Source organism: Trachinotus anak, unplaced genomic scaffold, assembly GCF_046630095.1.
Source record: "Trachinotus anak isolate AG129_WGS33_773 ecotype Australia unplaced genomic scaffold, CSIRO_AGI_Tana_v1 ptg000031l, whole genome shotgun sequence".
NCBI classification, from domain to species: domain Eukaryota; kingdom Metazoa; phylum Chordata; class Actinopteri; order Carangiformes; family Carangidae; genus Trachinotus; species Trachinotus anak.
Window position 1 is genome coordinate 6687501 of NW_027273882.1, and position 117426 is coordinate 6804926.

The 117426-nt window shown below is 42.5% G+C and overlaps 4 protein-coding genes across 5 annotated transcripts in view; all 4 read right to left on the bottom strand.

Annotated features, from left to right (window-relative positions):
• LOC139612236 (cleavage and polyadenylation specificity factor subunit 3-like) overlaps window positions 1-2139 on the bottom strand; it is a 7738-nt gene extending 5599 nt beyond the window's left edge. Inside the window, exons 1-5 of the mRNA XM_071467591.1 lie at window positions 1948-2139; window positions 1288-1351; window positions 995-1092; window positions 449-577; window positions 157-334 (exon numbers count right to left, since the gene is read on the bottom strand). Coding sequence (XP_071323692.1) covers window positions 157-334; window positions 449-577; window positions 995-1092; window positions 1288-1351; window positions 1948-2018 — 540 coding nt within the window. The 5' untranslated portion in view covers window positions 2019-2139. The remainder of the gene's footprint in view (window positions 1-156; window positions 335-448; window positions 578-994; window positions 1093-1287; window positions 1352-1947) is intronic.
• A 655-nt stretch (window positions 2140-2794) lies between these two features.
• On the bottom strand, window positions 2795-25297 carry asap2b (ArfGAP with SH3 domain, ankyrin repeat and PH domain 2b). 2 transcript variants are annotated; one of them, XM_071468156.1, is made up of 29 exons: window positions 24821-25297; window positions 19478-19550; window positions 17592-17737; window positions 17322-17396; window positions 15895-15944; window positions 15233-15362; window positions 15027-15112; window positions 14618-14693; window positions 13880-13966; window positions 13025-13128; window positions 12741-12810; window positions 12439-12549; window positions 10732-10819; window positions 10597-10645; window positions 10350-10516; window positions 9001-9134; window positions 8552-8646; window positions 8270-8459; window positions 8073-8158; window positions 7573-7688; window positions 7056-7123; window positions 6449-6556; window positions 6126-6360; window positions 5788-5895; window positions 4741-5011; window positions 4575-4633; window positions 4418-4482; window positions 3947-4066; window positions 2795-3703 (listed from the first exon to the last, which is right to left on the bottom strand). In XM_071468156.1, exons 1-29 carry the CDS (start codon window positions 24944-24946, stop codon window positions 3629-3631), a joined length of 3168 nt encoding a protein of 1055 aa, XP_071324257.1. In that variant the 5' UTR covers window positions 24947-25297; the 3' UTR covers window positions 2795-3628. The 2 variants fall into 2 exon arrangements, with proteins under 2 accessions (XP_071324257.1, XP_071324258.1); XM_071468157.1 differs by lacking the exon at window positions 12439-12549 and having other exon boundaries at window positions 24821-25296.
• Window positions 25298-26367: 1070 nt separating this feature from the next.
• Window positions 26368-35073, bottom strand: LOC139612517 (NLR family CARD domain-containing protein 3-like). Its single transcript, XM_071468154.1, is given in 11 exon segments — window positions 26368-27130; window positions 27486-27532; window positions 28971-29144; window positions 29495-29668; window positions 29772-31569; window positions 32300-32525; window positions 32687-32765; window positions 33254-33364; window positions 33936-34046; window positions 34513-34615; window positions 34993-35073. Coding segments are annotated over 10 exon segments (3363 nt in total). The 5' UTR covers window positions 34602-34615; window positions 34993-35073; the 3' UTR covers window positions 26368-26576.
• Window positions 35074-39549: 4476 nt separating this feature from the next.
• Window positions 39550-114476, bottom strand: LOC139612516 (NACHT, LRR and PYD domains-containing protein 12-like). The gene is made up of 20 exons (XM_071468153.1): window positions 114375-114476; window positions 113867-113969; window positions 113626-113754; window positions 113361-113498; window positions 113132-113236; window positions 102941-103051; window positions 100784-100894; window positions 97834-97912; window positions 97418-97643; window positions 95370-97173; window positions 95093-95266; window positions 94829-95002; window positions 92199-92372; window positions 91615-91788; window positions 63487-63660; window positions 46165-46338; window positions 44152-44325; window positions 43216-43389; window positions 43028-43074; window positions 39550-40153 (listed from the first exon to the last, which is right to left on the bottom strand). Exons 1-20 carry the CDS (start codon window positions 114406-114408, stop codon window positions 39618-39620), a joined length of 4815 nt encoding a protein of 1604 aa, XP_071324254.1. The 5' UTR covers window positions 114409-114476; the 3' UTR covers window positions 39550-39617.
• Between the last annotated feature and the right edge of the window lie 2950 nt (window positions 114477-117426).

Consider the following 117426-nt stretch of genomic DNA (forward strand, 5'->3'; position numbering starts at 1 on the left):
CTGCTTCCTAACCACTCAACTATCAGGTTGTCCTGTCATCATAGTTTTATTTGTTGATTATTATTTGGATTAATCAACAATGTGTTTACAACAGGATGAATCTGAACTTGTTGCTTTGAGCTCACTGTCATGGACGATGCGACCGGCGTGCGTTACCTTGACACCGGCGATCTCAATCATGAACATGGCGGCTCCGAGGACGTGCCCGGCGTGGTAACACCAGAACTTGATGCCGGCCACTTCCTTCACCTCGTGGAAGTTGATGGTCTCGATCTTCTCCATGCTCTCCTCCAGGTCTGTCTCAGTGTACAGCATGTCGTCCGCTGAGATGTTACTGCAGCACACGTCAGCGTTAACGCACATCACACACACACACACACACGGGTTGTAAACACGGCGCAGGTGCTAAGGGAAGAAAAGCTGCAGTAAACTGTTCTTTAAGTCCTACCTGACTTTGACGTAGTCGGACAGCAGCCAGCGGTAGATGGCCTTTGTAGCGTGAGTCATGAAGGTTCGTCCTTTAAAACTGGTTTTCTGCAGGAACCAGGGCAGAGCTCCGCAGTGGTCCAGGTGGAAGCTGAGGGAGGAGGTGGGGGGGCAGCATGTCAGTTACTGAGGAGCCTCCAGTTTTTCATCCACCCTGATACTTATGCTACCTCAGGTATGATGGGCTTTCACACCTGAAATTTCACTGTCATGACAAACGTCATCACTGTCTTATTTCTCTATTTTTTAATTACCAGTTAATAATAACATTGACAACACCTGCAGTGTTAAATGTCCTGCTCACTACATATGTTCACTATTAATATTCCAATATGTCATTATCAGATCTTTTTTTGAACTCTAATCCATATCAGCTTAAAAAAAAAAAAGAATATAGAGTAAAAATGGAAGAAACAAAGTGTTCGGACAGTGGTTGGAGGAGAAACCTGATGTCAGTGTGAGTATAAGTGTCTGTGTTTTCTGGTTCTCAGAGATCCTCTGAACTCACTGGCTGATGAGCAGCAGGTCGATCTCAGCCGGATCGATCAGGTCGATGTAGGGCAGAGCGTCCATTCCCTCGAGACCAGGATGGATCCCACAGTCCAGCTAAACCACAACACACACACACACACACACACACACACACACACACACACACACACACACACACACACACACACACACACACACACACACACACACACACACACACACAGATGCTTCAAGACTCTGAGGAGACTCTGCACACTGATTTTAAAATGTAGAGCTACACAAAGACAAACAAAGCAGGGGCAGTGTTACCATGATCTTCCGTCCTTTGAACTCCAGGATGATGCAGGATCGTCCCACCTCCTGTCCTGCTCCTCTGGACATAAACAGTGAAATCAACACTTTTATGTCCCAACATCCAGATGTTTTATATTTCTGTATTTTATGATAACTAGTTAACTAGTTAATTAAAAAAATGTCAAACTCATCAGAACAAATAACTAGGGGATTTGCTGCGAAGATGCATTTACGTCAGGTATAACCAGATCTACTCTCACCCAGAATATGTAAAACCAAACTCTATTCAAAAGTGACGCATTTTAAAACAATGAACAAGCGAATGCAAAAACACGTCAAGTTCTATAACTTTATTAATCAATACGATTATTAATTTAGATTTTATAGAATCCACTGAGAACATCATCATTTCAGTCAAACGTGTGTTGATGGAAGATAATCACATTTAGTTTTACAAGTTAGTGTTGCACCAACAACATTTGGTCTATGCCGAAACGAAGACTTGCCTCTAAGGATTTATTGAAAGTATCATAAGATCAAGCTGGACGATGTTTTTGCCTTTGCTGACAAAAAATAACTTGTAATTGAGGAGGTTTCTGGATGGAGTCTGGTGATGGAGCGGCGGCTCACAGACGCTTTCTGGTAAAACGGAGATGAAGTTGTGTTTAAACTCACAGCGGGCGGATGAGCAGCTGGTCGCTTTCCTCCGCAGGAACAGTTGTGTCCGGTTTACGTTTCGCTGCCATGTTTACCTCAACCAACACGACAAATATCAAACTAAACAAGTTAATTCATAGCTGCTTCAGCTGCGACGCGCCTGTCCAGAAGTTTGGCTTTTCCGGTCCGTGCCGTAAATCTGTCCGTGTACTACACACCTCAGCTCTGAACTGAGATGAAAGGTTCCTCCTTCCAGGAAATAAAGATAAAACTTAGTGACAAATAGAAATATATATTTTTAAAAAAATAATAATAATATTAAAAAGTAAAAAATATGATTATGCTTTTAATTTAGTAAATCAGAATGAATGTCTATGTCTACGTTATAAATTTTGTTTAATTGAATGAATTTATTCCTAATTTTTCATATAAAAAATTATCCTAAAGGCTTCCACAACATTAACAAAAACTGTATGATATATTTTTGTATCTTTGTCTAATCATGTGTATTTTTATTTATTTTGTAAAGCACAATGCATTGTATTGTTCTGTAAATTACATTAAATGAAATGAAAATTAATTTAATGATAATAAGTTAAAATAGGTAATAAGTTTTAGTTTTATTATCCTGAAACCAATTTAAATTATAAAAAGAAATTCTGGCACTTTGTGTGAAAGTATGCAAACTTGACCAAAACTATTGAAAAAAGACACTAGATTTTAAAAGAGATTATTTCAGGATTGTTATGTGTTGTATGAAAAACAAAACAAAAACATGAGAAGTGGAAAAAAAGAGGAAAGACAGAGGGGACAAGTTTGGATAACGGTAGGAGCAACAAAAAAAAATCACTTGAACACATGAAGAAAATGTTAAAGGAGTAATTTCATGTTTTTAATGACACAGTGCTTTATATTAGAGTACAGTAAAATCAAAGTGGACGTTCGTATTTTACCCTCCAGCTAATACAGTGAAGCCCTTCAGCCAACAAGTTAAAACAATAAAAATCATTTTCCAGTTGAAACTGCAATCTCAGACATTTCTGATCGAAACAGAAAACAAAGATCAGATCAGAGGTTTTCTGGGCTGTAACATCACAGGTTTGATACCAGCAGCACAAGTTGTATTACAGATATGGCCAAAAGTATGAGGACAGCTCCTTATGTGACAGTGTGATGCTATAACAGCCTCTACTGTCCACATACGTTTGGCCATACAGTGGATATTTTCATATCATGTGTCATGTTGTTGCAGCTCTTCACTGAGGCTCTGTGATGTTTCCACTGAGATAAATATTCTAATTCATTCAACGCTACATGTTTTTTTGTTTCTGCTGCATCATATTTAAGTTATTTCCACAAAATTCATCCTGACATATTTGGGATCTTTGGAAACTCTGAGAATGTAAAATAAAGTTCTGTGAGTTTGAAAACAACAAAGACAAAAACAACATGAGCTCAGCTCTCAAGTATGAAATTTACAACATCTGAGAGGAAATGAAGGCATCAGGTGGAAGAAAAAGCAGCTTCAGTCTGCTGTTTTAGTTCATTTTAGATTTTGGTTCTCAGGTCTGGCTCGAGCGTCCTCGTCGATCCAGGAGGAGGATGATGACTCGGAGTCTTTGTCCTGCTTGTTTCCACTCAGACTGAGCCGTGCCGTCGAACAACTGGAGAAGGGAATCGTCTCCGTTCAGACCTGACGTCACTCTGTGATGAAGTGAACGAAGGTGATGGGAAACACTCCATGTCTGGTCGGCTCTCCTTCAATGTGACCGATCTGAAACCCAGCACAGAGTAAAGTCACAAACAGAAGACACGCTGACGGAAGATCACTTCAGTTCCCAAACACTAGGAAGATTTTTTATTTATGTCGACTGTAGAGAAAACCAGTTCGTGGCATCATATTTCAGTAAAACCTCAAAACAAACATTGTGAAGGTGTCACTTTGTGATGGGATTTTTTACCAAACAATCATTTTCCAAACTGGCAGGTGTGGTAAAAAATTCATGGTCTCACTCACCCACCACTCGCTGTCCTCCTCCCCCTCCACCACGATCACCTCCCCCTCAGAGAACGTCAGCTCGTCTGGATTATCAGCTGAGCAGTTGTAGATGGCCTTCACTCTCTGAGGCTTCTGCTTCTATACAAACACACACACACACACACACACACACACACACACAGACACAGTCAGGCTTAAGTTAAAGAACAATAAACTAAACCAAACTCCATTAACAAAACCACTGATTTATACAATCACATGTTTTCTTCTTTTGGTACTTGAATGAATCAGTCTGTGATTATTTGAATTCAGTGTTTTGTGTCAGAAAGTGAACAACTGCTGGACTTAATCAGTGTTAATTTAATGAAGTGTATTCTGGTGAGCTGTGCCTTTCTTGTTGTCATCATTCTGCTGCTGTTGACTGTATGGTACACTCAGTGTTGACCTCTGACCTCTGTCTGTGTGGTGCTTCTGTGCTTGAGGACTTACAGAGTGGGTGGTTCTTGGTTTGGGTGTTGGCGGAGCCGGACTGTGGGGGGATTTGGACTGAGAACCTACAGAGAGAAATAAACAATGTGTGACATCAGTACCTTCAGAGTTATCAACATCTCTTTGTGTGTGTGTGTGTGTGTGTGTGTGTGTGTACCTCGTTTGTCCACAGATGCAGTCCTGACAGGAGGTCTCTGTGGAGGACGTTTCCCTGATCTGAAATCAGTGAACATAAAATCAACTGATAAAAACTCCCAGTTGTAACACTGAAGCCAGTATAGACCAGTAAAGACCAGTATAGACAAGTACAGTTCAGTTCGTACCCGGTGGGTGATTTGGGAGACTTGGATCCTGGTGGTCCTGGTGGTCTGCTGGTCTGGTGGATGGGGACTGGTGGGGGAAGAGGTGGAGCTTTGTAGTGGGGTGGTGGTGGGATAGAGGGTGGTGTTGGAACTGGTGGTGCTGGGGGGACGGAGGAGAGTCCTGATGCTGCTGCAGGAGGCAGAGGAGGCAGGGGGGTGTTCCTGGCTGACACGGTCTTGGTCTCCACCATACTGGGCTTCTTGTTGACTGGAGGAGGAGCTGTAGGGAGCACTGGGAGAGGAGGAGAGGCCTGAGTCAGATCTTACCTCGTTAATCAAGGTTCATCCAAATTCAGCTGAAATTAAAATCACGTTTCAGTCTCGTTAAATAAAAACCAGGAGCTGGTTCATCAAGGTGGAGCTCAGGGGTGGTTTGGTTTAAAAAATGGTTAAAAAAAAAAAAAAGTAATAAAGTAAATAAATAAATAAATAAATTAATTAATTAATATAAAAAATAAAGTTTGTAAAAATAGTTAAAAAATAAATAAAGTATGTGAGTGATGAATGCTATTTCAACATTTATATATTTATATAAATTTAGAAAATAATAAATTAGTATAGAATAAATTGAACACTGTTGTATTAATACAGTAACGCTAATTAAAATCACATTCAGTTTTTGGTACTTTATGACACATATAAACATCTTCACTAAACAGAAGACTGTGGTTATTGTCTAATATTTAATATTGGATTCACGTTCAACATTGGCTGTAAAAATATATTCAATTGTTTTGTTTCTTCAGCCCTGAGCACTGTCTGCAGGCGCCGTCTCAGGCTGCAGCTACAACCTCAGTGTATTGGAGGGTCGGACTGTATCCTGTACGCAGCCTCACAAAAACAACAACAGGACGTGCAAAACAGCCACAAAGAGATGACAAAGGAACATAAACAGACGCACAGCTCAACAACAAAGAGACACAAAACTACAAAGAGATGCACAGCGATGCCTATTATAGTGTTTTAATTTGTATAGGCAGTGTGGAGCTGACAGGAAGTGACACTCACCGTACATGGAGGAGTTCCTCTCAGGGGTCTGAGGGTTCGGGGGGTCGGAGGACGACCGCTGTCTTCCTACAGTTTCTATGGCGGCAGGTTTACTGTGACCTAAAGCTCCTGCAGAGACACAAAACAACACATCTCAGAACTGATGTCGTTTTTATTCCAGGTGAAGAGACAAGAACAGTCCAGCAGGTAAAGCCTCTCACTGGGTTATTACCCAGTTTTTAAAATGAATAAATAGTTTATATGAAAGTTATTAGGAGGAGAAGGGGGATGAATCCCATAGGGACAGAAAGAGCGGGAGCCCAGATACAAAGCGAACCGACGCCCCCACATCCTCTGACCTCTGTGGGGGGCTCTTGGTGGCAGCGGGGGCGTCGGTCCCGGTGGCGGCAGGTTGAGGTCCAGCATGGTGCCATAGGTCTCGTTGCTGATTATGGTGCTGGGAATCTGAGGCCTGTGTTTGTCACGCATTAGACTTGCGGCGTCTCGGGCCAGCGCCGCCAGGTTGGGCTGCATGGGGCCGCTGCCCGGCACGAAGCAGCTGACCGGACGCTCCTCACGACGGTTGGGGATGGGCTGCAGGGGGATGCACAGAAAACAACAGGCCGTTACACATCCTGAATATCTGTGTGTCCGTTTACTTCATCAGATAAAACCAGCTCACCTTGTCCTCCATCTCGTCCTCGCTCTCGTCCAGGTCCTCGTTCTGGAGACGCCACTCGTACTCAACGTGAACATGGACGTTAAACTTTCCGGTCTGAGCCTGAGTCAGCTGAAACACACACAACGATGTTTTTAATCCAACATGAAACAATCGACGAGCATAAATACACAACAAAAATCCCTCGGAGGAACAAAGAGAAAGAGTTTAAGTTGAGTGATTGAGTTCAAGTGGACGGGTGCAGACACAGAAGACGCTCCATAGGTAAATAATAGTGACTTGAATTTGATTCGGGCGAGTAGTGCATAAAGGGAAGCTCGCCAAAAATGTGTTTTGTGAGGTCACAGTGACCTTGACCTTTGACCACCAAATTCTAATCAGTTCATCCTTGAGTCTGACATTTGTGCCAAATTTGAAGACGAGACGAACAACCGGAAACGTAGTAACTCCTCAGACCACAGCTGTCCTCTCACCATTTCATTTCATATATCCTGTAATGTGTTGTTACTCATTTAGGTTGTTAGTCCAGATGATATGAATTCTGTTGTGTGTTTGTGTTGATATGAGGCTGTACTTTTTTTTAGTTGCTTATTTCATGCTGTGCTCTTACCAGCTCTTCGCACTGAGTGTGTCGGAGACGTTTGGCGATGTCCAGCGGCGTCTCTCCTGCTTCGTTTGCTGTGGAGACAAATTAATGAAACAAAGAATTTAAACAAGTAGAAAACGAAACATTAGCAGTCGCACTTGCTGCATTTTCACATCAGAAAACTGAACCGTTTAATATTTCACTTTACTACAGATCGATCTTCACCATCTATCTACACAAAATATGAAATGTTAGCGGCGTCTGGATGTTAACACTGGGCCAGTCTTCTTCAATCTGTATCTGCACGAGCAGATTCATCCACTGGGGACCATGAGATGTGACATCAAAATAAAAGCCAACAGCAACACTAACACACTTCATTCAGCCAGAGCTACTTAAAAGGGAAGCTACATACACACTGTGTCTCTGACAACTGGTGTGAACATCTTGAAATAATGTGTGAACGCTGCCACTCAGATGAGCTGCAGAACAACAGTGGTGTTAGTGTGTGTCCTCTGTGTGCAGCTGTTTGTGTTCTTACTGATGGAGACTGAGGCTTTTCCTCTCAGCAGCAGCTTGAGACACTCGCTGTTGTCAGTCAGGCAGCAGTAATGCAGCGCTGTGCTTCCTTTGGCCGTCTGCTTGTCCAGGTTAGCGCTGAAACACACACACACACACACACACACAGGTTAAAGGTTAAATAAAAGAAAAGACAAAGAAAAGACAGAAAATGTTCCTCTGGGGAGAAAGAGAAAACAACAGGAGTGTAACTATTGTAAACACTGAGGTGATTTGGTTTTGTCCCTCATCAATTAAAGTTAGAAAAGTACATGTTCAGTCAGTGTTTCCCGGAGGAACAAAATGATGCACAATGATGGGAGCATTATTTTACTAAACCAGAACCTGTGGAAACCTGAATAAAACTTCTGATTTCATGCAGCAGCTTTGTAGACGTCCACAAAACCAACGTGCTTTAACGTTTCCTCTGCCCTCGGTGCACTGACAGCCTTTCACCTGACGGAGGTGACCTGCAGCTGTTACCTGTTCTGAGCGAGGAAGTCGACGATGTGGAGGGAGTTTCTGTCGACCATTCGGACCGCCAGGTGGAGCACCGTCTCTCCCGGTTCCTGACGGGAACAAACAGACCTTGAGTAAAACCTCCACTCACACAGACGGCGTGATCAGGACCAATGTCACTGCGTCCACCATTAGAGGACTATAGATCACTGCAGTCGTACGTGTTCGTTGGGCTGTGCCATGGCCTCCATCAGGTCCACCCCCTCAGCGTAGACCTGGATCAGAGACAGGATGTCCCTGTTCCTGACGGACTCGTATAAAACCTGTACTCTGGACGCAGCGTCGGCACAAAGCCGCTGGGCGAAGCGCTTCTCTGTGTACTTGGCTACGATGTAGTCCTTCCTCATCTGCCTGGAAACCACCAGAGAGAGACAGAGTTAGTGCGTCACAGCTGATTCGGCTCCTGGATTTCCCTCCTTTCAGCCTGTGTGAGCGTCACTCACATGTCACTGCTCGGATCAGGTTTGGTTACGTCCTGCGCTGAAAGGTCTGCCTCCATGATGTCGTTGAAGTTCGCATTTCCCACGTTCTTTGCCAACTAAAACACAACAAAAACACGTCCGGTGGATCCATCAGAGCTGCTGCTTCCTGCACTAAAACTGTCACAAACTCATGCTCTCTGCTTCCTCCAACACAGTATATATGATGAACTTCTGTACTCTCTTCATATGCTCTACATTTTATGGATAACTTCAAAACTCATCAAGACAGACGGCACGATGCGAAGTACTGCAAGAAAAATCTTCAAGAATTTTATATGTTGAATAAAATTTCCATCTTTATTTTTAAAGTATTATTAGTTTTTGTCAAGATAACAGAAAACTGTGTGACTCTCCTCTGCCGCGACGCTTTGATTCCCGTCCCTCCTCTGGGGACAGTGAAGTGGACTCACCAGCAGCTCAGAGGTTCCCAGGACATCCAGGTCCAGGCTCTGGATCCTGGAGTAGTGGACCCCCATCTCCCTGTGGATCCCAGAGCACTCGATGCAGATCAGCACCCCGAGGTTGGTGGACAGCCAGGTGGGGGCTGATGGGAGGAAGTGGGGGTGGGGGTGGGAGGGTACATAGGAAACTCTTTACTCTTTGAAGTCTTTGAAGTTTTTCTCTATGATGTTAAAAGTTGAAAACGGAATAACAACGAAATTCAGTCATAAAGTCTGAGAAACATCAGCTGCTGTGAGCTACGACGACACTCAAAACAAGCACAGAATAGAGGTGGGGGCCCTGCTCTGGGGGGCCTCATCCCTGACTGACTGACTGACTGAAAGTCAGGACCTGTGACAATGAAACTCTACAGTTTCGTCCTCCTGCAGAAACTCGTCTGACCGGCAGCTGAGGAATGTACTGTGAAGGTACACACCAGGTGAGGCCTCAGTCACTGCAGGTACTACTGCAGGTACTACTGCAGGTACTACTGCAGTACTGCTGCTACTGTGAGTCCAGGGAGGTTTCTGCGTCAGTTGTTTTAAGTGCAGCTTTATTACATTGTTATTACATCCATCGCATTTATAAAGGTTTGTATCAGTATCATGTTATTATTGTCATTATAATGTAGACGTGTAGCAGCAGGATTCATGGTACAAGTGGCATTAGACGTAGTACAAATAAAACTAATGGCTTTACTACAAGTGTAGTAGTGCTTGTAGCAGCATCAGGTGAAGCAGAACTAGTAACAGTAGCAGTAAGGAGTACTTATGGAAGTATTTATCTACTTCTTATTGTTACTGTAGACTTCTGTGTATTTTTTTCTTTTGTCTTTGTATTTTACTGTAATTTATTGTACTTTTATTCTGCTGCTATGATATTTTAATGTCATCCATCCATCTGTAAGAGGAGGAACTGGAGCTGTGCAAATAGAAGCAGTATTGGTAGCAGTAATAGCCGTATTAGTAGAAGTATTAAGAGCAGTAGTAGCAGTAGTGCTAGTATTAGTAGCAGTAGTAGCGGTGTTAGTATTAGTAGCAGTATTATTAGTAGCAGTAGTATTTGTAGTAGTATTATTACTAGTATCAGTAGTAGTATTAGTAGCAGTATTAACAGTAACAGTAGTATTAGTAGTAGTAGTAGTATTATTACTAGTACCAGTAGCAGTAGTATCAGTAGTATTAGTAGTAGTATTATCAGCAGTATCAGCAGTGTTAGTATTAGCGGTAGTATCAGCAGTATCAGTATCTGTAGCAGTATTAGTATTAGCGGTAGTATCAGCAGTATTAGTAGTAGTAGTATTTCCAGCAGTACTGACCGGCCGCTCCACAGTCACAGCAGCCGTCGTTCCCGCTCATCCTCTTCACCTCCCCCACGATGGCCTTGGTCAGCTCCTGGACGATGTTGTTCTCGCCCTCGTCCTGGTCTCCTTTGAAGGCCTTGGTCAGCGCCTCCTCCTTGCTGTTCTGCAGCACCGACACCCAGCTGCACAGACACCAGACCTCAGTCAGACACCCACACCGAGCTCAGAGCCGCAGCTGCACAGCAAACTTTCTGCTACTTACACCTGACACTCGGCCTCGTCCTCGGCCTGGAAGTGATAGGTCCTGTCGTCTGAGGGAGACAGACAAATGTCAGACAGAAAGACAAACACGCCGTGGAAACAACACGTTATTCAGACACGAGTCTCTGCGGCGTACGCGAGAACAGATCGAAGCTCTTCTTCTCGTCCGGATTCCTCTTCACCTGGCAGGTGAGCAGGTTGAGTTTGGCTGGAGGTCGGTTAGGCTGCAAGACAAGGAGCAGGGAGACAGGTGAGACACAGCAGGTGAGAACAGCAGAGTGTCCACAGACAGAGACAGAGACGTGCTGTGATACAGTTCAATCGGACAGAGATGGAGACGAAGAAGAATCATGTTCTGAAAGGTAAAGTCAGGGATGAGCTTGTGTTCATGTTGGTTTAGTATGTTTAGTTTTCCTCTGAAGTACAGTCACAGCTGCATTTATGAGTTTTAATACGTATATAAGATGAGACACAATAAAGGCCCTGAAAACAGCTTTAATTATGAGTGATACATTAACAAAGGCTCCAACAGCAGCTTACTGGTTATCTCAAGTTTCACGTTTATTTATCTGTATAGCACTGAATGAGGTGATAAAACACCAGCACAGATATTTGGAGAAAAAGTAAAACAACAGGAGTTTAAGCCCAGTAGTAGTGAAAACTTAGATGAATAATCACGTTTAAATGAGAGGTCAAAATAAGGGATTAAAAATTACAAAATTAAAATTTGGATGTTAAAATCAATTAAACATAAATAAATAAATACTGGGGGGAGGTTAAGGCTAATTTGTATACGTAGGCAAACTGTCCCTAGTGTTTTTATGGATGCAGTAACAAAACAAAAAAGGAAAAAACATGAGGTGATGTCTGGTGCTTCTGTGCATCCGTCAGGTTTTAGCAACTTTTGAATCAAAACAGAGCAGGAACAAGGATTACAATTAAATTACAATTGAATATTTCTTGTGTTTTACTGATGACGACATTCAGACTGAAATCAACTCATTAATTAATGGTAACGAGTACAGCTGACCTCCACTGCTATGGAAAGGTGACATGGTGAGGATACACAGTCTGCCAATGGTGTCACACTGTTCCACTGATCTACAGTAAAGCTGCAAGAAAAGCAGCCACGCACCGGAAAAAGCAGTGAAGAAGAAATCTGTTAGCGCAGTGCAGGTTTCAAACTTTCCACAAAAATGTTTATATGAGGAAGCAGTTACTGCACTTTCACACACATTAATCCTCAGGAATACACACACTGAACTTTGATGACGTAATTTAACATAACAAGAAAACAGGTCTGGTTTATAAAAACTTTATTCACTGGATGACCCCATGTTTTTTTGTATGAAACCTTTGCGTTGGCCTCCTGCTACTGTCAACAAAGTAAATTTGGTCTGAACTCAGCCTTAGACGAAAGATCAGAGAGTGACCAAAGTCTTTACAAACCATCTTCTGGGGACAATGAATGTCCACAACAAATGTCGGAGTAATGTGTGAAGCGGGTCTCAAGATATTTTGCTCTAAGTTTGTCCTGAGGGTGGCGCTAAAGGAAAGATCACAGAGTCATTAAAATCTAAAGGGTTCATCCTCTGAGGAGCAGGAATGAGATCTGGACTTTACAGCCTGAAATCTCTTGAATTAAAATGTATATTTTGTCCTGAAGATGGTGCTACAGAAAAAAATCACTGGATCACCAGAAAGATAAAGGATTCATCCTCTGATGACCACGAAGAAACGTCACTTTATCTTGTAGATGTTGACACGTTCCTGATATAATGAACATACTGATGTTGTTAGTGACCCCCCCCCATTTAAAAACCAAAGCTCGTCCTCTTCCCACCCTTCTCTCTGTCAGCCTTTTCCTTATGCTCTTCCTTCTCCTGCTTCTCCTTTTTCTCTTCCTCTGCTTCTTGCTCTGTCCTGATTGGCCGTTTGACTCTTCATGTAAAAACTTCAAAATAAAAGACAGAAGGAACAAAAAGAAGAAAAAAAAAAATAAGAGGCCAAATAAAAACCTGTTGCCTGTCCCCAGCTGATGTAGACTGTAAGTCTATAAGGAGACTTCTGATTGGACATGCAGACAGGAGGGCGGGAGCTCGGCATGCAGGAGCACCTATAGGAGAAGAGGGTTTGGTGTCTTACCGTGCCGTGGCAGATGGTCAGGAAACCGTTCTTTACCGAGCACTTCCTCTTCTGCCACACCTTCCTCAGTCTGAGGAGCAGAGCGTTCACACGCGTGTTATTAAGATCATACAGTGCTGCATGAGTCATGTGACGTAGTCGTCCACAGAACTCCTGTAAAGGAACGTTTGTTTCTACACACATTCTTTCAGGGATTTGACCCCATGGAAGAAGGGATGTCAGCCATGCTGGTGTGAGCAGGAAGTTATTTTCCTGTGGGATTCTGGGACAATGAGTTCACTCACCCCTCACTTTTCTTGTAGAGGACTCCGGAGCGTTCGGTGCCGTGGGCCTTGTTTCCCTGCAGCTGATGGAGGCTGTAACCTGCGTTCTGCTTCGCCTGAGAGTCCTGTGAAGACCAGGACACATTAACCTCCGTATTTATGATCTAAGGCCCTGATGGCGCCACCTAGAGGCTGCAGTTTTCATTGCAGACACAATCTGAACAAACAGGAAAGCTAGTGGAGAAATCTGAAGGGTTTGTCCTCTGAGGAGCAGGAATGAGATCACAGATATTTCACAGAAATAAGCAGCAGCAGTTGCTCTGTCTTTTGGAGACAATAAATTTGTTTCCCAGGGTAAAATATGGAGCTGAACAAAATCTCAAAGCATCATCCTCTGAGGACAATGAATGTTAACACCTGACTTTCATGGTCAGTAGATTTCAAGATGTTTTTCTTCAATCAGCAGCCGGGGAGGGGCCAACATGCCGTTAGCAAAAATGTAACAATAAACTAAAAACTGATGCTGATGCTGATGATGAAGAAATCTATAAATAAATATGTGTTGTTTGTTTAGACTTGTGTACTTGCAGTATGCAATCAAATTTGTAATCACCTAGAGAAAAGTGTGTTTTATTTATTTTTCTGCAATGACTTGTTAGACATTAGAAGGCTCTAAATACCCATAAGCCTCAGCTGCCGTTGCTATGGAGAAGAAGCCAATCAAAAATTCAAAATGCTTTGTTGTTGAATTTGTGAACAAAAGATGGCAGCATAGTTACTGAAATCATCCAAAACTGTCAGAGACAGAATTTTAAGACTGATGATCAGATGATTATTGGGGAAATGCACCCTGGGAGTTGTAGTTTGTTCCCCCACCTCCTTCTGCTCAGACTGCAGTGAAGCCTTCAGGACGTCTCGGAGCTGAACCAGCTGTTTCCTCTCTCCATCCTGAGTCTGTTTAATCTGAAGGACACAGATGGAGACATGGAAATCAGTGTTAAAGTAGCAAAACCACAATAACAAAAAAAAATAAACAACTCAATTATAAGTATAAGTAAAATTTTACATAAATGAAAAGTAAACTAAAAGTATTGCAGACAAAACGTTCTTAAAAGCATCTCATGATGCAGAAATCTCTCTCAGTTTTACATTATAATATACTTGAATCATTATTATTGATAACACATTATTTTATTATGAGCTGATTTAATGTTTTATGTAATATCTTAATTTCAAAAGTAATTATCACTAATATAAATATAATTGTAGTGGAGTAAAAAGTACAATATTTTTCTCTGAGATGTTGTGCAGTAGAAGTACACAGTATCATAAAATACGAACACAAGCAAAGTAGAAGTACCTGAAATTTGTACTTAAGTACAGTATTTCAGTATATTTATATTACTGACAACATCTGTCTAAAGTTTATTCTTGTGTTTTAGGTTTTAATGTTTTTTTCTACCATCAAGACAACCAACATTACAATTTAATATCAATAATAGGAAAGAGGCCTTTTGGGTGAAATGACCCTTTAATGCCAGTTCCTCTGAATAATCTTTATCTATGCTGCACTGCACTGAAAACCCCTGCAGCCATGTTAACCCGTGTCCTCACCGTGGTCAGGTCTGTGGCCAGTTTCTCTACGGAGGGTTTCAGACTCTCCACAGCTTTCAGTCCGTCCTGGAAAAAACTGAACAAGACACGAGAAAACACTTCAGTGGGAAATTAGAAGCTCCAAAATAAATGGACACATATTAACAATAAAACTGAACAAAATGACCCCTAATACACAGAAAAAATCGACAAACAAACAAAAGGCACAAATCTCCAAATGTGTCATAAATGATTTCCACATTATTTACCTCATTGTTGCTGTTGATGGAAATTAAATTAAGAAAAACAATGTGGAGTTAACTATTATTTCTTTGTCTCTAAATGAAGTTTGACCACAGTTTTTCAGATGCACACTGGACAGATACTGAATGAACATGATGAATGACCCGAACATGTTTCTGAAACGTACTTGCACTGAGCGTGGAAATACTTGATGAGGTTCTGGAGGAAGTCGACGCCTTTCTTCACCTTGATCTCGTTCACTTTGAGGAGATACTGCAGAGCGAAACCAGAAGGAGACACAGATGTAGAAAAGAACGTTTTCTAAAATGTAATAAAAGGATTAATAAATAAATAAAAAGATTCAGGTGACCTCTGACCTCTGTATAACCTCACCTCGCACATCTGCAGCTGGAAGAGTCTCCTCTCCTTCTCCATCTCCTCTGCGATTTCTCCTCCACTGAACTCAGTCCGAATCATCCCGTGCTGCTTGGCGTGCTCCCTCTTCTCCTTCTCAATCTTCGCTCTGCAGAGGTCAAAGGTGACATCAAAAATTTAAAAAAAGACCAAGTTAAATCAGGTTTGTCCAGTCAGTAATGCCTTTTGGATCTACTTTGAAAGAATACTTTTTATTTTTAATTTATTTAATTTTTTAATTTATTTTTTAAAACTGAAATTGGTCATGTCTTATAAATAAATATTGATAATAATAATAATAATAATAATAAATTAGCTAACTAATTGTAAATAACTGTACAATGTGCATAAAATGTAAAAAACTGACATGGTTGCAATTATTTTATGAGATCCATTTTCTCATTAGCTTTAAAAAAAAAGTTTTCAATCTTTATATATATATATTTAAGCTACATCTTTTTACTTAAATTCAAATTTGAAAACTTGAAAACTATAAGTTCATGTCAGGGCCAGTTTGAGTTATTTATCTTAAATAACTTCCTGAATTTCTTGTTCTATTATTTTTCACATTAAAAGGCTCAGCTTTTTTAATAAAAGTAAAGTGTATGTATGAAACAGAAAACTGATTTAGTTTTTCTTACAGTTTGGTCTCATAATCCTTCCAGGATTTGTCGAACGGCTTCTTCAGATCCTGAAGGAGGCAGAGACGTTACATAATTAGTCTGAGCTTCGACCAATCACGTCACAGTTCTGATAACAACAAACAGCAATAGAGGACTTTGACCTGTGAGTAACTCAGGAAATATTACTGGATGATAAAGAGTGTGAGGTTTTTTTAACTGATAAAACAGGATGGAGCTGACTTGTTGACAGCTGTTGATACATATCTATTTTCATTTTACACTTTTTTCATTTGATATCAGATCTGCAAGACATAAAGTCTACAAATAAACTCCTGTAGTTGGTTATAAAGATGCTTGAAACTTAAAAAATGTCACAGAGAAAAGAGCAGCGGGAAGACGATTATAAAAAATTGGACAAAAATTTAAAGTAGAGGTAAAAATTGAAATTAAACATATTGATGAAACTTAAAATATCTCAGTCCTCATAAGGTTTTTGTTCTGGCCTTGTGATGGGTGTTGTAAGCAGTTTTTCATTTAAAGCAGCTTTATCACCATCAAGACCCAGAATATATATATTAGTTGAAATATTTGAAGTAGTTTACTTAAGAATACTCAAAGATAATTGAATAATTTTAACATCTTTGAAACAAAAATACCAAACTTGCTCTTGTTTCAGTTTCTCGAGTGTAAGATTTTTCTGCTTTTCTCTGTTTTTATGTCACAGTTACTGAGTCTCTCTGGATTTTTCACTGTTGATCGAACAAAACAAGACGTTTGAAGACGTCATGTCGGCTTCCTGGATACAAAATATGGGCATTTTTTCTATTTTCTGAGAATGTACAGACGATTAATTGGAAAATAACAGGCAGGTTAAATGATAGTAAAAATAATCGTTAGCACTTTTTGATTTTTCACAGCAGAGAGTGAAACTCAAGCCTTTTTTCACAGTCATGACTGAAAACAAAATATAAAGCCAACAATTATTTATAAAATACATTCACTTTTTAACATTTATATAATATTTTTGTCTGTAGTCCCTGGTTGTAGATAACATTAATCTCTAGTGATGTAGCTAATCAATTAACATGACCTGGACCTCTGTATGGCCTGAGGGTTCAGAAGGTCCTGGGCCCTGACGGCCCCGGAAACTGACCACAAACAGACAAAAAAAATGTACCCTTGTCCTTAATGAGTCAATGATTCCTAAAAACTGTCTCCTAACAAAAAACCAAACGTTAGAAGTAATGTTACTGTCAACAGCAGGAGAGTAAACATATTCAAAAACTTTGTAAATGAAATTTAAGAATCTTTAAAACCTTTTTTGGGGAACTGAATTCAATGACTTTTCCAGACCTGCAGAAAGTCCACTGTGATTCGTTATTGTGTAGCTGAGACTGTGTGGTTGTTTGAAGCTTTCAGACTGAAACAGAAACTGAAACACAAACCCCTTTCACTCCTTTCAGGTCTCCCTTCAGCAGACTGTCCAGAGGGAAGGTGATGATGTTGTTCATATTCTGCAACTGCAAACAGGGAAGTTGTGTTAAAGCAGAAACCGACACACAAACCGTGGGTCACAGTCAGAGCTCAGGTGTCAGTCAGAGAGGAAAAAAAACGACTGTATGAAGTCCAGTGATCCAGCGCTGACTGCAAACATTTACATCTAAAGTTTAGACTCCTGTGTTTTCTCTCAGTGTGGAGTGAATCCAGCTCCTCACCAGGTTTTTGAAGAGCGCCGTCAGCTCTTTGGTGAAAATGGAGAACTTGAGGAAGGCGGCGCCGACCTCGGCGTCGTCTCTGCAGACGCAGTTGTCCCCGAACTTCTCCATGGCCTGGATGTACTGCTCCTCGTTGTCCACATGAGCTGAAACATACAGGAAGCAGATGATGCCGTGGATGAGGTGTAGATTTTAGCTTTTCTGTCTGAGTTCAATTTCATTACAAAAGAATCCCTCACATAAAAAGCACATAAAACCACAACAAGTCGGTGTTACACGAACACATTATTTTATTCTATCAATAGATATTTATTTCTATATATATTTCTAACACTGCGTCACATAATCACTGGAATGCGCTCATGTCCACATACTTTTGGCCATGTCGTGTTTTGAAACTCAGTTTATCGGTGTTTTCCCTCAGCTTCACTCTGTCCTGTTTGTTTGTTATGACATTTAAAGCTGGTTTTATTTTCTCTGGCATCAGATTCTCTCCTGACGACAGCGAGAAGAACGAGTCCTTGGGCCAAACACCTCTTTTTTTTCCCAGAAATACAAGAATATTTGGTTTCGTTAATTTGCTGAACACGATTGGTGGGATCAGGTCTCTTCTTTCTCTCCTACAGACGGGTGGGTCCTGGAGGCGGGCGTCTTTCCCTCGGCATGCTGGGACAGGAGGTCGGTATGACGAGAATGTTTGGAGGTGAGACTCCACCTGCCTGAACACAAACTCACCACTAACCACACCGACACTTCACACCTGAACGCACCACCAGCTGAGTCACCACTGGTCCTGACTAATAATTCTCCAGGACGTTCCCAGGACTTTTTCAATGACCTGGATATTGTGGCTGAAACAAGTTGAAGTTTCTGCTTTCATTGATTTTATTTATTGATAAATATCATCTTTTATCTGGGCAGCAAGAAACCCAACAATAAGAAAAGAACGATTCTGCAATGATTAGTTGAATTACTGATTAATAGATCAGCTGATTGAGAGAAAATTAATCAGCAACTATCTGATAATCAAATGATCTTTTTTTCCACTTTTTTAGGCAAAAATGACAAAAATGTATTGTTTCAGCCTCTTTAATCTGAATATTTTTTAATTCTGGGGTGTTGATTTCAGATATTCAGGAACCTGTTCATTGGTTTCAGTGTCCAGATACAAACTGAGGAGTCTAATTTAAAGACTCAACAAACCTGAACCTAATATTATGTAACAACCACCTCTGTGTTTTTAACGGCCTGTCAGAAAGACTTTTATTTTGAAGTCTGTAAGTAAAGGTAAAGGATTTTTACAATTATCTTTGAAGTTAAAAATAGCAGGCTGTGTTAGATGGTACAAATTACTGATGTTCCCTGAATGCCTCACTCAGAGGCTAGCATCATCAGGAGCCCCATTTAGAGGGGATATGGGGCAACAGCAGGGAGGCTATGGGAGGTTTAAGGGGGTGTATAGTTGTCAGTCCCAAATGTACCAGTATGAGGGGCCATCAGGGGCCCTTTGCCTTCCTGACTGTATGTGAAGAGATTCATTTATCTTTGTATCTATTAATTGTGACATGTTATTGTTCTTGTTGTTTTAACGTCATTGTTTTCTCTCAGTAGCTGCATCCCCGGCATTTGAAACAGGCAGCAGTGAGTATGGAGGCCCCAAGGAGACAAGACGAAGACGCCTGTTTCCTCACTGTGCTCAGTGTCACTGTGAGTTTGTTCAATACCAACATTTTGAAAATGAAAAAAAAAAAGAGTTACATTTCTTACATGGGCGCTGGTGTTGGCAGTTTGTGTGTGAGCAGACAGGAAGTGACAGACAAAGCGAGGGTTTGTGGTGAGAAGGGTTTGTATTTTTGGACAGACTGAGGTGAAACCGTGACTCTCACCCTGACCAGACGTGTTGATGGCCTTCACCGACTTCTTGATCTTGTACAGAACCGATCGGTCCACGTCCAGAGCCTGAGGAGGACAAACACAGTCAGGACACAAAGCTCTGCTCGCCACCTTCATCAGATCACTTCATCTTGTTTCTGTCACTGATGATTCCTCCTGTTTCTGTCCAGTGTGATTCTCTGCTGTCTGTAGCTCTCAGTCAGACACTGAGGGTCTTTGGGCAGAGAAGGTGATTTGATTTGATTTGGCTTTTCACGTCTCTTTACTTGACTTTGGATGAAGTTCAATGACAAATAAAAACTGCTCATGACTTTAAAACCTTTCTGCCGTTGAACCACAGCTGTCATCACACACATATCACTGTCAGCCTGCTGGTGTGTGTGCAGATGTATTTTTAGACATTTTGATCTTGAAACGTTGTGTTTCTGAATAAATGTTGTGGCTTGGATTCAGAGACAAACGCTCAAACAGCCTCACACCCAGATCATGGGTTTGAAGTTCACAGCTGTCCCACAACTGTGCATAGCCATGTTTAAAATGGTGATACTTTGACAAAAAAAATTTTAAATTCACTCATACAAATGAACAAAATACAAAAAAAGAAAAAAGATAAGAAAAAGAGAAGCTGGGGTTAAAAGTTACTGAGGTGCAAATGGTTTCCTCTGTGGACAGTTGTTTTAAAATAATATTAAAACCAGTGTTTTTACATCTTATCGTTACATTTTAAATCACAGCCTCTACACATTCTTCACATTCTTCCATCAGTGTTCAGATTCATGTCTTTCCTTCAGGCAGCCGTTGGTTTCCCTTCACTTCTTTAAAAATCAGTCTGCAGACACTTAAGGTGACTTTACTGTTTGTTTAGGTGACAACATTATGTAAAACTATCCAAATGTCCATGAAGCTCTATGCGGCTGAATGCTCTGCACAATAATCTGGGTGTTTGCAGTAGTTTTCTCCTTTGTGATGCATTCAAAGACACTCTGACGTCTGAGAACTGTTAGAAAAGCCTGTCATGATGAAGACAGAGTCATAAAATCAAATCCAGAAGACAAACAATATTTAAAATTGTGAAGAGACTCTGTGACTTCTGTCCTTTCTTACATGAAAAAGTGGATGTTTTCTAAACATTTCCTGCTTTATTTCACCATAGCTTTCAAAAACGGAAACTAACCCTGACATATTATCTCTCTGAAGGATCTTTCAATTCTCTGCCACTGGATTTTCATAGAAATGAAGAGAAACCACTGGCTGCATGGAAGGGAGGAAATCTGACGGGATGATGTGTAAAATGGTGAGAATACATTCAAATTTAATTCAGTTTGCACAACAGTGGATTCATAAAAGACATACAAATAAAAACTGTGAGAAGACATGAATTTATAAAATAAACACACAAACACAAGCTAAAAGAAAATCACACATCAAATCTACACAATGTGCAGTTAAAGGGGGAAAATGTGCAAAAACATTGTGCGTGAACATCACAGGTGGTATCCAGGGTCTGAGGAGAGCTGATGGACCAGACAGCTGCCAGATTATAAAAACAATACCTCAGCAAGAGTTTCTAGCTTTACACAACAACAATTATAAATCCAGTGGGCCGTTTGACCTGTAAACTGTAAAAACCTCCAGTTTCAGCTGCTGCCTTTAACCTATTATAATTTGGCCGAAGTGAAATATATGTTAATAATCCTGCAGAGCGACTCGAGCAGATACAGACTGAACAGGAAACAGTTTGTGTTTCAGACAAAACTTAACATCTAAATGCAAAAGCACAATTGTCCCCTTTTAGTAAAACAATAGAGGCGAAACGATCCCACTGACACACTCGGTGTAAATTCTTGTTCCTGTATGTAAATAATTCTGAGCACCGGCAGCTCCTGCTACTGATCAGCTGATTTCATGCAAATCAAACTGAAAAGCAGTTTGTTCAACAGCAGCATTAAAGCAGACGCATGCTGCTGGTTTTTATAGACGTGGTGATGTGTGAGCATTAATCGTCTGTGAACTTCAGTGGAGGTTTTGTTGATCTGTCTGTGTCGTCTCTGAAAATGAACATATGAATGTTTATTTTTAACTTTCACCTGAACATTCAGCAGGTTATAATCTGGCCTCTATGTTCAGTTAGAACCTCTCAGCTTCCTCAAGGAAACCTTTTCAAACCCCTAGCTACTAAAAATCCAAACATTTTAACCACCATTAAAGATAACTCGAGAAGACTTGGAGACCTCCTACACGTTAAAACTTTCCTACCAGTCTGAAACGCTGACTTATTGTTTCATTCAGACACTAATTTATCCTGTTTACTTAAAGCCCAATCCTAATGGATTACTGATAAATATCATCAGCCAGTAAGATTTAAGCTGTGTGGTAATGCTCGCATCACGTCATTGCAGACTCAGCGAGAGTTCATCACATTATTCTGAACATAACTAAGCTACCTGTTTTGTATCTGTTAAACATAGAGCCTATAATCAAAGACTGTTATTTTCAGCAGGTAGAGCTATAGCACATCATCATCATCATCATCATCATCATCATCATCTGAGTGTGGCAACAACGGCAGCAGCAACGTCTGAGTACAACCTCCTGAACCCGGCCCTCTTCACTTCACTACACACTGTCAGCTGTTTTATCAGCTTCACCTCGGTGAGTCACAGCTCAGTGACTCAGTGTAGGAAACACGCCGACACTCCCGAAGCTCAGTTACTGTTTGAACAACAAGAGTTCAACAAACTGAACCTGGTTGAGATTTGATCTAAAAACTTGTCAAGCAGGGTTTTTAAAAACTCTCTTTAGGTCTTTTCAGGTTCACGACAAACAGACGACCTGACATGAGGCAAAGGTGGAGGGGCAGGTTCAGGGGTCCTCAAGAGGACAGGTTAGTTATTGTAGTTTGGTTACTGATTTGATTGTGAGCTGCAGCTCATAGAGGTGACGAAGATACCTTAAAACACTGAAAACTCATGGCTTCTTTTGTGAGTCATAACTCAGCTGAAACATATTTTTAGATTCAGTGTGACTTACACTTTCACTGTATTATCATTATGTCTGATGTGCATCATGATAAACGTCCTCTGCTTACAATAACTGCAGAACTTGCCTGAGAATAATCATGTTTTTAAGTTTTCTCCTGTCTCGCTGTGATCCAGTGACAGTCGTCTGAACATCGGTGGGTACGATGCAAACAGGAACTGATCACAGCTGATTCAGCAAATTTTAATAGAGGCAGTTTGGCTGAATGTAGATGAAACACAGGGCTCAAGATGATACCTCTCGCTTAAAACAGGAAACTGGTTTTAATGATGTTGCTGATTTGTGTATTTTAAGTCAAGTCATGATGTGATGGAACATAACAAAAACTATAAAATACATTTTAAATCACATAACTGATGGTTCAGAATTAACTCTTTCAAAAAGGCCACACATACACTGATCAGCCTCAACATTAAACCAGCTGCCTGTTGTAACAGTGTCTGATCGGTGTATAAGGAACCATGTTACAGCCTGTTTAATCTCTTCTTAAACTCTGTGTAAACAAGAAACCAGGTCTCTGTAATCAGGGCAGAGGATTACAGAGACCTGGTTTCCCAGGTGTACTTTACCTGAGGAACGACGGGACACGTGAGCACGACTCAGTAATTACACAGAGCGATGAGTCGTGATGTGAGTCGTTCAGTACTTTGTGTATTTAATAATGAACCCAGACAATTTATTTTTACATTAGCGGAGTGGAAACTGCCATCGACAGACGATCACATCTGTTCAGTCTAATTATACTCATGTCTGCAGAGCAGTGAGGGGGCGATGAGCTTTAACTCCTCTCGCTTTACCTCAGACAGACGAGTCGAGACAAGACTGAAGCACAGAGGAGCTTTAGAAACTGAACTAGATGGAGAAGAGGAGGAGGAGGAGGAGGAGGAGAGAGAAGGAAAATATGAAATCAGAAGAAGGAAAGAGGGAAACAAGGTGAGGAGTTTAAAGAGAGAGAGAGGAAGGGTAAATGGAGAGACAGAGAGAGAGAGTGGGGGGGGGGTTCTTGTTGGGCGCGATCAGACGAGTGAGGCTCTGTCATCGCCCCCAGGTCCTCTGGGTGGGAACGTCCCAGCATGCAACAGGAGGAAGATACAATATATCGTCCTGACTTGTGATTTTTACAAATATCACTTCACTTCTTCAGGTGTGATGTTAAAATATTCAATAAAAGTATCTAGAGAAACGTATATTCTATTATTTATTATTATTATTATATTGGAAATACTGATTTTATATTCATGATAAATTTTATAATTAATACAACTTAAGATACACTTTCCTACACTTCAGTGAACTTTACTGTCAAACTGAATTATTTGCATTTCTGTATAAATTTGAATTCAAATATTTTCAGATATTCATCTGAGGTGCAATAATAAACCAACACAATTTATTTTAACTAATAATACACAAATAGTGTTGTTGGGTTGTTCTTGTCCATATTGAAAACATTATTGAAACATTCACAGCGTGGCTGGGAAAAGTATATGAAAAAAGGAAACTGGAGTCAGGATTATTAAAGTCCAGTCACTGAGACCAGACTGGAGGTCTGAGTTAGAGCTACTCTGACTTATATAAAACACCTAAACATTTATTCACAAAAAGACATCAGCCTATATGAGCCAAGCCTCTCTGGTCCTTGGAAAGTGGCCCTTAAAACCTCACCAGGACGTCCTGGAAGCTGCTCAAGAAGCCTTGAAAGCGTCTGAAAACACCTGGAAATCTGGCTGGGATCCTGGAACTACATTAAGGACCCTGTGCACAGCCACAGGAAACCCTCTCAGCTGAGGGAACCAGTACGAAGTGACAGCACTGACCTGCTACTGGCTCACTCTGCAGCTCTTCAACCACTGACCTTTGACCTTTATAACTGCGGGTTCCTCATATCAGTTCTGTTAACACATATGCCTCATCATGGTTAGGTTGCAAAACAAAGAGGCAGCTCTGAAGTCTTACAACATGTTGAGCAGCAGGAGCTCAGCTCGGAGCTGTTACTGCATGAGGAAGTGCCTTTCTCTGTTCCTCTTTTCACTGAAAAACACACTTTTTTCGTCTTTTACTGCCTGGAAATAAAGAGGTGAAGGACAGAGACACTGACACACACTTCACCTGCAGACTTCCCCTCAGGAACAGAGGTTTACAGGATGATGACTGAGCTAAATTCACAGGTTTCACCAAACAAACACAGGTTAGAGGGAAACAGAGCAGAGTTTTAATTCTTACTCCTTTGCCTGTAGTTTAACGCGGACAGGTGGAGCTTCTTGTCCCGGGTTATGTCCCTGGGTGTGTTTTCTTACCTCCTCCAGAGCGGCCACCGCGTTCCTGCAGTGGGACATCCGGGTGGTGAAGCTGGAGGTGGTTGGAGCTTTGTAGTCCTCATTAGTCTCTGCTATGAACTCTGTCACACTGATGAGCTCCGGCATGGTGAGTCCCGAGCCACACAACCCGTCCTAAAGCACAAAAACTCTTCTTACTCAAACACAGAGTGGAGCCCGCCGCCCCAGGTACAGCACCACACCTGGGCCGACTCAAAGCGACCCGCACTGTCACAGGCAGCCGCCAAAGATCCTCTCCTGGGTCCAGGACGCGCTCCTCCTCATAGCTCAGGGCTTCACTCACACTTTGGATCCACTGCGGGTCGAGCACTGAGCTTTTATTTCCATCATCTGGTCCAGACACAGGCTGAGAGTGAGGCGAGGCCCGGAGCAGCGCACCGACCCTCCGTCACATTCCTCCGCGCTCCCGCTTCAGACACCTGAGGAAACTGCGCCGCGGGGGGCGGAGACACGCAGAGGTGGGGCGGGGGGAGCGCTCACTCTGCTGCTGTTTCCCGAGACCAAAATCACATAAAGACAGTAAAGTGCGGAAGTTTCTTTTTCCTGTCAGTCATTTCTTCAGCGGCGCAGGAAAGTCATTAAGTACATTTACTCAAGTACTGCAGTTAAGAGTCTTGTACTTCAAGTACTTTGAATATGTGCTAGTTTACTTGTACTCAACTGCATTTAAGAGGTAACTACTTTTTACAGCTGAAGTGAAATGATCATTTTACAATGTAACATGTAATAAAGGTGTGAAATATGAAGGACTGTTGTGGATGAAACTATCCAGCAGTAAGAAGCAGCTAAAACTGGCTCCACCTTGAGCAGCTGTGACATTAAAATGCAGCTTACATGTTAATCCATCAGTGTTATATTCAAATAATACAGTTTATATGACACTACAACACTTTGAAAAAGGCCACTCTGCCTATATAAAATGTACTGCAACAAGTGATGCATGTAGCCAAAATTAATTTAATTATAATAATGACAAAATATCAAATCTACATATTTACAAATTCAAAACCTTTATTCGTTATTGATGAAATCAAAGAGAACATTGACCGTTTTCTTTCTGATGCTTTTGAAGACATTTGTGCCAAGTAGCCTTCACAGACACCGGGTAACTGTGAATGTAAAAGTTAATTCATTCAAGTCCAAACAAATAATAAATCAATCAATTGAACAATTAATCAGCAGTTTAATTCATAATGAAATTAATAATTAAGTCCAATACAAAATATTTACAAATGAACTTAACACCTCAATCACTTCAACAATAACATGCTGTTGTTGCTTCATCAGTAATAATAATTTGATGATATAATATATAAACGTTTTGGCATTTTTATTTTTGGCATCTGTTTGTGATACAGAAAAATTGATTATACTTCACTTTCCTGATTAGTTTTACTGAAATTTTCAGTTCAGTACTTGTGACAGAGTATTTTTACAGTGTGAAGGTCATACTTTTACCTAAGTAAAGGATCTGAATACTTCCTCCACCACCTCCAACACTCTCAATGTGACATGATTGTTGCTACTGCCACCTACTGGCAACAGGTGGCAGCTGTTGTGTTTGTGTTGGTTTAACAGAATTACTCAACAGTGATATTAAAAACATGAAATGGTATAAAACAGGACAGAAACAGTTCAGTACTATCATCACTTCATGGTTCACAGTGACCAATGACTTCAGCAGCTGTCATCAATCACAACTGCCAGTCTCTCCCTCCTACACTGAACACAGAGACACTGAACAACCAGGCCTGGTCTGAGACTCAAACCCAAACCCAAACCCAAAGCCAGGATACAGAGGTTCAGTGAATGTGGTGTTGAAGGTGTGGAGGTGGATCAGTGAACTGGGGGAGACTCTGAAGAAGGACAGAGAGCCAGCAGGACAGTCCACATACACTGCTACTCTGTGAGAGACAGAGGAGGAAGAGGAGGAGGAGGAAGCTTCTCTCTTATTGTGCCAAGAAGAGTAACCATCCCTTGAGCAGTGAAGACACCAGGACTGTTTATTCATTCCAAAGCAACTGGCATCTTTGTTTCCTCCCCTGCTGATTCCCTTGTAACTCACTGCTATATGAGCATCTCCTTCCCACTCGACCTCCCAGTAACAGCGACCAGTCAGACCATTTCTACACAGCAGCTGCCAGCAGTCAAATCTGTCTGGATGATCAGGATATGACTGATCCTTGCTCATCAGTGTCACCTTCCTGTTGTTGTCAGACAGTTTTAGAAATCTGTATGCTGTGTTTGGATCCAGTCTGAGGTCACAGGCATCTGAAGGAGAGAATAAGAGACAGAATACTTTAGCAGTTTATGAGCAAAAAATGTTTCATAAGGTCAGACTGACCTTAACCTTTGACCACCAAATTCTAATCAGTTCATTCTTTAAATTTAAAGAAATCCCCTCCAGGCGTTGCTGAGATATTGTGTTCACAAGAATGGGGGAGATGGACGGAGGGACAGACAACCCAAAAACATGATGCCTCTGGCCTGTTGCTGGTGTGGAGGCATAAAAACTAAATGACACATTATTTTGAATGAGACATTAGATGGACCACCTCCTGCCAAATTGATCTGACTGAATTTCATATCAGTCTGTGAATGAATGAAAATAAATGTACACACTTACACTTTGTCAGTCCAGGTTTGATTCTCTGTTCCCCACCATGGTCCATGCTGGAGGATAAAACACAGTCAGACCAGCATATTCATTTTCATTATTAAAACTGTATCTGATGACCTTCTCTCTGAATGATTTCTATGATTTCTATTTCTAACTCAACAAATATCCTCTGATTTCTCAGACTTAAGCTGTGTCCCAATTCAGGGGCTGCATCCTTCGGAGGATGCATTTGATGACCGATTGTGTCACAGCAGCGCAACTAAGCTTTCTCATTTCGAAGGTTTCTTTAAATGTGGCCAAGAAATGAAGTCGTCTTTTTCTAGGCAACAAAGCATCCAACGGGTGGATCCTGGTGGGGGGCAGAGCTGATGACGCAAGCGAAAATACTCTGAAGGCCAGACTGTCTCATTTTGGTTTGGACCTCGTGGTCAACAATGGCTATAAAGGGCCACACCTTCATAGACCTGGTCCTCCGGAATGGGGACACATCTTTAGTCTTCATGGAAAATACATTAAAGGAAATAAAGAAACTTGATAGTCACTTATTAAGAGGTGAGCTAAGGTGTGGCAGTAATGGACTAAGCCAATTTGAAGCTGGTCAGCAAGGGGAGGGTTGATCCAGTCGGATCCAGTGTTGAAGAGATAATGAACTCAGGTGCTGCTCTTTGTTTGTGGACTTATGGATACATTCATAAATATAAATATCTTCCTCCTGCTGTCATGAGGTCATTGGCTTTTTTTTCTAATACCTATGAATAAAAAAGTATGTATGTATAAGTAACTTATGAACAAACCTTAAGGGATATCCCAATAACACCCTTAAAAGAGGTACAGCCTACGCTAGTCTTTCTGTACAGATACGATACAAGACAAGGCTAAGCTAAGTTAAACAGGGGCCAGCTACTTTCCACCATCAGCCAACTGAAGCCACAAGCCTTCATACATCACTGTTTCCCTCTCAAGATCTATGTTACAGCGCAGAAAAACTTTGGCAGTTGCGTATATGTCTATTTCGACAAGGGAGGTCCTAGAGTCATTGGACACCAAAGGCTTTGTGCTTCTGTGTAGAGCAGGTTACCATGAAGATTGGCATGCACCAGGTGGATCACAGCAATATAACTTGCTTCACCAGATGTGCCTTCTTGGAACTGCAAACACTATGTATGGATTACATATGAATTAAGAAACTATTGCTAACATCAAAACTATATTTTGTGTTCAACAATGTAACGATTGATTAAGAAGTTCTTAGTGCTGAAAGACAACAGATTTGAGGCAGTAAGTCTGGGTAATTGGGGTAGTCAGGCTTGAGAATCTAATCATCAGCACTTTGCAGATGAAGGGTGTCCATCCCATCAAAGACCTCAGGAAAAAAATTGAACAAATGGTTAAATCCTACATCATGGTGGATATGAATGATTTCAATGTCACCCAGAGATCAACAAGAGAAGAGACAGACCCACAGTTTGAGCTTTTATTGTCTGTCCATACCAGAGAGTGTCCAGTCTCCAGTGTGGATCCTCCAGTCCAGCGGACAGTAGCTTCACTCCTGAGTCTCCTGGATGATTGTAGCTCAGGTCCAGTTCTCTCAGATGGGAGGGGTTGGAGCTCAGAGCTGAGGCCAGAGACGAACATCCTTTCTCTGTGATCATACAGCCTGCCAGACTGGAGTTATTTGTGACAATAGTCAAGTATTAGTCAGCAACACAGACATCTGACTTCATTATCTGTTTAATGTTTGGTCAATTTCTTCATCAACTGGCTGAAAAAATCAAAAGAAATTCTTGGTATTCAACAACTGAACAACAAAATCAGGAATAAGGGAAACAATAAAGTGTCCATCACTGACATGTGGCCAGTGGGAGTAGGGAATAATATCTCCCCTACAATTAGCAGACAACATGCTCTACCAACTGAACCACGGTTGCTCAAATATAACTGGGAAAAAAGAAATTGGATATTTCAGTTATTTCCTTAGTAGCAGTAATTAAGTGATTATCTAGATGAATGCTGACCTGAGAGTTTCCAGTGTACACTGTGGACTCTCCAGTCCAGCAGACAGCAGCTTCACTCCTGAATCCTGCAGGTTGTTGTTACTCAGGTCCAGCTCTCTCAGACTAGAGGACTGGGAACTGAGGACTGAGGACAGAGCTTCACAGCTTCTCTTTGAGAGGTTACAGCCACTCAGCCTGATGAAAAGAAATGAATGATTAAAACTAAATGTTTTTTTTCTCATCTAAAATTTTAAATAATTCAAATAATTTAGATTTAATACATTTTAATTTTCCCTACAGAGCTTTGTTGGAGGCTTTGACCACTGGCAGCAGCCTCAGAAGAGCCTCCTCTGAAGCAGAGTATTTCTTCAGGTCAAACACACCCAGATCTTCTTCTGATGACAGTAAGATGAAGCCCAGAGCTGACTATTGAGCAGGAGACAGTTTATCTGTGGAGAGACGTCCTGATCTCAGGGACTGTTGGATCTCCTCCACTAGAGAACCATCATTCAGTTCATTCAGACAGTGAAACAGATTGATGCTTTTCTCTGGAGACAGATTCTCACTGATCTTCTTCTTGATGTACTGGACTGTTTTCTGATTGGTCTGTGAGCCACTTCCTGTCTGTGTCAGCAGGTCTCGTAGGAGAATCTGATTGGTCTCCAGTGAAAGACCCAGGAGGAAACGAAGGAAAGAGTCCAGGTGTCCATTTGGACTCTGTAAGGCCTTGTCCACAGCACTCTGGTAGAAATGTGATGCTTTGCTTCCGAACACTAGGGTGCACCAGGAGGTTGTTTGTGGGTCTGACATCAGATTGACTCCAGAGTTGATGAAGGTCATGTGGACATGAAGAGCAGCCAGAAACTCCTGAACACTCAGATGGATGAAGCAGAACACCTTGTCCTGGTACAGCCCTCTCTCCTCTTTAAAGATCTGTGTGAACACTCCTGAGTACACTGAGGCTGCTCTGATATCGATGCCACACTCTGTCAGGTCTGATTCATAGAAGATCAGGTTTCCTTTCTGCAGCTGCTCAAAGGCCAGTTTTCCCAGAGACTCAATCATCTTCCTGCTCTCTGGACTCCAGTGTGGATCTGTCTCAGCTCCTCCATCATACTTGATGTTCTTCAGTTTGGACTGAACCACCAGGAAGTGGATGTACATCTCAGTCAGGGTCTTGGGCAGCTCTCCGCCCTCTCTGGTTTTCAACACATCCTCCAGAACTGTAGCAGTGATCCAGCAGAAGACTGGGATGTGGCACATGATGTGGAGGCTTCGTGATGTCTTGATGTGGGAGATGATCCTGCTGGCCTGCTCCTCATCTCTGAACCTCTTCCTGAAGTACTCCTCCTTCTGTGGGTCAGTGAACCCTCTGACCTCCGTCACCATGTCAACACACTCAGGAGGGATCTGATTGGCTGCTGCAGGTCGTGTGGTTATCCAGAGGCGAGCAGAAGGAAGCAGTTTCCCCCTGATGAGGTTTGTCAGCAGCACATGCACTGAGGTGGACTCTGTAACATCAGTCAGGATCTGAGTGTTGTGGAAGTCCAGAGGAAGTCGACACTCATCCAGACCGTCAAAGATGAACACAACCTGGAACTGATCAAACCTGCAGATTCCTGCTTCTTTGGTTTCAGTGAAAAAGTGATGAACAAGTTCCACCAAGCTGAACTTTTTCTCTTTCAGCACATTCAGCTCTCTGAAAGTGAAAGGAAATGTGAAGTGTATGTCCTGGTTGGCTTTGTCTTCAGCCCAGTCCAGAGTGAACTTCTGTGTTAAGACTGTTTTCCCAATGCCAGCCACTCCCTTTGTCATCACTGTTCTGATTGGTTCATCTCTTCCAGGTGAGGCTTTAAAGATGTCTTCTTGTCTGATGGTTGTTTCTGGTCTGTCTGGTTTCCTGGATGCTGTTTCAATCTGTCTGACCTCATGTTCATCATTGACCTCTCCAGTCCCTCCCTCTGTGATGTAGAGCTCTGTGTAGATCTGATTCAGAAGGGTTGGGTTTCCTGCTTTAGCGATCCCCTCAAACACACACTGGAACTTTTCCTTCAGGTTAGATTTGAGTTTACATTGACAAAATGCAGCATGACTTCCTGAATGAACACACAAGATTTGAAATCTGTGAGTGAATCCTTCAGAATATAAGAGAATCTAAACATTATTTTTCCACATTAGAGAAAAAGCTAAAGTACGACCATTTATAAATAAAATTTAAAAAAAACAAAGAGAGACTTCAGCTCATTCAGAATTCCACAGCTCGGCTATTGCCCAGAACCAAGAGGATAGAGCACATTATTCCAGTTTTGGCTTTCTTTTAAGGTCTTATATACAAAGGACTTAATGGGCTAGGACCAAGCTACATTGTTAACTCTCTGATTAACTATATACCTCCAGGAACATTGTGGTCATCTACTGCTGGTTAATTCAAGGTTCTCAGCAACAATCTGGGAAAATCTGGGATGCACCAAAACTATGGAACACACTACTTCTAGATATCACAGAGGCCAACTCTGTAAATATTTTCAAAAGGAAGGTAAAACATTATATTTTCACTTTAATCTTTAACTATCAATGACTTTCCTCTCTAAAAAGAACGAGTGAGTTCAGCTGCTGGATGAATCAAAAATCAGCTCAACAAGAAGATTCAAATGATTATTTTTTCCAAACTTTAATTTCAGAAACACAGAATCATTGAATCATGTAAATTTAAATAACAGTTGGAAAAATTGAGGCGTTTTTTTTTTCACCAGTAGTGCAAATCTCTCCCATGTTACCTCCATTTTCTGCTACCATCGTGTTAAATCTTTATAGAAATCCTCTTACTGCTCTGCAGACAGTCAGCCAGCTCCTCCTGCTTCAGTCTCCTCAGGAAGTTCAGTGTGATCTTCAGAAATGCCTCTCTGCTCCTCCTCTGCTCTTCATCCTCACTGTACAACACCTCCTCATCTTCCCTCTGACTCTCTAAGCATTCTGGGTAATCTGGTCTCAGAACCCTCTGGACTCTCTTCAGCTCGTTCTTCACAAAAGTGAAAATGTTCTCCTCCAGCAGCTGGAACAGTTGCAGATGTTAAACTAAACATTTAATTCAAACACAAAATGTGAGTCATACGTCAGTCTGAAGGCCTGCTGGTCTAAACAGAGCAGTATGGCGACTGTTAATTTGTGTTTGATGTGGTTAAACAGCAAAAGTGTGACTGTACTTGCACAGACCATAAATATGGAGTCCAGGTCTGGTTGATGCTGCTGGGCAGACTGATCACTGTGGACCTCTGAACTCTTCTGATGAACTCTGTGGAGAAAACATCAACTTAAAAAGGTTCTATAAACTATTTTCTGTGTAAAGATATAGTGGAATAATGACGTCCTAAGCAGAGAACAAAGTCCGCCCCCCTTTTCATATGTGTTGTAATCCGAGTTTCTCTGTTCTTTGTTTTGGTAGCTGGTCTGGTAGTGTGTGCATGTACAATACGCAGGTGAAAGCCACTTTCCAGAATTTCCTTTACTGAAGAAACCATGTTTTCTGAAAAGGGCTCTGACAAAGAAAGACCAAAGCACCAAAGCAGACTGACCATGAGGACTACTGGCTCAAATCTCGGTTGGCTGGTGGAAATAACCCATAAAGTTTTAAAAGTTTTTACTGACTCCATCAGTGTCTTTGCTGACTCCTTCAGTGTCATACGTGTGACTACTGTCTCAATGGATAAGTCCAAGGCTGTATGTATCTCAGATAAACCAGTCAGGAGCCAGTATTAACAAAGTTCAGTTTTAAATTCTTACCTTCCATCAGCAGGTTGTCCATCTTTAAAGGTCAGAGGATGACCCATAGACCCGTCACTCTCAAAGGACATATAGCTGGGTTCAGGAGAGTCTGGTCTCTGCTGCTGCCTCCTGATACAAACAAGTGACAAAATGAAAATCATTAAAATGTCTACATAGAATATTTCATAACAAACTGACCATAAATGTTTTTACCTAAGATGGACCTCTGTGGTGGAGCTGATGTCAGTCAGATCCACATCAAATAAAGCAGTTGGGAAAAGAAAGTAGTGTGGTGAGAGATTTTCTTTACTGTGTTACTCACTACTCAAGTGTTTTTTTCAGTAGAAACCCTTGTCCTCTAATACAATGAGTTATGTTGATACTTACCTTTACTTGAGTACAATTGTTGGCTCCTCTACCAATAGTAGACAGTACTACTGACTGTATGTTTGGTTACATTTGTGACTGTCTGTAGTTTTAGGATTTTGGATTTTGCTCAGAAGAACAGACAAGAAAAAAACTTGTCTGTTTTCTGCTTTCTGATCTGATTTTAATGTGACTGTTGTATAAGTGGACTGATGTTGACGATTGTACTATTTATCATTAAGTCCTACAACAGACTATGAAGTTCTGGACCAAGACATGATTCCTCTTCTCAGAATCCAGTTCAGTTCAATTCAGTTCAGTTTCAAATTCTTACCTTCCATCAGCAGGTCGTCCATCTTTGAAGGTCAGAGGATGACCCATAGACCCATCACTCTTCATCGACACACAGCTGGGTTCAGGAGAGTCTGGTCTCTGCTGCTGCCTCCTGATACAAACAAGAGACAAATGAAAAATAGTTTGCAGCGGACATTCCTGGTCTGGCATCAGTCAGAAAGACTGATGCCAGAGTTTGGGATACAGACATTCAGAGACCCAAAATATCATCCTTCCATCCCTCCTGCAATTAAACACAATTAATTAAACAGAAATGCCTTTTTATTATTGTTCTTATAATTACTTTGTTTTAAAGATTGTTGATGGTTTGAAGGTTTTTGATGATGTCAAGATAGAAAATCATCAACATGTGATCTGATCTGATCTTAGTTGATCAGTTGACTAATCAGTGGTTGGCTCTTTGTTCACTCAGACAGTCAGTAGTTGATCATTAGTTCTTCTAAGCTGTTACTGAGTAGTTGATGTGACAGTGAGTGTGAATAATGATGGAGCAGTGATCTGAGTGCTGAGCTCTGACATGGAGAAGAGTCATGGACAGTTAGAGATCCTCATCTCACCTCTGAGCTCTGGTCTGGCTCTCATGTTCCCCACACAGAGTGGTTTTAGAGGAAGGGGCTCCCTCCTCTCTGTCCTCACACTGGTTCATAGCAGAGCCCCCACCTTCACACAGACACAACAACATGCTTCATTACAACAGGATTCACTTCACAGGTCAGTGACATCACACAAACACTGTACAAAATACCTGGAATAGCAACAGCCGAGCTGTCTGACCAGTTCTGACTCAAACTACATGTTTCACCAATGATCTGAACTGAATCTAACTGCTGTTTATTCTTCCTGTGAACACTAACAATAATACATACAAGTCATTGTCTTTTAACTCAGACAGAAATTACTGACAGCATTTGCTCCTGAAAGCATCAAATATTTGAAACAAGGAATCACCATGAAGAAACATTTCTACTGTCCAGTCAAACAGTGATACAACACAATGTGACCACAGTGATCCTGTTCAGACATTTACACATTCTCACCTGCTGAACTGACTTCAGGTCGACTTACAGACACTTTCCACCTTCATGTGTAGAGGAAACATTTGGAGAGAAGCAGCTGCTCATTCTCCCTCGTCAGTCCTGGAGTCTGTGTGTGTTTGATCTGAGGACGAGTCACATCCTCATGACTCTTATGAGGACGTTTATCTAAAAACATCAGAAAAGTGACAGCTAAACCGGTCTAACCTGTATCAGAAACTCAGTCTGTTGGATGTATTTCTGTTTCCTTGTTCCGCTTCATTACCTGTTAGATGGCTGGTATTGTTTTCACACAGGGTGTGTGTGTGTGTGTGTGTGTGTGTGTCATTATGGCAAACTGTATCCTGGAGACACCTACTGAGTGGGAACTACCATAAAGGAGGTTTTGAGTACTGGCAGTTGTTTAAATGTGTCTGTCAAGATACAGTCGTGAAACTTTACAGGTGTGTAGTTGAGATCAAAAATGAAGCCCTAGTTCAAAGATGGCTGTGCTCAGCTTTTACGGCCAAAATGTAAGACTCTCTTAACTGAGTTTTCTATTTGGCCTTGACATAGAGTCTCACCTTTCCTCTTCAACATGTTCACTACAGATCAGATAATGCAGTTCCATCATCTGTCCACTAGATCTGATCCTCTAATGAGCTGAAGATGAGCTCCACTGTATCTTTATGAAGAAAATAGTTCCTGCTACATTATCTCATATACATAACCTTATAATCACTGTGTGTGAGGACAACATGTGTGTTAGGAGAGTTTAAGACACGACCATCATGTCTTTTTAAAACCATGCACAAACATTTCGTCTGAAAAACTTTTACTTCTGCAATTTCATTCAGTGTAATGTGAAAATTAACAACATCGTGTCACTAATGTTTTTTAAATGAAAATCAAATCAATAAAATAAAGTCTTAAAATTGCTTTTTTTACATTTGGTTCAGGGACAAAAATAATCAACTTGACAAATTCAGTTGCTTACTATGTTATATTTTATTACTCACATTTAAAAACTGATCAGGTTTTACAGCTGACACATATATAGTTTATTATAAACCTCTGCCTGGGAGGTTCTGTTTTCACCTGTTTGTTTGTTTGACAGAAGGATTAAACAAAAAGAAACTAAAACTGATTTGCAACCAAACTTGGTGGAGGGATGAGTCACGGACAAGTCTGGTGTGTGTGTGTGTGTTACAGCATACAGAGTAAACTGTCAGTAAGAGTGAGGGGACTCTCTCTTCCAGTGACCTGCGGTCAGGGGAGACAGGAGAGGCCGTGCCTCACCTGTCATCATGGAAAGAAAAAAATGTAAAATAATTAAATGGTTCTATTTATCCAGTGGTTTGCACTATAAAGTTATTTTTTATCTAACTGCACCAGTTTTAGATGTATTTATTTTTTTGTAATTCAAGAAGTGAGGCAGCAGCCAGATGCGCCAGATGCGCAGTGCCCCGGCTGACTGTGCTGCATGCTGTGCAGTGAGACCGTGTTGCTGTCTCTCTGTCTGTCGCTGTTAAAATGTTCAAACACTTTTGCTATATGAACTAAATTTCCATAGTTTAGCTGATGTATTTAATGTACAGTGTTTTATGTGTGTAACGTGTTTCTTGTGCTGAGCAAAGCGGCTGCGAAGAGGTGCTCAGTGAGGCCCGCAGTTCTCCTGCCTCATGGTGAGGCACTCATGATCCCAGTGATTCTTCTTGCGACTCCAATCTACAGTTCGCAGGTCAAGTGCAGCCATCCGTTTATTTTTTCCTCTTGTCTGGCCTTACTTTCAAAATGGAGGATTACATATCTAAACTCAAACAGTTTTCTAAGCTGGACTTTCAATGGAAGCAGGTGGTAATAATTAAAGGAAGACCAAGGCCGGAGCTGAAGGGTTTGCTTCAGACTGCGGGACAGAAGACCCGGTCTGTTCAAACGGAGTGCTGCACATGAAAAGGCTGGCTGTGTGGGTGTCCAGCAAGAAACCGCCTTTTCTGCTTTTCCTGCCTTCTGTTCTCAACTTGTGACCATGTCTGGACTCAGATGGGATATTGTGACCTGAGGAATTTCCAAAGACGCCTCGTCAAACATGAGCAATCAACCGCTCACATTCAATCCAGAACCGTCCAGGACAGACTTGATGCTGAGGTCAAAGAGAACCGAGAGGTTTTAAAAGATCTCATCAATGCCTCCTGCTTCCTCACCAAACAGCAGCTGGCATTTCGTGGACATGATGAAAGTACAGGCTCTGCCAATCGTGGCAACTATGTTGGACTCTTCCATGCTTTTGCTGAGAAAGATGACGGGCTAGCTGGACATTTAGAGACATCCGCTGTATTTTCTGGCTTGTCAAATAGAATACTGAAGGATTTAACCGAAGCAGTCGCTAATGTCTTTAGAAATGACATTAAAAAGGAGATCAGTGCAACCCAATGTGTTGCTGTAGAAGCAGACCAGACCACAGATGTCACAAACCAAGCTCAGATTTCTGTCATATCGCGGTATGTGGCTCACACTGAAGCAGGCTGTGAGGTGAAGGAGGCGTTTTTGGGTCTTGAGGACAGACGCGCTCCTGCCATTGCTGAGTCCTGGGAGTGTTGAAGCATGACTGTGTTGACAAGCTGGTAGCTCAGACCTGTGATGGGGTGGCTGTAATGGCATCACAGCTTAATGGCGTGAAAGCTGGAATGAAAGAAAAAGTGCCCGAAGCCACGTTTACCCATTGTTGCGCACACAGGCTGAACTTGGTGCTCGTACTTGCCCGAGTGTCGCAGGTTTTTTAAAACAGCTGAGGGCCGAGCATCATTTTTCAGTCCACAAAGTGCGCTCACTTGCTGGATGATGATGTTGACCCAGAGCAGCTCCTACAAGATGGAGCTCTGACTCTGTGCTGCTGCAGACAATAAGCACCAAAATGATCTGCGCATTATTTCAGATCATGATAGAAAATCCCGACAGCTGGGAGAACGACTCGCTGATGATGGCAGCAGGAGACTGGTGGCTGTCAAAAGCATCAACATGCTTTCTCTTCATGACATGTGAGGACATTTTCAATGAAACTAACGCACTTTTCAGAGCGCTGCAAAACAAAGTGATGGACATTGAATATTGTCTTGCAGCTCTGGAGCATGAGACGCGAGTTCCAGTTTCTATGAGCGATTTGAGAAGAACTGCAGCACTGGGCCTGACAGAGAGTGGAGGCAGACAGTCGACTGGATATGAACAAAGACCACTGTTATGTAACATTCTGGATAACACAAGCCTTCACATGAAAGCCAGGTTTGATCATTTCGGTGAGCTGGCTTTCCTTGGTTTGGTGGATTGCGCAAAATTCAGTGAAATGTCACAACATTTTGATGACGCGAAACTGCAGAGCCTGTCAAAATCTGCCAAATTCTTTGACTTTGTGAAACTGAAGGCGGATCTCGTTGGACTGTATAGCTCACACATGGTGAGGGATGAATGTAAGTCTCCTGGACAGCTTCTCAGCGTTTTGGCCCAGAAGGATCTCATTCGAACTGTTCCTGAGACGACGAAGTTGCTCCAGCTAGTGCTCACTGTTGCAGCTACTACGGCCCCGGTGGAGCGGTCATTCTCAGCACTGACAAGACTCAACACATACAGGAGGAACAGGACTGATCAAGGACGGCTTTCTCCCCTGGCAGTGATCTCCATTGAGACAGAGAGACTTTTAAAACTGAAGAAAGACAAGGAAAACTTCTACAAACAAGTTATCGATGCTTTTGTTCGGGGCCCTCTTGGGGTTTGGGATCCTTTTACTCATCTGTCTCTCTTTGTCTGCAGGGAGCTTATTGGTACATCTGGAACAGCTGTGGTGTCCAGGGTTTAGTCCTTCACCTGACAGCACCTGCACTCACTCATGCAAACCACTCACTGCTGATTTCCAACACCTCACACTAGATTTAATTTGCTTTAATAAAAATGTTTAATTAATTCTAACCATGGTGAGTCTGGCTTTTGTTGAGGCCACTGAGCCAGGGTCAGAACACCAGTGAGGATTTGTACAAAGTGTAATAAAAGCATTCACCTTTCATGTTGGTGAAGATTGTGGTCTTCTCAGTCAGTCAGGACAGAATTATGAACAGAATTATAAATATTGAGAAGTACAGTTTGATGTCAGATATATTTATTTCATTTCCACTTCTTCTAAAACATTTGTACTGATAAATCCTTTCTACAAACCAGAAGAGTTTTAATCCCAACCTGGATTATTAAATCCTGAATTTACAAACTGAACATCAAAACATTTTGACTCCAATAATCAATCAATTAGAGAGTGAAGAACCACCAGTGTGCTGCAGCTGGTAACTGTGGCCCTTCTTCTTCTGTGGACAGTTCATGTACAGTTGTACATGTTGAACAGAGCTGGATGCTGCTCATTGGATCCTGACAGTAACAACAGCAGAGTGAACGGAGACAAAAATAATCATCAGACAGAACGAAAATCATTTGACAAAAGTGTTAAAATGTTGATGATCAAAGTGATGAAATCAGACAGATGAATGTTTAGTGTCTGAGTCTGAGACAGATCTGCTTCACAGTGCAGAGTGTGTGATGGTGAACAGAGTCAACTTTGATTTCAGCAGCTGAGCTGCAGTCAGCAGAGTTTCTGTCCACAGGAGAGACTCTCAGACCTGCAGACCACACAGAGACACTGAGGAACCAGGTAAGATCCAGAACCCAGGATACAGAGGTTGAGTGAATGTGGTGTTGAAGGTGTGGAGGTGGATCAGTGAGTCAGAGGAGACTCTGTAGAAGGACAGAGAGCCAGCAGGACAGTCCACATACACTGCTACTCTGTGAGAGACAGAGGAGGAGGAGATGGATGTTTTTCTGTTGTTGTGACAGACAGAGTAACCACCATAATCAGAGCACCTCAGACTCCAGGATTGATCATTCCATCCAAACAAACAGTCTTCACTGCCTCCTTTCCTTCTGATTCCTCTGTAACTCACTGATACATGAACCTCTCCTCTCCACTCGACCTCCCAGTAACAGCGACCAGTCAGACCATTTCTACTCAGCAGCTGAGACCAGAAGTCAAATCTGTCTGGATGATCAGGATATGACTGATCCTCTGTCACATATGTCACCTTCCTGTTGTTGTGAGACAGTTTGAGGTTTCTGTTTACTGTGTTTGTGTCCAGTTCCAGTTCACAGGCATCTGATGGAGAGAACAAGACACAACACAGCTGCAGTTTATCATCTGTTGATTTATCAACAACTTTACCGACAATTACTGAAAGTGAATCATTCAAACTTACATTTCATATTCAACTGTGAATAATGTTTGACTACATTTAAACAAACAACAACAATCCAGTTCTAACAACATCAACAGTTACTGAACATGAGTCAAGATGTCAGCAATGTTGTGCTTTTTTTCTCCTGTGGACCCGAGGATGACGGCTGATGGATCCACATCAATAAACACATGCAGTGAATAAAGTCTCACTGCCTGTTGTAGCGGCTCCTTTGTTTTTATATTGTCTTTTATTTCCGTCCTGTCCACGGGTACTTTTTCTGTTAGTCATTGTCAAATCACTAGAGACAATGACTTTTCTCTTTTGTAAAACTTTTCTGGCCGCTACAACCTGAGCCTGAGTCAGGAGAGAGTCCCGGTGCTGTGGAAGACGTCCTGCCTGGTTCCTGTCCCAAAGAAGTCGACTCCATCGGACCTCAATGACTACTGACCAGTTGCCCTCACATCCCATCTGATGAAGGTGCTGGAGGGGCTGGTCTTGACCCACCTGAGGCCACAGGTGAAGGCGCTGCTAGACCCTCTACAGTTTGCCTACCAGCCCCATTTGGGAGTGGATGATGCCATCATTTACCTGCTGCAACAAGCTCATATGCACCTCGATGGTGGAGGCAGCACTGTGAGAATCACATTCTTTGATTTCTCCAGTGCTTTTAACACCATCGAGCCGCTGCTGCTGAGTGAGAAGCTGCGGGGGATGGGTGTTGACACCTCCATTGTCTCCTGGATTGCTGACTACCTGACAGGCAGGCCACAGTTTGTCCGCCTGGGCAGTGTCCTGTCTGACACGGTGGTTAGCAATACAGGAGCTCCACAGGGGACTGTGCTGTCCCCTGTCCTCTTCACCTTATACACCACAGACTTTCAATACAACTCTGAGTCGTGTCACCTGCAGAAATTTTGAAATTTTGATGATGATGGGCTGTTGTTGGGTGTATAGGTGGGGGAGGGAAGGGGGAGTACAGAGCAGTGGTGGACGACTTTGTGGAGTGGGCTGGACGCAACCACCTGAGGCTGAATGTCGGCAAGACCAGAGAGATGGTGATCGACTTCAGGAGAAAGAGGACGACTTCATAGCCACTGTGCATTCTGGGGCAGGATGTGGAGGAGGTGGAGGACTACAAGTACCTGGGCGTCAACATCAACAGCATACTGGACTTGAAATCCAACACCGACGCTGTGTACAAGAAGGGGATGAGCAGACTCTACTTCCTGAGGAAGCTAAGATCCTTCAACGTGTGCAGCAAGATGTTGGAGATGTTCGACCAGTCTGTTGTTGCCAGTGCACTTTTCTTCGCCATGGTTTCGCTGGTGTCGCTGGCTCTGATGCTGCTCCCCCAACAGACTCAATAAACTGATCAGGAAGGCTGGCTCCGTTATTGGCTGCAAACAGGACACTGTGGAGGCCGTGGTGTAGAGGAGGACACTGAACAAACTGTTATCCATCATGGATAACGCTGACCACCCTCTCCACCAAACACTGGACAGAGAGCGGAGTTCCTTCTCCAACAGACTGCTACAGCTCCGCTGTCGAATGGACAGATACAGGAAATCATTCCTGCCACAAGCCATCACCCCATACAATAAATCTGTCTGATAAAGGATTTATTGTATAGCCCAGAACCAAACTGCACCTTAACAGTTTATTTATTATTTATATCTACCTCATTACACCCTGCACAGTTGTTGATTATTGTTGTTCATTTGCTATTTATTTGTTATCTCTTTAACACCCTGCACAGCTGTAAATACACTCTCAACCCTCATTGTGCCCTTATTGAAATATTGTACATTCTTTTTTGTTACTTTCTGTATTGTATTGTACATATTGTAAGTTATGCTGCTGCTGCAATGCAACAATTTCCCAGTTTGGGATCATTAAAGTACTTTGATTGATTGATTGATTGATTGATAAAACTGGCTCATCATCTTCCACTGCAGCACAAATAAGCTCTGAACCATCTGCTTTCTAAAACTGTCATTAGCTCCACCAAAGAGCTCACATTCAGCACAAAGTTCACACCTTTGACATAAAATCTCAAACTGTCGTCTGCTACAAAAAAGTTTGACAACAGTCTGGATGTTTTGGTCCAAAAGCTGCAAAAAGCTGAACTCAGTGTTAATGAAGATCCAGTCTGAGGTCTGTGTGACGTGCACACATTGTGTTTATAGAAACACCAGTTTATGTGTGAAAAATGGAGCAGGTCTGGTTTTTGTGCAGATGTATCGAACATCTGTCCCCAGGTCTGTCATTCAGGGAGGAAGTAGAAGATGAATCCACCTCAGCTCATTTTACTCAACTTTTCAACATCTGTGTGACATTAATTATGGCCTTTTGTGTTCCCTGACCTGTAGGTTTTTGAACATTGATTTATTACATCCAGGAAGGAAACTGAAGGATTCCTTAACAAAACTTATAGCAGTCAAACATGTGAAATACGAGCTTAGGAGCAGGCACCTGAAGGCAACAAAACTCCTCTATAAAATCACTGACAGACAAAAAACCAGAAGAAACAAAGTCAGCTTTCTGTTGGCTCCACTGCTAATGAAATGTATTGATTAGTTTTGTTGGATCACTGTGTTCAGTTTGTTGTGTTTGTGGATTTTAAATTGATTGATTGAATTCTAACATCTTTCCAGCCTCACTGACAAAAACAGAAACTGAATCCTGAATGAAACTCTAGAGAAATTCATCTTTGTACTTTAGTCAAAAAAATGTAAAAATCTAGGGGAACATGTGCAGCTGTGAATCATGAATCAAAGTGAAAACACACTCACACTTCCTCAGACCAGGTCTCAGTCTCTGTGGTCCACCATGGTCCACCCTGGAGGAAGAAACAAAGTCAGGATCAACTTCATCCACCTTCACTCATATCCACCATGAAACATGAAGCACAGTTCCTGAGTTAGTCAGAGAGACAGAGAAACAGTGTGAGAGCTGCTGTTGTTTGTCCATCTGTCCATACCTGAGAGTGTCCAGTCTCCAGTGTGGATCCTCCAGTCCAGCAGACAGCAGCTTCACTCCTGAGTCTCCTGGATGATTGTAGTTCAGGTCCAGTTCTCTAAGATGGGAGGGGTTGGAGCTCAGAGCTGAGGCCAGAGAATCACAGCCTTCCTCTGTGACCAGACAGTATGACAGACTGAAAACACATACATACACACACACACACACACACACACACACACACACACACACGTATTACAAGTATACACACAAACAGAGACTTACTGCAAAGTCTAAAAGTTTCACATTAGTCCAGTTTAAATCAGCATCAGATGCTCACAGCTGTAACAAGACTCTAACTGTCACTGACACTAATGAAGCATCATTGGTTCAGACACAGCACTGAAGGTGTGTATTGTACTGGTTGATTGGTATCAGCTGTTTCTAGTATTCTTCAAAATCATTGGTTCATTCAAAGCTCTGTGGTCAGTAACATCCAATCATATTCATTCAGGTGGACAGTGAGGGGGTTGAATCTATGTGACTCTGACTGTGGTCTGTGATGATGCTCCAAACATCAGGTCTGGGTATCAGGTTCTCTTGGAGTTGGAGTTTTTACTGAATTCAAAGAGTTAATACTTTAAATGTTCCTGCAGGAAATTTTAAAGGGAGGTGGTGAGGGGGAGGGAATAAAGAAAACATGTTATATGAGGATGACAATGTTGTGTGAAAGGAAATGCAAATTGGGCATATAGGCTTCACTGTACACTAGTAGAACAACATCATGATGTTTACACCGCTCCACTGGACCCTAATGTCCAAACCAACAACACTTTCCTTTTATTTCATTAAATCAGTGAGTAATTATGGAGCACGCAGCTTTTTATGCTGGTAAAAGTCAGTTCAGTTCAAAATCATAAAAATTTTACAAAGCCTTGACAAAAAGATGAATCCTAACCTGAGTCCTTCAAGTCTGCACTGTGGACTCTCCAGTCCAGCAGACAGCAGCTTCACTCCTGAATCCTGCAGGTTGTTGTTACTCAGGTCCAGCTCTATCAGACGAGAGGACTGGGAGCTGAGGACTGAGGACAGAGCTTCACAGCTTCTCTCTGAGAGGTTACAGCCACTCAGTCTGAAGAGGAATTCCAGAAGAAAAAATTAAGTGAAATGAAAAATTGAATGACAACATTATCACATATTAAATATCAGGGGTGGGCGAACTGACGATCTTATATTGTGAGCGATTTTTGTACTGGAGGTTATTATAAGGACTGTATATTAACTGGGTTAAAGCACTTATGGCCGCTGGGGGGCATCGGTTAGAATGCAAGAATCCAGATGATGTTCCTTTTAAATTCTTTATTGTCCATTCATAATGGGTGAGAATATATGTGTGTGGAAGTGGGTGGGTGTGTGGTTCTGTAACAGACACAAAATACAAATACAGTTGTCAGAACAGCAAACCATTAACCATACAATTTAGTATGCAGTAGAATGGTAATTAACCATAACCAACAGAATAAATGAACCATACTCTTAATTTACCACAACCAATAATGTACAACAATATACAGACATGTGGTCCACTAGTAGCACTCACTAGCATTAACGAGCTAGTAGCCTAGCAATAGCATTAACGAGCTAACTGGTTAGCTGGATTATCATCAAGAAATATAAACCATAAAGAACGGCAGAAAATGATAAACAAACAAACGTTACACTCACTGGTCTCTGAACGCACACTGTGGAGCTCCCAACTCCCGATGGACACGGCAACAATAATCATCAGCAAAGTCTCTCCCTCTTTCTCTGTGGCACGTTTCCACCTGCTGCATCCACTAACTCTGCTGAGGCTCCTTTTCGCCAGCAGGGGGGGCAACGCTGACACGCTATACCTTTATGAGGCTGTCCTTCAGCACAATTTTACTTATAATTTACTCTTCAAATGAGTCGTCCAGATCGTCTCATGAGGAAGGTGCCATATTTAGAAGTTCAATCACTGCAAACCAGCCCACTTTTAACTATTAAACAGCTCAACCACGATGGCAACAGCAGTCCTTGTTCTGCTTTACAGCATCAGAGATCTTGGCCTAGCGACATATAACAGTTCCCCACTGGAGCAGAACAAGAACAAGAACCACTGTCACCAGCTGCAGCCTGAGACAGTGGAGTTACATCTGTGGGAGGAGACACCTGCCTGCAGTTACTACAATGTCAGACAGGACGAGCTGGAGCGGTGACTGAACTTTCTGATTAATGAATAAATAGCAGAGCTGTCTGAACAAAAACTGATGGAGGTAGATTTGTTTCAGTATTATTTATGTTAACAGATAAACAATCCGTGTGTAAATGTGTCATCTGTAAATGATAAAACACTGTGTGAGTCACATGAGATCCACAAATGCTTTTTCACTTCACAAAGAGAAAATTGATTCACAAATGCCTGTTTGAAAGTTGTAAATGTGAGGAAGATATTCACAAATGCTTCTGATTTATTTGTAAAATCATTAAATGTATTCATAGTTTGTTTTATTTGTGAAATTTGTGTATTTGCAGATTTATTTCATACTTGCAAAATGTTTTTGTAAGTTTAAAATATACTTTTTGCATTTACACATTTACACATGGATTGCTGATCTATTCACACAAATAATACTGAAACAAATCTACCTCCATAAATACTTCATGACTTGAAAGTCACAGCAGTGAAAAGATACAAATCAACTTCCGTTCATGACTTTCACAACAAAATCAAAGCAGTAACAGGAAGCAGATAGTAAATCACATCGTGGTTTGCAATTCTTCTCAGAAACATTGTCATATAATGTTTTAGCCAGATCGCCCAGCCATACTCTGAATTCTGAAAGCTCTTTGATTGTTAAATGCCAAAAAGCTGAACACTAATCTGAGTCCTTTAAATCTGCAAGATCATAAAATTATACAAAGCCTTGACAAAAAGATGAATCCTAACCTGAGTCCTTCAAGTCTGCACTGTGGACTCTCCAGTCCAGAAGACAGCAGCTTCACTCCTGAATCCTGCAGGTTGTTGTTACTCAGGTCCAGCTCTGTCAGACGAGAGGACTGAGAGCTGAGGACTGAGGACAGAGCTTCACAGCTTCTCTCTGAGAGGTTACAGTGACTCAGTCTGAAGAGGAATCAGCAAAACGAAAGGAGTCAGTTACAAAAATGTGATTTTTGTCTTAAAAATATACAGTTTATCTAGATGGATATATCAGCACCTACAGAGCTTTGTTGGAGGCTTTGACCACTGGCAGCAGCCTCAGAAGAGCCTCCTCTGAAGCAGAGTATTTCTTCAGGTCAAACACGTCCTGATCTTTTTCTGATGACAGTAAGATGAAGACCAGAGCTGACCATTGAGCAGGAGACTATTCATCTGTGGAGAGACGTCCTGATCTCAGGGACTGTTGGATCTCCTCCACTAGAGAACGATCATTCAGTTCATTCAGACAGTGAAACAGATTGATGCTTTTCTCTGGAGACAGATTCTCACTGATCTTCTTCTTGATGTACTGGACTGTCTTCTGATTGGTCAGTGAGCTACTTCCTGTCTTTGAGATCAGGCCTGGTAGGAGCGTCTGATTGGTCTCCAGTGAAAGACCCAGGAGGAAGCGGAGGAACAAGTCCAGGTGTCCATTGGGACTCTGTAAGGCCTTGTCCACAGCATTGTGGTAGAAAAGTGCTGGTTCAAGTTTGTCTCTAAACAGTTTTAACCACTGAGATGTTGTTTGTTCCTCTGACATCAGATTGACTCCAGAGTTGATGAAGGTCAGACGGACATGAAGAGCGGCCAGAAACTCCTGAACACTCAGATGGATGAAGCAGAACACCTTGTCCTGGTACAGGCCTCTCTCCTCTTTAAAGATCTGTGTGAACACTCCTGAGTACACTGAGGCTGCTCTGATATCGATGCCACACTCTGTCAGGTCTGATTCATAGAAGATCAGGTTTCCTTTCTGCAGCTGCTCAAAAGCCAGTTTTCCCAGAGACTCAATCATCTTCCTGCTCTCTGGACTCCAGTGTGGATCTGTCTCAGCTCCTCCATCATACTTGATGTTCTTCAGTTTGGACTGAACCACCAGGAAGTGGATGTACATCTCAGTCAGGGTCTTGGGCAGCTCTCCGCCCTCTCTGGTCTTCAACACATCCTCCAGAACTGTAGCAGTGATCCAGCAGAAGACTGGGATGTGGCACATGATGTGGAGGCTTCGTGATGTCTTGATGTGGGAGATGATCCTGCTGGCCTGCTCCTCATCTCTGAACCTCTTCCTGAAGTACTCCTCCTTCTGTGGGTCAGTGAACCCTCTGACCTCTGTCACCATGTCAACACACTCAGCAGGGATCTGATTGGCTGCTGCAGGTCGTGTGGTTATCCAGAGGCGAGCAGAGGGAAGCAGGTTCCCCCTGATGAGGTTTGTCAGCAGCACATCCACTGAGGTGGACTCTGTAACATCAGTCAGGATCTCAGTGTTGTGGAAGTCCAGAGGAAGTCGACACTCATCCAGACCGTCAAAGATGAACACAACCTGGAACTGATCAAACCTGCAGATTCCTGCTGCTTTGGTTTCAGTGAAGAAGTGATGAACAAGTTCCACCAAGCTGAAATTTTTCTCTTTCAGCACATTCAGCTCTCTGAAAGTGAAAGGAAATGTGAAGTGTATGTCCTGGTTGGCTTTGTCTTCAGCCCAGTCCAGAGTGAACTTCTGTGTTAAGACTGTTTTCCCAATGCCAGCCACTCCCTTCGTCATCACTGTTCTGATTGGTTCATCTCTTCCAGGTGAGGCTTTAAAGATGTCTTCTTGTCTGATGGTTGTTTCTGGTCTGTCTGGTTTCCTGGATGCTGTTTCAATCTGTCTGACCTCATGTTCATCATTGACCTCTCCAGTCCCTCCCTCTGTGATGTAGAGCTCTGTGTAGATCTGATTCAGAAGGGTTGGGTTTCCTGCTTTAGCGATCCCCTCAAACACACACTGGAACTTCTCCTTCAGGTTAGATTTGAGTTTATGTGGACAGACTGCAGTTCTAGTTCCTGAATAAACAAAGGACAGATGAAATCAGTCATTGAATATAGATACTAAATCCAAAAAAAAAAAAAAACTCATTATCTAAACATTCTATCAATGTATTGATAATCAATGTATTAGTGGAGGATAACAGCTTGTGACTGTGTGTAGCTTAGAATAATTTATACATTTGATGCATAAGTGCAGTATATTTACAAGGCAGTTTAGAACTGTGAATCTAAGGGTGTCATATTTCCTGTATCGACCGTGTTAAATCTTTATAGAAATCCTCTTACTGCTCTGCAGACAGTCAGCCAGCTCCTCCTGCTTCAGTCTCCTCAGGAAGTTCAGTGTGATCTTCAGAAATGCCTCTCTGCTGCTCCTCCTCTGCTCTTCATCTTCACCGTACAACACCTCCTTATCCTCCCTCTGACTCTCTAAGCATTCTGGGTAATCTGGTCTCAGGACCCTCTGGACTCTCTTCAGCTCATTCTTCACAAAAGTGACAATGTTCTCCTCCAGCAGCTGGAACAGATGATAAACGGAACATTTCATTTAAACTGGTAGAAAACAACATGTGATTGATGTGTCAGTCTGAAGGTCTGCTGGTCTAAACAGAGCAGCACGGAGACTGTTAGGACCTGAAGGGAAGTCCAGATGTTAATCTGTGGTCGATGTAGTTAAATCGTAAAAATGTGCTTGTATATGTACAGACCATAAATATGGAGTCCAGGTCTGGTTGATGCTGCTGGGCAGACTGATCACTGTGGACCTCTGAGCTCTCCTGATGAACTCTGTGGAGAAAACAACAACTTGAAGGACCAGAATTACCACCTTGCGGTTGTATGCCTCCACAGCTTGTTTCAGATTACATCCCTCCTCATTCAGCATCATAAAATATGAACAATTTAAGTGAAAGTTTTGTCATAATTGCTGTGTGACGTTTTTCGTAATGGCTAAGAAGTGTTTTGTGAGTCCAAATGAACGTTTGTACCAAATTTGAAAGAATTATCTCAAGGCGTTACGGAGATATTATGTTTACAAGGCCAAACCCATGTTTTGTGAGGTCACCATGACCTTGAGCTTTGACCTTTGACCACCAAAATCCGAACAGTTTGTCCTTGCGTCCCAGTGGACAGTTTTGCCAAGTTTGAAGCTATTCCCTTGAGTAGTTCTGGAGATATTGCATGTACAAGGCCAAAATCCTGTTTTGTGAAGTCACGTGAACTTGACCTTTGAAGACCTCAGCATCACAGAGCTTTGACTCTGCACACAGAGGAAATGCAGAAGCTCTGCTAACCACTGGATGTGCAGAGTATTATCTGCACATCCAGGGATCACATGTTGCCAAGGATTGGAACCATCAGGATCAGACCTGCTGAAAAAGATGGATAAGGAGGAGTGATCTGTGGGATGGTAATGTTGAGACAAGTTACAGTCTCATCAGTCTGAACTGTGTCACTGTGGAAGGTGTCTGATGTTAAAACAGCATAAACACCTGATGACCCCTGGTGAAATCCCTCATGAAGAGAAGAACCATCAGTTTAGATTTGTCTTCCTGCTCAGTGAAGAAGTGAAGATATTCATCTCATCAACAGAGGATCACAGGTTTTAATGCTCAACTAGAACCACAATGACAAGTCAGGGCAGAAAGGATTCCCAGACCTGGATCATCCAGCTCATCGGGGAACAAGGTGTTGGGATCTCCAGCCATGTGTCCTGAAAGAACAATAGAGAGGCCTACATGTCCCTCCAAAAGCCTGAGCCAGAGTTGGTCGACCGTTTGAACAACAGCACCACGACCCCCCACAATTCACACCTAGGTCTGAATCAGGGTTTGAATGTAAACTCAGCATCGCCATTGGCCAAGGCCAGGTACTCTCAGCAGGGATCCCCGGTGACGTCACTCAGGTGATAAAAGCAGCAGTTGCTTTTTCCCGGGCACCAGTTACAGTAGAGAGCTACTCCAAGCTCTCTCATCCACTCGGCTGCTGAAAGGGAGCAATCTGAAGACTTTCGACCTTTTTCCACCACTTCTTAAAGCCGAGGTCACAGTCTGCTGTTGTTTGTTTCCTTTTTCATTTTTTCATCTTTCGGATCCGCCGTAAATCGCTGTGCAATCAGCTGATCTTAGTTCTGTGAGGACGAGCAGACTTTGTTAAAGACAAACAAAGTCCACCGTCCCTCATCTGTGATCTTCCCGCTGCCGCTGAGGAACTCCTCACATTGTCATCGCCAGGAGAGCCAAGGACCGAGCTGTGGAGAACCAGTGTGGACTGTCTTTTTCTAACTCTGAAGGATCAGAGCAACTCAGAGTCAGAGGCTGATGTCTGGGCAGAGACACAGTTAGTGCAGCGTGTTGTATTTGTAATCTGACTTATAAGTGCTGCAGATCTGGCTGTTTTAGATCGTTCACTGTGATCAGCTTAATAAGCCAAATCTCACTAGTTAAAGGACCAATATCCGACCAGACGAACTCAGGTTCTCTGGCTCTGTTATTGTGTAGTGATATTGTGGTGATTATTAACTGTGGTGACGATCTCTTGTGGACTCTTTCCTCTCTTCATCTCTATTCCTGCTCTTTTCTCCCAATCACCTCATCTACATCTCACTCACATTAAAGCTGCACTAGAGTGTGATCGCGTCATAACGTAAAGCTCAAGGGTCCCTCCCTTTGTTCTCCTGTTCACGCCATTCACACATGGATGTATTATAAGACCACGGCCAGCCGCCATCTTGGCTCTAGTGAGTATGTCAAACACGTCACTCTGCCGCTGGCTCTCTCTCTCTCCCTCACACACACCCACGGTTGTTACATGTTTTGCCTGTGATCATCTAGTTCGTAACCAATGTTTGTTTTAGTTATAGTTGAATTATAATAGTGTTAATACCAATTTATAAATGAATTGCTGAATAATTTATAAATTGAATAATTATTAATTATTTGTTTAATTATTATTAATAATCAATTTGTTCATTGGTCCCTGGTGACAGGGTGGTGCCCCAAGGTTACAACCTATAGTATATATATATATATATATATATATATATATATATATATATATATATATATATATATACACACACACACACACACATATATATTGGTGATTATCCCTGATAATCTTTAATATTATACGCCAAAACCAAATTGTCCCAACCTGTGCACAACAAAGGGAAACTTGAAAATGAGATTGTACTGGATCTCCTGAAAGATTCAGGACCTTAATCTGTCTGAGGAGAGTCAGATAATGACAAAGTTCAGTTCTTACCTTCCATCAGCAGGTCGTCCATCTTTAAAGTTAATAGGCTGAACCATAGACCGATCACTCTTCATGGACACACAGCTGGGTTCAGGAGAGTCTGGTCTCTGCTGCTGCATCCTGATACAAACAAACAAGAGACAACTGAAATTTAAAAAAAAGATTGTGATGAGAACATCATCTGAAATTTTAGAAGCAGGTAGAAAATCAGCAAGAAGACAGTGGATGAGTTTGAGAGATGGAAAATGCCTCTTTAAACACAAATCTACACCTGCAATAAACATTGTTATATACATGTCCTTTACATTATGAATCTTTATGTTTAATCATTAAATACTAAACATTTGAAAAAGAAGCATTATTTTGTTTAACTGAGTAACTAACTTTCTTCTTTTCATAAAGACATAAATCAGAGCAGAGACGACAGAGAGGAGGTGTGTTACATCTCAGTGTCCAGCAGAGGGCAGCATAGACCTGCTAATACTGAGTAAAAAGCTCTGGAGGTGAGAGGAAAGCTAACGCTGTACATCTTTACCACTTGCAGTTCTTGCTTTTGCTTTGTCTTTCTTTATATTTTTTCGTCTTGCTATGATTATTGCTCTGCACCAAAACACCAAAGTTAATTTCTTGTATGTGAAACGTACTTGGTAGTAAACCTGATTCTGATTCAGTGTATTAACACCTCATCATTCATGCAGCCTGATGAAGAGAGACAGAAAAGTAGAGCGCACAGGAAGAACTGTTACTCTATCTGGACTGATCCAGCCTTTCAACCACAGATTGTCTTCCTCAGGTAGAAGTGAAGAAGTGAACACACCTGTATTTAATAGACGAGCCTACATGAGTCATCTGATATCAGACATTTCTTCAACAGTGTGGGACTCACTCTGGACCTTATCTTCTTATTTGGTTACAAATGTTTTAACAGACATACCCCCTATAATATGTTAGAATGATACAAGCTGTGATTGTGTGTCACTGGCTCAGTGTTACACTGTTTTATGATTTGTTATGATTTATTCAGGTGAATGATGTGGACCTCACTAGTTTGACTCTGTTATTGAAATGTTGTCTATTTTGCATGTAGTTGTGTGTTATTTTGTATTTTGTCATATCAGGGCTGCTGGGGCCCTTTTGTTTTGTCCTGTTGTCTTGTTTAGCTTTACTGTGAAGATTGTGGCTTTTATAATATAGAGATACAGACTGGGAGCATTGTCCAGGTGTTTACTGTATGTAGCAGATCTCCTGACCAGTAGATGATGATGTGATATTTCATCACAAACTGACCTGAAATGTCTTTACCTGAGGAGGACCTCTGTGGTGGAGATAGTGTCAGTCATCAAATAAAGAAGAGGGGATAAGGCCGTAGTGTGCTGAGAGGTTTTCTTTACTTAGTTACTGTTATACCCGGCCTAGTGGAAACCTGGGTACAGCATAAAAGTTACCACTCATAAAAGACACTAAATAAAAGTCACTACTCAAGTTCAGGAGAGTCAGATAATAACAAAGTTCAGTTTTCAATTCTTACCTTCCATCAACAGGTCGTCCATCTTTAAAGGTAATAAGACGACCCATAGACCGGTCACTCTTCATGGACACACAGCTGGGTTCAGGAGAGTCTCTCTGCTGCTGCATCCTGATACAAACAAACAAGTGACAGATGGAAAAAAAGAGTTTTAACCTGAAAAAAGAGCAGATCTGACCTCATCTTCGTTCACCAGTTCAATCAGTGGTTGGCTCTTTGTTCACTCAGACAGTCAGTAGTTGATCATTAGTTCTTCTAAGCTGTTACTGAGTAGTTGATGTGACAGTGAGTGTGAATAATGATGGAGCAGTGATCTGAGTGCTGAGCTCTGACATGGAGAAGAGTCATGGACAGTTAGAGATCCTCATCTCACCTCTGAGCTTTGGTCTGGCTCTCATGTTCCCCACACAGAGTGGTTTTAGAGGGAGGGGCTCCCTCCTCTCTGCCCTCACACTGGTTCATAGCAGGGCCCCCACCTTCACACAGACACAACAACAGGCTTCATTACAACAGGATTTATGTCACAACCTGTTTGTTAAAGCAGGTTTTGGATGACTGTAAAAGCTCTCAGAATTGGGGGGGGGGGGGGGTTATGCCTTTATTATAGGTAAGTGGAGACTGACAGGAAAGGGGGTAGAGAGAGGAGAATGACATGCAGGAAAGAGTCGGACCGGTCGGGAGTCGAACCAGTGACTGCCTGCTAATAGTGTCTTGCGCTCAACATGGTACGTGCCCTAACCACTTGACTACCAGGCCACCCCATGTTAAATGTTTTATAATCCATAAATTTGGAAGTGTGTGTAGCAGAATGTATTTACAATTGCCATAAAATTCTCTTTTCAATGTGCACCTGGTCACTTTGTCTGATGGAATAAGATTCTGTTTTATTTTTAACAGGTTTTTATTTGTTTGAAAAATTGTGAAATTCTCACAAATGTAGGGATCATATCAAATATCAGGGTTTGGGAACATTAGAGAGAAGATTAATTAATGAGGAGGTTTAGAATTTTAAATCATACATTTTAATCTGAGGATGACTCCCACCCTCATAACTTCAGAGTACAAGTCTAAAAAAAACATAGTGATGTCATAAACATTATGTGCAGTTCTACTATTTGTCCACCAGACGGGGCAACCTAAACATTTTGTGTGATCAATGTGAGCTCAGCAGAGGAAACTGAGGTGCAGTGACGTGGATGTACAAGTCTGAGATTAAACATTTACCTTGTGTTTGTTGCACTATTTGTTGCAGATAGAATTTGCACTGGTCCCTCTAAATGTTTTTTCATAATGTAATGTAGCACCCCAATAAAATACCCACATCTGGTTTTAATCTCTAAATTTAGTACAGTGCTCCATTAATTGTTGTTTTGGTCAAATACTTTTGCTGCAAATGTTAGTATAGCACCACCAACATGTACTCACTGATTTCCCCAAAGTAGTTATAACCCCAAAAATGGTTTCTTTGTCAACACATAAATTAAGTAAAGTGCTCTTCAAAATGTAATGTACAGATTTCTCTGGTGGGATTCTCACCTGCTGAACTGGCTTCAGGTCGACTTACAGACACTTTCCACCTTCACGTGTAGAGGAAACATTTGGAGAGAAGAAGCTGCTCATTCTCCCTCGTCAGTCCTGGAGTCTGTGTGTGTTTGATCTGAGGACAAGTCACAACTTATAACTTCAGAGTCCAAGTATGAAAAACATCAATGAGTCATCAGAAACCAATCTAACCTGTTTTAGTGACTGTAAGTTTCAGGTCTGGTGGTGCACGTCTACTATCTGTCCACTAGATGGTGATAACTGACCATTAATCAACAAAGTTCAGCAGGACGTAGTGAGGGAACAGTGATTTGGATCATGTTGATTAAAGAAAATGTGTTTTTATACAATTCTACTGTATTTTAGTGAAAAGTTCTGTTTGAGCCTGTAACAAATACACTGCACTGCATCCTCAGTGTCTCCTCATCACAGAGACTTGTTGACTCTGACTTTCTTTCTGTCAGTAAGTAGATTGTGTCACATACTCTGTAAGAGTATGTAAGAGGAAGCACAACCTGTGGATCGTAACTAATGCAGATATTTTACATATTGTGATGGTTGGAAAAAGCATATACATTTAACAAACAGTTACCTATACTGAAAAATAATCTGTTACAAGTGGACAATGGGTGTATGAGTCCAAAACATCAAATACCAAAATAAATGATGAACTGGAAGAAAACCTGCTTATTTATTCACTCACTCAAGTTATTCCAATAACCCCCAACTGTTCCCAAAAGCACAGATGAACTAAATCAACACAAGGTTTTGTTTACAGGATACGTCAGTTTCTGATTCCCTTCAGTTTCATGGTACAAATTAATTTATTTAAACTAATTTATTTAAATTGATTTGTTTGACTGGTTTAAGTGTCTCCAAAATCTGCTTGTTATATTAGTCTCTGGTTGAGCACCTCCAAATCTGTTATGAATCCTAAATTATTTATGATGAGCCTAAACTCTTGCTGCCAAAAATCATCCCAACACACAGACAGAGCAGCTTTAAACCTTCAATGGACTTACTCCAGGGGTAAATACAAAAAATGTGACAAAAGCTGAAGAGAGAAACCCAAACATGGTTCACATCTTCAGCTCGTCTGGGGACTCCTGACTGCTGAGGAGCCCTAAGCAGCCACTTAGTGAACAGTTCACTAATAAACAGCAAATGCTTTTATGGATCAGTCAAATTATTTTTTTTAAGTGCTGATTTAAATTCAGTGCTTCATTCATGGTTCTGTTTATATAATTAACAACTCTGCCTGATCACTAAACCCAGAGTTAACAGAGCCAGTTGATAACCAGCTGCAGGATACCAGTTATCCAGGATCACCAGTGTTCAGCTCAGTGAAGCAGGAAACAAAGGAGCCAAACTAAGTTGAACTGACTTTGTTGTTTTAAACACCATCAACAGCAATAGTTCATTAAATACACTGCATGTCAGCTTAAGGAAATCAACCAAATTGTCATCATTTAACCTTATTTAAGTTAATAAGATTTTCAGTCAAGATTAAATGAAGTTTAAGTCTGTTGATTTAAAAGTTAAAAGTTAACTCAGTGAGTATTATTGTAGATTAGAACAATGAACAAAGTCAACAAACTGTTCAGTATCATTCAGTGAACTCACACTTTTAGAGGTCTAGAAGTCTCGTCTCTATAAAACTGACAGAACTCCATGTTTTTACAGGGCAGCTGCAGTAATAGATGCACATCACACTCAAATCATTGACATTAACTGTGATAGAAATTCTTCAGAATATTTACACTTGCAGGCATTAGATATATACTTTAAACCAGCCAATCAGCACCAAGAAACATTTCTACTGTCCAGTCAAACAGTGATACAACACAATGTGACCACAGTGATCCTGTTCAGACATTTACAGATTCTCACCTGCTGAACTGACTTCAGGTCGACTTACAGACACTTTCCACCTTCATGTGTAGAGGAAACATTTGGAGAGAAGCAGCTGCTCATTCTCCCTCATCAGTCCTGGAGTCTGTGTGTGTTTGATCTGAGGACGAGTCACAACTTATAACTTCAGAGTCCAAGTATGAAAAAAAAGACAGAGTGACGTCAAAACCAGTCTAACCTTTGTCAGAGTCTGTACCAGAGGAATCACAGACCAGGTGATGTAGTTCCACTATCTGTCCACTAGATGGTGAAAACTAAACATCTAAACATTTGTCTGACATTGTGTTGAATATCAGCTCAGGAGAGAAAGACAAACATGAGGTGTAACAATGTGGATATATAAGTCTCTGATAAAACTCAATACAACAATCTTCAGACAGAAGTGTCAGACTCATGATTGGCAGCTGGAGGTCATTACAACAGGTGAACTGATCCAACAAGGCCACACAGAGGTGGAGGTCAACCACTCAGACGTCACAGGTGAAGCAGCTACTACATCTCTTGGTTAAAAAAAAAACCAAAACAAAGGTTGTTGCCTGCTCCTTAGTTCCTGATTGTGTTCTGTACTTTCTGTATTGATTGAGTTTAATTTCGACCATATTGTTTACTTGCCATTGTTTATTATCTGAGTGATTAATTATTGATGAAATGTCTATTTGGTCACTGATAATTCAGTGAACCTTCAGCTTTTAGACTGAAGAACACAGACCCAGAACTCATCTCCATCATTACAAGTCAAGATATTGTCATATAATTAGAAACATGGTGGAGACGTGAGACACCCACTGTCCTCCACACTATAGAGACACATTACAACCATCCCTCAAACACAAACACACACATCACAGTAGAGATTCAGGTGGAGTTATTGTGTGGTATAAAGAGGACTTATCATCTCATCTAAAAGTAACTTAAAAAACATCAACAAATCTGGCTTCAGTTACACAAAAATATTGTCAACTTTAAAAATGATCTTTAGATATTTGTGGCTTACCTCGACCCCCACTTCCTTCTGGAAGTTTCTCCCACCTCCACACAGGATCTCTGGAGCCCACCCAGAGTGTCTATCAGGTTCTTGGTCACCTCTCTTACCAAGACCCTTCTTGCTGATTGGTCACTTTTTCAGCTCTAGGTAGAATCCTGGTTGCTCCTGCTGTAGATCACAGCCATTATTCTGATCACCTGGAGCTCAGAGTCAGTGTCTCAGGTAACTTTGGTCTGACAGTGAAGCCACTGAAACAGGAAGTATGTAGAGAACATTTTACAAAGTAGATACCAATCAGGATTTGGACTAAAATATTTGTCAGTGTAATCAAACCAATCTCTCTTTATGGTGGTGAAGTTCAGGGTCCACTCAGTCAGTCAGGGCAGATTAGATCATTATCCACTGATTATTAACATTAAAGAAGAAGACTTACATTTTGGACACATCTCAAATTGAGACTCTAAGACACACCAAGACTTCAGGAAGTACAAACTCAAGAACTGACTCCCTAAAAGAGTCCCTGCTGTCAGCTGGTCCTGAGACTTACTGATCAAATAACAGCCAGTACTGTCCAACCACCAATCAGAGAGAACCAAATGATTCAAAGAACAAAAGTGGCCGCTCTGGAACATTGGACCAATCAAACCAATACTCATCTATCTCATCATCTGAACCATGAATATAAACTGACAGAATATCTCTTTACTGTCAGACTCAAAGCTTTGAATTGTATTTTCCTTGATACTTCTGTTAACATCACCTGACATTCATGTCAATAAATCACACTGTATTGATATTGAATTAAAGAACATTGACATCAGCCCTGCCCCCAGTCTGACATCATCAGTGTGACATTATCACAGACTTTTTTTTACTGATTTTAAAGTTTTTCCTGTGAGAGATTCTTTATTGAAGAGACAGTTTATTGGCTGTATCTGAGTCTTATTGTGGAAGGTCACTTCCTGTAGAGACTTACTTAAGTCTAAACCCTGAAGAGGAGGAGGAAGGTTTTTGTTCTGATCCTCCATCTTAAAGAACGTCCCAAACCTCTTATTTCTGCTGTGAGGGAGCGAGGAGGGAGGAGGGAGGATGGAGGAGCCGTGAGCGAGGACACACCAGACCATCCTTCACACACAGCCCTTTATTAGAAACCTGCCGGTCTGGACTGATATGAAACCACATCACTGCAGGTTTAGACCCAAGTGGACTAATAACAGGTTCACTCCCAAGGTTTAGATTTGATTGTTTTTCAGATTCAGCATCAGATTGAAAACAGTGGATCTGTAGGTCGGATTAATAAATGAAGGAGAAACAACTTTCTTTATTGATGAGGAATATATTTCTCTGTGATCTGTATCATGGAGAATATATTCTGAGAGAGGAGAGTCTGAGTCTTTCACTAATCATCACATTTTATGAAGAAACTGTGCAGTTTGATACCAGATATATTTATTTCATTTCCACTTCTACTTAAACATAAATCATTTCTACAAACCAGAAGATTTTTAATCCCAACCTGGATTATTAAATCCTGAATTTACAAACTCAACATCAAAATGATGCAGCTTTTTAACAAATGTGCTGTTTCACAAACACATGATGTTTGTCAAACTGGTTTTAATGGGAAATATGCAGAGAGTGAAGAACCACCAGTGTCCTGCAGCTGGTAACTGTGGCCCTTCTTTTTCTGTGGACTGTGTGTGATGGTGAACAGAGTCAACTTTGATTTCAGCAGCTGAGCTGCAGTCAGCAGAGTTTCTGTCCACAGGAGAGACTCTCAGACCTACAGACCACACAGAGACACTGAGGAACCAGGTAAGATCCAGAACCCAGGATACAGAGGTTGAGTGAATGTGGTGTTGAAGGTGTGGAGGTGGATCAGTGAGTCAGAGGAGACTCTGTAGAAGGACAGAGTGCCAGCAGGACAGTCCACATACACTGCTACTCTGTGAGAGACAGAGGAGGAGGAGGAGGATGTTTTTCTTTATTGTGACAGACAGAGTAACCATCATCATCAGAGCACCTCAGACTCCAGGACTGATTATTCCATCCAAACACACAGTCTTCACTGTTTCTTTTCCTTCTGATTCCTCTGTAACTCACTGATACATGAACCTCTCCTCTCCACTTGACCTCCCAGTAACAGCGACCAGTCAGACCATTTCTACAAAGGAGCTGAGACCAGAAGTCAAATCTGTCTGGATGATCAGGATATGACTGATCCCCTGTCACATGCGTCACCTTCCTTTTGTTGTTGGAGAATTTGAGGAATCTGTTTACTGTGTTTGTGTCCAGTTCCAGTTCACAGGCATCTGATGGAGAGAACAAGACACAACACAGCTGCAGTTTATCATTTGTTGATTTATCAACAACTTTACTGACAATTACTGAAAGTGAATCATTCAAATTTACATTTCATATTCAACTGTGAATAATGTTTGACTACATTTAAATGAAAATCCAACAATCCAGTTATAACAACATCAACAGTTACTGAACATGAGTCAAGATGTCAGCAATGTTCTGCTTTTTTCTGCTGTGGACCTGAGGATGACGGCTGATGGATCCACATCAATAAAAACATGTAGTGAATAAAGTCTCACTAATAAAACTGGCTCATCATCTTCCACTGCAGCACAAAGAAGCTCTGAACCATCTGCTTTCTAAAACTGTCATCAGCTCCACCAAAGAGCTCACATTCAGCACAAAGTTCACACCTTTGGCATCAAATCTCAAACTGTCATCTGCTACAAAAAAGTTTCACAACAGTCTGGATGTTTTGGTCCAAAAGCTGCAAAAAGCTGAACTCAGTGTTGATGAAGATCCAGTCTGAGGACTGTGGGTCCACCAACTGGCTTTAAGCTGGTTTTCACTGACCAGGGGCCAGATATGTGCACAAAGACAGAAAGTTTTATGAATCTCAATCAGTGTGGAAGTGGACGCACATACAGGAGCCTCATTTCCACTCCCACAGTGAGACAGCAATGGATGTAGACACACCCTGAATCATGTGTTTGTGTATCAATACATGTGTCTGCTTCAGCAGTCTGTAGATCTGTCAGTGAAAAGAGCAGCAAAAGAACAGGAGCAAGTGAAATTAACAACAACATCAACAAACAATGTTTTATTATTAAGATTCAGTCTCTCAGCCTATTTCCCATTTCCACCTCATCACCTGCAGCTTGCTCTAGAAAACCATGTGTACACTGGTCTGAGGTCTGTGTGACATGCACACATTGTGTTTATAGAAACACCAGTTTATGTGTGAAAAATGGAGCAGGTCTGGTTTTTGTGCAGATGTATTGAAAATCCGTCCCCAGGTCTGTCATTCAGGGAGGAAGTAGAAGATAAATCCACCTCTGCTCATTTTTACTCAACATCTGTGTGACATTAATTATGGCCTGTTGTGTTTATGACTTGTAGGTTTTTGAACAATGATTTATTAAAAACATGCAGGAAGAAAACTGAAGGATACCTTAACAAAACTTATAGCAGTCAAACATGTGAAATATGAGCTTAGGAGCAGCACCTGAAGGCAACAAAACTCCTCTATAAAATCACTGACAGACAAAAAATCAAAAGAAACAAAGTCAGCTTTCTGTTGGCTCCACTGCTAATGAAATGTATTGATTAGTTTTGTTGGATCACTGTGCTCAGTTTGTGGATTTTAAATTGATTGACTTGAATTCTAACATCTTTCCAGCCTCACTGACAAAAACAGAACCTGAATAAAAATCTAGTGTAACATGTGCAGCTGTGAATCATGAATCAAAGTTAAAACACACTCACACTTCCTCACACCAGGTCTCAGTCTCTGTGGTCCACCATGGTCCACCCTGGAGGAAGAAACAAAGTCAGGATCAACTTCAACCATCTTCACTCATATCCACCATGAAACATGAAGCAGAGTTCCTGAGTTAGTCAGAGAGACAGAGAAACAGTGTGAGAGCTGCTGTTGTCTGTCCATCTGTCCATACCTGAGATTGTCCAGTCTCCAGTGTGGATCCTCCAGTCCAGCAGACAGCAGCTTCACTCCTGAGTCTCCTGGATGATTGTAGCTCAGGTCCAGTTCTCTCAGATGGGAGGGGTTGGAGCTCAGAGCTGAGGCCAGAGAAGCACAGCCTTCCTCTGTGACCAGACAGCCTGACAGACTGAACACACACACACACACAAACACACACACACACACACACACAATTTATGCCTCCATAACATCAGTAACATCCAATCATTTTCATTCAGGTGTACAGTGAGAGGGTTGAATCTATGTGACTCAGTGTTGTTGAGAGTTAGACTCTGACTGTGGTCTGTGATGATGCTCCAAACATCAGGTCTGGGTATCAGGTTTTCTTGGAGTTGGAGTTTTTACTGAATTCAAAGTGTTGATACTTTAAATGTTCCTGCAGGAAATTTTCAAGGGAGGTGGTGAGGGGGAGGGCTTAAAGAAAACATGTTATATGAGGATGACAATGTTGTGTGAAAGGAAATGCAAATTGGGCATATAGGCTTCACTGTACACTAGTAGAACAACATCATGATGTTTACACCGCTCCACTGGACCCTAATGTCCAAACCAACAACACTTTCCTTTTATTTCATTACATCTGTGATTAATTATGGAGCATGCAGCTTTTTTATGCTGGTAAAAGTCAGTTCAGTTCAAAATCATAAAAATTATACAAAGCCTTGACAAAAAGATGAATCCTAACCTGAGTCCTTCAAGTCTGCACTGTGGACTCTCCAAGTCCAGCAGACAGCAGCTTCACTCCTGAATCCTTCAGGTCATTGTTACTCAGGTCCAGCTCTGTCAGATGAGAGGACTGAGAGCTGAGGACTGAGGACAGAGCTTCACAGCTTCTCTCTGAGAGGTTACAGTCACTCAGTCTGAAGAGGAATTCCAGAAGAAAAAATTAAGTGACATGAAAAATTGAATGACACATTATCACATACTAAATATTAGGGGTGGGCGAACTGACGATCTTAAATTGTGAGCAATTTTACTTATAATTTACTCATCAAATGAGTCGTCCTGATCGTCTCATGAGGAAGGTGCCATATTTAGAAGTTCAATCACTGCAAACCAGCCCACTTTTAACTATTAAACAGCTCAACCACTATGGCAACAGCAGTCCTTGTTCTGCTTTACAGCATCAGAGATCTTGGCCGAGCGACACATAACAGTTCCCCACTGGAGCAGAACAAGAACAAGAACCACTGTCACCAGCTGCAGCCTGAGACAGTGGAGTTACATCTGTGGGAGGAGACACCTGCCTGCAGTTACTACAATGTGAGACAGGACGAGCTGGAGCGGCGACTGAACTTTCTGATTAATAAATAAATAGCAGAGCTGTCTAAACAAAAATTTATGGAGGTAGATTTGTTTCAGTATTATTTATGTTAACAGATAAACAATCCGTGTGTAAATGTGTCATCTGTAAATGATAAAACACTGTGTGAGTCACATGAGATCCACAAATGCTTTTGCACTTCACAAAGAGAAAATTGATTCACAAATGCCTGTTTGAAAGTTGTAAATGTGAGGAAGATTTTCACAAATGCTTCTGATTTATTTGTAAAATCATTAAATATATTCATAGTTTGTTTTATTTGTGAAATTTGTGTATTTGCAGATCTATGTCATACTTGCAAAATGTTTTTGTAAGTTTAAAATATACTTTTTGCATTCATACATTTACACATGGATTGCTGATGTATTCACACAAATAATACTGAAACAAATCTACCTCCATAAATACTGCATGAGTTGAAAGTCACAGCAGCCAAAAAATACATATCAACTTCTGTTCATGACTTTCACAACAAAACCAAAGCAGTACCAGGATGCTGATAGTAAATCACATCGTGGTTTGCAATTCTTCTCAGAAACATTGTCATATAATGTTTTAGCCAGATCGCCCAGCCCTGCTCTAAATTCTGAAAGCTCTTTGATTGTTAAATGCCAAAAAGCTGAACTCTAATCTGAGTCCTTTAAATCTGCAAGATCATAAAAATGATACAAAGCCTTGACAAAAAGATGAATCCTGACCTGAGTCCTTCAAGTCTGCACTGTGGACTCTCCAGTCCAGCAGACAACAGCTTCACTCCTGAATCCTGCAGGTCGTTGTTACTCAGGTCCAGCTCTGTCAGACTAGAGGACTGAGAGCTGAGGACTGAGGACAGAGCTTCACAGCTTCTCTCTGAGAGGTTACAGTGACTCAGTCTGAAGAGGAATCAGCAAAACGAAAGAAATCAGTTACAAAAATGTGATTTTTGTCTTGACTGAAGAAAAATATGCAGTTTATCTAGATGGATATATGAGCACCTACAGAGCTTTGTTGGAGGCTTTGACCACTTGCAGCAGCCTCAGAAGAGCCTCCTCTGAAGCAGAATATTTCTTCAGGTCAAACACGTCCTGATCTTTTTCTGATGACAGTAAGATGAAGACCAGAGCTGACCATTGAGCAGGAGACAGTTCATCTGTGGAGAGACGTCCTGATCTCAGGGACTGTTGGATCTCCTCCACTAGAGAACGATCATTCAGTTCATTCAGACAGTGAAACAGATTGATGCTTTTCTCTGGAGACAGATTCTTGCTGATGTTCTTCTTGATGTACTGGACTGTTTTCTGATTGGTCTGTGAGCCACTTCCTGTCTTTGACAGTGGGCCTCGTAGGAGAATCTGATTGGTCTCCAGTGAAAGACCCAGGAGGAAGCGGAGGAACAAGTCCAGGTGTCCATTTGGACTCTGTAAGGCCTTGTCCACAGCACTCTGGTAGAAGTGTGGTGATTTTCCCCTGAACACCTCAGTCCACCAGGAGGTTGTTTGTTCCTCTGACATCAGATTGACTCCAGAGTTGATGAAGGTCAGACGGACATGAAGAGCAGCCAGAAACTCCTGAACACTCAGATGGACGAAGCAGAACACCTTGTCCTGGTACAGCCCTCTCTCCTTTTTAAAGATCTGTGTGAACACTCCTGAGCACACTGAGGCTGCTCTGATATCGATGCCACACTCTGTCAGGTCTGATTCATAGAAGATCAGGTTTCCTTTCTGCAGCTGCTCAAAAGCCAGTTTTCCCAGAGACTCAATCATCTTCCTGCTCTCTGGACTCCAGTGTGGATCTGTCTCAGCTCCTCCATCATACTTGATGTTCTTCACTTTGGACTGAACCACCAGGAAGTGGGTGTACATCTCAGTCAGGGTCTTGGGCAGCTCTCCTCCCTCTCTGGTCTTCAACACATCCTCCAGAACTGTAGCAGTGATCCAGCAGAAGACTGGGATGTGACACATGATGTGGAGGCTTCGTGACGTCTTGATGTGGGAGATGATCCTGCTGGCCTGCTCCTCATCTCTGAACCTCTTCCTGAAGTACTCCTCCTTCTGTGGGTCAGTGAACCCTCTGACCTCTGTCACCATGTCAACACACTCAGGAGGGATCTGATTGGCTGCTGCAGGTCGTGTGGTTATCCAGAGGCGAGCAGAGGGAAGCAGTTTCCCCCTGATGAGGTTTGTCAGCAGCACATCCACTGAGGTGGACTCTGTGACATCAGTCAGGATCTCAGTGTTGTGGAAGTCCAGAGGAAGTCGACACTCATCCAGACCGTCAAAGATGAACACAACCTGGAACTGATCAAACCTGCAGATCCCTGCTGCTTTTGTTTCAGTGAAGAAGTGATGAACAAGTTCCACCAAGCTGAACTTTTTCTCTTTCAGCACATTCAGCTCTCTGAAAGTGAAAGGAAATGTGAAGTGTATGTCCTGGTTGGCTTTGTCTTCAGTCCAATCCAGAGTGAACTTCTGTGTTAAGACTGTTTTCCCAATGCCAGCCACTCCCTTTGTCATCACTGTTCTGATTGGTTCATCTCTTCCAGGTGAGGCTTTAAAGATGTCTTCTTGTCTGATGGTTGTTTCTGGTCTGTCTGGTTTCCTGGATGCTGTTTCAATCTGTCTGACCTCATGTTCATCATTGACCTCTCCAGTCCCTCCCTCTGTGATGTAGAGCTCTGTGTAGATCTGATTCAGAAGGGTTGGGTTTCCTGCTTTAGCGATCCCCTCAAACACACACTGGAACTTCTCCTTCAGGTTAGATTTGACTTTATGTGGACAGCCTGCAGCTCTAGTTTCTGAATAAACAAATGACAGATGAAATCAGTCATTGATTGTCGATACTAGGATCCAAAAAACAAACTCATAATCTAAACATTCTATCAATGTATTAATAATTCAGCTCAACAATGGAGGATAACAGCTTGTGACTGTGTGTAGCTAAGAATAATTTATACATTTGATGCAGATAAGTGCAGCATATTTACAATTTAGAAATGTAAATCTCTCTAAGGGTGCCATATTTCCTGTATCTACCGTGTTAAGTCTTTATAGAAATCCTCTTACTGCTCTGCAGACAGTCAGCCAGCTCCTCCTGCTTCAGTCTCCTCAGGAAGTTCAGTGTGATCTTCAGAATCACCTCTCTGTTGCTCCTCCTCTGCTCTTCATCCTCACCGTACAACATCTCCCCATCCTCCCTCTGACTCTCTGAGCATTCTGGGTAATCTGGTCTCAGGACCCTCTGGACTCTCTTCAGCTCGTTCTTCACAAAAGTGACAATGTTCTCCTCCAGCAGCTGGAACAGATGATAAACTGAACATTTCATTTAAACTGGTAAAAAACAACATGTGATTGATGTGTCAGTCAGAAGGTCTGCTGGTCTAAACAGAGCAGCACGGAGACTGTTAGGACCTGAGGGGAAATTCAGCTGTTAATCTGTAGTTGATGTGGTTAAATCGTAAAAATGTGCTTGTACTTGCACAGACCTTAAATATGGAGTCCATGTCTGGTTGATGCTGCTGGGCAGACTGATCACTGTGGACCTCTGAGCTCTCCTGATGAACTCTGTGGAGAAAACATCAACTTAAAAGACTAGAATTACATTTGTATGCCTCCGCAGCTAGTTTCAGATTACATCCCTCCTCATTCAGCGACATATAATATTAACAATTTATGTGAAATTTTTGTCATAATTGCTGTGACGTTTTTAGTAATGGCTAATAAGTGTCTTCTGAGCCCCCCCCCCCCCCCCTCGGTGACTGGGAGACGACTCAGTCATGAGTCAAGAGGAAGAAGGTCATGAGGATGTTTCACAGCAGTTGTATGGTTCAGTAACAATCTGTGCCCACATCAATAATTAAATACAGGACTACAAAGGTTCCTGTTGACCAGCAGCTGTCATCCTGATCACTCCTCAGAATGAAGACCTCAGCATCACAGAGCTTTGACTCTGCACACAGAGGAAATGCAGAAGCTCTGCTAACCACTGGATGTGCAGAGTATTAACACTGCAGGGATCACATGTTGCCAAGGATTAGAGCCGTCAGGACCAGACCTGCTGAAAAAGCCTCCAGATGGTGATGGATAAGGAGGAGTGATCTGTGGGATGGTAATGCTGAGACAAGTCACAGTCTCATCAGTCTGAGCTGTGTCACTGTGGAAGGTGTCTGATGCTAAAACAGCATAAACACCTGATGACCCCTGGTGAAGTCCCTCATGAAGAGAGGAACCATGGATCAGTTTAGATTTGTCTTCCTGTTCAGTGAAGAAGTGAAGATATTCATCTCATCAACAGCGGATCACAGGTTTTAATGCGCAACTAGAACCACAATGACAAGTCAGGGCAGAAAGGATTCCCAGACCTGGAGTACCTGAGACACACAGGTGACATCATCCAGCTCATCAGGGAACAAGGTGTTGGGATCTCCAGCCATGTGTCCTGAAAGAACAATAGAGAGGCCTACATGTCCCCCCAAAAGCCTGAGCCAGAGTTGATCGACTGTTTGAAAAACGGAGCCATGACCCCCCCCACAATTCACACCTAGGTGTGAATCGGGGTTTGAATGTAAACTCAGCATCGGCATTGGCCGAGGCCAGGTACTCTCAGCAGGGATCCCCAGTAACGTCACTCAGGTGATAAAAGCAGCAGTTGCTTTTTCCCGGGCACCAGTTACAGTAGAGAACTACTCCAAGTTTTCTCCACCACTCGGCTGCTGAAAGGGAACAGTCTGCAAACATTTGACCTTTTTCCACAACTTCTTAAAGCCGAGGTCACAGTCTGCTGTTGTTTGTTTCCTTTTTCGTTTTTGTACATTTTTCGGATCCGACGTAAATCGTTGTGCAATCAGCTGATCTTAGTTCTGTGAGGACGAGCAGACTTTGTTAAAGACAAACAAAGTCCACCGTCCCTCATCTGTGACCTTCCCGCTGCCGCCAAGGAACTCCTCACATTGTCATCGCCAGGAGAGCCAAGGACCGAGCTGTGGAGAACCAGTGTGGACTTTCTTTTTCTAACTCTGAAGGATCAGAGCAACTCAGAGTCAGAGGCTGATGTCTGGGCAGAGACACAGTTAGTGTAGCGTGTTGTATTTGTAATTATATTATAATTATAAGTGCTGCAGATCTGGTTGTTTTAGATCGTTCACTGTGATCAGCTTAATAAGCCAAATCTCACTAGTTAAAGGACCAATATCCAACCAGACGAACTCCGGTTCTCTGGCTCCGTTATTGTGTAATGATATTGTGGTGATTATTAACTGTGGTGACGATCTCTTGTGGACTCTTTCCTCTCTTCATCTCTATTCCTGCTCTTTTCTCCCAATCACCTCATCTACATTTCACTCACATTAAAGCTGCACTAGAGTGTGATCGCGTCATAACGTAAAGCTCAAGGGTCCCTCCCTTTGTTCTCCTGTTCACGCTGCGGCCAGCCGCCATCTTGGCTCTAGCGAGTACGTCATTCACGTAACTCCGCCGCCATTTTTTCTCTCTCTCTCCCTCACACACACACACACACACACACACACACACACACACACACACACACACACGGTTGTTACATGTGTTTTGCCTGTAATCATCTAGTTAGTACCCAGGTTTGTTAGTTAGTTTGTTGAATTATAATCAGTTTAATATCATGTAATGTTATTTTAAATAATTATTAGTCTTATTAATAAATCCTGTTATAATTTAACTTGTCGTTGTCTGTGATTATTGTGGGTGTATTTGTGATAACAGCTGGATTCAGAACAGTCAGTGCTTGAATTTACCCTTGGTTTAACTTTCTGAATCTGCATTTTGAGCCATCAATTTGGTCATTGGTCCCTGGTGACAGGGTGGTGCCCCGAGGTTACTACTTGTAGTAAACATATTTAAAAAAAAAAAAAAAAAAAATATATATATATATATATATATATATATAGGTGATTATCCCTGATAATCTTTAATATTATACGCCAATAAGCAAATTGTCCCTACTTGTGCACAGCAAAGGGAAACTTGAAAATGAGATTGTACTGGATCTCCTGAAAGATTCAGGACCTTAATCTGTCTGAGGAGAGTCAGATAATGACAAAGTTCAGTTCTTACCTTCCATCAGCAGGTTGTCCATCTTTAAAGTTCGGAAGATGACCCATAGACCGGTCACTCTTCATGGACACACAGCTGGGTTCAGGAGAGTCTGGTCTCTGCTGCTGCATCCTGATACAAACAAACAAGTGACAACTGACATTTGAAAAAAAGATTGTGATCAGAGCATCAGCTGAAATTTTAGAAGCAGGTAGAAAATCAGTAAGAAGACAGTGGATGAGTTTGAGAGATGGAAAATGCCTCTTTAAACACAAATCTACACCTGCAATAAACATTGTTATATACATGTCCTTTACATTATGAATCTTTATGTTTAATCATTAAATACTAAACATTTGAAAAAGAAACATTATTTTGTTTAACTGAGTAACTACATTTCTTCTTTTCCCTGCAACATGAGACATAAATCAGAGCACAGATGACAGAGAGGAGGTGTGTTACATCTCAGTGTCCAGCAGAGGGCAGCATAGACCTGCTAATACTGAGTAAAAAGCTCTGGAGGTGAGAGGAAAGCTAACGCTGTACATCTTTACCACTTGCAGTTCTTGCTTTTACTTTATCTTTCTTTATATTTTTTCGTCTTGCTATGATTATTGCTCTGCACCAAAACACCAAAGCTAATTCCTTGTATGTGAAACATACTTGGTAGTAAACCTGATTCTGATTCAGTGTATTAACTCCTCATCATTCATGCAGCCTGATGAAGAGAGACAGAAAAGTAGAGAGCACAGGAAGAACTGTTACTCTATCTGGACTGATCCAGCCTTTCAACCACAGATTGTCTTCCTCAGGTAGAAGTGAAGAAGTGAACACACCTGTATTTCACGTTCACTGCCCAACAAGCTGGATGAACTTCAGCTACTGGTGCAGAAGAACAGAGACTTTTCTTCATCTTCCGTCCTGTGCTTCACGGAGACGTGGCTGTGTGGATCGATCCGGACTCTGCGCTGGAGCTGGCCGGCTTCCAGCTCTTCAGAGCGGATCGCGACACAGAGCTGTCCGGCAAAACCAAAGGTGGAGGAATCTGCTTTTATGCAAACAGTGGCTGGTGCAGAGACGTGACAGTGATCCTGCAGCACTGTTCTCCTGACCTGGAGACTTTCATCATAAACTGCAGGCCCTTCTACTCCCCCCGTGAGTTCACCTCATTCATCCTGGTCGGTGTTTCCATCCCACCACAGGCCACAGCAGATACTGTGTGTGGAGCGGACCAACCCGGACTCCTTAGTTATTGTCCTTGTTGACTTTAACAAAGGTAACCTCAGCCACGAACTGCCCAAATACAGACAGTTTGTTAACTGCCCGACCAGAGAGGGGAACACTCTGGACCACTGTTACCCCACAATCAGTGGTGCTTATCCCGCCGTCCCCCGGGCTGCACTGGGCCACTCTGACCATGTCATGGTCCACCTGATTCCCACATACAGGCAGAAACTAAAACTGTATAAACCTGTTGTTTACAAGAACCTCCAAGAACCTCCAAGAACCTCCAACTGCACCAATCACCAGAACAAATTCCTTGTATGTGGAAACATACTTTGCAATAAAACTGATTCTGATTCTGATTTAATAGACGAGCCTACATGAGTCATCTGATATCAGACATTTCTTCAACAGTGTGGGACTCACTCTGGACCTTATCGTCTTATTTGGTTACAAATGTTTTAACAGACATACCCCCTATAATATGTTAGAATGATACAAGCTGTGATTGTGTGTCACCTGCTGAGTGTTACACTGTTTTATGATTTGTTATGATTTATTCAGGTGAATGATGTGGACCTCACTAGTTTGACTCTGTTATTGAAATGTTGTCTATTTTGTATGTAGTTGTGTGTTATTTTGTATTTTGTCATATCAGGGCTGCTGGGGCCCTTTTGTTTTGTCCTGTTGTCTTGTTTAGCTTTACTGTGAAGATTGTGGCTTTTATAATATAGAGATACAGACTGGGAGCAGTGTCCTGGTGTTTACTGTATGTAGCAGATTTCCTGACCAGTAGATGAAGATGTGATATTTCATCACAAACTGACCTGAAATGTCTTTACCTGAGGAGGACCTCTGTGGTGGAGATAAAGTCAGTCATCAAATAAAGAAGAGGGGATAAGACCGTAGTGTGCTGAGAGGTTTTCTTTACTTAGTTACTGTTATACCCGGCCTAGTGGAAACCTGGGTACAGCATAAAAGTTACCACTCATAAAAGACACTAAATAAAAGTCACTACTCAAGTTCAGTAGAGTCAGATAATAACAAAGTTCAGTTTTCAGTTCTTACCTTCCATCAGCAGGTTGTCCATCTTTAAAGTTAATAGAATGACCCATAGAACGGTCACTCTTCATGGACACACAGCTGGGTTCAGGAGAGTCTCTCTGCTGCTGCATCCTGATACAAACAAACAAGAGACAAATGGAAAAAAAGAGTTTTAACCTGAAAAAAGAGCAGATCTGACCTCATCTTCGTTCACCAGTTCAATCAGTGGTTGGCTCTTTGTTCCCTCAGACAGTCAGTAGTTGATCATTAGTTCTTCTAAGCTGTTACTGAGTAGTTGATGTGACAGTGAGTGTGAATAATGATGGAGCAGTGATCTGAGAGCTGAGCTCTGACATGGAGAAGAGTCATGGACAGTTAGAGATCCTCATCTCACCTCTGAGCTCTGGTCTGGCTCTCATGTTCCCCACACAGAGTGGTTTTAGAGGGAGGGGCTCCCTCCTCTCTGTCCTCACACTGGTTCATAGCAGAGCCCCCACCGTCTGGGAGGGCTGCACTCGGTCGTTCCCTTGGACGAAGCTCAGATGCTGAATTCACATCCAGTCACAGATGTTGTAGCTTCAGCTGTGGAGGAAACACAAAGAGAAGATGCTGCTGATTCTCTGTCATCAGTCCGTTTGATGTGAGGAGGAGGGACCACCCCATCATCATGTCTCCATCACAAACAGCCAGGAGACTTCATATGGATCATGAGCCTGTTTCCATGAGAAGAGCTGAGGTGGAACAGCTTCAGGTTCCTGGGAACAAACACACTGCATCTGCTCAGCTACACTCTCCTCTTCCCTGGCTCTGTTTTAGAAAGCAGCTTGAACAAACTGTGACTCTGACCCTGAGAGTCTTCTGCTTCAGATCAGCTGATCAGAGTCAGTTCATTCAGGAGACAAACAAGGTACTCTGATCCACCATGTGTTAGTAGTAGTAGTAGTAGTAGTAGTAGTAGTAGTAGTAGTAGTAGTAGTAGCTTAATTGTCATTTTATTGGAGTCAAACAACAATAACAAAATTCAGGTAGCACTTCCTGAGGTACAAAAACAGGACAAAAATCAAACAAAAAAACTAAACAGTGAAGACAATAAAAACAATTTCAAAACAAACATTAGAACAATGAGGACAGTAAGGTGCCGTGTGTAATTTAAATAAATGAATAAAGTGCACCAGACCTCGGGGAAATCTGGACAGGCAGCAAGCGGCTCACAGGCCGGGGAACACTGTGCAGCCATGACACAGTCACTGTGGCTGTGGACTGATAGAGAGAGGACCAGAGTTAGCGTCTTACACAGGCCAGTTTTATTTCTGAGCTACATTTCATTCATTCACTTTGCTCATTGCTCAATCACCAAATTGTACATGAAAGAAAACTAAACACTAACACATTCATTAAAGGAAACAAGTGTGCAACCGAAATGACAATAAATGACATAAAACCCTCTGACAACAAGGAAAATAAATGCACATGAATTCAAAATCATTTTACAGGAGCAAAATAATAATAATAACATGATAAAGTGACTCTGTTCTACCGTTTGTCACTCAACACTAACAAAACACACACATCCTGCTTCCTCCTCTCACGTACAGGCTCCACAGTGAACACAGCTTCATCACAACATGGCGGCGACCCGCGAAAACGAAACCAGCTGAAACATGGGATTTCTCCTCAGAATATTCACTCGCTTCTGGCTGCATCTCAACAAGATTTACAACACGTTTAAACCAGTCGTGGACTCATTATCAAGAACAAATGCTTGTAAAACTACTGTACACGCCGACGTGACAGTTGACACACACCGATACTTCCTACTACAAAACTACAAGTTACACACCTCAGACCTGACTGACAACACTACAAAACAACTACTGCTGCATTTGCGTTAGTTTCAGAACTAGTTAAAGGAAATGAAAGTGAGTTTTGTTTTACCTGTGGATTGATAGAGACAGGAACAGGACAAATCAGCTGTTTGATTTTTACTTGAAATACATGAATTCAGCTTTGACAATAAAAACTAACATGTTCAACATCAGCAGAGGTGGAAAGTTCTTTTACTCATGTTCTGTGCTTCAGTACTGCTTTAAGTGTTTCATTAAGGTTGCTGGTGTTTCCCACACAACCACCGTTTTACATATATTGTATTTAGGTCCATCCTCATTAGATGTAGTTAAATGAGCCCTCACTCTTGAGTGTTCAGTCCTGTCAGCCATGATGAATGGAGAGCAGAGAATCACAGTCAGCTTAGCCAGTCAGAGGCATACAAACATCTTCATCTCACATAACAGAGCCTCCCCTCTCTCCCACTGATCCAATCTAGCACCAGCATTTGTAAATGTCATTTATGTTAATTAACTTATTTTTTAACTGACGTTACAATAATATTGATAGTAGCAGTGTTTGTCTTGTTGCTTATCAATATTTCAGTACTACCAATTTTGTTCAGGTTCTTAATACCCTTCTTATTTATAGTTAACTGGGATATTTTAATTTGATGGTAATTTATTCTTCTACTCTACCACATTATATATAGTGTATGTATAGATAGATAGATAGAATAAAGAAATATTCTTCTTTTAACTGTTCTACATTTATCTGACAGACACAGATACAAATGAAGATTTTACATCCAGAACACAAGCTGATAAAATATGAAGCAGTGTTTAAATGACCCAACACACTGAAAACTGTCACTTACCAAAGCTTCACATGGTGAAAAGATCTGCAGCACGACGTGAGGAGCTGAAATTAAAAACAAACTACTGTAACAGAGAGAGAGGGTCACAGGAGGAACAGGCTACTCAGGGAGGCCAGGCTGTGTTTGTCATAAAAGAGAAGTTGAGACAGACTCTAACTTCCTGTTTGCTGTGAGAAACATAAGGATGTGAGAGAGGACATTGTTATTTTATTCCTTTTATTATGTTGCATTTGATATGTTGGTTGATATTTGTATATCAGTTTATTTATTGCTAATCAGTCAATTCTGATAATTTAAGCTTATTTGAATTCGAGAGAATTCAATTTCAATCTGACCTTTATATGTTTTGAATATGTCACACCACACAATTAAGAATAAAAGTTTAAAAGGTTCTAGAACTTGGATTGGTTGGGAACCACATTGAATCAAAATAACAAGACACAAGTTGGAGTAAAAAGGGAGAACACTGTTTATTTACAATAAAAAATGGGGGGTGGGGGGGGGGGGGTTAGGGTTAGCCCAGCCCAGCTGAAACATGGGATTTCTCCTCAGAATATTCACTCGCTTCTGGCTGCATCTCAACAAGATTTACAACACGTTTAAACCAGTCGTGGACTCAATATCAAGAACAAATGCTTGTAAAACTACTGTACACGCCGACGTGACAGTTGACACACACCGATACTTCCTACTACAAAACTACAAGTTACACACCTCAGACCTGACTGACAACACTACAAAACAACTACTGCTGCATTTGCGTTAGTTTCAGAACTAGTTCAAGCAAATGAAAGTGAGTTTAGTTTCACCTGTGGATCGATGGAGACAGGAACAAAGCATGGATGTATTATCAGACCTGGACACCGCTCAGCCTTGCAGCCAATTGTTTCCAGTAACCACTCCTGGTTATTGCAAAATACCCAAAAAGCATTTTTCCACAGAGCGCAACAGTAAAAGAGAGGCCTGTAAAACCTTTAACAGACGCCTCCAGCTGTGCGCAGCCCAATATCAGTCTGTCTCTTCTACATGTTTAATCCACGGGGTTTAATCTGTGTAAAAGTTTTTCAAAGCTCAGAAATGTCTTTTTTCTATGAGTGACGTCACCACTGTGTGCGTGCACTCTGTCTCGGGAACGAGCATGGTTGCTAGGTTACTGCCAGTGACGTCAGGACAAGAACAAGTTAATGAAAAGTGAATAAACAAACAAAGGAGAGTTTTCTTCTACACAAACCAAGTTCATTCATTTTGTGATTTTTTTTGGCGCATTTATTCGTCACTTCTTACACTTTTTTTCAGGAATGTTGTTTTTAATCGACATGTTCTCATCACTGGATTCACTGAGACGCCGCCATGATTGTTCTTCCTCCGTCAGTTTCTTCAGGTATTTTAATTTCAGTCGCTGAGCTTCTGTGATAGTTTGTGTGATGTGTGAGCAGCAGAGTCTCCTCCTGACTGCAGGTCACCACCTGTCATCAACAACCACCGCCTCAGTATTTATAGATGAGGGACCTTCACTGTGTCAGCGGGTTAAACTAGAACTGAGTCCGGCCTGGACGCAGCGTCCTCCGGGTCAGCAGCGGGGCCTGAGCCGCTGCAGCCCGCGGCCCCTCTCTGTCCCTGGGGGAGGAACCGGCCTCATCACCGCCTCTACCTCCCTCAGTGTGAGCTCAGTATACAGCAGCTATATGTTCAGAGACATTCATCATTTAAATTACATCTTTATAAGAAATAATTTTGATATATTTTTCATTTTCAAATCAAGTATCTGTGAAACAGAACAGTGAAAAATAGAAAGAGCAGTGACGGGACATAAAGCTTCACTACAGCCCTGCACAGTGTTGGTTGTTTTGTTTATTTTTAAAGAAGGCATGCCGTATAAATCTGCTTCTCAAAGAGAGGAAGTAAACGTGATAACTTTATCTGATGAGTTGTAGTTTTCTGTCACATGCAGCCCATTCTGTTGTTTGCATGGAGACTCTCTTTGATCAGTGGACTCTGTTTAAATAAGATGTTTTGGCAATGACATGGCTGTGTTTCTATTCAGTGATAATTGTTACGTCCGGCTCAGAGACTGCAACAAAATAGGGAGATTAACACTGGCGTGCAGCAATCATAAACTCATATTTATTAAATAAAGCACAAATAGTCAACGGAATAACAAGAATCAATGAGGTGTGGGAATCAGAATCAGTGGTGTGTGATGGTGTATGAAAGGTGAGGGATGAGAGGTGCATGTTGTCAGTGTAAAGCAAAATAACCCAACGAAACAAAGGAGAGCGTGACGAGCTCGGTGGTGGGTGAGGAGACCACCCCTGGCATCCAGACTGGAGGGCTTCAGTAGCTTCCAACACTGGCCAGGTGTTGGAAGCTACTGTGATGTGTCCTCAGCCCCGCCCAGCCAAGGACCTGCAAAACAAAACAACACACAGTACACTGGGCAAAGGCACTAGGGCCGTCACATAATGCACTGAATGTTGGTAAACCATTCATCATCAGATTAGCAATTATAAATGTCAATTTCAAGTTAAAACACAACATACTGTGCAACACACTACATGCTGACATGAACAAGAGCATCTGTCTGCTGTCTGATGACCTGCTGTGCAGATTTTATTTTCAAAGATCAGGAGGGCGGCGACCAGGACAACGACTGCTTGTGAATGATTGCTGTGACAGGCTTCAGGGGCTTAGCATTAGCATTAGCATAGCATTAGCATAGCATTAGCATAGCATTAGCATTAGCATGGGGGCGCGAGGCTGGACAGCCCGACCCCCAGGGGGCCCTGCGCCCAGCCATCGGGCTTGTTCACCCTCCCCCGACTTACTCCCCCGACACCTATATAGGCTCAAATTAGGGTCCAAATGATTTTGAATTTGGGAAGTAATGTTTACAAATAAATCCAAAAGTTGGAGTTGTAAATCAAACTTCGTAAACCTGTAAAATAAATCTGCAGGAGAAATGGAAGTTTGTGTATGTGAAAAAAAAAATGTATCCTTTGACAAAGACATTTGTATTTGCTGCAAAGACAGACTCTCTGAATAAAACCACACAAATGGTCAGTGGTGAGGGTTCAACACATAAAAAGAAATGCTTTTGTAAATGTCTGTGTACAGATAAAAAGCTGAAAACTGTAAAACTCAGCGGGTCACACACAGCAGAGTTTCAGTTTCCTGCTCTGTATCCGCACAGCTGTTGACAAAACCATTTATTTCTTTAGTGTTTTTGTTTCACCTCAACACTGATCATTTATTCATAGTTTTGAGTCACAAAGTCTTTTTTTTTGTAACAAATACAAATGTCTTTGTCAAAAGGACAAAATAATTTTCCCATGCACAGACTTGACTTTCTCATACAGATTCATTTCACAGGTTTGCAAAGGTTGATTTACAACTACAAACGTTGGAATTATTTGTGAACATCACTTCACAAGTTCAAAATCATTTGGACACTAATTTGAGCCTATATCGGTATGGGGTGGAGTCATGAATATGACTTAGCATTTTTGCTGGTTGTGGAGGACGACAAGGTGTGGTACTGGCCCCAGTTGGATTCCGGCATCCCTATGAAAACATACAATGGTACTGCATTAAATACAATGACTTTCCACTGCAGGGCAAAGTTGTAGATAAAGTGGTATTTTACACCTTGTAGAGTCTTGGTCAGTGAAGTGATAAATCAAACAGAGTTGTTCCTGAGTAGTTCCTCATTAATTAATCATTATATCATCAAATAAGTTCCTTAACAACCAATCAGAGACAGCAAGTTTCCAAGCAAGTATATTAACTGTCATCACTAATTTATCAAAAAACCAACATGGATGTGATTACGAATATGAATACTTGTGTTGAAACTTGCCGTCTCTATTCGTTGTGAAGTAATTCATTGTGGTATAATGACAAAGTAATGAGGAGCTACTCTGTAACATGTTTGATGCATCACTTTGCTCACCAAAGCTATGCAAGCTGTAAAAAAAAAAAGAAAAAGTTCCCTTTAGTTTACAACATAGTTCTGTTCTAATGTGTTGTAAATTACCCTCTGAGAACATAATTCTAGTTTTGTCTAATTTGATACCAAGTACAGCTTGTTATGTCTTATTAGTGTACAGTGAAAAGCAAATAAGATTTGCATTTGTAAAAATAAAAACTGAACTGAAAAATAAAAACTGAGCAGCTGATATCAGTGGTGAGGTAACGCAAAGACACTGTGGAAGATGGTGCTTTTGCCAAATCTGTGAACAGATACAGAGCAGAAAACTGTGGAACTTGATGCTCAAAATTCCTACACAGTACAAGTACAATTTTGACTCCATCCTTACACTTTAAAAACGATTGGACAAAGACGGTCCAATCACAAATCAGATTCCACTCAGAGGGCAGGTGCTTCTGTTGCCTTCATCTGCTGCAGATCCTGAATGGTGGAGTAGATTTTAAAGCCAGCGCTGTCGTCCATCTTGAAAATCTACCACATCTTTCAGGATGTGCGATAGAGATGAAGATACCAGAACCACCTGCCCTCTAATTGGACTCTGCTTTGTGATTGGACCGTCTTTGTCCAATCATTTTAAGGTGTAAGGACGGCATCAAAAGTGTGCTTGTAAATTCAGTGTCAGACACTGTGTAGGACACCAAATTTTGCACAGTTGTCTGCTTTGTATCTTTACACAGACATTGAGTAAAGCAGTCCTTCCACGGTGTCTTTGTGTTACCTCACCACTAATTTCATTTGCTCAGATTTTAAAATCACACGGTCTTTTTACAAATACAAATCTCCTCTACACAAGCACAGTGTCTTCACATATATATACTTGAGTTTCTCATACAGATTTTGCAGGTTTACAAAGATTGATTTAAAACTACATTTGGAATTATTTGTGAACATCACTTTATAAGCTCAAAATCCTTTTGATCCTAGTTTAGGTATAGGTATGTGATGGAGTCACGCCCATGAATTACCATTTTTTGCTGGGTGTGGGGCAACATACAGGAGGTGGTCCTGGCCTGAGGTGGGTTATACTAAAATACATTTTCCATTGCAGGACAAATCAAGACATTTTAGGCAGCTTTTCACAAAACAATATTGAGAAACATTTTTACTTTAAATAATTCATTTCACTTACCATTATAAACTCAGTCAAGTGCAAATTATGAAGTTAGCTCCCATCAGTTTCAAAGGAGGTTACCGCACACAGCTCCAACTGCAGATACTGTTAACAGGAATCCTGGAAAGATTTTTAAAACCTTACATTACTTGGTTGTGGTTTAAGTGGCATTTACTGGTGCCAAAAAAAGAGAAATTTTTGGGTTGTTTTTTTTTAAACCTTACTGATTGGACAATGACAATCCAATCACAAAGTTCAGTCAAAGGGCAGGTTATTCAGTTGCCTTCAGCTCCATGGCAGATCCTGAAAGGTGTAGTAGATTTTCAAGCCCATGCTGTCCTCCATCTTGAAAATCTACTACACCTTTCAGGGTATAGGCAGAGATGAAGGTAAAGGAACCACCTGCTCTCTGATTGGACTCTGCTTTGTGGGATTGTCACTGTCCAATCAGATTAAGTTAAAAAAAAAAAGTCAGAATGTGGACTTGTAACTTTTGAGCATAGGGGTGGGCGATCTGGCCAAAGGTCATACGTCAATCTTACGAGCTTTATCACGATCTACATTGTTTCCACTGATTGTATTGTGAAAATCCTAACCGGAAGTAACGACGTCTTTTTTTCGCCACTTTGACACCAGCTCCAGATGTTAGCCAGCTAGCAGCTCTTCCTCCAACAATGTTGTCTTACATGTACAAACTGTACCACAGCCAATCACATTTCACGCTGAGCTCATATGGACTATTCTTCTGGACAGCACAGTTATTTATGAGGTGTTTAAGCACTTTGATTTGAAAGTGAAGTCGCTGCTAACCAGCTGCTAACTAGCTGCTAACCAGCTGCCCCGCCTCCTGTGTACCGCCTTTACCGCAGGTGTCTCATTGGCTGGTGACGTCAGCTCTTGTTCTGCTCAGGTGAAGAGTTGATATTATGAGAGTGGGGCACGGGTGTGACGTCAGAGAGAGGCGACAGTGTTATGGTTGCAGAGTTCGCGCGTGGAAAAAGAAAAATAAACGGAGTGTGTTGCTCAGCTCCAAAGAGTATTATGTTTGTGAGTTTTTGTCAGCAGTAAAGAGTGACTTTAGAAGCCCTATACACTTGGGAACGCTACAGTGGTGGCAGCGGTAATTGGAGTGAGTCCTGGCATTTGGAGCAGTTTTCTCTTTCGGCAATTACTGAACTTTTTTCAGTCGGTCCTGTTAGCCGGCTAGCTATACTCGTGGGGACGCTTTGGAGCGACGTTACGGACTGTGACATGGATGAAGATTATTTTGGGAGTACTACTACATGGACTGGTGGCGTGAGTGGCGTGAGAGTGGAGCTGCCGCCGCCATTTCGTGGCGACGGCGAGAAGCTGTTTGCTACGTGGGTGAAGCAGTTTGAAGCCGCGGTCCGCGCCCAGACGAGGAGGACCAGGAGCGGGAGTTACACCGCCGCTTTGGTGAATCTCCTCCCTACGAGGCTGGAAGGGGGGCTTTCCTGTTGTGGGACACTCTACTGCCGGATGTTCAGTGTGATTATGAGTGAGTGAAGGAGAGGTTAAAGGAAGCCTTCGGACAAAAACAGTTCCTCCTGTACTTCCAGACGCGCACCTCTGCGCGGCCCCGTCAGTCGGACGAGAGTTTGGAGGTCTATGCAGCCGACGTCTCCGTGGCTGAGGCTTTTCCTGACTATGACAGAGCTGCCAGGAATGGTGAGACTTTTAGACGTTTTCTTGCTGGGCTCGACCCTGTCCTCCAAGCCAAGTGCCATGAACAGGGGGCAATGGATGTGGAGGAGGCTTTGACTATAGCAGGCCGCTCTAAGGCAGGCTCTACGGGCAAGCACACCTGGCCTACTCCAACCCACATCCTGCTGTTGTGGCTGCTCTCGATCCAGCGTCACCAGGTGTGTTGGACTGTAATGCTAACGCCACAGAGAAGCTCGTTCATGCAATGGAACGACTCACTTCGAGGATGGACAATTTACATCTGGGGGTCATCTGGGGGTCCGGGCCTGCCCGGGCCTGGCCTCCTAGTGGGGTGGGCCCGTGCCTGCTGTGGCGCTCTGGGGCAGTTGCGCCCCCGGGCACTGTGGGGGTGGTGGGGGGGGGGGGGTCTGGGGGTGTGGTGGGGGCCCTGCCTCTGCGCCTGGGTGGGTGCTGGGGGGGTGGGGTGTGCGGGATGACCTGCCTGGCCGGACCGGCTCCCTGTTCGTCGGCGGGTCTGGATGTCCCATCCTGGGCACCTGACTGGGGTCTCGCCATGCCGGGCGGGTCTGTGCCCCTCCAGCTTGCGCCTGCAGGGGTGGTGGCCCTACCGCTTGGGCCGCCTGAAGGCAACTCTGGGCACCCCGGCTCATCTCCCTGCTGGCTGGGCAGCGCAGGGATGCAAAACGTGTTGGGGCCAGTCAGGGATCTGGCCCCAGTGGGGGGGTACATGCCTCACCTGCCCTTGTTGCTCCACTACACCACATCCCACATGACTGTAGGGCCTCTGAGGGGCAGTGCAGGGATGAGGCAGATTGGTGGGCAGGACTGCCCACGGGCCCTGCTATTGTTGGTGTGCTGCTCCTCAATTTTAAATGCACATTAGATCACATGACACTAGGGCCTTGGGGGGTGGGATGGGGCAGGTGAGACTCTGCCGTCTACCAGCGGTGGAGTACCCATGCCCCATCTGCTTCCTTAATTTTAATACACCTTAGTCATCCACACGACCCACAAGCCATACGACACTAGGGCTTTGGGGGTAGGGAAGGGCGGGGAGGACCCAACCGTCTGCTAGTGGTGGGGCGCCCATGCCCTGACCGTTCCCCCAATCTTAAGGCACTATAGTCACCCACACACCCAACTCACTCACGCACTCATACACACACCCACACATACACACTTTGCACCCACACCAGACGCAGGGTGGGGAGAGGGTGGCTTGGTGGGCCCCCCTGTCTATCTGTCCCTGGTGCCGTGTGGACTGTGCAGGGAGCCTGCCATGTGGGGAAAGAAGATCCATTGCAGGGATGTCATGGGTGGACCTGGTGGGGGTGGGCGGCCTCCTCTTGTGGGTGGCGGGCTGGGTGGGGACTGTGGCCCTGGGCCCTGCCGGCGGATTTGGGGGATTGGGTTTGGGGCTGGGCGGGGGGGCCTGCTCTTCTCTGTCCCCCCGGGCTTGGCTTCCTGGCCGGGGGGTGGGGACTCCATCTGCCCTCCTTCCCCCATTTGTCTTGCAGGGTCAATGGGGCTGGAATACCGGGCCGCTGCGGCTGGCTGGGGTCTCTCCAGCTGGGTGGACGGGAGCTGGGGGGTTGGGGCCTCTCCGGTGTGTGGTGGGCTCTCCGCCAGGGGTGTGGGCGGGTCTTCAGTTGCCGGGGCCATTTGACTCTGGGTCTGTCTCGCGCTGGGGTTGGTGGTCACGGGCTGGCTCTGGGGCTTCCTGCCCGCTGTCCCTCTACGGGCCTCCTCGCGCTGGGGGCTGTTGCCTCTGTACTCCCTTGCGGGCTCCTCCTTGGGTCGGGCACGTGGCTACCGGGGGGTCATGCTGCCGCGGGTCCTTGGGCTCTGGGGGTGGCTGGGAGTCTCGGTGGCCTGGTTTCTGGCCACCTGTGCCTTTGGTCTGGGGGGGCGCTGTTACTGCAGCCCCCACATCAATTACCCACCACATCCAATGACAAATCGCCACACACTTGCATACACACATGAACACACACACATACACACACGCACACCTACCTACCCCTTCCCTCATACACACACACACAGACAGATTCTCACACACACACACACACACACACACTCACATATACACAAATACAAATACGGCACATCTAATGGTTAAGAACTATAGAGTGACCATAAATGTGGATATTGTTAGCTATTGTTATGGTTACTGTGGTTGTTTTTCTGTTGTTGTGCTGTTGTTGTTGTTTCTCCCAGTCTCCCCACTCCCATTTTCCTTTTCCCCATATACTCTCTCTGTTTTCCTCTTCCTGTCCACTCTCATTCCTGATGCGGTCCGGTTGTCTTAATAAAGTTAAAATATGCGATAGGAGGAGTATCCCACACTCCTCCTTCGCACAGTAAATCTGCCCCAACAACACAAGGTATCCAGACCACTCATACTGCTTGCCAATGATATTGGGACAGGACAAAAAAAAAAAAAAAAAGTGTTACGCCTGTCAAAGAAGGAAGTCCCCAGTTCCTCGACATCATGCCCCTATGAGGACTTCACAGGCGGAGAGACCTTTCCAACGTGTCGCAGCTGACATACTTGAGTTGCCGGTCACTTCCAAGGGCAACCGGTATCTTTTGGTTGTTGAGGACTATTTCACTAAGTTCGTTAACCTGTATGCCATCACTGATCAAAAAGCCACCACAGTGGCTGCGTGTCTCTTTCAGAACTACATTTTGGAACATGGTGTGATGGAAACGCTGCACACAGATATGGGGAGGCAGTTTGAATCAGATATGGTGAAACATTTGTGCAGGCTGCTGGGTGTGAAGAAAACTCATACCACTCCATACAATCCAAAGTCTCACGGGATGGTAGAAAGGTTTAATAGAACACTTATTGACCAGTTGGCTAAAACACTCTTGTCATGTGAGGGAGAGTGGGACTCTTTCCTGTTGCAGGTTGCTTTTGCATACAACACCAGTGTACACTCCAGCACCGGGTTCACGCCTTACTTCCTCACACACGGCAGGGAGGCCCGCACGCCGGTGGATGTGGTGCTGGGCCCGCGGGTGCAAAGCAGACCGGTAGATGCGTCCCCGGTGGACTTTGCTAGTTCCCTCCTCAGGCGCTTGTACACTGCTTTTGATCAGACAAAGGAAAACAACATTGTGGCAAGCAGAAGGCAAAAGACTGTCTATGATGCCAGGTTGAGGCACGAACCATACGAGGTCTGGGACCTTGTGTGGTTGAATGACCCCACAGAGAGCCGCCGTAAACTGGCTCCTCACTGGAAGGGACCTTACTTGGTGCAACGGCGAATGGACAGGGATGATGAGGTTGGAGTCACCTATCAGATTAGTAGCCCATTCGGGGAGGAGCCCCCGCTTCAGACCATCCACTTTGACAGGCTGCGGCGCTACAATCTGCCTGTGGCTTTTCCCTTGGGAGGCCAGTCTAGGATCCTCCTCACCCCTTCCCCGCCCACTGCTTTGCAGGAGGATGCTGCCACGCCTGGTAGCCCTGCGGGCGCGTCCCTCTTTGATGAAGTCATGGACTGTGGTCGTGGCACTGGCTTAGTTGCTGGTGGTTGCCCTGACCAGGCAGTTGCCCCGCCGAGGTTCTCCCGGGTTGGTAGGTCATCACGACCCCCTGCTCGCTTTAGGGACTATGTAATGGAGTGACTGTTTACATGCTCATGCGCTGAAGTTGTTGGAGACGCCGCAGGTCACAACACGTCCAGACTTCGTGACACCAAAATTCTTGTCTCTCTTTTCCTCATCCTGTTTGTGACGGCAAAATTCTTGTTGTTTCTTAAACAGCGATGATGTGATGACGATGAAGAAAATTCCGCTGACACCGTCTTACTTGTATATAAAGAGGTTTATTACAAAGAAGTCCAGCATCAAATCAAGCACCATGGATTGCCTGAGAGAGGAGTCGAAGCCAATATGATTCTCCTCTGAATATCAGCTCTAACTACACGCTTATTTAGGTTGGTGTCATGAAGCCGAGACAAGATATATGGTCCATATCTAAATGGACCTCATTTTCTAAGACAAAGAAACGCTCATCTCCTATGTCCTTTTGACCTAGGGCCCCTAATTAAATGTACCAGACCCAGGAAGTCACATACTGTATGGAACTTAGGACACTACAATAACATTGTTATACTGAAGCTAACCAATAATAAATAAAATACTTCTTACCATTAAAGCGACTTCTGGTGCTGCATGTTTTTGTTGATGGCTTTGTAGTCTGGTTGATACTTTGTGAGGTTAAGCTTCATGCAGGCGTTGAGGCTTCCATCCGTTAAACGTGATCGTAGGTTGGTCCTGATGTTTTTCAGGTGTGAGAATGACTGCTCACCTGCATACGTAGAGCCACACACGGTCAATACTGCAATACTCACACTCTGCAGCGTGTGCTGTGACAGGTTTGGACAATCAGCTGCTCTTCGGGTTGAAGTTTTTTCATTTCTGTCCACTCTGCTTTCTGTTGTGCAAGTCTTTCCAAATCTTCATTCAGTGATTTGAACTTATTCACCCACATGTCTGAGGCCTTCAGGTCAGCAACTTCTAGCTCAAAATCTCTGATGGAGACACCAGGGATGCAGCTCAGGTCGGCTCTGTCCACTGCACACTCGTGTGGATGAGTGATGGACTTAAAAAGACGAGTGCGCTCACGAAATTCTGCAAAGCTGCTTTGAATGACTGCAGGAGATGAGATGTGAAGCCAGCTGGCTGCTGGTGAGCAACATGCTGAACGGGGTCACTTGCTGTGCATGCATCTTTAAATCCCCTCAGTTTCTCAAAGTGAAGTAAACGACCTGTTTCAATATCCACGATAAAGAGTTCCAGCTTGTTTCCAAATGCAAACACTGCTTGTTGAAGGGATAAGACTGTATTTCCAATGCCTTCATTTTCACACTGAGCTGGTTCAGATGTTCAGTCACATCCACGACATAGTAAAACTTCAGGAGCTGCTCAGTGTTACCGAGCTCAGGATGCTCGACACCCTTCATTTCAAGAAAAGTCCGGATTTCGCTCATGCAAGCAGCAAAACAGCTGAGCACCTTCCCTCTGGACAACCACCGCACATTGCTGTGCAAAAGCAGACCGAGATAATTATTCCCAGCTTCATCCAGCAACGTTTGAAACTGGCGACACTGAAGCTCGGGCAACAGTAAAGTTGACCACTGAATGAGCAGCGACATCACCTCCCCAAGCTGCTCGCCACACATCTGAGCACAAAGCGCCTCCTGGTGGAGAATGCAATGGAAACTTAGGATGGGTCTATTTTCATGTTCACGAAGAAGAAGTGCTGCAGAGCCTTTGTTTTTTCCGCCATGCACAGCACCATCCACACACACCGACATGAGTTTATCCATCGGTAGATTCTTTTCTTCAGCGAACTCAGTGACAGGTTGAAATAAACCCTCCCTCTTGTTGACCCTTTCATTGGCAGAACAGCAGAGTGTCACCGGAAACACACCCTCAGTCTCACTGAACTGGGATCAGTGGCTGAGGTCTGTCGACTTGTCCAAAGCGAGGGGAAACAATGGCGCTGCATTTATGTCCTTTACTTGTGTTTCCTCCACTTGATTTGCCATCATGATGGTACGATCGTGAGCAGTTCTTGCTGACAGAGGCAGGTCTTTTATTCATTTGATGACCTTGTCTTTATCCAAAAAGTCAAAAAGTCAAAAAGTTGGCTACCGCGTCAGTCAATAAAAATCGAGGCCCCTCCTGTGACCCCGCAGCACAGCTGGGATTGGCTGAGCCCCCCGCAACCCGGAACAGGCGCGGTAGAAAACGGATGAATGGATGAAAATGCATGAGAATGTTTTTATATTTTGAACGTTATTTTTAACACTGTGATTTCCAGCGGAATTATTAATTACTGATCGTATTAAGCAGTGTAAGCTAAGATTTATCTGAGAGCCACATGCAGTCATCAAAAGAGCCATAGGTTCCCGACCCCTGTCCACAACAGCACCATAGCTCCATCTACTGGCTGAAAGGTTTCTTACCTTGATCTTTAACAGCACAAAATGTTAGAACGGTTCACAATTATTAACAAAATAATGAGGGGGGGGGGGGGGGGGGGGGGGACTGTTTCAACAAAACTGTTCCAAGGACAGCAGGTGGAGATACAGGGAAGGACAGGGTCTGGAGACTGATGAAAAACTGTGGGAACAGAGTTTGTGAATCTCAAGCAGACAGAGAGACAGAGCTGTCTCATGTATGTCTTAAAACTGACATGACTTATTTCTGTCCTCTCTCCAGATAAAGAAGGAAACCTGATCCCTGAAAACCCACAGACCGACACAGCCGTCCACTGTCCTGCTCAAAATACTGTCAGTGGCTGCTGTTGCTACGGAGACAAGATGAATTTACTGTCTCAACACAGTTTTAAGATCAAAAAGCTGCCCACAGTTGTTCTGCCTCTGTTTTAAAATCTCCCTCGTAATCAGAGAAGCAGCTGCTTTCAAACTCCCAACAACAGGACTAACAAAAAAATAAAAGAAAATCCAAATCATGGGACGCTGCACTCTCAAATCCATAAGGAGCCTCAAGCAGAACAGGAGGATTCATTCAGATTTTTGATCCTCTGCAGGTTGTTTTCATCCATCTGTGGCATGAGGATCCTCAGTCCATGGTTTAATGTTGATGTACAGTATTTTTGGTAAATGGCCATCAAACTGAAAAACTGACAATCCTTGAATCAACAATCAAAAATAATTAAAACCTGTTTGATGACCTAATAACAATGAAAGAATTAGAAAACAGTACAATAAATCTAAAACCTGTCAAAGCCTGTGGAGCTGACAGCATCAGGACAGACACTGAGCTGAGACAGATCCTGCTTCAGTGGTTCAGTCTCGTTCTTCAGCCAGGTTGTTTTCCTCACATCTGGAGCCCATAAGAGTGGACATCAATCAGAAGACAATTTGACAAAACAGACACTGTGATGGCCCCTGGGGGCCCTCTTGGGGTTTGGGATCCTTTTACTAATCTGTCTCTCTTTGTCTGCAGGTAGCTTATTGGTACATCTGGAACAGCTGTGGTGTCCAGGGTTTAGTCCTTCACCTGACAGCACCTGCACTCACTCATGCAAACCACTCACTGCTGATTTCCAACACCTCACACTAGATTTAATTTGCTTTAATAAAAATGTTCTAATTAATTCTAACCATGGTGAGTCTGGCTTTTGTTGAGGCCACTGAGCCAGGGTCAGAACACCAGTGAGGATTTGTACAAAGTGTAATAAAAGCATTCACCTTTCATGTTGGTGAAGATTGTGGTCTTCTCAGTCAGTCAGGACAGAATTATGAACAGAATTATAAATATTGAGAAGTACAGTTTGATGTCAGATATATTTATTTCATTTCTCATTTCTTCTAAAACATTTGTACTGATAAATCCTTTCTACAAACCAGAAGAGTTTTAATCCCAACCTGGATTATTAAATCCTGAATTTACAAACTGAACATCAAAACATTTTGACTCCAATAATCAATAAATCAATTAAAAACACGTTGCTGCCAGTAGAAATGTTTCCTGTGCATTCAGTGTGTGAGCAGTGACGTCCATTTACACACTGATCTGAGCGCAGTATAAACACAGAATGATGCAGCTTTTTAACAAATGTGCTGTTTCACAAACACATGATGTTTGTCAAACTGGTTTTAATGGGAAACATGCAGAGAGTGAAAACCACCAGTGTGCTGCAGCTGGTAACTGTGGCCCTTCTTTTTCTGTGGACAGTTCATGTACAGTTGTACATGTTGAACAGAGCTGGATGCTGCTCATTGGATCCTGACAGTAACAACAGCAGAGTGAACTGAGACAAAAATAATCATCAGACAGAACGAGAATCATTTGACAAAAGTGTTAAAATGTTGATGATCAAAGTGATGAAATCAGACAGATGAATGTTTAGTGTCTGAGTCTGAGACAGATCTGCTTCACAGTGCAGAGTGTGTGATGGTGAACAGAGTCAACTTTGATTTCAGCAGCTGAGCTGCAGTCAGCAGAGTTTCTGTCCACAGGAGAGACTCTCACACCTACAGACCACACAGAGACACTGAACCAGGCCAGATCCTGAACCCAGGATACAGAGGTTGAGTGAATGTTGTGTTGAAGGTGTGGAGGTGGATCAGTGAGTCAGAGGAGACTCTGTAGAAGGACAGAGAGCCAGCAGGACAGTCCACATACACTGCTACTCTGTGAGAGACAGAGGAGGAGAAGATGGATGTTTCTCTGTTGTTGTGACAGACAGAGTAACCACCATAATCAGAGCACCTCAGACTCCAGGATTGATCATTCCATCCAAACACACAGTCTTTACTGTTTCCTTTTCTTCTGATTCCTCTGTAACTCACTGATATACGAACCACTCCTCTCCACTCGACCTCCCAGTAACAGCGACCAGTCAGACCATTTCTACAAAGCAGCTGAGACCAGAAGTCAAATCTGTCTGGATGATCAGGATATGACTGATCCTCTCTCACCAATGTCACCTTCCTGTTGTTGTCAGACAGTTTGAGTTTTCTGTTTACTGTGTTTGTGTCCAGTTCCAGTTCACAGGCATCTGATGGAGAGAACAAGACACAACACAGCTGCAGTTTATCATCTGTTGATTTATCAACAACTTTACTGACAATTACTGAAAGTGAATCATTCAAACTTACATTTCATATTCAACTGTGAATGTAAACTGTTAAATGTTTGACTACATTTAAATGAAAATCCAACGATCCAGTTCTAACAACATCAACAGTTACTGAACATGAGTCAAGATGTCAGCAATGTTCTCCTTTTTTTCTGCTGTGGACCCGAGGATGACGACTGATGGATCCACATCAATAAACACATGTAGTGAATAAAGTCTCACTAATAAAACTGGCTCATCATCTTCCACTGCAGCACAAAGAAGCTCTGAACCATCTGCTTTCTAAAACTGTCATTAGCTCCACCAAAGAGCTCACATTCAGCACAAAGTTCACACCTTTGACATCAAATCTCAAACTGTCGTCTGCTACAACAAAGTTTCACAACAGTCTGGATGTTTTGGTCCAAAAGCTGCAAGAAGCTGAACTCAGTGTTAATGAAGATCCAGTCTGAGGACTGTGGGTCCACCAACTGGCTTTAAGCTGGTTTTCACTGACCAGGGGCCAGATATGTGCACAAAGACAGAAATATGCTAACACATTGTTTTCTTCAGGATTATGAAGCTGTGAGTTCACATGGTTCTGTTTAATGAATCTCAGTCACTGTGGAAGTGGACGCACATACAGGAGCCTCATTTCCACTCCCACAGTGAGACAGAAATGGATGTAGACACACCCTGAATCATGTGTTTGTGTATCAGTACATGTGTCTGCTTCAGCAGTCTGTAGATCTGTCAGTGAAAAGAGCAGCAAAAGAACAAAAGCAAGTGAAATTAACAACAACATCAACAAACAAAGTTTTATTATTAAGATTCAGTCTCTCAGCCTATTTCCCATTTCCACCTCATCACCTGCAGTTGCTCTAGAAAACCATGTGTACACTGGTCTGAGGTCTGTGTGACGTGCACACATTGTGTTTATAGAAACACCAGTTTATGTGTGAAAAATGGAGCAGGTGTTGTTTTTGTGCAGATGTATCGAACATCTGTCCCCAAGTCTGTCATTCAGGGAGGAAGTAGAAGATAAATCCACCTCAGCCCATTTTTACTCAACTTTTCAACATCTGTGAGACATTAATTATGGCCTGTTGTGTTTATGACTTGTAGGTTTTTGAACAATGATTTATTAAAAACATCCAGGAAGAAAACTGAAGGATTCCTTAACAAAACTTATAGCAGTCAAACATGTGAAATACGAGCTTAGGAGCAGCACCTGAAGGCAACAAAACTCCTCTATAAAATTACTGACAAAAAACCAGAAGAAACAAAGGCAGCTTTCTGTTGGCTCCACTGCTAATGAAATGTATTAATTAGTTTTGTTGGATCACTGTGCTCAGTTTGTTGTGTTTGTGAATTTTAAATTGATTGATTGAATTCTAACATCTTTCCAGCCTCACTGACAAAAACAGAACCTGAATCCTGAATGAAACTCTAGAGAAATTCATCTTTGTACTTCAGTCAAGAAAATGTAAAAATCTAGTGTAACATGTGCAGCTGTGAATCATGAATCAAAGCGAAAACACACTCACACTTCCTCACACCAGGTCTCAGTCTCTGTGGTCCACCATGGTCCACCCTGGAGGAAGAAACAAAGTCAGGATCAACTGTATCCACCTTCACTCATATCCACCATGAAACATGAAGCAGAGTTCCTGAGTTAGTCAGAGAGACAGAGAAACAGTGTGAGAGCTGCTGTTGTCTGTCCATCTGTTCATACCTGAGAGTGTCCAGTCTCCAGTGTGGATCCTCCAGTCCAGCAGACAGCAGCTTCACTCCTGAGTCTCCTGGATGATTGTAGCTCAGGTCCAGTTCTCTCAGATGGGAGGGGTTGGAGCTCAGAGCTGAGGCCAGAGAAGCACAGCCTTCCTCTGTGACCAGACAGCCTGACAGACTGAACACACACACACACACACACACACACACACGATTTATGCCTCCATAACATTAATAAGTATTACAATGATGATGCTCCAAACATCAGGTCTGGGTATCAGGTTTTCTTGGAGTTGGAGTTTTTACTGAATTCAAAGTGTTGATACTTTAAATTTTACTGCATGAAATTTTCAAGGGAGGTGGTGAGGGGGAGGGCATAAAGAAAACATGTTATATGAGGATGACAACACTATGTGAAAGAACTATTAAATGAAAACAGACATATAGGCTTCACTGTACACTAGTAGAACAACATCAAGATGTTTACACCGCTCCACTGAACCCATATGTCCAATCCAACGACACTTTCCTTTTATTTCATTAAATCAGTGATTAATTATGGAGCATGCAGCTTTTTATACTGGTGACAATCTCCCAAAACTGCAAACCTCTTCAGTTCATTATTACAACCTCACTTAATGTAAGATCATAAAATGTATACAAGGTCTTCACAAAGAGATCCTGACCTGAGTCCTTCAAGTCTGCAGTGTGGACTCTCCAGTCCAGCAGACAGCAGCTTCACTCCTGAGTCTCCTGGATGATTGTAGCTCAGGTCCAGTTCTCTCACATGGGAGGCGTTGGAGCTCAGAGCTGAGGCCAGAGAAGCACAGCCTTCCTCTGTGACCAGACAGCCTGACAGACTGAACACACACACACATACACCCACACACATACACACACACATGCACGCGATTTATGCCTCCATAACATAAATAAGTATTACAAGTATACACACAAACAGAGACTTACTGCAAAGTCTAAAAGTTTCACATTAGTCCAGTTTAAATCAGCATCAGATGCTCACAGCTGTAACAAGACTCTATGCTCGTAGAACAACATCATGATGTTTACACCGCTCCACTGGACCCTAATGTCCAAACCAACGACACTTTCCTTTTATTTAATTAAATCTGTGATTAATTATGGAGCATGCAGCTTTTTATACTGGTGACAATCTCCCAAAACTGCAAACCTCTTCAGTTCATTATTACTACCTCATTTAATGTAAGATCATAAAATGTATACAAGGTCTTGACAAAGAGATCCTGACCTGAGTCCTTCAAGTCTGCACTGTGGACTCTCCAGTCCAGCAGACAACAGCTTCACTCCTGAATCCTTCAAGTTGTTGTTACTCAGGTCCAGATCTCTCAGACTAGAGGACTGGGAGCTGAGGACTGAGGACAGAGCTTCACAGCTTCTCTCTGAGAGGTTACAGCCACTCAGTCTGAAGAGGAATTCCAGAAAAAAATATGATGTGAAAACTGAATGATACATTATCACATACTAAAAATCAAAGGTGGGAGAACTGATTATCTTATATCATGACTGAGCTTACTTGTCCAGATTGCCTCAGAAGGTACCATATTTAAAAGTTTGACAAACTTTGCAACAGGCATTTGTGAAACATTTTTTTATTGGTGAAGTGAAAAAGAATTTGTGAATCTTAGTTCTACGCTTGTGGAGTTGCGTGACAAACTTTCCACCTGTCCGAACGAACCTGAACAACAAGATGAGTTTCTGGTTGTTGTGAAATTCAGTGACTCATGCTGTTAAGCTAACCATGTTAAGATCCATATTCTTTCATGAACAGGGTAACATTCAGCTTTTTAGCTGCTGTGACTCAACTTATCTCAATTCAATTCAATTTTATTTGTATAGCGCCAAATCATAATATACATTATCTCAAGGCTCTTTACAGGGTCAGGTTGTGACCTTACTTTGTTACAGAAAAAAACCCAACAGTTCCCACAAAGAGCAAGCGCTTGGTGACAAGGGGGAGGAAAAACTCCCTTTTAACAGGAAGAAACCTCCAACAGAACCAGTGGGCGGCCGTCTGCCTCGACCAGTTGGGTTTAGGAGTAGAAAAAAAAGGGGGGGGTGGGGGGAGGAGAGAGGAGAAAAGAGAGAGAGAGAGAGAGAGAGACCAGGAACAGCTGTATAGGTAATGGTGTTATCAATAATAATGACAGATAACATTGGCGAATAGTAATCTCATAACACAATCCAACAATCTCTCAAAGTTACTTGAGGTCCCTGCTTCACCGTAACACGTATACATTTCACAGACCGCAGTGTCCTCTAGTGGCTAAAAAATAGAACTGTATCTAAATCACATCTCATCACACTGGTCCAGTGACTCTACAGGACTAATGAAGCCCCAGGACTAACTGCCAACTGATTACACATGTAGAAAATTAAACTAATTCTGTTGTAAACAGCACATATACTGAATAATTAATGAACTCAGTGGTAAGTAAAACAAATGACACAAGATATCTTTTCACAGGTTGGATGGGTATGACATTAAAAGCACCAACTGTCACCAACTAATGCTGGTTTAGTACAGAGCCCTTGAAAGAAGCCCTCTCTTTCAAGGGTTCTGGTTTAGTAAAAATAAGAAAGTTTTTTTAGTTTTTTTTGTGACAAAAGTTTTTTAGTCACAAAAAAAACTGCATGCTCTTACTTTGAAAAGTGGAATTGGCGTCATCAGCAGGCGATCACATGCTTTCCAAAAGCAGCCCAACGATACAGTCCATTTTCTTCAGATTGCGGAAAACTTTGTCTCAAGACTGTTTGCAAAATGCAAATTCACAAGCGTAGAACTGAGATCCACAAATGCTTTTTAAATTCACAAATAGAAACTTAATTCACAATGTACATGTGAGAAAGATATTCACAAATGCTTCTAATTTATTTGTAAATTAATTGATTTCACACATTTCTTCTGGGGAATGTGTGTATTTAAAGATCTAGTTTATATGCAAGATATTAAAACTATGTTTTTTGTATTTGGAAAGTGTTTTGTTTTTTTGTTTTTTTTACAAATTTACACATTACACATTAAATATAATAATAATGGATTGTTGATCTGTTGATCTGTGTCACAAATAATACTGAAGCAAATCTACTTCCATACTGAATAACTTTTAAGCTCAAAGGAGCAAAAAGATACAAATCAACTTCCAGTCATGACTTTCACAATAAAACCAAAGCAGAAACAAGATGCAGATCATGAATTGATTGATTCTACTCAGAAAGATTGTTGTATGATCCTTTAGCCAGATCTCCCACCCCTACTCTAGATTCTATGACAAATCAGTGTGTCATTGTTACGGCCATAGTGTCGTGCTGTGTGTTTTTGTCTGCGTCTCTCCAGGTACCACCCACCTGTGCCAAGTGGATGAGCACACCGGTGTCCCATTGCTCATTAAGGCCGGTATAAAGGCTGGGAGTGGAGCTGTGCAGGTGCCAGTGGGTCAGGCGGCAGCGTGAGGCTGTGTGTGTGAGCTAGCGAGTGGTGACGGCTCTGTGATCATTGTTCATCGTTCATCATCGGCCTGTGGGCCAGTTTTTAAGTGTGCACCAGATACTGTCTGCGTGTTACTCCCTGTGGTTGGGAGGATGCTGTCGGTTTCAACTTACCGTTTCCTGTTTGTCGCTTATTTCTTTCTTTCTTTTCCATGTTCTACCGGCTTCGCCCGTTATCCGGAGCTTGCTTTCTGTTGCCGTGAAGGGTTTTTGATTAACTTATTTAATTTATAATAAATTGGCTTATTTGTGACCTTACTATTGTTTCCCAGTTATTCCTTCTCCCCAGTTTTATTTAACATTGTTACTCCCCACTCCCCTGGACCACTTGGGGACGTAACAGTCATAAATACCAAACAGCCGAACACTAACCTGAGTCCTTCAAGTCTGCACTGTGGACTCTCCAGTCCAGCAGACAGCACCTTTACTTGTGACTCCTGCAGGTTGTTGTTACTCAGGTCCAGCTCTCTCAGACGAGAGGACTGGGAGCTGAGGACTGAGGACAGAGCTTCACAGTGTCTCTCTGAGAGGTTACAACCACTCAGTCTGAAGAGGAATTCCAGAAAAAAAAAACATTCATATACTTAATATTTTAAACAGGTCAGAATCATGAATTCAAAACAGCTAAACACTAACCTGAGACATTCCAGCTCACAGTGTGGACTTCCCAGTCCATCAGACAACAGCTTCACTCCTGAATCCTGCAGGGTGTTGTTACTCAGGTCCAGCTCTCTCAGACTAGAGGACTGGGAGCTGAGGACTGAGGACAGAGCTTCACAGCTTCTCTCTGAGAGGTTACAGCCACTCAGCCTGAAGATGAATCAGTAAAACGAAAGAAACTAATTTAAAAAATGTTTTTTGTCTTGACTAAAGAAAAAGATACAGTTAATCTAGATGAAATATGAGCACATACAGAGCTTTGTTGGAGGCTTTGATCACTGGCAGCAGCCTCAGAAGAGCCTCCTCTGAAGCAGAGTATTTCTTCAGGTCAAACACATCCAGATCTTTTTCTGATGACAGTAAGATGAAGACCAGAGCTGACCATTGAGCAGGAGACAGTTTATCTGTGGAGAGACGTCCTGATCTCAGGGACTGTTGGATCTGCTCCACTAGAGAACGATCATTCAGTTCATTCAGACAGTGAAACAGATTGATGCTTTTCTCTGGAGACAGATTCTGACTGATCTTCTTCTTGATGTACTGGACTGTTTTCTGATTGGTCTCTGAGCAACTTCCTGTCTTTGTCAGCAGGCCTCGTAGGAGAATCTGATTGGTCTCCAGTGAAAGACCCAGGAGGAAGCGGAGGAACAAGTCCAGGTGTCCATGTGGACTCAGTAAGGCCTTGTCCACAGCACTGTGGTAGAAAAGTGCTGGTTCAGGTTTGTCTCTAAACTGTTTTAACCACTGAGATGTTGTTTGTTCCTCTGACATCAGATTGACTCCAGAGTTGATGAAGGTCCGATGGACATGAAGAGCAGCCAGAAACTCCTGAACACTCAGATGGACGAAGCAGAACACCTTGTCCTGGTACAGCCCTCTCTCCTTTTTAAAGATCTGTGTGAACACTCCTGAGCACACTGAGGCTGCTCTGATATCGATGCCACACTCTGTCAGGTCTGATTCATAGAAGATCAGGTTTCCTTTCTGCAGCTGCTCAAAAGCCAGTTTTCCCAGAGACTCAATCATCTTCCTGCTCTCTGGACTCCAGTGTGGATCTGTCTCAGCTCCTCCATCATACTTGATGTTCTTCACTTTGGACTGAACCACCAGGAAGTGGGTGTACATCTCAGTCAGGGTCTTGGGCAGCTCTCCTCCCTCTCTGGTCTTCAACACATCCTCCAGAACTGTAGCAGTGATCCAGCAGAAGACTGGGATGTGACACATGATGTGGAGGCTTCGTGACGTCTTGATGTGGGAGATGATCCTGCTGGCCTGCTCCTCATCTCTGAACCTCTTCCTGAAGTACTCCTCCTTCTGTGGGTCAGTGAACCCTCTGACCTCTGTCACCATGTCAACACACTCAGGAGGGATCTGATTGGCTGCTGCAGGTCGTGTGGTTATCCAGAGGCGAGCAGAGGGAAGCAGTTTCCCCCTGATGAGGTTTGTCAGCAGCACATCCACTGAGGTGGACTCTGTGACATCAGTCAGGATCTCAGTGTTGTGGAAGTCCAGAGGAAGTCGACACTCATCCAGACCGTCAAAGATGAACACAACCTGGAACTGATCAAACCTGCAGATCCCTGCTGCTTTTGTTTCAGTGAAGAAGTGATGAACAAGTTCCACCAAGCTGAACTTTTTCTCTTTCAGCACATTCAGCTCTCTGAAAGTGAAGGGAAATGTGAAGTGTATGTCCTGGTTGGCTTTGTCTTCAGCCCAGTCCAGAGTGAACTTCTGTGTTAAGACTGTTTTCCCAATGCCAGCCACTCCCTTTGTCATCACTGTTCTGATTGGTCCATCTCTTCCAGGAGAGCCTTTAAAGATGTCTTCTTGTCTGATGGTTGTTTCTGGTCTGTCTGGTTTCCTGGAAGCTGTTTCAATCTGTCTGACCTCATGTTCATCATTGACCTCTCCAGTCCCTCCCTCTGTGATGTAGAGCTCTGTGTAGATCTGATTCAGAAGGGTTGGGTTTCCTGCTTTAGCGATCCCCTCAAACACACACTGGAACTTTTTCTTCAGGTTAGATTTGAGTTTATGTCGACAGCCTGTAAGTCTTGTTCCTGAATAAACAAATGAAATCAGTCATTGAATATCGATACTAAATCCAAAAAACAAACTCATAATCTAAACATTCAGCTCTTGTGATCTCTCTTAAGCTTGTGACTGTGTGTAGCTTAGAATGATTTCTACATTTGATGCAGATAAGTGCAGCATATTTACAAGGCAGTTTAGAAATGGAAGTCTCTCTAAGGGTGCCATATTTCCTGTATCTACCGTGTTAAGTCTTTAGAGAAATCCTCTTACTGCTCTGCAGACAGTCAGCCAGCTCCTTCTGCTTCAGTCTCCTCAGGAAGTTCAGTGTGATCTTCAGAAATGCCTCTCTGCTGCTCCTCTGCTCTTCATCCTCACTGTACAACACCTCCTCATCCTCCCTCTGACTCTCTAAGCATTCTGGGTAATCTGGTCTCAGGACCCTCTGGACTCTCTTCAGCTCGTTCTTCACAAAAGTGACAATGTTCTCCTCCAGCAGCTGGAACAGATGATAAACTGAACATTTCATTTAAACTGGTAGAAAACAACATGTGATTGATGTGTCAGTCTGAAGGTCTGCTGGTCTAAACAGAGCAGCACGGAGACTGTTAGGACCTGAAGGGAAGTTCAGCTGTTAATCTGTGGTATATGTAGTTAAATAGTAAAAATGTGCTTGTACTTGCACAGACCTTAAATATGGAGTCCAGGTCTGGTTGATGCTGCTGGGCAGACTGATCACTGTGGACCTCTGAGCTCTCCTGATGAACTCTGTGGAGAAAACATCAACTTAAAGGACTAGAATTACCGCCTTGTGGTTGTATACCTCCGCAGCTAGTTTCAGATTACATCCCTCCTCATTCAGCATCATATAATATTCACAATTTATGTGAAGTTTTTGTCATAATTGCTGTGTGACGTTTTTAGTAATGGCTAATAAGTGTCTTGTGAGTCCAAGTGAATGTTTGTACCAAATTTGAAAAAATTATCTCAAGGCCTAACGGAGATATTACATTTACAAGACCAAACCCATGTTTTTTGAGGTCACCATGACCTTGAGCTTTGACCTTTTACCACCAAAATCCAATCTGTTTGTCCTTGAGTCCCAGTGGACATTTTTGCCAAGTTTGAAGGGATTCCCTTGAGTAGTTCTGGAGATATTGCATTTACAACGTTTAATCAGTTCATCCTTGAGTCCAAGTGAACATTTGTGCCAAATTTTAAGAAGTTCCATCAAGGCGTTACTGAGATATCGTTTCCACCAAAATGACTCCAATCTGACACAACTTATAAAAAGATGACTGATGAGTTCAAATAACCCCAGGGACAAAATGAGGATGGCAGGTGACTGAGAGACGACTCGGTCATGAGTCAAGAGGAAGAAGGTCATGAGGATGTTTCACAGCAGTTGTATGGTTCAATAACAATCTGTGCCCACATCAATAATTAAATACAGGACTACAAACGTTCCTGTTGACCAGCAGCTGTCATCCTGATCACTCCTCAGAATGAGGACCTCAGCATCACAGAGCTTTGACTCTGCACACAGAGGAAATGCAGAAGCTCTGCTAACCACTGCATCTGCAGAGTATTAACACTGCAGGGATCACATGTTGCCAAGGATTAGAGCCGTCAGGACCAGACCTGCTGAAAAAGCCTCCAGATGGTGATGGATAAGGAGGAGTGATCTGTGGGATGGTCATGTTGAGACAAGTTACAGTCTCATCAGTCTGAGCTGTGTCACTGTGGAAGGTGTCTGATGTTAAAACACCATAAACACCTGATGACCCCTGGTGAAGTCCCTCATGAAGAGAAGAGCCATGGATCAGTTTAGATTTGTCTTCCTGCTCAGTGAAGAAGTGAAGATATTCATCTCATCAACAGAGGATCACAGGTTTTAATGCTCAACCAGAACCACAATGACAAGTCAGGGCAGAAAGGATTCCCAGACCTGGAGTACTTGAGACACACAGGTGACATCATCCAGCTCATCGGGGAACAAGGGAAAATTGAGATTGTACTGGATCTCCTGAAAGATCCAGGACCTTAATCTGTAAAACTACAGAAACGTCAGCTTTACAGTCACTCCTGGGACGATGTCTTTAGCATCACTTTGAGAAGGGGACAATAACTGGTTGCACCAAATCAGGTGCAAAAGCTGACACAGGGTGTAGAGGCACAATGATCAAAAACAATGTGCAACAGCCCCCAACCAGGACGTTCACTGATGACCTCACAGTGACCACATCATCAGTCCTGGCAGCAGAGTGATTGTCCAGGGTTTGGAAAACCTTGTTTCTTGGACAGTCAGGAGCCTTGGTAAGATCTCTGATGACAGTCTTTGAGACAGAGCTTCTGAACATAGGGCTCAGCTCACTGGTGAAGATGAGTCAGCTTTATCACAAGTTTAAAGGTTGTGTTGGGATCTCAAGACGTGTGTTCTGAAAAGAACAATGGAGAGGCCTACATCTCATCGCCATTGGCCGAGGCAGGTACTCTCAGCAGGGATCCCCGATGACATCACTCAGGCGATAAAAGCAGCAGTTGCTTTTTCCCTGGCACCAGTTACAGTAGAGAGCTACTCCAGCTCTCTCCACCACTCGGCTGCTGAAAGGGAGCAATCTGAAGACTTTTGACCTTTTGTCACAGTCTTCAATTCGCGGGCAGAGCGCACAGACTGCTGTGTTTGTTTTCATTTTTCGTTTTTTTCATCTTTCAGAGCCGCCATAAATCACTGTGCAATCAGCTGATCTTAGTTCTGTGAGGACGAGCCGACTTTGTTAAAGACAAACAAAGTCCACCGTCCCTCATCTGTGATCTTCCCGCTGCCGGCGAGGAACTCATCACATCATCATCTCCAGGAGAAGCAAGGACCGAGCTGTGGAGAACCAGAGCGGACTTTCTGTTCTAACTCCGAAGGATCGGAGCAGCTCAGAGTAAGAGGCTGATGTCTGGGCAGAGACACAGTTAGTGTTGTATTTGTAATCTGACTTATAAGTGCTGCAGATCTGGTTGTTTTAGATCGTTCACTGTGATCAGCTTAATAAGCCAAATATCACTAGTTAAAGGACCAATATCCGACCAGACAAACTCCGGTTCTCTGGCTCTGTTATTGTGTAGTGATATTGTGGTGATTATTAACTGTGGTGACGATCTCTTGTGGACTCTTTCCTCTCTTCACCTTTATTCCCGCTCTTTTCTCCCAATCACCTCATCTACATCTCACTCACATTAAAGCTGCACTAGAGTGTGATCGCTTCATAGACGTAAAGCTCAAGGTCCCTCCCTTTGTTCTGGTTGTCGTTTGACTGACATCTCTCTCTCTCTCTCTCTCTCTCTCTCTCTCTCTCTCTCTCTCTCTGTCTCTCTCTCTCTCAAATCCTGTTATAATTTTTTTGAGCCATCAATTTGGTCATTGGTCCCTGGTGACAGGGTGGTGCCCCGAGGTCATCTATATATATATATATATATATATAGGTGATTATCACTGAGAATCATTATTATTATACGCCAAAACCAAATTGTCCCTGCCTGTGCACAACAAAGGGAAACTTGAAAATGAGATTGTACTGGATCTCATGAAAGATCCAGGACCTTAATCTGTCTGAGGAGAGTCAGATAATGACAAAGTTCAGTTCTTACCTTCCATCAGCAGGTTGTCCATCTTTAAAGTTATTAGGACGACCCTTAGACCGGTCACTCTTCATGGACACACAGCTGGGTTCAGGAGAGTCTGGTCTCTGCTGCTGCATCCTGATACAAACAAACAAGTGACAACTGACATTTGAAAAAAAGATTGTGATCAGAGCATCAGCTGAAATTTTAGAAGCAGGTAGAAAATCAATAAGAAGACAGTGGATGAGTTTGAGAGATGGAAAATGCCTCTTTAAACACGAATCTACACCTGCAATAAAAATTGTTATATACATGTCCTTTACATTATGAATCTTTATGTTTCATAATTAAATACTAAACATTTGAAAAAGAAGTAACTACATTTCTTCTTTTCCCTGCAACATGAGACATAAATCAGAGCACAGACGACAGAGAGGAGGTGTGTTACATCTCAGTGTCCAGCAGAGGGCAGCATAGACCTGCTAATACTGAGTAAAAAGCTCTGGAGGTGAGAGGAAAGCTAACGCTGTACATCTTTACCACTTGCAGTTCTTGCTTTAGCTTTATTTTTCTTTATGTTTCTTCTTCTTGCTATGATTATTGCTCTGCACCAAAACACCAAAGCTAATTCCTTGTATGTGAAACGTACTTGGTAGTAAACCTGATTCTGATTCAGTGTATTAACTCCTCATCATTCATGCAGCCTGATGAAGAGAGACTGAAAAGTAGAGAGCACAGGAAGAACTGTTACTCTATCTGGACTGATCCAGCCTTTCAACCACAGATTGTCTTCCTCAGGTAGAAGTGAAGAAGTGAACACACCTGTATTTAATAGACGAGCCTACATGAGTCATCTGATATCAGACATTTCTTCAACAGTGTGGGACTCACTCTGGACCTTATCTTCTTATTTGGTTCCACATGTTATTGAAATCAGAATCAGAATCAGAATCAGAATCAGTTTTATTGCCAAGTATGTTTTCACATACAAGGATTTTTTTCTGGTGATTGGTGCAATTGATCAGCAACAGTGGGGCTCTCTAGCCTTGTTGATGAGGCTAATAGCAGATGGGAAGAAGCTGTTTTTGTGGCGAGAGGTTTTGGTCCTGAAGGACCGCAGCCTCCTGCCAGAGGGGAGTGTCTCAAAGAGTTTGTGTCCAGGGTGGGAGGAGTCAGCTACAATCTTCCCTGCACGCCTCAGAGTCCTTGAGGTGTACAGGTCCTGGAGGGACGGAAGATTGCAGCCAATCACTTTCTCAGCAGAGTGGATGATACGCTGCAGTCTGTTATTGTCCCTCTCCGTGGCAGCAGCGTACCAGATGGTGATGGAGGAGGTGAGGATGGACTCAATGATGGAGGTGTAGAAGTTCACCATCATGGTCCTTGGCAGGTTGAACTTCTTCAATTGCCTCAGGAAATACATCCTCTGCTGAGCTTTTTTGATGAGGGAGCTGATGTTTAGCTCCCATTTGAGATCCTGTGTGATGGTGGTTCCCAAGAAGCGAAAATGCTCCACGGTAGCCACGGGGGAGTCACACAGGGAGATGGGGGTGGGTGGGGCTGGGCTCTTCCTGAAGTCCACTATCATTTCCACTGTCTTCAGAGCGTTTAGCTCTAGGTTGTTCTGCCTGCACCAGGTCACCAGACGCTCAGTCTCCCACCTGTAGGCAGACTCATCGCCATCAGAGATGAGTCCAATGAAATGTTGTCAAAATGACAAAATGTTGTCTATTTTGCATGTAGTCGTGTGTTATTTTGTATTTTGTCATATCAGGGCTGCTGGGGCCCTTTTGTTTTGTCCTGTTGTCTTGTTTAGCTTTACTGTGAAGATTGTGGCTTTTATAATATAGAGATACAGACTGGGAGCAGTGTCCTGGTGTTTACTGTATGTAGCAGATCTCCTGACCAGTAGATGATGATGTGATATTTCATCACAAACTGACCTGAAATGTCTTTACCTGAGGAGGACCTCTGTGGTGGAGATAATGTCAGTTATCAGATAAAGAAGAGGGGATAAGGCTGTAGTGTGCTGAGAGGTTTTCTTTACTTAGTTACTGTTATACCCGGCCTAGTGGAAACCTGGGTACATCATAAAAGTTACCACTCATAAAAGACACTAAATAAAAGTCACTATTCAAGTTCAGGAGAGTCAGATAATAACAAAGTTCAGTTTTCAATTCTGACCTTCCATCAGCAGGTTGTCCATCTTTAAAGTCAATAGAATGACCCATAGACCGGTCACTCTTCATGGACACACAGCTGGGTTCAGGAGAGTCTGGTCTCTGCTGCTGCATCCTGATACAAACAAACAGTGACAAATTGAAAAAAAGAGTTTTCACCTGAAAAAAGAGCAGATCTGACCTCATCTTCGTTCACCAGTTCAATCAGTGGTTGACTCTTTGTTCACTCAGACAGTCAGTAGTTGATCATTAGTTCTTCTAAGCTGTTACTGAGTAGTTGATGTGACAGTGAGTGTGAATAATGATGGAGCAGTGATCTGAGTGCTGAGCTCTGACATGGAGAAGAGTCATGGACAGTTAGAGATCCTCATCTCACCTCTGAGCTCTGGTCTGGCTCTCATGTTCCCCACACAGAGTGGTTTTAGAGGGAGGGGCTCCCTCCTCTCTGTCCTCACACTGGTTCATAGCAGAGCCCCCACCTTCACACAGACACAACAACAGGCTTCATTACAACAGGATTCACTTCACAGGTCAGTGACATCACACAAACACTGTACAAAATACCTGGAATAGCAACAGCCGAGCTGTCTGACCAGTTCTGACTCGAACTACATGTTTCACCAATGATCTGAACTGAATCTAACTGCTGTTTATTCTTCCTGTGGACACTAACAATAATACATACAAGTCATTGTCTTTTAACTCAGACACAAATTACTGACAGTATTTGCACCTGAAATAAATATTTGAAAAAGCCAATCACCATGAAGAAACATTTCTACTGTCCAGTCAAACAGTGATACAACACAATGTGACCACAGTGATCCTGTTCAGACATTTACACATTCTCACCTGCTGAACTGACTTCAGGTCGACTTACAGACACTTTCCACCTTCATGTGTAGAGGAAACATTTGGAGAGAAGCAGCTGCTCATTCTCCCTCGTCAGTCCTGGAGTCTGTGTGTGTTTGATCTGAGGACGAGTCACATCCTCATGACTCTTATGAGGACGTTTATCTAAAAACATCAGAAAAGTGACAGCTAAACCGGTCTAACCTGTATCAGAAACTCAGTCTGTTGGAAGTATTTCTGTTTCCTTATTCCGCTTCATTACCTGTGAGATGGCTTGTATTCTTTTCACACAGGCTGTGTGTCTGTGTGTGTGTGTGTGTGTGTGTGTCATTATGGCAAACTGTATCCTGGAGACACCTACTGAGTGGGAACTACCATAAAGGAGGTTTTGAGAACTGGCAGTTGTTTAAATGTGTCTGTCAAGATACAGTCGTGAAACTTTACAGGTGTGTAGTTGAGATCAAAAATGAAGCCCTAGTTCAAAGATGGCTGTGCTCAGCTTTTACGGCCAAAATGTAAGACTCTCTTAACTGAGTTTTCTATTTGGCCTTGACATAGAGTCTCACCTTTCCTCCTCAACATGTTCACTACAGATCAGATAATGAAGTTCCATCATCTGTCCACTAGATCTGATCCTCTAATGAGCTGAAGATGAGCTCCGATATATCTTTATGAAGAAAATAGTTCCTGCTACATTATCTCATATACATAACCTTATAATCACTGTGTGTGAGGACAACGTGTGTGTTAGGAGAGTTTAAGACACGACCATCATGTCTTTTTAAAACCATGCACAAACATTTCGTCTGAAAAACTTTCACCTCTGCAATTTCATTCAGTGTAATGTGAAAATTAACAACATCGTGTCACTAATGTGCATTTTTTAAAATGAAAATCAAATCAAATAAAGTCTTAAAATTGCTTTTGTGAAAAAAGTAAATTTAGTTTAGGGACAAAAATATGCACCTTGACAAATTCAGTTCCTTATTATGTTATATTTTATTATTCACACTTGTGAAAATAGTGCATTGAAAACATTTACAAGATGAATAAATTACAATATACAATATCTAGGCCTACTAGATATGATGAAATGAATTACAGATCAAATCTAACACAAACAAAATATTTTTCTGTTACCTGTTTTGACTAGTTATCTTCACTTTAGACAGATTCATATTACTATATACAGGGGTTGGACAATGAAACTGAAACACCTGCCAATTTAGTGTTGGAGGTTTCATGGCTAAATTTGACCAGCCTAGTGGCCAATCTTCATTGATTGCACATTGCACCAGTAAGAGCAGAGTGTGAAGGTTCAATTAGCAGAGTAATAGCACAGTTTTGCTCAAAATATTGCAATGCACACAACATTATGGGTGACATATCAGAGTTCAAAAGAGGACAAATTGTTGGTGCATGTCTTGCTGGCGCATCTGTGACCAAGACAGCAAGTCTTTCTGATGTATCCAGGGTAATGTCAGCATACCACCAAGAAGGACGAACCACATCCAGCAGGAGTAACTGTGGACGCAAGAGGAAGCTGTCTGAAAGGGATGTCCGGGTGCTAACCCGGATTGTATCCAAAAAACATAAAAACACAGCTGCCCAACTCACTGCAGAATTAAATGTGCACCTCAACTCTCCTGTTTCCACCAAAACTGTCCGTCGGGAGCTCCACAGGGTCAATATACACGGCCGGGCTGCTATAGCCAAACCTTTGGTCACTCGTGCCAATGTCAAACGTCGGTTTCAATGGTGCCAGCAGCGCAAATCTTGGGCTGTGGACAATGTGAAACATGTATTATTCTCTGATGAGTCCACCTTTACAGTCTCTCCCACATCCGGGAGAGTTACGGTGTGGAGAAGCCCCAAAGAAGCGTACCACCCAGACTGTTGCATGCCCAGAGTGAAGCATGGGGGTGGATCAGTGATGGTTTGGGCTGCAATATCATGGCATTCCCTTGGCCCAATACTTGTGCTAGATGGGCGCGTCACTGCCAAGGACTACCGAACCATTCTGGAGGACCATGTGCACCCAATGGTTCAAACATTGTATCCTGAAGGCAGTGCCGTGTATCAGGATGATAATGCACCAATACACACAGCAAGACTGGTGACAGAGTGGTTTGATGAACATGAAAGTGAAGTTGAACATCTCCCATGGCCTGCACAGTCACCAGATCTAAATATTATTGAGCCACTTTGGGGTGTTTTGGAGGAGCGAGTCAGGAAACGTTTTCCTCCACCAGCATCACGTAGTGACCTGGCCTCTATTCTGCAAGAAGAATGGCTCAAAATCCCTCTGGCCACTGTGCAGGACTTGTATCTGTCATTCCCAAGACGAATTGATGCTGTATTGGCTGCAAAAGGAGGCCCTACACCATACTAATGAATTATTGTGGTCTAAAACCAGGCGTTTCAGTTTCATTGTCCAACCCCTGTATGTATGTCTCACACACACACACACACACACACACACACACTCACACACACACACACACACACACACACACACACACACACACACACACACACACACACACACACACACAACTAAGGGACAAAAAGAAAATTCCACGAATTTCTTCACATTTAAAAACAGATCAGGTGTTACAGTTGACACATATATAGTTTATTATAAACCTCTGCCTGGGAGGTTCTGTTTTCACCTGTGTTTGTTTGACAGAAGGATTAAAAAAAAAGAAACTAAAACTGATTTGCAACCAAACTTGGTGGAGGGCTGAGTCACGGACAAGTCTGGTGTATGTTGTTGATAGTGTGTGTGTGTGTGTGTGTTACAGCATACAGAGTAAACTGTCAGTAAGAGTGAGGGGACTCTCCCTTCTACACAGAACACAGAGACACTGAAGAACCAGCCTGAAACCCAAATCCAAACCCAGGATACAGAGGTTGAGTGAATGTGGTGTTGAAGGTGTGGACGTGGATCAGTTTGTCCAGGGAAACTATGTAGAAGGACAGAGAGCCAGCAGGACAGTCCACATACACTGCTGCTCTCTTAGGAACAGGCGAGGACGAGGAGGAGTGGAAAAGGGTGGATATTTTTCTGTTATTGTGCCAGACAGAGAAACCATCAGCTGAGCAGCTCAAACTCCAGGACTGATTATTCTTTCCAAAACAGCTGTCAGCAGTCTTTCCTCTTCTCCTGATTGTTTTGTAACTCACTGCTATATCAACCTCTCCTTTCCAGTCAACTTCCCAGTAACAGTGACCAGTCAGACCATTTCTACACAGCAGCTGCCAGCAGTCAAATCTGTCTGGATGATCAGGATATGACTGATCCTCTCTAACCAGTCTCACCTTAGTCTTGTTATTAGTCAGTCTGAGCTCTGAGTTTACTGTGTTTGGGTCCAGTGAGAGTTCACAGGCAACTGAAAAAAGAAAGGAAGGAGATCATTTAAGACTAATCTAACACGACTAGATGAGCGAGAGACTAAAAGTACTTTTCCTTGTATGGTTATTATAAGAAAAGATTATAAGAAACATATTCAATTAAAACAGTATTTTGGACTGACATATTTAATAATGAAGGTCAAACTGTATCAGTATATTCTTGTTTGAGCTGTGATACAATCAGACAGAGGGAATAATGAGTAAAGTGACCAGTCTATGAATTGGTCAGATTATTTTTCAGTTGGAGTTGGTTGAATACATGTTATATAAATAAATGCTTACACTTTCTCAGACCAGGTTTCAGTCTCTGCTTTCCACAGTTTTCCACTCTGGAGGAAAAAAAAAAAAAAACACAGAAAGACCACGTTATTCTGTTTTATTAGGTAAGCAGCATTTAACAAATCCATTGTGAATGATTTTACATCCAACATACATCCTGTTGTTCATCATGAAGCAGTGTTCACCGGCTTTTGAATCGGCCAGAAAAACAATGTATAAGCTGTTGTTGTCTGTCCATACCTGAGAGTGTCCAGTCTCCAGTGTGGATCCTCCAGTCCAGCAGACAGCAGCTTCACTCCTGAGTCTCCTGGATGATTGTAGCTCAGGTCCAGTTCTCTCAGATGGGAGGGGTTGGAGCTCAGAGCTGAGGCCAGAGAAGCACAGCCTTCCTCTGTGACCAGACAGCCCGACAAACTGAACACAAACACACAATTTTCTATCAAAGACTTACATCAGATCAAGTTATGGCAGGATTATAATTTCACATTACCTTGAATTAGTTTTTTCAAGTCTGATACATATGATGTTGTTGACTTAATATCCTTACAAGACCCCTAAATGCCTTCTGACAGGATGTACTTTTTCTCCAAATATCGTGGCTTCTATATCCCTATCAGGTCCCTGCATTTATTTGCCATTAGCATCTGGGGCATCTACAGTTACCATCAAACATGCACTATATATGTAAAAAAAACTTGAACCAAATAGATTAATTTTGGTCATAGAAAAACAAGAAAAACTGCCAATCATGCTGGTTCTGTTTTAATTGTATGCAATGAGCATCACTGTGTTTTTTGAAAATGACGAAAACAATGAGCTTCTCTTTTTGGTGCGTACCTTTACCTGCATGAGAAAAGGATTTAAATTTAATATATTTACCATAAATCTGAATGAGACTGTCCTGTTAAAAAACAAGTCCATAGGTTGTTTTTGCAGCAGATTATTATGACCCATAGTTACATTTAGTTGTTAGGTGACATGTAGCAGCAGAAGTAATTATGACAGGAGCAAAGGTAAAAGTATGGAGATTTAGTATAAAGGCAATATGTTTGTAATAGGTATGGGTGGATGGGTGGGTCATCAAAACACAGGACTTTGATGTAGGGGAACACATTGTACAACACTGCAAGTTGAAACACCTCCACTGAACTCCTCAGGGAAAGGTCTCAACCTGAGCTTTCCATTGGTCTGGCTGCATGTGGACCCTGGCTGTGACGGTGGCCGTCGGTTCAGCACAGCAAGGCATCTCCATGTGCAGGAGGAGAGTCTCCACATGCTGGGAAGATGATAAAAAGGCACTCCTAATTTCCCCCACTACCGTTACCTCTGCCCTCCCTAAAACAGGATCCTGACCCTAATGCCCGGACCTTTCCCCCTTGGCCAAACCACCAAACCCCTCATCACCACCTCAAGCTGGATTCCCCACATCCTACAAAATTTACAAATAAAGAACTTATTTCACCTTCAACCTCTGGTCAATGTTCTGCCTTATGGGTCCAGAATTACAAAAAACTCTTGCATGTACCTAATCAAGTAGTTTTATTGCCTAAATCTAACCAAGCCATGACCATTATTATAGTAACCATGGCAATGAAGGTAGGAAGAATTCTCAGTACATTCAGCGTATTTATCCTTGTAACCATGATAACCAAGGTTCGGTATGACTGCCGCTTTAGGGGGACTCTTAGGGATTTTAAGCAGTGACAGTTGAGGGGAGGGCTATGGCATGATGTGTATGATGTAGATTCTATCTCAAAACTTCCTACTGTTGCAGCCCAACTGTGTACTACAGGAGAACGAATGGTTTGCCATTGTAGACACCTCGGCTGTGACAGTAGGAAGTGTAGAGATAGAATGTACATCATACATGTCATGCCGTAGCCGTCCCTTCAACCTTTGCTGCTTCGTGTGCCTATTTCAGGAGACATTCCTATGGGTCATGTCAGAGGGTTGAAAAAAAGACCTATATGGTTGTTCAGATTGGAGGATTTGTGGTCTGAGTCCTTACTTGAGAGCTTCGAGTCTACAATGTCTTCTCTCCAGTCCAGCAGACAGAAGCTTCACTCCTGAATCTTTCAGGTCATTGTTACTCAGGTCCAGATCTCTCAGACTAGAGGACTGAGAGCTGAGGACTGAGGACAGAGCTTCACAGCTTCTCTCTGAGAGGTTACAGCCACTCAGTCTGAAAAGTGGCAAGAGCAATGAAATGTTAACATTTTGGCTATACCTAAAACCAAATAGTCAAAGTTAATCTACCTACATATTTATCAACCTACAGAGCTTTGTTGGAGGCTTTGACCACTGGCAGCAGCCTCAGAAGAGCCTCCTCTGAAGCACAGAATTTCTTCAGGTCAAACACGTCCAGATCTTTTTCTGATGACAGTAAGATGAAGACCAGAGCTGACCATTGAGCAGGAGACAGTTCATCTGTGGAGAGACGTCCTGATCTCAGGGACTGTTGGATCTCCTCCACTAGAGAACGATCATTCAGTTCATTCAGACAGTGAAACAGATTGATGCTTTTCTCTGGAGACAGATTCTCACTGATCTTCTTGATGTATTGGGCTGTTTTCTGATTGATCAGTGAGCTACTTCCTGTCTGTGTCAGCAGGCCTCGTAGGAGAATCTGATTGGTCTCCAGTGAAAGACCCAGGAGGAAGCGGAGGAACAAGTCCAGGTGTCCATTTGGACTCAGTAAGGCCTTGTCCACAGCACTCTGGTAGAGCTGCGTTGCTTTAGATAAGTTTCTTAATACTTTAGACCTTCGGGAGGTTCTTTGTGGATCTGTGGACATAAGATTGACTCCAGAGTTGATGAAGGTCATGTGAACATGAAGAGCAGCCAGAAACTCCTGAACACTCAGATGGATGAAGCAGAACACCTTGTCCTGGTACAGCCCTCTCTCCTCTTTAAAGATCTGTGTGAACACTCCTGAGTACACTGAGGCTGCTCTGATATCGATGCCACACTCTGTCAGGTCTGATTCATAGAAGATCAGGTTTCCTTTCTGCAGCTGCTCAAAGGCCAGTTTTCCTAGAGACTCAATCATCTTCCTGCTCTCTGGACTCCAGTGTGGATCTGTCTCAGCTCCTCCATCATACTTGATGTTCTTCACTTTGGACTGAACCACCAGGAAGTGGATGTACATTTCAGTCAGGGTCTTGGGCAGCTCTCCTCCCTCTCTGGTCTTCAACACATCCTCCAGAACTGTAGCAGTGATCCAGCAGAAGACTGGGATGTGGCACATGATGTGGAGGCTTCGTGATGTCTTGATGTGGGAGATGATCCTGCTGGCCTGCTCCTCATCTCTGAACCTCTTCCTGAAGTACTCCTCCTTCTGTGGGTCAGTGAACCCTCTGACCTCTGTCACCATGTCAACACACTCAGCAGGGATCTGATTGGCTGCTGCATGTCGTGTGGTTATCAAGAGGCGAGCAGAGGGAAGCAGTTTCCCCCTGATGAGGTTTTTCAGCAGTATGTGCACTGAGGTGGACTCTGTGACATCAGTCAGGATCTGAGTGTTGTGGAAGTCCAGAGGAAGTCGACACTCATCCAGACCGTCAAAGATGAAAACAACCTGGAACTGATCAAACCTGCAGATTCCTGCTTCTTTGGTTTCAGTGAAGAAGTGATGAACAAGTTCCACCAAGCTGAACTTTTTCTCTTTCAGCACATTCAGCTCTCTGAAAGTGAAAGGAAATGTGAAGTGTATGTCCTGGTTGGCTTTGTCTTCAGCCCAGTCCAGAGTGAACTTCTGTGTTAAGACTGTTTTCCCAATGCCAGCCACTCCCTTTGTCATCACTGTTCTGATTGGTTCATCTCTTCCAGGTGAGGCTTTAAAGATGTCTTCTTGTCTGATGGTTGTCTCTGGTCTGTCTGGTTTCCTGGATGCTGTTTCAATCTGTCTGACCTCATGTTCATCATTGACCTCTCCAGTCCCTCCCTCTGTGATGTAGAGCTCTGTGTAGATCTGATTCAGAAGGGTTGGGTTTCCTGCTTTAGTGATCCCCTCGAACACACACTGGAACTTCTCCTTCAGGTTAGATTTGAGTTTATGTCGACAGGCTGGAACACAAGTCCCTGAATAAACAAAGATTAAATAAATGAATAAACAAGAAATATGGATTTCCACTTCTGCCCAAACTGAAGTTAAAGCCTTGAATTTGTATGAACGGTTGGAAAAAATGGGATAGAGATGAAATCTGCAAACTATTGTAAAAAAAAAAGTGTAAAGGTGTTTAATGTTGTATAAATAAGATTGCTGCAACCTATTTAAAATTTGAATGAAACAAGTCTGATCATCTGATTTAAATTAGCTGTTTGTGTCCAACTCCAGTTGCCATAGCGATTGTAACTGCTCAGTTATTATGGTGAGAGACACCTCTCAATCTCTTGCTTGCCAGTTGAGACTGTTAGCTCCTTTCGCATAAAGCTTTATATTTTCTGAGAGAGGAGACTCTGCTGAACACAGTGATATAAAATATTTGTCTGTGGTGTGAAAAATGTGGGAAAAGCAGTGATTTTAAAAATGGCCTGCTTTCTGTTTCCTCCTGATTTTCTGGTGTCAGTTTACATTAGACTGAATGGGGCAGTTGGATGATATTCCTGCTTCAAATTGTGTAAGTCACTGAGCTTCAGTATTCACATAGTGAGAAAGAAGACAAATTTGCTTATAATCTGGGAAAAAATTATTTGTGTAGAGTGAAATTTGCAGCCGTGGGGACAAGATAAGAAGAAAGGTTTCAGATCATTTGGAGAGCTTCTACCCACTGGGTCGCCCACTCTAGACATCAACATTCAGCCCCAAACACACTCATGTAAAAGTCTAAGTAAGTAAAATAAAAGTGCTTTCAGCAATCCCCCCAAATTATATATTCAATATGTTGACATAACATAAACAATGAGAATATGAACATTTTTCCCTCCATATCTTGACACTTTAGTCACTGCCTCATTCATCCATCGTGTTAAGTTTTTATAGAAATCCTCTTACTGCTCTGCAGACAGTCAGCCAGCTCCTTCTGCTTCAGTCTCCTCAGGAAGTTCAGTGTGATCTTCAGAAATGCCTCTCTGCTGCTCCTCCTCTGCTCTTCATCCTCACCGTACAACACCTCCTCATCCTCCCTCTGACTCTCTAAGCATTCTGGGTAATCTGGTCTCAGGATCCTCTGGACTCTCTTCAGCTCGTTCTTCACAAAAGTGACAATGTTCTCCTCCAGCAGCTGGAACAGATGATAAACTGAACATTTCATTTAAACTGGTAGAAAACAACATGTGATTGATGTGTCAGTCTGAAGGTCTGCTGGTCTAAACAGAGCAGCACGGAGACTGTTAGGACCTGAAGGGAAGTTCAGCTGTTAATCTGTAGGTGATGTAGTTAAATAGTAAAAATGTGCTTGTACTTGCACACACCATAAATATGGAGTCCAGGTCTGGTTGATGCTGCTGGGCAGACTGATCACTGTGGACCTCTGAGCTCTTCTGATGAACTCTGTGGTGAGAATATGATGATTTTACACATTTAATAACACACAGTGACGAATGTGCTGTGTGTTATTAATGTATCCTGGTAGAAAAACTGTTGGATTCTTTCTGGGTAAAATGTCTTTTAGAAATATTATATTTACAAGTTTAGGAAAAGCTAATTTACTTGTTAAAATGCTTTTCTTGTATCTTGGTATAAAATTTTCTGAAGTGTTCATTTTTCATGGACACACTGCTGGGTGTACGGTAGACTGGTCTCTGCTGATGGATCCTGAAAGACACACAACACTGATGAATGTTCCAATTTAAAGATAAAATACTGTTGAAGATTTTGCTGAATTTTAAATGTTTAACCACAAACTGTGAGATAAATAGCTTCCGGTTTAAATTCTTACCTCTGACCATCAGACTCTTGGCCATCTTTGAAGACAATAAATCGACCTATAGACTTTTCACTGTGGAGGGACACACAGCTGGGTTCAGATCCAGGAGAGTCTGGTCTATCATGTTGGTTCCTGAAAGACTCACAAACCCTGATCAATTCACAGGTTCACTGAAATTCATCCAAGACAAGATGCTGCTGAAAATAATGTTGACTGTTAAATGTTTTAAACTGAAAACAACAAACTGAGATAAATAACTTCCAGTTTAAATTCTTACCTCTGACCATCTGACTGCTGTCCATCTTTGAACACAATAAATCGACCTATAGACTTTTCACTGTTGAGGGACAGACAGCTTGGTCCAGGTTTGGGTCCAGGAGAGTCTGGTCTGTGCTGCTGCTCTGGCCTTCAACACAACACACACAGAGCTTTGAGTGTGAATAATGATGGAGCAGTGATCTGAGTGCTGAGCTCTGACATGGAGAAGAGTCATGGACAGTTAGAGATCCTCATCTCACCTCTGAGTTTTGGTCTGGCTCTCATGTTCCCCACACAGAGTGGTTTTAGAGGGAGGGGCTCCCTCCTCTCTGTCCTCACACTGGTTCATAGCAGAGCCCCCACCTTCACACAGACACAACAACATGCTTCATTACAACAGCATTCACTTCACAGGTCAGTGACATGACACAAACACTGCACAAAAAACCCAGAGTATCAACAGCCGAGCTGTCTGACCAGTTCTGACTCGAACTACATGTTTCACCAATGATCTGAACTGAATCTAACTGCTGTTTATTCTTCCTGTGAAGACTAACAATAATACACACAAGTCATTGTCTTTTAACTCAGACAGAAATTACTGACAGTATTTGCACCTGAAAGCATCAAATATTTGAAAGAAGGAATCAGCACCAAGAAACATTTCTACTGTCCAGTCAAACAGTGATACAACACAATGTGACCACAGTGATCCTGTTCAGACATTTACACATTCTCACCTGCTGAACTGACTTCAGGTCGACTTACAGACACTTTCCACCTTCATGTGTAGAGGAAACATTTGGAGAGAAGCAGCTGCTCATTCTCCCTCGTCAGTCCTGGAGTCTGTGTGTGTTTGACCTGAGGACGAGTCACATCCTCATAACTCTTATGAGGACGTTTATCTAAAAACATCAGAGTGAGGTCAAAACCGGTCTTACGTGTGTCAGAAACTCAGTCTATTGGAAGTATTTGTGTTTCATTACTCCGTTCTATTACCTGCTAGAACCAAAAGAAAAGATGTGGAAAGTAAAGGCAACAGTGCTACCAGTAATAATCCAAGCACTGGGGGCTGTGATTCCCAAACTGGGAGAATGGCTCCAGCAGATTCAACATACAACATCTGAGGTCTCTGTCCAGAAGACCACAGTCTTAGGAACAGCAAAGATACTGCGCAGAACCCTCAAACTCCCAGGCCTCTGGTAGAGGAGCCGCGCTCGTCATCACTGCTTGATTCACCCAAAGACAGATTGTGATTAAATCATTGCACTTCTCAGACTTCAACGTCACTATAATCATGGCTTTGTGGCTCAAAGGTCAAGTGTCTGCGGATTTAAAGGAGGGTGATAGATGTATTAATACAATTTTGTTTGACTGAATTTTGATGGGGGCTATAAATTTAGGTCCAGGTGGATAATGATGGCAACACAGTCCAGTGTGTCGTCACTACTGGTGCATTAGTATCATTCTTATGACACCAACCTGGTGTTAAACATGAATTCTTACCTTTTGGGCTCAAAGAAAAGCCTCAAATCCAGTGTGTTGGTCTGTGTTACTTGGACATACCACAGGATGGCAGCACAATCAAGTCTAACCAGGGACAGCTACAGGAACAGGCCTTGGTGAAGTACAGAACTGAAGGTGTTTGTATTAAATGAAAGACAGTGATGATGTTATCTTTGAAATTTTCCATTCTAGTGTCAATACAATACCCACAACAATGCAAACACATTTTTATACACAACCATTCTTATCTCTTAATCAAAGGAGCTTAGACACCAAATAATCTAAAATATCAACGTGAACAAGATTATTAATGAACAAACTACATATTAATACCAGGTTTAAATAACTGACAGTTTTTATATTTTTGGTGCAACATGGTGCCAAAAAAGTACTGATGCTCAATAATGACTGTTCTGTATCATTAGTGGAAATACTGTATATGTAGCCTGTTACATTGGCTAAACAGATCCTGAAAAACACAACAACATGAAATTACAATGTCCTTTCAGTGCCTAAAAGAAGTTGACAAACACAATGACCTCACAGCGTCCCAACCTAACACAAAAAGTGGTTAAATGATTGTATGAAACCTATGAAATGAGTCTCACTGGTATTATTTTCAAAATTTATTATCATTTATCACATCCCACAGATTGAAAACCTTACTTCCTGTCCAGTCCCAGTCCAGGAGGCCGGACTTAGCCCCTAAGCCCAGTAGTCCAAACCTGATCTATTTGTTATAGTTATTGCTGTTCCTTTGGTCAAATGAGCTATTTGTAAGTTTTGCTTTCGCTACACAGCCGGTGTTAGCATTAACAGCTGTTGACTTATCAATCCAGAAGAAACGTTGCGAGTTCAGCATCAAACTTTATTCCTTTACTCACAAAGAGCTGTCTCCAGAGGTGGAGAGCAACACGCTTGTTTTGCTTCTATTTCTATCACTTCTTTTCTTCTATCTAAGTTAGCACACTACCCAGCTCGCCCTGGCCCGGTTCGACTGTTTCGTTACTTTCTGACACCAAGTACCTGCTATAGATACAAATAGCTCCATTCAATAGTAAAACAGTACCTTTATTAGATTCATTATAGTACTGCTGTTGACTGGTTATTACTTTAATTTGCCTTTAAGCCATTAAATCTGTGTAACAGTCAACTGCCTAAGTGGAGAATATAGTGTTGAAAGTCCCTCTGGTCCAGTGCCAGTGCAGAAGCTCTTTGGATAACTCAGCAACCACAAAGTCCATTTTCTACAAGTATCATCACTTTCAAAATAAATGTGACACATGTTCAGAAGTGAAAGTCAAATCCTCATCCCAACCAATCACATTGATTTTTGAATTATAATTGTTGTGTATAATATCACAAATGCAACCAACAAACTCAGGAAGAACAAAGGTTTTTCTCTGTGTATTAGGTCACATTGATACATACTGAGCCAGTATTGTCTGTTCATTCAAAACCAGTCCAGCTGGTGTCATCCTTGTATCATACGAGTACACAATTATTGAGAACTGATTGATTGGCAATCTATAGAAAGAAGAAGATGTTAAGTGATTTTATATTTGACACTTTGATTGCTTTAAAGACAGTCATAAAGAAAGTCAAACAAATGTATGAACTTCCTCTACAGTGGAGATTTAATACAGTCTGAAGGCCAGAATTTAAAGGTGCAAACATAAAAACTTTTTTGAGGATTTTAGTGATATTACTTTATATGAAATATTTGCAAAAAATCTCAACCCTCATCAGCACTATTTAAAAAAAGCTGGTCAGATTTGGCCCCAGTTGAGCTGTGGTCCTGCAGCCTGCATCATGGAGGTGATCCAACACAGCAGAGATCCAATGTGGCGCTCTGCCATTTCCAAAGAGACTGATCTCCTCCTCTTTTTTTCATTTTTCCACTCTGTGATGACTATGCCAAGCTTTGGAGGGCCTGGCACCGAACACAGTCTCCTCCTGCTGGTGTGTGTGTGTGTTTGCATGCTGTACCATCAAAACACACATATACTGTACAAACACACATGCATGCAGATTAGCAGCGATGACAGATGAGTCACGGACTGGAACATCGCTTCAGGCAAAGACCAGAGGAAGGAGGTCATCCAAAATCCTGCCCCAGAACACAACACAACACAGCAGAAGAGCAAACACAGACATGAATTTATTTTTTCATCATAAACTCTCCACTTCAGCCGGCCTGATGCAAAGTGAGTAATAAAAAAAATCTTAAAGTTTAAAGCATCTTGTTGTCGTGATTCCTCCCCCGCTCCCCCTCAGCCTCATTCTCACGTCACACCTGCTGTTCTCCACCTGT

Excerpts from the sequence above, each read along its gene's own strand:
- asap2b (XM_071468156.1), bottom strand. The coding sequence starts at position 24,946 with ATGCCGGAGCTCATCAGTGTGACAGAGTTCATAGCAGAGACTAATGAG. Across the intron at positions 15,945-17,321 it reads ACCTGAAAGGAGTGAAAGGG|GATCTGAAGAAGCCGTTCGA; the intron begins GTTTGTGTTTCA and ends TGCCTCCTTCAG. Across the intron at positions 10,517-10,596 it reads GACGAGGCCGAGTGTCAGGT|CTGGGTGTCGGTGCTGCAGA; the intron begins GTAAGTAGCAGA and ends GTGTCTGTGCAG.
- LOC139612516 (XM_071468153.1), bottom strand. The coding sequence starts at position 114,408 with ATGTTTCCTCTACACATGAAGGTGGAAAGTGTCT. Across the intron at positions 97,174-97,417 it reads GGCTGACTGTCTGCAGAGCA|GAACAAGACTTACAGGCTGT; the intron begins GTAAGAGGATTT and ends TTGTTTATTCAG. Across the intron at positions 95,267-95,369 it reads AAAGCCTCCAACAAAGCTCT|GCTGAGTGGCTGTAACCTCT; the intron begins GTATGTGCTCAT and ends ATTCATCTTCAG.